Below are 143,407 nucleotides of genomic sequence, written 5' to 3'. Positions count from 1 at the left end.
ATGTCTAAATCTCGTTATGGGATTCACAAGCGATCTTAGAACATATTTAAGGCCTCAGTTAACTTTTTGGAATTTTTGTTATCGAATAAGTCTTGGTCACTAGTGATTTCGATGTTCAGAAATAAAATCAGAATAAATAAATAAATTAACGAATTGGAACATTGAATTAACTATTATAAATCATCACGTTTCTTATAATAGGTATTTTAAACTTTGAGACATAAAGTTGTTTTTGCTCTTATTTATCGCTATCACTTTATTTTTACAGTACTTTTTTCAATGAGGACAAATTTCCTCTCCCGAAAACTTCTAGTACACAACCGAAATATTTCAAAGCCATTCTAATATGTTACTTATTCTATCACACAACTCCAAGTTTCACTTCCTTTAATTATTCTCTAAGACCTATTGGTCCGTGTAACTCCTAACTTTAGTTATTTCTTTAAATTGGTTTAGTGTGTCGCTTTTTTCAGCTTTTCATTAAGGGATGATAGGGATCTTCTACCTTTTCGCGTGTTTTGCCATTCTTTGCATTGCAGTCCACAGGAGGTTCTTATGAACTTAACTTTTCGTTTATATTTTGAACTGTAACGCGATGTATTCCTCTTAGGCCTTCAATCGTAATATTGTGGCTGTCGCTAAATTGTCTGTTGATATGAAGAGCTACTTTTTTTATTTATTTATTCGAACATGGCAATTAAGTGAGTGTTTTAATCATTTTTTATTTTTATTTAAAATTATTCAAACACTATATAATTAACCGATGAGATTGTGTGTACTCAAATGTCTGGGACATCCTGTTTTTGACACTACATGTGGCCTATATCGCTACTGCTATCGCAATGCGAGGTGTTGAGAAATTGAATTTAGCGACCCTATAGCCAACTAAAATCTTGGGCTAGTAGGACGTGTGGCGCTATGAAGTGGGATCATTATCGACTGCCGCCATCTACATACGGAATAGTGAACTAAAACCAGTAGAGGTATAGTTATAATCGATTCTTCCCTTCCTGACTTGGAGCGTGGGTCTGCAGCTAGGAGCAACAAACACAGCCGCCCACACAAGGAGAACGCAACCCGTCAAAAGTCGTACATTTTCTTGTGAACAGTTTTCATTGGTTAGTCGCTTTTTTTTCCATGTATATAAATTTTTTGTACCAGATACATGATATATCGTTAGGGTAGTTAATCTCCCGCGTGTTTTAACATTGGATAAGCAGAATAAACATATCAAGTTATTGGTATGGATTTTTCAGTCTATAGTGACTTCGGTACTTAGGAGTGTAATAGTAGAACTTGGGTTTTGTATGAAATAAGTTTGATCTATCTGGTTGAATATTTGAAGATGGCATAAGGCGGATACGCTCAAACTGGTCAGATAAAGAACCGTTAGAAATCCAATCAAGAAATGCCACCTTTTCCGGAATATTTTAATTATAAATATTCAACGCGTTTTAACTATTTGTCGCGACATTTTTCTTCTGGTTTTACTCGCTCGGGAGGTTGATGAAAAGAAATGAACGGGATATTATCTAACTATCGTACAAATTCGATCAAGATCGTACAATTGGCAACTCTGGAAACGGGTTTGGCTTTAGGGCTGTCTTCGAGGGAGGCGATATGGTTTATGCCCACTAGCGCAGTTCTCAAAAGCGCAGTGTCCCAAAAGCGCGGTTTCCCAAAAGCGCGGTTTCCTGTTTGCGCACTTTCCCGTTTGCGCACTTTCCCTATCTCAACAAATGGGTTGAAAACACCTAACCTAACCTAACCTAGAGTGCCTACGCGCCTGCGGCGCGCCCGGCTAACCTAACCTAACCTAACCTAACCTAACCTAACCTAGTCATTCCATATTCAAAGTTATATACACTGAAATTTGGAAAATTAAACCGTGCTTTTGGGAAACCGCGCTATTGGGAAACCGCGCTATTGGGAAACCGCGCTATTGGGAACCGCGCTTTTGGGGAACTGCGCTTTTGAGAACTGCGCTTTTGGGAACTGCACTAACGAAAACTGCGCTAATAGGCAGATACCGTTGATATGGCATAGGACCCGGAAGCGTTTCTCCTAGTTTCGGTACCTCAGTTGGTGACCCTTTAGCCCTGAAATTTATAAAAAAAAGGTGAAATTTTGGTTTCTCAAAAAACAATTCCAAATATATGGTTTCGATAAATGAAAATTAAGCGAACCCTTAGTCCCTTACCCCGATTCATTTAGTAACGCTTATATTAACGCCTAATCCAATTTTTATGTTCAACCAGCATCCAGGAACGGGAAGAGTGGATAAATTTATCTTTATCGTGGTCAAGTCTAAAATACTTTATCAGTTTGGTTTGGATGCTTTTCTCTGATGGGGAGTGACCATTACTTCTCCTGGCGCTCATTTTGGGCAGTGTTAAATTACACTTTGTGGGAGATAGGACCGGTTTTTTGGGTACTACCCTTTGTGGAACTGCTCTTAAAGATATAGTGTCAGCTGAGACACATTTCGAATTTTGCGATTTAGGGTACATCATGAGATAGATTAGAATTTTAAAACATGTATGTTATGGCACGTAAAACAAGTATTTAGTTATGAAAATTAACTTTATATGTTAATCATTTCACCACAATCTTGCTTTTGTTGACGTCATAAATTGTTGCGCAGAGAAAGAAATTGAGAAGATTTCCCACTAAATTCCTTCCGTTAAAATGTTTGTTAGGATTAAATACGTCCATAAAATTGTATTGATTTTAGAGTGTGGCTCGCGTGTTTTTGCGTGCTCCCTTCAAAAATAAAAACGCGCGCTCAAAAACTTTAATTTTGGACATTATTAATCTAAGCTTTAACAGCGCATCGAATAGCGAAAACCACCAATATTAAAGATATAATTTTGATTCTTATGTTGTATTAATTAGTTTTGTTCATAAGGGCTGAAATGATTTTTGAAAATCCAAAAGTTAGGCTTGCTCTAATAGCAGCCAATATAAACATTTACCAGCCAATGACATCAACAGTACTTAGGTATCCAAGAAAAAAAGGAAGCCTGCCCTTCTATTTATATGCTTCAATTTGCTAGTAAATACATAGTTTGCATCCCTACATCATCAATGACGCAGTTCCAAGTATAGATATACCATAGACTAAGAAATGTTTTCCACGTTGAACGTTGCAGTATCCGGAAACGAATTTTGTTGTTATGGCAACGACACTACTCACAAGCCTGACGACTGCCAAATGCTAACTCTGGAACGTAAGCTTGAACTACTTTCCCAACAGGATAGATGTCTCCTATGTCTGAAACCAAGGAATACCGCTAAGCGCTGTAAATCCAAAGCTAACTGCAAGAAATAGCAAAGAAGACTTCACATTTCAATATGTCAAGATATTTACAGCGTAAAAGCGAAGACCTCCGATTAAGAAGACAAACCTCAGTACTAATGACGTCAGCATGTCCTACACAAGATAACTGTGAGCAGCGAGTCCTTCTACAAAAATAATTGTCTACGCTGAAGGGGCTTGCAAGAAATTACCTAAACTATGTCTACTCGACAATGGAGCGCAAAGATCATAACGAGAGGCGTCGTTGAAAAACTAAATTTACTGGTCGGCGGACAAGGAGCCAAAGCAGTCGGAGGTTTTGAATCCGACAAGTCAAGTACATTGATACGAAGAAAAGTCAAGGTCACCCTGAGGCGCCTGCTTGATCCATCCCGCTCCTTTGAAATGAAAGTCTTGGAAAGTCCCAAGATAATACGAGCTGTTAGTAGCATGCTCGGGGTGTAAGGGGTTTTTCCGAGAGATCTTCGGTTTCCCCTTCCATAAAAACTGGTCGAGGTTAACGGTAATAGTTAGTGTAGGGAGCTGTTGGCTCGCGTGGCATGAAGGGCTTGCCACCACCCTCCTACGCATTGTAACTCGGCCACCTGAATTAATGGCTTTAAAAGTCGCTAGATGACTTAGGCCTAAGGTGGTGCCTTGGGTATTAGCCTAGCTGATTTATTATTATTATTTATTATTATAAATCTCACCGTAAAGGATAATATGCAAATAAATGAATTCTGTTTATTTTCTATGGCTTAGGCCATCGAGGGGTACAATCATAAAGGGTCGAAATATACAAAAAATGTCAATAAAATTCCAGAACATAATTCAGCTAGGATGCGTTATTATAGTAATGGTCCCAGTGCGTGTAAGGAGCTAAGCCTTGTTGAGGGGAAAGCAGTGCAGAGTGGCCTAGTGCTTCCAAACGATTCTCCAAAAACCGCAATCGTTATCTTAATCGAAAACATACACTGTTAAAAAAATTCGTTCAGGAGACGTTCAACTTAGAACAGTCTGTTCAGAAATGAACGATAGCGTTCTAAAGGTATGTAACAGAGAACGGTGTGTTCAAGATATTTTATTTCGTTCAAATAAGAACGAACGCTCTTTCGCCCTCTGGAGGAAGGCTTGTAAACTACACAATAGAATAGATTCGTTCCAATAGCTAGGAGATCGTTCGCCTTAGAACAGGTTTTACACACAATCCTATATGGATTTCTTTGTATTGGTTTCATGTACATGTACTAACATATAAGCGTGACCAAAAGTAATAAATAAGTGTGACACTATTTTGCGGAAAACGTCGTAAGGCCAAAAATAACAAATAAGTGTGACACTATTTTGCGGAAAACTTCGTATGGCCAAAAGTAATAAATAAGTGCGACACTATTTTGCGGAAAACTTCGTATGGCCAAAAGTAACAAACAAGTATAACATCCATAAAGTAATAAATGAGTGGTTTAGAGTGCGCTTTGTTATGGGTAGTTTTTTCGTACATGATTATGTTGTTTTAAGTTAGTGTACTGGTTGATTAAACTATTACTCGTAGTAATTTATTTACAGGGTGAGTTCCAACATGTTTTAATGAAGTTGTTTTTGTAGTTGTATGTACAGTGTGTTTGGAAATTTACCGAAGATTATATTTCATTGTTGGAGCGTAGCTCCTTCACTAGCGACTCAAATGGCGTTAGGTCTGTATCGATGTTTCTCAGAAACTACCACACCTATTGAAAAGAAACTTCACACAAATAACGATATAAATAACCTCCGTGTCCTAACGAAGTGGAAAACGAAAAAGGGTTGTGAAAGGTCCGAATTTATAGGACACGCACCGTTTTTTTAAGTATATTTTTATTCAATTGGCAAGGTAGACGAAATTCGTTCAGAAATGTTATTGCCCAAGTTCCAAAATTAAAATTTACAGAAAATATTTCGTAATATACTGCAATTTGGTTTGACGTTTTCAGCATAGAAATGAATTATAAAATCATCTGTTATCAGTTCTCGGCCTTACGGCTGAGAATAGAATGTAATATCTTTTGCGCTATGAAAAAGCTATATTTAATTTACGCATATCACTTTCGTGGTAGATATTTTAAGCTTAATAAGATGGTTGTAGTTGAGGGTGGAACTAAATACAAATAATCTAGTTTTAGGCCTGGTTTTCCTTTTCGGTAGGCAACGGGCTATGATAGGTTACTTTTATTAATTTAGCATGATGAACCGCCGTCAGGAGACATGAGCTATGATTTTGAAAGCAATAACTCTATGTACTCTTTGTATTTGATAACGATAAAGCATTCCAAGTTGAACAATAAAGCGTTCTACCGCGAACGACAAAGTGTTCCGCGGCGAACGAGAAAATGATCCACGGCGAACGACAAAACGTTCTAATTTGAACAAAGAAGGTTTGTTCAATATAGAACATCTAAGTTCAATATTGAACCATAAACCATCGTTCTTTAGCGAACGAATATTTTTTGTTCATATTAGAACAAAATGGCGTTCTGTTACAGGGACAACCTTCTGAACGGCGATTTGTTCAAATTAGAACAATTTTTTTTAACAGTGTAATTCTGATAAATCAGATATCAGATTATCGTCATTTACAGACAACTGAATAACCCGAACACTTGGCCGATAGAAGCACTAGGTGAGTCATCGTTACAGAGCGGCCAAATTTCCACTACTTTTTTGTAGTTTAGAAAGTTGATAAATCGATCATTCATCCCCCATAAAATCAGTACTTTGCAACACCCTAGTTGAACGCGTTCAAGTTTGAACCTGGGAAATATATCTTATGAGATGACGTCGTCAGGAGAATATTGTTGAGAACCAATTTATCTACAACAGTGTGTCACATTTATTTCAACAAATCTCAACAACTGTTTCACTTCTAAAAACAAGTGTTATTTCCACGATATTCAGATCTTAATTTGTTCTTTAATTCTTTGAAACGCAAACTGTTTTTCTTAATGAAAGGAAGTCGTTCTTTCTCGTTTACTTTCTTATAAACCTTGATTCCAGGCGCGTGCACCAAGAAAGCGTTGTCTAGAATATGAAAATCAAAGTCTAAAACGCACATCTCCAGTGCCTGAAACAATTAGATATTTAAGATTAAAGATATTCATAAAGGAAATTGGTATTAGCCTCCTTACCACTTGCATTTTGTTGCTCTTTCCGTTCCAAGTGAGAGATTCGTCGAAATAGGGAAAATCGTTGGTCGCGATAAAAAACGGTTCCCAATTGTGCAGCCCATGAGCGCGAACTCTCTTGGTGGTCTTAAAGATCCCTAGAGAATCCGTTGGCAACCTCAGCATCAACCAGTTATCAAGATCCGGAATTTTATGGCACGAGTTGCACATGAAGCGATGGAAACTAACGGCTTTCCTGGCCGTGTACAGTCCCGTGAGCTCATTCTTCCGGCGAGGTGTCTTCTTGACCACGGAACTGACCTCGAAAACTGGAAGGACGAAAACTTCTTTGCGCGAAAGGGTCTGATGACTAGCGGCTCTTTTGGACATTAATTTTAGGAACTCTGGAATGATATTGTCGCTCGGGTAAAGTTCGATGTCTGACGCGAAGATGTAATTGGTTCGGGCGTTGATACGGGCCACATTTCGCGCCACGTTAATAGGATAGGCCAATTTATTTTGTTTAATGTAACTGCTGTTTGTTGTCACTTTGCGCGTTTGACATTTCTCAGAGACAATGGTCATTTCCGCGAAAGGGGGCGAATGGTTGGCGTCGTACAGGAGGTGCCAAGTTACCCAGTCCTTGACGCACTTCTGTTCGCAGTGTCTCAGGTTGTTGACGCGATCCAAGGCTAATTTGAAATCGCTGCCCGGAGCGTATACCGCTAGGGAGATGGGTCCTTTCCATCGACGACACACTTCTTCGATGTGCCCTAAGAAATTGGTCGTTCCTTGAGTCGTTAATGTCACGCTATCGTTGACGCCCACCGAACGATCCGCCCGGATGTAATTGGACAGTACACAATATCCGCTCCGAAGTTCCCCCTTTGAACACTTCGCGGTTTCGGGTTTTTTTATATCGGGACTTTGTAGTACGTAAGTAGTTGAGGAACTCGGCTTAGGTCTATTCACTGGACTTGTACGAATCAAATAGGTTTGATCTACTTGGTTGGATTCAACGTATTGTACTTGAGGATAGTTGCGATGGTATACGGCGGTTATATTCAAACTGGTCAGGTACAGAGCCGTTAGGAAGATCACCAACAAAAACAACTTTTTCCCGTATATTCGAAGTATTTGCACCAGATACATCGTACTTGTCGTCAGTGCTGAGGTCTGGCTGAGGTTGTTATTGTTAATATCCGCCTGGCTTTCATGTTAGGTAACGACATTTTCCATCTCGTCCTTAACATTCTGGGTTGACTCGCCCGGCAAGTTCCTATAAAGAAATGAACGGGTTATCGGGTTTCGCAACCACTAGTCACTGTCGAAAAGTTCAGATGTTTAAATTAACAATGAAAGAGCTTTTACGCCCCAGAAAAAAAATACTTTTCCGAGTTTACATAAAACGCAGCTGAATTGAAATAACCGAGGAACGCGCTCAATATCAATTAATGTTTATTTTTTCTACTTTGGATATAACCCGCCAGCTATTAACGGACTAACTGTAATGACTTCCGTTTCGAACCATTATGTATAAGTAAACTTTGGAATTCGTAAGCGGTCGTTTTGTAATCGTTGGGGGAAGAAATAATTTTACTCGTGACGTAAACAAATGTTCTATATCGCATATTTCACCTAGGCAACAAGGAAGATTATAAACGATATTATAAACGATATCCAATTGAAAAAATGTTTATGAAATCTGAAAACCTTTCAAAAGGTACTTGTAAAGCAAATCTGTCACAATAACTAACGATGTTCTATTCTTTTTCCCGTAGTTATATATCACCCGAATAAAACTGTGTCGTTTTGATTGCTATTTTTATTTCTTAAAGATAACAAATACAGGATGTTCCAAAAGCCCCTCGCACTTAGTTGTATCATAAGTAACAAAATAGAATTATAGACATAAGTATGGCACAGAAAGAATTCGGTTAATGATAGTCTGTCGTGGAGTAATTGCGAAATAGGAAGTTTTCGAACAGGAAACTCGTCCGTTCCTACTGTTTCCCTTTGGCAAAATAGTTGGTTAGTTTGATGGCGAGAAATACGAGCGTACATGCGTTTAGGTTTGAAATTCGAAAAAAAATTAACTTTTGAAATGGAGTCAGTGTTTATAATAGTTCATCATTATTTTCCAAAAGTAAGCGTTATTTACACTTTTGAAAGCATTACAATTTTCAATAGGCGATTTTCCGGGCATCCTCCAAATACTAGTAACAGTTCGCGAAAGGTTGTCAGTCCGTCGGTACGTTGTGGTTTACGTGGTCATTGGCGAAACAGACTTATCATTAAAACATTTGCATGGGGTGAAGTGGAAGTGTCATACTTATGGTTATTATGTTACTTATGGTTATATCAAACTCTATATTCAGGGTTGTCAGTTGAAAGTATGATGGGCGAACACACACGCGCTGGTTTCGGAAGGTTCTACCACTATAATTATTAATAATCACTACATTTCCTTAAACATTTTTATATTGACTTTTAATCAATTTTCTTGTGTTCCTTGTTTTGACGAATTTATTCTTGATGAAATAATTTTAACTGTCACGCATTTAACGAAAATGAAAAATTCCGTTTAACGTTTAGTTAGTTTTTTTTTTAGGATAAAATTAGCAACTTATGTTATTAATAAGAAATACCGATATCAGAATGATTGAATAAAATATACCCAAATACTTTTAAAACCGGTCTTAAACTTCGTAATAAATTGTTAAAGAGATAAAAAAAATGCGTACCATTCCTTTAAGACGCCAAAAAGTTGACGAAGAATAATGGAGAATTTGACATTTTCAATGACTTCAGTTTTGGGTATTTTTTCTGGGAACTTTGAAAATTTAAAGGGTCATAATATTTGAACGGGTTATCCGATTATGATAAATCCTGTGCCGTTCTTTTCAACATGAAACTAGATGTTTAAGTGGCTATTGAAAATTAGTTAAATTGACACTTTTCTATTTTAGTTAGTCAAAATTAATTGGGAAACTAGGTAAGCCATTACTCGTCGGGACACGCTGTATTGTTAGTGGCAGTTAGAACTAGTCTCATCCCACCTTCAATCCGTGGGAGATATTTATTCCACGTCGACGGTGGATAGAGGTCAAGTGGAGGTCAAACTCCAGCCTTCTTTTTTGTAGTTTGCCGCCTCGTGGTGAGAATACCAATCGAGGAGTTCTGAAACGAAGACGGTTCAAGTCAAGCGTCTAGTTCTAACGGTGAAATTTATGGAAATTTAGAAATGATTTAGAACTGGGATTTCCCCTCTTTCGCGAACTACGAACGGGCGCTTGTTAATGGTTATGAGCGGCCACGTGACCCGCATAATCGGTCGCTATCGTGATTGACGGCCGAAGATGGTTGAGCATTTAAGTCATGGTCTAAAATTATTCGGAGGTTCCCGTCGAAATTAACGATGTAAAATCGTGTGAAAGATAAGAATATCGTCAATGCGATTTTCTCCCTCTTTCACCGTATTTTGAAAAAGGAAAACTCTTGGAATTTGCAAAAATTGCAACTTAAAATGAGTACCGGTATTGAATTTTGAAGGTAAAAATACCTAAATTACTCCCTTTAATTTCCCCCTATTAATTAAGGAATTTACGTAGTGAATAGATTGAAATTTCAAGGCCTTAACTCTGCCGTAAAAATCGTGCTACGCGTATATAATTCCAAATAAAAACACGCCATTTTATTGTGCCTGTACACGTCTTTAGAGGCTTCTTAAATGGAAAAATTGTAGGCTAAAACTCTGTGTAGAAATGTTCCAATCGTAGTTCCTTGCTACTCAGGATAAAGTTATTTTAGAGGAATAGGTCTAGTAGTAATGTCAAAAGTTTATTAGATATCTTTATCGAAAGAAGTATCAAGTTAGGCAAGTGTCGGCTCGACGTGAAGCAGCTCTTTTTTCAACAGATGTCGCTAGCATCGATATAATAACAAGATAGTTAAGCTACATTTTGACCCAAAAGGCGGGTACTTATAGGTACCCCTCGCGTTGATTGGCTCGTTTGTAAATTGATCAATAACATAAATTACAGTAATTTTTAACAATATATTTTATATGGGATACATAATTTAGGTTAAAGTCCACTAAAGAGAGTATAAGAGGTCTAAATATAATACTCTACAATGACTTACTGACGACGGTATCATTTGGCTATTTTAAACTTTAGCTTCTTTTGCCATAACTAGATGACACCACGCTCTCCAGTAAAGTCTTTTTTTTTTCGAAAAATCAGATAGATTCATGGCCATCTCTAATAACAGGAGCCTTTTCATAATACAGGTGGCAATGATAGAGCCGACAGTTGCTTTAAAACATGTACCTTGGCAAGATTTACGGAGTTTCTTACATAAAAACTATATTTAGTAATATAAACAGATTAATACATCTGTCATAAGAGATATTGATCTGGTTGGGCTATAGCGGAATATTAACTCAGAATTTTCTAAAGATTATATACTCTTGGTAATGCTTTTTTGTGGCTCGTGTATAGGTATTTTACCATTACTTCACTTACGCAATTTCTGTACTTACAGTTTAGTTTGTTTTTGGGGTTGGGCCGCGTGAATGTTATGAAGTAATAACCATTAAATTTACCGTTAATCCAACGCTCTCTATGCGGCTTCTGAGTAAATACGACCTTTAAAATACTATAAAAACACTATTAACCTTTCTAGTGAAGGTAAAAATAATAAAATTTACATTACTCATAATACCAAAACCTTTTATTAAGGCACTTTCATTATCGTTTGATAGCGAGGTCAATTTAGAACTAATGACCATATTTCGTGTACAACGCGAAAGTGGTTTGCGGTACATCTTGGTCGCCGAGAAACGGGTAATTAAACGACCGGTATATCATCAAACCCGGAACCTCTTATCCACCCTCCCCCCTTTAACGCCCCTGAAACCAAGAATGGCCGATGATGTCACTTTCCTTAAGTATCTCGATGAAAAAGAACTGAAAAGGTGATCCCCCTCCCCGGCAACTTCTTCGCTTTCAATCTTTGGCTAGATCGTGAGTGATCATCCGTTGCCCCGTATACTAATATTTATTATATTCTATACCGCTTTCACCAAGAATCTATACAACTTTACAAGGAATTCCGTTCGACTAGTGAGTCCCCGAAGAAAAACCACGCCCATCCGCCTTTCCTAGCGTAATCTTGGCACCTCTCTTCCGGTACGATCGCGGGCTTTCTCTCCGTGTAAGCGGAGTACATCTTCCGTGAATCAGGAAAACAGAGGCTATATTTGCAGCTACATATTCTCCATCAAACGGAATAAATTCTGGCTTTCACTCATTATAATCTAACGTTAGTTGAAGGGGTTATTGTGACCTTGACGCCGAGCGGGTTTTTAAAGAACTTTATTCAATGCTTTTTGTCCAATTATATCGATAGCACATCTTCCTCTTTCAGTATTGAATGACCGTCAATTTTTATTTAAAGAAGTTATCTTTTAAATATATGCTTTTAAACTGAAAATATGATGTTTAGGTCCCAGGGTTCATCGTAAATTTGCGTATTTTTCTAAAATTTGTTAATCGTTTGCTGAATTTAAATTTATTACTCGAAAAACTTTCCAAAATAAGATTTACGACTTTGATTCTTTGGGATTTATTTTTAAACGTTACCAGTAATGTTTTTCATCTTCATTTGACGCATATTGATTCGGTGGTATTCAGGGTTTTTCTACATTAAAATTTATTTTACGTGAACAGATTTAATCCACGTTTATATATTTGTAACGAATAAAATATGCAAATATAAGGTATAAAAAGCTTAGCCTTTGAACATAAGTCACGCGCAGAATCGATTTCAATTAAATCTAATGAGTAACATAATATAAATACAGAATGTCTTTAGGAAATCAGTAATCAGGTGTACAAACGTGTGACGAGTGACTAAACCTGGATTCAGCAAAAGCTCCCAAAATTAGTTTTGAAATAAATTCAGTTAGTTGTCATATTAAAATGTGGAACTAAGGCAATTATGGTTTCAAACAAATGCACCGATTGATACCAAATTTAGTCAACGCGTGGTTCAGAAACTATGTTGAAAATTTGAAAACTTTCTGCGTAAAGCTTGTTTTCCACTAGCGCGCGTCATAATGTTATTTTCTTTACGCGCGTAAAAACGTTTGAACGTGTCAAAACTGAGAAACGCGTCCTAGCGCGCGCCAGTGGAAAACAAGCTTGAGAGTGATACGCAAATATGACCTCAAAATGTTTTGAACCCCCAAGTCCGCTCACTTCTGTTCTCTCCTCACTGGTTTAAGGGGTTTTTCCCCGAGCTCTTCGGTTTCCCCTTCCATAAAAACTTGTTGAGGTTAACGGTAATAGTTAGTGTAGGGAGCTGTTGGCTCGATCGCGTGGTATGCAGGGCTTGCCACCACCCTCCTAAGCGTTGTAACCCGCGGCCACCTGAATTAAAGCCTTCAAAAGTCGCTTGATGACTTAGGCCTAGGGTGGTGCCTTGGGTATTAGCCTAGCTGATTATTAATATTATTATTATTATTATTATTATGTTACCTACGTTCTTATTAAAAAAATAAACTTCGTTGATTTTCTAGCTATCTAAGCGGCGTTTTGTTGGTCAAATCGTTTACGTACGCGTAATTAATCATTCAGGATGTGAATGTTCATCGTGGGAATTTTTCTTACTGATTTTTATCGAGTTAAAGGGAAAAGCAAACGGAAATCAGCCGATGCGTAACACTTTATTTAGAGGCACCTGTATTCGACCACATTTTTCACAGTTGATTCTTATTAAACACCACAAAACCGAGCGACGGGAATGAAGAAACTGTACCGGCACTCCGCCTTCTACTGTGTACTGCTCTGACTTATTTGATACGCGAAGGAAATTTACATAGGGCTCGTAATGGCCGATATATTTTAAGCGACTTGTTGAAAATTACGCATTTTTGTCTTTTGTTGTTCCTTGCATGACTGAACTGATGGGCCTCTCCACCCCCAACAGTACACCTCCCCCAAGGTACACCTCAGCACCATTATGTTCAAATCAAATTTAACCAAATAACCGACGTTATATTTCAACGTTTAAAGATGTGAACGCGTCATTACCTACTAGGTTTAAATATTACCTCGGACCGACAAATTGGAGGGTTCCCTAGCCTTAGATATCGGCTTTAGGTGACGGAGATTTGGCATTTCCGCCGATGGGCCCCAATGCACACATTACACACTCTATTCTAAGAGAATTTTCTTAAGATTCGCTGTTTTTCGATTATTTTTCACGTTTTTAGTTGCCGAACGGATTTCCAAGAAACTCGTTTTTCTTCGATCAGTGATCGCGTACTTAATTGAGGGGGCCCTCTCTTCAAAACTATTCTATATTTTACACTGTAAGTTGAAAACAAAGGAAGGTTTCAAAGGACGTTACGGTAGAGTAAGTGCCTGATATGACATACGTTGTACACTCTTTCCTCCGCTGAAGGTTGAAAGTATTGTTTCGAGGGCCCATGTAGTGCCATAATGGCCTCTATTGAATAAGGAAACTTTTAGAATGCTTATTCGCTTATCAGAACGAGAGAAAAACTTCAACTCGAAAATGAAAAATAATAAATAATATAATAAACATTATTTTACCCCCAATGAGGTAAAATTTTATGTTTAACATATTTAAAACGAAAGGCTAGTCAGTTCGAAAAAATAGTGTTGTAAGTCGGGAAAATTTTCGGGAAAATGACCGTGGCCTTTTTCCGGAAAATGTTTCGTATTTTTCCGAAAAAAATAAAAAAAGTTTTAATTCCATGATTAGTTTACTATCGTTTGCAAATTTAAATAAAGCGGAATTTTCGCCGCATTTTCTCGAAAGTAAAACTAAACATCTAGACTAGCTTTAAACTGATTAACAATGTAACGCTATTAATGTTTTGTAGTACGTTTACTATTATTAGACATTTTACATCGATAAAAATTTTAAAAATTAAAAACCCTTAAAAAGTTATTTAGGTTTAAATTTTTTATTTTTCCAATTTGCTTTTCTGAAAATTATTCCGCATTTTATTTTTCCGGAAAACTCACAACACTAGAAAAAAAGGAACAGCAGATTTATATTTTAGAAATTTACTATAATTCCATTCTATTTCGGTATTTTTTAATTTCCTGATATTTTTTAATTTCCCGATATTTTTTAATTTTCTGATATTTTTTAATTTTCCGATATTTTTTAATTTTCCAATATTTTTTAATTTCCCGATATTTTAAATTTCCCGATATTTTTTAATTTCCCGATATTTTTTAATTTTCCGATATTTTGAAATATTTTTACTAATATTTCCGATATTTACCAATATTTTCCGACATTCCCAATATTTCCGATATTTACCAATATTTTCCGACATTCCCAATATTTCCGATATTTACCAATATTTTCCGACATTCCCAATATTTCCGATATTTACCAATATTTTCCGACATTCCCAATATTTCCGATATTTACCAATATTTTCCGACATTCCCAATATTTCCGATATTTACCAATATTTTCCGACATTCCCAATATTTCCGATATTTACCAATATTTTCCGACATTCCCAATATTTCCGATATTTACCAATATTTTCCGACATTCCCAATATTTCCGATATTTACCAATATTTTCCGACATTCCCAATATTTCCGATATTTACCAATATTTTCCGACATTCCCAATATTTCCGATATTTACCAATATTTTCCGACATTTTCAATGTTCCCGATAATGATAATCTCGATATTTCTATTACTACCCTATATTTCCGATATTTACCAATATTTTCCGACATTCCCAATATTTCCGATATTTACCAATATTTTCCGACATTCCCAATATTTCCGATATTTACCAATATTTTCCGACATTCCCAATATTTCCGATATTTACCAATATTTTCCGACATTCCCAATATTTCCGATATTTACCAATATTTTCCGACATTCCCAATATTTCCGATATTTACCAATATTTTCCGACATTCCCAATATTTCCGATATTTACCAATATTTTCCGACATTCCCAATATTTCCGATATTTACCAATATTTCCGATATTTACCAATATTTTCCGACATTCCCAATATTTCCGATATTTACCAATATTTTCCGACATTCCCAATATTTCCGATATTTACCAATATTTTCCGACATTCCCAATATTTCCGATATTTACCAATATTTTCCGACATTCCCAATATTTCCGATATTTACCAATATTTTCCGACATTCCCAATATTTCCGATATTTACCAATATTTTCCGACATTCCCAATATTTCCGATATTTACCAATATTTTCCGACATTCCCAATATTTCCGATATTTACCAATATTTTCCGACATTCCCAATATTTCCGATATTTACCAATATTTTCCGACATTCCCAATATTTCCGATATTTACCAATATTTTCCGACATTCCCAATATTTCCGATATTTACCAATATTTTCCGACATTCCCAATATTTCCGATATTTACCAATATTTTCCGACATTCCCAATATTTCCGATATTTACCAATATTTTCCGACATTCCCAATATTTCCGATATTTACCAATATTTTCCGACATTTTCAATGTTCCCGATAATGATAATCTCGATATTTCTATTACTACCCTATATTTCCGATATTTACCAATATTTTCCGACATTCCCAATATTTCCGATATTTACCAATATTTTCCGACATTCCCAATATTTCCGATATTTACCAATATTTTCCGACATTCCCAATATTTCCGATATTTACCAATATTTCCGATATTTACCAATATTTTCCGACATTTTCAATGTTCCCGATAATGATAATCTCGATATTTCTATTACTACCCTATATTTCCCAATATTTTCGATATTTTCTAATATGGTTGAGGTTAACAGTAATAGTTAGTGTAGGGAGCTGTTGGCTCGCGTGGCTTGCGGGGCTTGCCACCACCCTCCTACGCATTGTAACCCGGCCACCTGAATTAAAGGCTTCAAAAGTCGCTTGATGACTTAGGCCTAGGGTGGTGCCTTGGGTATTAGCCTAGCTGATTATTATTAGTGATTAAAATAATTTTTTTTTTCAAATATTTCCGATATTTCAAAGTATTTCCGATATTTCCCGATATTTCTTATCTTATATCTATTATATCTAGTTTTTAATAAGATTTTTCGATATTTCTCATAAATTCCCGATTTTCTAAAATTTCTTCAATTGCTTGAGGATTTCTATATTTAAAAAAATAATTATATAGATTTCTTCCTAGTAGCATACCACATTTCTTAAAATGCTACCACGCATCCCCATCACTTTAAAATTTCATCACAACCGTATTGCATATAATTTTAATTAGATTTTAATAAATTTTGAGGTCAAAATAATATTTTAATTAGTTTTTTAATGTAATTCTATTACATTATTTAATTTGATGGATTAGTGTATTCAAAAGAGAGTAACCCTTAACCGAAATTTCGTAATCGACCATCCACTATTTCACGACTAATTTTCAATTATGGTATTTGAGAGGTTTCTATTTCTCGGCCAATATTATTACCAGCAAAAAGCAAACTTTTTAGTAGAATTTCGTGATGTTACGGAAACACGCGTTTATGACTGTAATTTAAAAGTTAGTCACCGCGACCTCGTGCGGAGGAATCGGAAAGAAACTTTGAAAGAATTCCCGTAATTAAAGTTTCGCAGCTTGCCACAAGGGGGCGCTCCCTTCCTCCGCGCTTTCGTGTATCTTTTTCCCACCCCTTTAATTACGTCTGAAACAGCCGCTAGGAGCGCGCCACTCGTTACGAGAACTTCATTAAAATTTGACACCAATTTGTTTCGAAAAGTGTCCTTGACTTCTATTGGGCACTTTCTCCCTCGCCATGACGCGAAAAAGGTCTGGGAATATTCGGTTCTTCTTTTTCACCGTGATGATCCTAAGACGCGTTACCTTAATCCCGCCATTGTTTTAGACTTTCTCCCCTTACCTCGACCCCCCCCCCCTTCCTTAGAGTTTTGTTTTATTTTAAAGAACCTTGTTTGAATAAGAATATTTTTTCTTTCGCTTCTTAGTTAAGAAATTGGCGGGGTTCTACTTTCTATTGTTTTAAATTTCTTAGTCGTTGATGATTGATAATAGATTTTTGACCATAACACCGGATATCTATACAATGGAATATGCTTTATAAAATAATTGGATTAATATTAATATACGTGAGGTTTTTGATAAGTGTGGGCTCAAGTTCAGTGTCGTATTTTTTGTGTTAAAATTAGTTTCAAATAGTCTAAGGGAAGTGGGTTTCTTCAGAGATATGGACTATAAAAATGTTTTCCAAAAAACGAAACAATCATAAATGTAAAGTTCGGTATTAATTTATTAATTAATATCTAATTTCACAACTCATCATTAATTATTTACTGTTCAGTTGCTTTTAGGGCAAAACAATCAAGATTTTGGTAAAGACTACCAAAAGGTTTTATTTTTTTTGTTTTAAGATTTGGGGGAATTTATATGTGATCATAAATTAATTAATTAATTAATTAATCTATTGTTATTTTTAACAAAGAACAATACAGATTTTATAAATAGTATTAATCGTGTTTGGTAATTTTGTGTTTTTTGTAGGCTATAGTTAATGGGGGTCCTTAGAATTAATGTTGACACTCGTGCGGAGTATTTGACACATTTTGACAACAAAGAACGCAACAAAAACGCCCCTAAATTCGATCCATACTTATCAGAAATAATACCTGTTATAAATTATTTTTATCTAATCTCGGATTTTATAAGGTTAGTACATTATTTAATAAATATTCGTTCTGATTTTCCCTCGCGACAAATATTTAAAAAAAGTTAAAATATCAAACCTTTAAAAGATCATCGAAAACGCGGCTTAAAATTCGAACTTGCTCAAAATAAACTAATAAAGAAGTTTCTCTATCAAAGCCATAAAACCGTTTTTATCGAATGATTTGATGTAGGAAAAGCAATTATATTTTTAACGATAGATTAGATAAACGCGTGATAAAGGCGCGGAGACTCCTTCCTGAGCGAAAGCTCACTCGGATGTGCTACTAGACGTTTTTCGTTGGAACCGGCGGATGAGAAAAACAATGAAGTTTAAGTTGGTCCAGTCAGTGGCTGAGAAGCCGGTGTACGGGGTGGGTCCTTCCAGCCGGAACCCCCTCCCGCAATCCACCTTGGGACGACGCCGATACCCACCCCCACGTGCGTGTGTACGCGCGTATACCTCGATTCCCCTCAGCCAGGAAAAAAAGCCTTGACTCTTCGAGGGCACGATGTAACAGTTCTTCGTGAAATCTTTGACGGGAAAAAACTCACCGGGGAAAAGTGATATTTAAAAAAATCTAAGAATGTACTAACCCAGTGAGAAGGGGCTACCACGCCATCGGAGAGACCAAATCTGTCTTCTTTTTTGTTGGTTGCGTCTTTGAAAGGAAACGAAGAGGTAGTTTTGTATTGATGGTAAGGTGTTATTATGTAGGCAGTTACCGCGCATCTCGCCCACGAAGAAATTCGTCTCTCGTTTCTCTGTCCCCAGATGAGAAAGCCAATTTAAAAGAAACAAGATGGCACAGCCACAATAGTAGCCTCTTCCTCCTAGCACTCTTGATTTTACCCATTTGATTAAAAACCGCAGTACTGGCATAGGTAGATAGTGAGAGCTAATACCAAAATAAAATTAAATTTATATCGAGTGTCGTTGAAGAGAATTCGTTGATTCCCGGGGACCTATACGAAGCTATAGACCATACGGACCTATAGAGTAGTTTCAGTTCGTAGCTTTGGCTATGGTCGCCATTTTGTGCGGGATTTTTTCTCTATGGGAAAAAGCATAGGTGACGTCGTGTCACGTGATACTGAAATCACTGTATAGCTTCCACTGTATTATTCACCTTAGGTACACCGGGCTATAAATTCTGACACACTGTATTATTCACCTTCACCATCTTCACCATCACCACCGCATACATCAGGAGCGAAAGTAACAGCCTCTTTCCTCTATTTTACGGAAAGAGGATAAAAAGATACACGCAAGCCGCGAAGCTGCTGTGAATGCGATTTTGGAGAATATTTGCTCGATTATTTTTCGAGGGGTGAGACTTAGGATCTTGAATGGGTTATTTTGGTAAATAAATATATCCGAGTGAATTTATGATGGTAATATTGGCTCGCCTTACCTCCTTCCCGTAATGTATATATTTTGTATTCTATCCGGAGTATATTTCGACTGCTTCTCGAGAAGGAAAGTTTTTACATAATGTATCTTGGGTATCCTTTTTATTTTACATTGTGTAAATATACGTGTGTTATGAGAGAATCACGTTTATACCAGTTTTATCGTCGCTTTGTCTAGGACGTATATTTGTCTTACAACTCGACATTTTTAGTTTTCTGTGGTATTGGTAAAATTATGCGGTCGGATTTAAATTATATTTTTTATTTTTATATTGCGTGTTGTTAGTACAATATTATTAGTTAGGAGCATAGCACTCTTCTCGGAGTTCATCAGGAACTTACAAGACTGGGTAAGAGGCGGTGTTGATGAGACCGCATCTGTTGCCGGCACGGGCGACCTTGAAGTATCCACCGATACCCCAGGAAGTTCCCCAACTAAGAAAAATGAGCGTCTTAAGTCGAGAGTATTTTGCTTAAAGGCATACTCGACATTTGAACAATTACCTGTTTCTGACGAGCCAGTAGTTCTTGCCACCTTCAGTTCCGTAACCAACTACGATCAAGAACGAAGAATGTCCTATTAGACTGGAAAGGATTTGGGATATCGTCAGCGTTACTTACCGACGACGACGGCGTGGTTCAAGTTGACGTTGCTGCATCTGGCGCTGTCGTAGATACCACCGTTGTACATTTGCAAGTCTTGGTTTCCAGCGTCCATTCCAACGGCGACTGGACCGGCGTTAGCAACGGCGTCCATCAAAGCGGCTTCGGAACGTTGGACGTTGACGAATCGGCTCATCCTGGCTCCGACGCAACCGGAATTGTATCTACAGCTTCCCTCCTGAGGAGGCGCAATCAGTCCAGTGTTAACTTACGTTACCGGAAACCGTGACTCAAATAGTTACCCTTCCGGTGTATCCGTAGCAGGAAGCGAGATCGATACCGCGGTTGTCAATGATGTATTTGAAAGCGTAGTCTGGGAATCCACCGTTGCATCCTCCGTTTCCTGATTACGAGGGATATTCATTAAGAATGCGCCTCGATACAATTCTAGGTCTAGCGGGATTTACCGTAGCCGCTGGAGCAATCCAACAAGTTTTGCTCGGAGAGGGTGACTCGTTGTCCGCTGTAAATGGCGACGTGTCCTTCCAAGGCACCAGTGACGGAGAAGGTCCAGCAAGAGCCGCAGCTTCCCTAAGCGTTGAAAAAAGTCCGTTAGGAATTGGTACGATGCCTAACGCGTTTCGTTTTGGCGTGACGCACTTGGTTCTTGATGGGGGTCAAATATTGCCTCAAGTCGACGGCGGCTGGGAGGGTCAATCCGCTGACTGGGGCGGTAGCGAGGGTCTGACTGATGTTGGATGGGACGGAGAGACCCAACTTGGCGGCCTTGAATTCTTCGTGGGTCTACGTATCAAACCGCGTATAAGACGGGGAATTTCAACACGAGGAAAAACGGCGTCTCATACCATATCGGCGTACTCGTTGATTCCGAGGGTGTGAGATTGATCTCCCAAATCGTGTTCCAAGTTGTGTTGGAGGATCTTTTCCACATTCTGCTTGAAGACTTCCTTCTTGGCCTCTTCCTCGGCGGCGCTGTAGGACTTCTTGTGGGTAGACTTGAATTTCTCCCAGTGGTTCTCGAGCTTGGTGGACAGCTCGAGACCAACCACGACGGCGACCAACAAAGAGAAGCAAGCGAATCTCAACATCTTGATGCTGTTGGGTAAAGAGAGCGATTAAATCCCGGCTTCCTCGGAATGAATCTCGATGACTTACTCCGAAGAAGAATGGGACTTGTACCGAACTGGAGATGATCCGCTCTTTTTATACTCGTTTTCAGGCGATTTATTTTTGGGCTGAAAGGGATAAATGGCGAATTATTTTTGGTCTTGTAATTAATATTAACATCCGTTGTTTCGAGCGGTGTAACTCTACCCCATCGAGTTGTCGTTGACAATCCACCTGTTGTTGTTCACCAAGGACTCTTTCGTCTCAAATCAATCAGATTCCGATGGGTGTCAGGTAGTAAGTGCCTCTATACGAGAGAGCGCTAGCACCATCATTCACTTATTGTTTCAATCATCACCTTTCCGCTTTTGAGGTACATGACCTAAATCGCTCTGATATGTGGACGATTTTATACTATTAATAACGTAACGCACTATGGACCATATTGTGACACGCATTAATTTTTTTAATAATGAGTTAGTCGTTCATTTACTTATAATTTTTTTTTAATTTCAGTTAAAGATACAAAAGTATAAAAATTATTGTTTCAATTTAGAGAATTGGATAGCTAGCCGTGTTGGCTAATCCGCAACGATTATCACCGCGTGCGATCTGGATAGAAGAGATAAAGATATTAAATTGTGGACCTAATTGTTAAAGGAATCGTAAAATTTATTTTTACCCTGAAGTATCCCTGTTCACCCCAAGATGTACCCCAGCTAAAAAGAATTACGCTTTAGTTAAGTTTTCAACCCTATTTTGACAAAAATCAACCTGTTCCTAAGAAGCCAGTATTCTTGCCCTTCATCTTCTCCGTAACCCACAACGACGACGGCGTGGTTCAGATGGGTGCTGCTACAGGAAGGGGTGTCGTAGATGCCACCGGAGTACTGTTGAAAGTCCGATTGTCCAGCGTCCATTCCAACAGCCACCGGACCTTTACTACCGACGGCTTCCAACAATGCGGCCTCGTAAGGAGCCACGTCTTCAAACCCAGAAATGGTCGCGCCTACGCAACTGGCATCGTATCGACACTGATTTTCCTAAATTTAGAAAGTTCCATATCAGTTCCATCCCCGAATTTATTAAACTCTCTAAGAACGAACCATTCCTTCGTAGCCGTAACATGATTCCTGATCTATGCCGCCATTTTGAACGATGTACTGGAAGGCGTAATCCGGGTAACCACCATTGCAACCATTGTTACCGTAATCGGAGGAGCAGTCAAGAAGATTCTGTTCGCTCAAGGTGACCATCTCGCCCTTGTATATATTGACGTGTCCTTCCAAAGCGCCAGTGACTGAAAAAGTCCAGCACGAACCGCAACTGCCCTGTACATAAAGTAACGATTGTAAACCTCTGTTGTATAGTTTTATACCAACGTTGTTTTACTTGGTTCTTAATGGGGGTCAAATATTGTCTCCAATCTCTGGACGCGGGGGCTGCCAGGTTACTTTTTTGAACTTTGTACGGTCCACCACTTATTGTTTTGTTGAAGGGAATCTTCAAGCCCAGATGTTTCTGCTTGAACTCTTCGTGTGTCTGTTTGGTTTGGATAAAATAACCTGTAATAACTTAATTTTTCCGTATAAAAAGATCTGACCATATCGGAGAATTCGTTGATGCCCTGAACGTGAGATTTCTCTCCCAAATCGTGCTCGAGATTGTGGCTCAAGACCTTCTCGACGTTCTGCTTGAAGATTTCCTTGCGTTTGTCTTCCTCGGCTCCGCTGTAGGTCTTCTTGTGGGCCGACTTGAACTTTTGCCAGTGACTCTCCAGTTTGGTGGAGAGCTGGAAGCCATCGCCGACGACCATCACCACCAGCAAAGCCAAACACGCTGTTCTCAACATTGTTGTCTTTCGCTTCAGGATGTTTCACGAACTATTTTGGGAGTTGATGTTCTTGTTGTTGATTTGGAAGACGCTTTGATTCGAGGCATCCGAACCATGTTTATATAGTGTTTCAAAAACATCCCGGAAGTGTTACAATTCGAAAGAGAGATTGTTTGTTGGTTCAGATTTGTCAATTTTGGCGATCCCGCAGTCGGAGAACCGATTTTGTTCGCGCCTTCCTTCGTGTTGTTTCTTATAAATCATGTGTTTGGCTGTATGCTAAACAAGGAATAATTTTAATTTGATATTTCAGACTAGTGTGATTGATACGAATATGAAAGGTTGATAACCCGAAGTTATTGTAAAAATATTCCGAGAACTACGAGTTTACTGCTCTAGCCCGTAAGAACATTTCATTGAATTTGAATATCGTTCAATTTCGATTTACGGAAATTAATATTTTCCAACTTTATGGTAATACTAAAATGACATTATTCTTTAAAAGTATGCCTCTAAGTGTATTTCTTTACTTAATGTTTGATTTACAGCGATAGCGTCATTAGTACGTCATCATGAAACGGAACCAGTAGGCAGGGCCCCCAGAGGTCCTATAATTCCTAAAAATCCTATATTTAAAAAAATTTCGTATAACATCTTATAATTTTTATTTTTTGCCCATTTCAAATCCCGCCACTCAGTTAAATTGCTAGATTTAGCTATAGGATAAATCCCTATACAAAATCATTCTAGTCTTTACTTTTGTTATTTTTTAACATGGTTAGCTACTAATATATTTTTTAGATAAAATGGTTAAATAGTTTATATTTTTTAAGTGAAAATCATAGTTTTATTTAACTAAATATAGATTTTGTTTTTAAATGCATAAAGTTAATAAATGAAATAACATTTATAATCCTATATAATCCTATAATTTAGAAAAAATAGTTCTATAAAATCTTATAATTTAGAAAAAATAGTTCTATAAAATCCTATAATTAAAAAAAATTAGTTCTATAAAGTCCTTAATTTTTAGAAATATAATCCCATTTTTCCTATAAATAAATTGAAGATTTGACGTTCAGTTGCACTAGCGGCTTTTTTGACGAAATTGCCACCCCCCCGGGCCGTGTTTTGACCTAAGTAAAATTTGCCTCGGGCCCGTATCTTTCGAAGGGCCCGGTTTTTAATGTAAGTTCTTTTTCAGTTCTGTCTGCCCATTTAAACTACGCTTCAATAAACAGAGTATAGAAAATGCTTTTTATCTAAACAAATGTTCGATATCTAAAATGTTTTTAAAAATTTAATTTACTCATGGGTCCCGTGTTATCTTAAAATCCATTATGTCCGCCGGTATATGGTGTGGAACAGCAACAATTCCAATATTGGCCTCTCCATGAAGAAACTTGCCTTGTATACCTTTTGGCAGATGTGGATAATGGGGGGAAGTATGAAACGCTCCGTAGAGTCAATGGTAAAAATCGCGTACATGAACGTTTCTCCATAAAGAACATATTGCACTCGAGAGCTATGGTCTTTGTGATGGACTAGCAGCGGCTAGTGACGTCAGCCGCGAAAGTAGTCGCGCCTGACCTTTAGCCGGGGTTTGAAAAAACGAAGGTTCGACCCAGAACAATTACAGAACTTCTCTAGAAAAAGAGGAAATGCGAAGAAAAACTTAAAAAATTTAAACCTTGGTCATAATAACGCTACAACACATTTGTTAGTTTCAACTTTTATTCAAAGATATATTTCTTTAAGTAATTATATTTTACTATCTACTATCATCTAAATTACTCTATTTATTAATTACAACCGCTGTCTATAAACTATTAACATGTTTATAGGAGCTATTAACGCCACAAAAGTTAAAAAACGTTGACAAGTACAGTGTGTCAGAATTTATAGCCCGGTGTACCTAGTAACAGAGACCATACCACCGGAGGCCTATCATCATAGTGCCCTACGCCAAAGTCCACCTAGCCCGGACAGGTGACAAATCCAGCATGGGTAGCAGAACCCTACTGATGATCGCACCTTTGACGCTATAGCAAGAGTGGCTGCTATAGCAACTCCAGCCGACACCCTACCTACGTAGGTAAAGAGTCAAACCCTTTGGAGAGAGCTCCTAAAGGGGAACGACGAGCACACAGCAGCCAAGTAACCTGGCACAGCTGGCACCGGAGATCCCGGTGTGAGTCCAAAAGGCCGGGAAACAGGACCGCCGTGCCCTCATACGGAGGCCCACCGCCCCACAGCAGGCTACATAGTCCGCCGAGGCAGCCAGTTTGCACGGACCCTCTCCGTTAGCCTGAGCCGAAGCTCAGTATCCAGTCCAAACCTGACCGAAGTCGGAGGTGGAGATAGGACCATTTGATCAGAGCTAACATCTACCAGTGCGCCACCACCCTTATGGGTTATAAGAGCCGGACCCCGACTCCCCGGTAAAACCACCAGCTATTGCACACTCTAACCCATTTAGGGCCCGTTGACAAGTACAGGAAATCTTCACTTATGCTGCTATACCAATATTTTTTATCCACATTTATTAGCTTTACCTTGCGTTGATACCTCGAGGCAGTACTCCCAAATGGGTTAAGAAATATTTTGTCATAATTCCTTAAAAAGTTAAGGCATAGCCTTATAAGATGGACTGTCAGGCCTAAATTTTCCCTTTGGAAAGTTGAAGATTTGTTGAAAAATTCATGAGCGGACGTACATAATTTTTCTTTAAAAGTGTTAAGTCTAATTTGCTCCTCTATAACTTAAATCACCTTGTTTAAATCCATAATATCACCATTAATCACTACACTACACTCTTCCATGTAAAAGCAAGGCCAATTAAGTCTCCCCAGAGTAGACAACCTAGACAACATCAGATATGATAGCAGACGATTGAGACCGCTTTAACGCGTATGAATACTACAAGCAGTAAATCGCTGTAACTCTACGCGTAGCTTAATTAACGACGAAATATAGCGAAACTTTAATATCACGCGATTTTGGGCTATTTCCATACTCCCCCCATTATCCACATCTGCTTTTAGTAATAATATCCATCAACATTGTTAGCAGTGACAATAAACTTATCTATAAATTCTGGTTAGATATTTCTAGCGCAAGTTAGTGAATTCTTGCTCAAATAGTTAGTGCTCTTCCATTTTGTAAGCGTTCAGGCGTTGCCTACGTTATAATAAAGGCCCGTGCGCGGTTGATATTTTTATTTTTTTTTCTGGCATTTTACTTCGCCAAATAAATCCGCTAGGTTCGCTCGAAGTTCGACCGTTGCCTAGGCAACGGGTCCCCATATATTATAACAAATATGGCGGTGTACCGAGGGTGGAATGTTCGTATTAATGTAACTGAGCTAGGATGTAATTAACCCTTCAACGTCAGTAAAGAAATTTAATTACCAAGAAATATGAAAAAAGAAAGTTCAACAATAATAGTTGTACTCATTTGTTGTAAATGTGTATAAAAATAAACCTAACATTTGATCACAGTTAAATATATTAACTATTGACTAGTAGATTTCATTGTTGTGATAACTAATTAATTCTTTGTGTAATAGGTTTACAGGTTTACAGATTTATTAGTTGCCGTAGTTTATAACAGGGCGGCTCCGACACAGGGCCGGAGCTCAGCCTACAATTTTAGCGTTTTAAAGTTACGAAAATTATAACAACATTTAAACTATTAAGTCCTCATACAATAAACACTCTACAAACGCAAAACAATAAAAAATAAAAAACGCACAAAAATATAAGTCGTATTAAAAGTCTTATTAGGTGGCTCAACTTCTTTTCCTTTACACATCTCAGCCACCCTTACTTCAAGTTGACCAATGTCCTTTATAACTTCAGTCTTATCACCCCTAGCATCCTCTGACAAAAATCAAGAAACGTAAAAGGGGTCAGTGAAACTTATCGCTGTGAAACAAAAAATGGTTGTCTGTTCTGTACCTAATTGTAATGAAAGTGAAAAGCAAAGAAGCAGGTGCATTGACAAACTAATTCAACCAATATTCATATACTAGCCACAGCAGTACAAATAATATTACCTCATTTTGCCAAACCACTAATGTGAAATTGCGGAGATGTAAACCTACCCAAATTACTGTTAGAAAAGTTTTTAAGGCCGCTACTATATAACCTGTCCAAACGCCTTAAGGTTAAAATCCGCAAGGTCCTCTGCCTCTGCCCAACACTACTTCCTAATGTCTCAGCCCATGAACTTACAAGGAGACTACCCGAGGTGGCTATCACCGATTTTGTTGAAACTCAGGGGTTAGGTAGACCATATGGTAGTATGAAAATTGCCAAAGGGAAAAGTTGCAATGGGCTTTAGTTTTCCCAGGGCAACCGAAAAGGTTCTCGAGCGGTCTGCAAGAAGAAGAAGAAAGAAGATGAAAGTTTTTTTTTGACATTTTGACTTTCTTTGAACTACGTCGCATTATTAGCATAACAGCCCTAGATTTATAGTTTTATTGTATGTTTATCGTATGCGCCTGGTCTTTCCAATGGTATATTGCTTGTCTCGCTACTCTGAGTAGTTGATGAGTTAAAAGGGGCTGAAATCGGCCATTAGTTGCTTCGGGATAATACTAGCTCGGTCTCGAAAAGCTAGTCACTTTCCCGGACCTTGCTGTGGGGACTACCGTCCCCTCTGATTACGCAAGAGACGGGAGTGATACGTTGTAAATTAAGAAACCTTTAAACTACGTACCTTTATCAAGGAAGGTACATAGAGTAGAACCGCTACTACTATTGAATTAACGTAATGTATTTACTTAACATTTAACAGTGTCCATTAAAAACCCTTCGAAAGTTAAAAATTTCTTATTTATTTACATATGTAATTTTATCAATGTACCCAGTTCCCATACGAAATTCAAAATAAACTTTATGGAAATCCCTAACCATGTCCGACTTTCCGCGCCATCTCTCGTCAAAATGATTGAATGAATGGTTTATTTGTTTGCGTACAATAGGCTCCGCTTAGGGGAGCACAATAACATAAAATTAAAACAATTACATTGAGCCAAATTAATCTAAGAATATATATATAGAAGTTAAATAAAATAAAATTCAAGAGCCAAAAAATATTATTGAGTCGCCGAACTTCTCTTCTGTTGTAGAATACATTTTTTTGCCAATGGCATTTTGTCAAAAGGTGTTTGATGACAGCGGGTTTACAGTCCTTTCCTGATAGACCAAAGTAGTAAATAAACAAGACGTAGTGTCTTTCAAAAATATCCATTCTGTTGTAGAGCGCGCCTTTATTATAACGTAGGCAACGGTTCAGGTTATTCCCTTCATTAAGATGCAACTACGCTTAATTTCCCAACAAATATTGTCCGTCCGTCAGTCACAAAACAGAAAAGGTATTGTTCAACAATTCCATAAATTATGGCAATAAAATTGACCAATTTGTTGAAACGAAGGTTAGAAAGAAATGAAATGAAATTAAAAGTTTAAAAATGTTTAATATTTAAAAAAAAAAGTATATGGGACCGGTTTGGAGACTTTGCCTAGGGCCCGGAAATCTACTAACACGGCCCTGTTGGTACCAAAACCATTCGATATTTAAAATTCACTAAAATTAAATACCGCAATAAAATATACTACTATTGATGATGAAACTTATGGTTTCCCAAATATTTAAAATCTACTCTATTTATGAAATCCATTTTATCAAGCTCATCTTGATAAGCGAGTAAAATACAAAGACTATTAATATAAGCTTTATAAGGCTCATTCTAATTGCGAATTTATGTACACAGAAGCAGACTTAACGTACAATAGTCGCTTAGCCTCGAGTATTGTTTTTAAAATAGTTAATTTTTCGGTCAATTCCAGTAAATTTAAGTAATTTTTTGGTAAAGTTTAATACATAAAGACAGTAAATTAAACAATTTTGGACAAAAGTATATGCAGAATTAACAAGTAAAGTTATTTTTCCACAAAGTAAATCCATGCTCCGCAATTGAATAAATTATCTAATACATAAAGATGAGTGCTTGTTTGTATATATTTATGTTTGTCCTCTATAGGAATCTACAGTTTTCAAATTAGGTTGACCACATTTGGTATACTATTTCATGGTACCCTGAGTCCTGTGGTTTTCATGGTCGGCAAAACAACTTTAACTAATTGAATTAATTTGATAATTAGGTATATCCGCTATATACAAGATACTACACTTTGGTCTTAGCCAAAAGACCGAGTTTCTTAATTATTTAGGCATACACACGAAAAAACCTCAAATTATTGCAATTTTTTTTAAAAGCCTTCTTCTAAAGACACTAGGCCGTGTAATTGGTTAATATTGTCATTAAACAGTTGGTTATATTGGGTACGGTGACATGCGTGGAGACAGTTTTTGCAGTGTTCTATTTTGGTGTTGAATCTGTCGGAGTTTCGTCACTGGCGCTTTTTCCATGGTTATCCAAATAGCGATATTTCCCCGGGAAATACCGGGTACCCCAGCTTTAACAACTTTAATTAATTGAATTAATTTAATAATTAGGTTTAACCGATATATAGTGGGGCGGCGGAGTGGTCAGCTCTTTCGCCTCGCAGTTTTAGTTGGCAGCTAGGAATTGCTGACGCCCCGTAGTTTTTTTCGAAATTTTATGATATTGAAAAAGCTATAAAATATGATTTCAATATCCTAAAATTCCGAAAAAACTACGATGCAATATCGTAAAACACCGTCAAAAAATCGTATAACCGGGGCGTCGTGCGATTCCTCGCTGCCAACTAAAACTGACTATAATTTGAAATGAATTTCGATTAGGCTTAAAAAACTTGAACTTTGGTTTTGGTTTTTCTTCAATATTTCCGGAACCACTTGTCCAATTTTGAAACCGAAACCGCTTATGGAAAGGGAACAATTCCGCGTGTCGATTGGTGTTTGTCACGTGCACGAATTTCTCGAATTTATATTGGTTGAAAAGGCGATGTTTTAGTTTTTTAAGCCTTGGTCAAATATTTATCACATTTAAAAAAATGAAAATAGCCAAATTATTCTCCGTTTCTTAACCTTTCCAAAAAGGTATCATTCGACTTTCTATGACACCCCAAAATTTCAAATTCGTAACTAAAACACATTTTGAGATAATCGCCCTGGTTCGGTTCTTAATTTACACCCTGTATATACAATATGTGTACGCGTACAATTAGCTCATAAGCTAATAGAAAAAGAGAAGTTCGTAAATGTATACCTTAAGTACCTATAAAATGGCCATTTTCTATGGTGTTCGGAGTTAGCCTTCAATACTGTCTTTGGGGAAATTGATTTAATTTAAATTTAATTAAAGTTGGAGGCCTAAAATTGAGCGAGAATGTGTCTAAGAAATGGTTCTTAATATCCCCCTTGAATTTTTTCCTTTCGGTAAAAATCATGATATTAAACGATTTGTAAAAAGTGTTCGGAGTTATAGCATCCCACCCTAAACCAAATTGTTAGAAAATGACAAATCAAATTATTTTTAGTATTAACAGAATTGTTTAGGATATCTCATACGAGACAGGCTAATGTTATTTGCCTCAAACGTGTACCTACACATGCAGGCTCCCGCTGATTTTTCAAGGTACGTTTCGGAAGATAAAATTGTGCCGAGCGAAATACGTCATGTAGTGATTTCCAAAACAATACCATAGACTATCGAGTTTATAATTAAGTAATTACTTCTACTCATTTTGTACATCTTGTACCCCGATTCGCAATAATACCGGTGCTAAATGTGCATCGGTTTGGTCGGAAAATCGCGCTCATTGGAAACTGAAGGTATTTCAATTTAACTACGTAGATGTATACTTGTGGTATATAATTAAATATCGACAGCCTAATTATAAAAAAACCGCAATTTTTATTGCACAAAAAACTTTTATTTCGTTTTAATACATAGGAACTTTTAATAAATATGCCTATTTAGTTTTTACACAATTGGGTAAGAAGCTAAATTAGCAATTCCGCAAGCGTTTCTACCACGGATCATGCGATAGTATCCTCGGTTACCCCAGGTAGTGCCCCAACTAAAGACACAAACATTAGTTAATTAATGCGCAAATAGTAAATTAGTAATTGTCACCGCACTGATCTTACCTGTTCTTAATGATCCAGTATTTCTTACCGTTTTCGGTTCCGTAACCGACTGCAACGACTAATTAAAAATATCGTATGGTTTTTCAAATGCGGATAACTAATGAGATAGGATAGCAAAGCCATAGAAAATATGCTTGAGGAATAGCGAGTCTATCAATTTATCGTATCGGGGTTATTTAGGCTTGAAGTACCCCTCGCAAAACCCCTATAGCTTTAGAACTTCGAGATAGATTTTAAATCGTAGGTAAAGCTAGAGTCGCTATTCCTCTTATATATTTTCTTTGGCAAAACATACCGGCGTGATTGGGCTTAGTACTGCAGGCGGAGTTTTCGTAGATTCCGGTTCCGAGGAGTTGGAAGTCGGACTGTCCAGCGTCGATACCGATGGTAACGGGTCCCTTATTGCCAACCACGTCCATCAGGTCCTTCTCCTGACCGTACGCAATCATGGCGTAGTTCGAAATTTGGGCACTGTTACAGCTGGTGAACCAAAACAAATACTTTGAAACGAAGAACAATACCACTTATACTAACTACTCCATACCTCGCTTGGTAGCGACAACTTCCTTCTCTCATCTCGTACTTGTAACAAGTGTCACTGTCGATACCTCCGTTCTTCATGATGTACTTCATGGCGTTCATCGGAAGACCACCATTACACCCGGAATTGCTGTAGGCACTGCCCGCGCAATCCACCAAGTTCTGCTCGGACAACGTGACCTTTTTGCCCTTGTAGATGGACATGTGTCCTTCGATAGCGCCGGTGGTGGCGAAGGTCCAACAGGAACCGCACATGCCCTGCCATGTTCGTATATAGTTTCGCTCTCTTTGTGTTTAGTTAACTAATTAATTATTATTACTTGGTTTTTAATGGGACCCATATGAGAGGTCCAATCTATCGACTCCGGAGCAGCGCGGGTGCTGATGTATGGGGTGGCGGCTGAGCGTTCGGTGATGTTGGCCAAATCGGCGTTGAGACCCAACATGGCTCTCTTGAATTCTTCGTGCGTCTATTAGTTTTTGGAATCGGTATTTCGAGTTAGTTATCTTTGAAAAACGGAAAGTACGTTCCATTTCCTGACCATATCGGCGAACTCGTTGATGGAGAGTCTATGGCTGTGGTCGCCGAGATCGGCGTTCAAGTTGTGGCTCAAAATCTTTTCGACATTCTTCTTGAAGATTTCCTTCCTCTGTTCTTCTTCCTCCGAGCTGTAAGCCTTCTTGTGAGTAGCCTTGAAGTTCTGCCAGTGATCGTGCAAGTTGGCGGACAGCTGCAGGCCAGTGGCCGCGGCTAACAGAAGAACGACGCAAGCGTATCGCAACATCTAAATTTGTAGAAAACAGTCGAATTGGTTCGGGGCAAATTTTCATACAACGCATTGAGTCCTACCTTTTGTTAGACGAAGAACAATAATGTGATAGTAATGGGAGTTGAGTTTCTTTATATATCATTTTGAAGGTCATGGCTGTAGATACGCTTGATCTATATATAAGGTCCTGTTGTTTTAATATTTTTTGCATAAGTAATTAATTACTTACCTACATTGACGACGTCAACACTCTTGTCTTCTGTTACATAGAATGAGATGGAGATATATTAATGGCGAATGAAACAGGTGCTTCGATCACAATTCCGTGTTGAAGTGATTTCTGTGACATAGTTGACCTTGAGCTAAGGGCCTCATGTCACATCGCCGTTATAGAAATATATATTTTTTCGTGTTATATTGGAATGACACTAACGAATATGGACTAAGTCCTACTTTGTCGTTTTTGTCCTAAAGTGTAATACGTTTAACAATTGATTCTCTTCCATTATGTATCTCGCTTCGATGTATCAGAGCTTGTTCAAAAGGGGTAGAATATAATCCATAGGCTAATATTAGGAACTAACACCACCTCAAAAAGTGGTTTAGTGTCGACTAGGCATTGAATACAACAAAATGGGCTCATGGATTCATGATGGCCTTTTTCAGTTTACAAGAGCCATGGTTTAGTCTCGATATGGGCCTTGAATACAACATAATAGGCTTTCTTAGTTTACATAGCGCCACGTAGCGGGAAAGGCAATAAATTAATTAGTTTCTGCAATTTCATAGCGCTTACTCATTGTAGTAGCTAAGTGAGATTCTCATATTAGCCGCTAGGTGGCTCTATGTTAAATGAAAATATAAAAATATATTCTATTTATAGCTTGTAGTCCCGCTTAGCCTTTCTTATTATTAGATCTTGTCATTATAGCTCGATGAAGCTCACTTATTAATTGCCTTAATTATGGCTCCAAATATCACGCAAATCGCTAGATTTACCTGTTTTTATTGTATTTTGTACGGAAAAATCTACAAAATATACTGCGTTTGTCCTAACTAGTAAATTCATTTTTAGAATTAAAAATTTTTAGCTACACTAAACCAAATTAACTACTGATTTGCGTTACCAACCAAATGCATCCCCATATAAATATATCAGCAAATGTGTATTAGGTATGTGGGATAAGCTTAAAAATTAGGAAATTAGCGTTAATTTACACTTTTCTGTGTGCTTAAAACATAATTGAGTATTTTTTTGTTACCCAACTACATAAACAGTAAATAAACACAGTGTTTTTTTAGATATCAATTATTTTATTTTAATATTAGATAACTTTGCGATTTTACACAATTGGGTAAGCAGCAAGATTGGCAACGCCGCAAGCGTTGGCTCCACGGTAAAGCTGTTTGAGAGAAATCGAATTAGGCTCTCCAAACAATGAATTATGAAAATAAAAACCTAGGAAATTGCGTGTTACCTTGAAGTATCCGCGGGTTCCCCAGGAAGTTCCCCAACTGTTCTTGACGAGCCAGTAGGCTTTTCCATTCTCAGTACCGTATCCAACAGCGGTGACTGCGCGTGAAGGATTATTATTATTATTATTAAAGTCGTATAACTGGTGCCAGATGGAATCGGTGATTTGGGTTCTTACCAGCGTGGTTGGGGGTCTGACTGCATCTGGCGTTGTAGTATACTCCACCACCGTACATCTGGAAGTCGGACTGTCCGGCGTCAATACCGATGGCGACTGGTCCCCTGTTGCCGACGACGTCGGTGAGAGTGCTTTCGGATCCGTATGGGACTTCAGCGAAGCTAGAGATAGATCCGGCCTTGCAACTTGGTTGGTATCTGCAGTTACGCCTGACTTCTTCGTAACGGTAGCAAGTGTCGCTGTCGATACCTCCGTTTTGGACGATGTAACGCAAAGCGTTGATTGGAAGACCACCGTCGCAGCCGTAGTTTCCGTCGCTCTCGCGGGAGCAGTCGAGCAAGTTCTGTTCGGAGAGAGTCACTCTTTGTCCCTTGTAGATGGCCAAGTGTCCTTCGACGGAGGCGGTGGTGGCGTAGGTCCAGCAGGAACCGCATTGACCCTGTTATAGTTGTAAACGCGTCTTTGACTAAGTACTTGGGAAATACGAATGAAAATAATCGGGTTTATTGGATGATGTTTACTTGGTTTTTGACGGGTCCCATGTAGGAAGTCCAATCGCGGCTAGCTGGGGCAGCGCGAGAGCTGATCATGGGAGCGGCGGCGGCGGTACGGTTGGCGAGGTCGGCCCTCAAACCCAACATCTTGCTCTTGAACTCCTCGTGGGTCTATAGATTAAAAAACGACTGTGTAATCGTTCGATAACGAGATATCCACCATGTTTTACCATATCGGCGAATTCGTTGATGGAGAGTCTGTGGCTGTGATCACCGAGATCGGCGTTCAAGTTGTGGTTCAAAACCTTCTCGACATTTTGCTTGAAGATCTCCTTCCTCTGCTGTTCCTCTTCGGAGCTGTACTCCTTGTTGTGGGTTGACTTGAATTTTTGCCAGTGATCGTGCAAGTTGGCGGACAACTGCAGACCGGTGGCGACAGCCAGCAACAAAGCGAGGCAAGAGAAGCGCAACATCTTCGTGGGAATTCAGAGAATTGGGAGTTGAAGAGGGTGCCTTCACGAATACGGGGAAGGTTCGTTATACTTACGTTGGATCCGTGAATGAGTCCAAAGGAGTTGTGTTGTGGTTACCGTCTTTGGGTCCCTATATATAGGACTTTTCGCGACCCGATTGGACATTTGATTAATTTGCTTTAGTTTTAGGGCTGATAGGCTTAAGTCGGACCCTTCAGCGCGGTTTGTCAATCTTTTGTTTGCTGGAAATGGATGAGGACCTGCACCTGTTGATTTTGACGAGCGATCATCTATTTTCCGCTTTGTTTTAAGTCGTGGTAATCGAACTGTTCCCTCACTATTGATGACCGCTTGATAGGGTTCACGTGTACGTATTGTTTTACGCTCGATACGTATCTGGTAATTTATATATTTCATCAGTTTACTGATGATGATGATGATGGTGTAAAGTCAGAAGTTTATACGAGAGAAGTATCCATTTTGGATATTGAAATGAAATGCGTACTTTGGTATAGGCTCGAAGAAAATTTTAACTGGATACCAATTAACCGGACTGTATTACACTTCCTGAGAATGAAACATTTGAAAGTTACATTCCGTAGGGATGTTCACTTATTTTTAAATCAAAATTTACCTCTGGAATGTATTTATTCAGAATTTACATCGTTTATTTTTTCAAAAATAATCAATTAGACAAGGCACCACCTTAGACCCAAGTCAGCTAGTGACTTTTAATGGTTTAGTTCAGGTGGCCGGATTTCAATTCTTAAATGGGCGGTGGTAAGCCTTTCATACCACACTTCCCAACAAGTATTTATGGAAAGAGGAAACAGAAGAACAATGTAAGTTTAAAAAGTTACGGGCCGTAGGGATATTTACATTTTTAAAAACCATATTTAGAGCTCGGGGGAACAGATAAATTAACCGCCAAAATTTAGATTAACCGTAAATATTTAGGTTAACTGTTTATATGTGAATATTATTCAAATAATCGGATAATTTTCGGTTATGGATATATATAAAACAAATGAAAGGGATAATTATTATCCAAACCCCGAGCTCTAACCATATTTCACCTGATTTAATTGTTTTATATTAAACTTATTATTTACCATTATGAATATTAGTAGAAATTATGTTTAATTCAGAGAAAACGGCATGTTATTAGAAGAGACTCTTCTTCAGTCGTTCGTTAGTTTTACTTTGATTTAAAATTTTCCACGCGCCATATTCAGTTCTAATGTCACGTGAGCAGAATTGTTATACACGCGTATAACAATTTATGCGCGCAATAAAATCAATATAACCGATAAATCCAAAGTATATGCATTCAGTGTGAATTATTAAAATATAAATAAAAAATTTTAAATCATATTATTTAATTGACTTTCATATACATTGGATTTATCGGTTACATTGATTTTATTACGCACCTAAATTGGTATAATCAGAAAAACTTTTGTATATTATTTAACACGTTGACCTTCTGCTCACGTGACATTAGAACTGAATATGGCTCGTGATAGAATTTTAAATCAAAGTAAAACTAACAAACGACTGAAGAAGGGCCTCGGCTCGAAACGTCTTGTTTAAAATAAAGTTTTCTCATCTAATACCATGCCGTTTTCTCTGAATTAAAAATAATTTCTACTAAAGTCACTTTAGTTTGTATATGGTGTCTTTCTCCGAGTTCTTCGGTTTCCTCTTTGCATAAAAACTTGCAGAGGTTCTGAAACAATAGTTTTTTTTATTCGTGATTGTAACGTGTGGTACAAATTTAGTCCGCTCGTCCACCTGATTAACTGGCCAACGGGGGATACGTGGCGAGATCACGCGTAACTTGGTTAAAAGTTTTTCCCCGCCCTCATTGAAATTAATGTAAAGTTGGCGATATTTAAACGTTAATTAACCTACCAAATGATATAAGAAATATTCAACTGACAATTTTTCCCGTTTATATGAACTTAAATGTAATATAAAATCGTCTTGAAAAATCGTTTATCGCTTTACAACATTCAAAAATTATATTTTTAACGCGCCATGTAGATAATCGAACATCTACTCGTCTAGGTAAAGTTTGCGTTGTCAACGCGCATATTAGAAAGGAAAATGAGATTTTAGAATGTAGGTTGTAATTCGGAACGATATTAATACTTTTCACGAATTTTGTGTCTTTTGTCATCATTGAATTATAAATATGACTTGAAATAAGTTTCAAGGTTTATTTAAAAGCTAGTTTCAGAACTTTTCATCCATTGGTTCGTTCAGAATTACTCTTTAAAGTAGACGAAAATTTTAAGGCGGTGAATCTTGCCAAGTCTTATACTCGGTTTAATCTACCGCGTAGAGGCGCTGCTCGTCAATCGCTCGTACTCTATAGTTAGCTCATTATTATTATTACTCTTATTACACTATATTACTCTTCCGATACCAGTTTTTGGAATTAAAATAAACTTGGAATTAAAATAAACTTGGAATTAAAATAAACTTGGAATTAAAATAAACTTGGAATTAAAATAAACTTGGAATTAAAATAAACTTGGAATTAAAATAAACTTGGAATTAAAATAAACTTGGAATTAAAATAAACTTGGAATTAAAATAAACTTGGAATTAAAATAAACTTGGAATTAAAATAAACTTGGAATTAAAATAAACTCGGAATTAAAATAAACTCGGAATTAAAATAAACTCGGAATTAAAATAAACTCGGAATTAAAATAAACTCGGAATTAAAATAAACTCGGAATTAAAATGAACTCGGAATTAAAATAAACTTGGAATTAAAACAAACTTGGAATTAAAAGTAAATCAGAATTAAAAGTAAATCGGAATTAAAAGTAAATCGGAACTAAAAGTAAATCGGAATTAAAAGTAAATCGGAACTAAAAGTAAATCGGAATTAAAAGTAAATCGGAATTAAAAGTAAATCGGAATTAAAAGTAAATCGGAATTAAAAGTAAATCGGAATTAAAAGTAAATCGGAATTAAAAGTAAATCGGAACTAAAAGTAAATCGGAATTAAAAGTAAATCGGAATTAAAAGTAAATCGGAATTAAAAGTAAATCGGAGTTAAAAGTAAATCGGAATAAAAAGTATATTGGAATTAAAAGTAAATCGGAATTAAAAGTATATCGGAATTAAAAGTAAATCGGAATTAAAAGTAAATCGGAATTAAAAGTAAATCGGAATTAAAAGTAAATCGGAATTAAAAGTAAATCGGAATTAAAGGTAAATCGGAATTAAAAGTAAATCGGAATTAAAAGTAAATCGGAAATAAAAGTAAATCGGAATTAAAAGTAAATCGGAATTAAAAGTAAATCGGAATTAAAACTAAATCGGAATTAAAAGTAAATCGGAATTAAAAGTAAATCGGAATTAAAACTAAATCGGAATTAAAAGTAAATCGGAATTAAAACTAAATCGGAATAAAACTAAATCGGATTAAAACTAAATCGGAATTAAAACTAACTTAAAATTTAGTATGTAGGTTTCCTTTGCCAGCATGATACCTGATATTGCATCATTGGATTATTATTACTGGAGTGTCAATGTATGTAATTTCCGTAACAACCAACTTTTCATGATAGTACGACACATCATGGACTCTATTATACCCTAATAATAATAGAGTCCATGGACACATTCAAAAAGCGACGCGCTTACAAACTGGCTCAGCACTGCCATCTACTCATGTAATATTTTTAGTTTATTTCTAAAAAACAATTATAAAAATTATTTTACAGTTAACAGTATATTCTATGTACAATAACCATTAATCTTAATAATATATAATGGTAAATATTAATACTTATTAACAACTAGCAGGTTCTTCCTTTTTCTTTCTACATACTAGTTCACCAACTCTCCCACAGATGTCGTTTCAAAACCGTGACGTTTCTAAGCTAGCCGTCGAAAACGCGCCGAATTCCAACTTCAGTGTGTTTCATAAATGTTGGTATGAGCTAAATTCTTCTAGTTCCAGAGGCCAATTGTAGTTGAAAATGTTCATACATTTATTTCTACCTTTTCGAAGTATTTTAATTTACAACAAATGAAAATATATTAGATGTCACCTAGTCAAGTTTATAATCAGTGGCGGCGCCAGGAATTTTCGCGAGGGTAGGCAAACCAAATAAATGGGCCCCCGACCCCCCTTTTCTCAACGAAATGCTTCAATAAAATAAAGTAGTGATGTACATGACTAACAAAAAAGTTCTAACAACAGTAAAACGAGTCCAAATATAACAGAACTGGTTTTATTTACTTGGAGATACCTAAAAAAATTCTAAATACATTATCGACAATTGTTTCATTGTTATTTATAAATAATTTTATCTCTTGGGACAATTTTGAGACCCTTTCTAGATCAATTTGGGGCCCCTTATAGGGTGATTTTGGGGCCCAACAAAATTTTAAGGTAGGCAGTGGCCTACCTGGCTAACCCCTAGCGCCGCCACTGTTTATAATGTAAATTATTTTAATTATAATTTAATTATTACCCTACACGTTTTCGAGGGGAAGCTTAACCTGTGTGATATTGTGGTTAAAACTGGGCATCAAAAGACCCTTCCTTGAACGCAGATTTTTTATACTTCACCATTAACGCACGATTGCCATATATGATCCATCGCGCAAGTAGTGACAATAAATGTTCTAACTAGCGGTCGTTATAGGGCAGTGGGTTTGTAATGAAGGCGGATGACATTTCGAAAAACAACACCGTTTTCTTTTCCTGGTCACGGGTTCACGGTCGGCGTCGGGGCGACCCCTGGCGGAGAAGAAGCTCTCTACTTCGCGAAGGTAGCGTATCCACGTTCGGATCAGTAGGTTAGTACAGACAATGAATTCTTCAGAAAGTCGTTAGAGCGCTGATCCGTACCGGAACGAACATTGTCAAACCGTATGGCGCGTAACGGGTCAGACTTCCGACAACGCTTAAAAAAACCTTCTTTACAAAATACTTAACGATATTAAAATGATCTTGTGGTTTATATTTGACAATATTGACATGAGATTGGTTTATACTTGCCAATACTCAATATGAGATTGGTTTATACTTGCCAATACTCAATATGAGATTTGTTTATGTTCACAAATATTCATATGAGATTGGTTTATGTTCACAAATATTCATATGAGATTGTTTTATTTGTCAATATTCATATGAGATTGGTTTTTATTTCCCACTATTGATATAAGATTAGTTTATTTTCGCCAATATTGATTTGAGATTGGGTTATGTTCGCCAATATTGATATGAGATTGGTTTTTATTTCCCGCTATTGATATAAGATTGGGTTATGTTCGCCAATATTGATTTGAGATTGGGTTATGTTCGCCAATATTGATATGATATTGGTTTTTATTTCCCGCTATTGATATAAGATTGGTTTATTTTCGCCAATATTGATTTGAGATTGGGTTATGTTCGCCAATATTGATATGAGATTGGTTTTTATTTGCCACAATTGATACGAAATTTTGTTTGTATTGGCCAATATTGATATGAGATTGGTTTATAAACTCGGTTTATATGGTCTATATTCATATGAAATAGGTTTATATTTGCCAATATTCATATGAAATAGGTTTATATTTGCCAATATTCATATGAAATAGGTTTATATTGGCCAATATTCATATGAAATAGGTTTATATTGGCCAATATTCATATGAAATAGGTTTATATTGGCCAATATTCATATGAAATAGGTTTATATTTGCCAATATTCATATGAAATAGGTTTATATTTGCCAATATTCATATGAAATAGGTTTATATTTGCCAATATTGACCTGAGATTGGTTTATATTTCCTATATTCATATGAGATTTCGTTTATTTGCATCAATATGGATACAAGATGGGTTTATTTCGTCAATATTGATATGACAATTGAATCAAACCATCCAATGATTACTCCTCTAACGCTAGAAATGGAAAACCACGAATTTTCCCCATCGACCCACATTTTAAAACTCTTCAATCTTTAAATGGTCAACTAAATGAGCCCCGCGCACACCCAGGGGCATCGCCCTAATTTAAAGTTGTAAACAAAATCGACATCGATTGTTAATATATTCTTCACAGTCGGAATTGGTATTTTCTCTTCGTTTTTTTTTCATTTCACGGTATTTTTTTCCTTGGTGCAATATTACGAATTGATTGAGAGATCGTCTTCTCTGTGGTCTCACAAGGAAAAGAACGCGTATCGCTATTCATGTATTTTTAGAATACCAAAAGAGCGTTTTATTGAAGTTACTTAAATAATTACACTTTCGATGCTAGACCGACAATTAAAAGCGTGAAAAGGGGATCATTGTCTCGTATAGACTGCTGCAGGCTTCTGTTATCCGGAGTGCTCGTACATGGAACTCGTTGCCCGTCGACATCAGGGAGAATTCCACTCGGTTTTCTATCCCCAAATTTCGTTCCTTAGTAACGGAACTTCTTTTTGGCATTTGGCTTTCACAAAATTCTTAATTTTATCTCTCTTATGTTTAATTTAATAATTTTTGATTTTGATTTTATTTATTTAACTTTGTTTTTTGCGTTCTGTAATATAATTTATTTGTTTGTATTGTCCCGGTAACCACCACGTATAGCCATTGCCTCTGTGGTTGCCAGCAAAGTTTGTTTCTTTGCGAAATAAATATTATTATTATTATTATTATTATTACAGTGCTTTATCTCTACGATGTATAGTTTTACACATGTGAACCCGAAACCATACTAATTTATCTGCGAATTTTTTAAACAAACTATTGTAGACAGTGAAAAAATGATATGACAATCCCTTCAGGACAAAATTAAATGAAAATATTGAGCTACCTTTCAAAATATACACCTACATGTACCTTTCAAAATATAGAACTACCTTTTTCGAAATATCGGGCTACCTTTTATAATATAGACCTACCTTTTTCGAAATATCGGGCTACCTTTTATAATATAGACCTACCTTTTTCGAAATATCGGGCTATCCATTTCGAAATAGATAGGCCTATATTTTGAAAGGTAGCCTGATATTTCGAAAAAGGTAGGTCTTTTTTTTGGAAAGGTAGCCTGATATTTCGAAAAAGGTAGGCCTTTTTTTGGAAAGGTAGCCTGATATTTCGAAAAAGGTAGGCCTTTTTTTGGAAAGGTAGCCTGATATTTCGAAAAAGATAGGCCTTTTTTTGGAAAGGTAGCCTCCTGATATTTCGAAAAAGGTAGGCCTTTTTTTGGAAAGGTAGCCTGATATTTCTAAGAAGGTAGCTCTATAATTTCATTTTATTTTGTCCTGAATGGCTTGCCATATAATGATGTCTCAATGATTACGTAAATATTAAATCTATAATATTTTTAAATTTTGAAAAAAATATTATCAAATATCTACATTCTGAGTTTCGATTTAAGACATTAAATTAAAGAAGGAAATTTTTATAAAAATATGCTACCTACTAACAAAATGTTCAAAATGGTGGTTTTATAAATGTATAAAAAGTATAAGTTTGTCGAAATTATATTTCTGCATAACTTCCGTGTAAATATCTTTGTTTACGAAGTGTCTTTATCGATGCCCGATCTTAAAAACAAACGCTTAGCGTGTTTACAATAGGCGACAACTTAGAAAGAGGAAAATAGTAGGTATAAATATAGATTGATAAATATACTTTCGTTCTGGGTGGGCCTCAAATCGTACGTAACCGCTATATACAACATATATCGTATATAATTAGTTTAACCTCTTAATTTGATATTTACAATAGGGGAAAGTAATTTTCAACAAGTTCCGAAGATGAATATATATATACACGTACGAAATCTCCGAATCGAGCATATTTTTGATGTCTTCGTGACGCGAAAATGTCACGACCTTGGCAGGTGTTTCGCCTCTATTCCAAGTACTCGGAGATGATCAGCTGCGAGAAAAAGAGAGAAGTTCTCAGGTTATGTAGAACAGCCGGTAATTAACGGGCATAGTAATTTCATCCCAAAAAGACTGCGTGTCATTTTTTTTAAAGTTCGGGTGCCTACGTTTTCACGGTGAAAAAAGTCCTAAAAATCATTGGAATGAGTTATCAGGGAAAAAGTTCACCATAAGGAGGATGGTTCGCGTGCCTCGTCTCGTCCCACTTGTTACCCTTTCAAACGGAACTTTTTCTCTTCAAAATATTGTAGGTCTTACTTATAAATTGTAGATTTCCACCCCGTTCGAACTTTTGCAGGAAATATTTCATTTTTTTTAAGATATGACAGGGGAAGAGTGCCTTTTCTTAATTTCCATAGATTACAAGCGCTTTTTATTGAATATATCAGTGAATCTTTCCGGTCTCAAGTCAGACTAGTCTCATCGCGAAATAATTAGGTATTCGTAACGCGTTGCGTTTTTTTTTGTAGTCCCAATGACCCGTGTATATTTAGGCTTAAGTAATTTTTTACCCTCATTCAAAATAGCGCCATTTTTATTCCATTGTTTATGGCTAAAGTAAGAATAAATATGAAGTCATTCTTTAAATTTACTTGGCGTGAAATGTTGCGTAATTGAATGTCAACACAGCGGGTTCACGGATCTCAATGTATTCAATTTATTTTATTTATTTTTTATTTTAGCTAGGCCACCTTAGGCCCAAGTCATTTATACCATAACTCGCGAAAGATTTTTTATGAATTTTCTTAAACAAGTTGTTGGTTCGAGGAATCCAACGCGTATTGAGTGGATCTATCGCTATAACCATAATGTGGATAGTTGTTTTTGTTGATGTCGGCTATATTTATAGAACACCTTTGATAATTATCGATCGTTTTATAATTTGTGGTTGTATTTGGTCAATCCGCTAAAGCTTAGTTAGAGATTCGAAGTGATGTTGCAACGCTAAAGGGCACTATTAATAATGGATTTTATATTTGTAATACTTGCTTTCATACATAATATGCGTCTCCACTTAAGAGAACTGGTTTGTGGGGTACCAAATTTTGGATGAATACCAATTATTCCAACTGTTTTACTTTAATAATAGAAACCAATCGCGTTTTTAATTACATACGTAAATTTTAATTTTTAATACCTCAATTAATTAGTTTTAACCAATTTTTATTGTTAAACTAATTTACATGAAAGTTATAAATATAACAAGAAAACCAATCGTGTTGTAATTATATATGTAAATTTTAATTTTTAACACATTTCAAATAACCAGTTTTTAACCTTTTTTATATGTTGTAAAACTATTTTACATAAAAAGTTATATAATTACAGCACGATTGGTTTTCTTGTTATATTTCTATGTAAATTTTAATTTTTAACCCACATCAAATAACCAGTTTTTAACCTTTTTTATATGTTGTAAAACTATTTTACATGAAAAGTTATATAATTACAACCCGATTGGTTTTCTTGTTATATTTCTATGTAAATTTTAATTTTTAACCCACATCAAATAACCAGTTTTTAACCTTTTTTATATGTTGTAAAACTATTTTACATGAAAAGTTATATAATTACAACACGATTGGTTTTCTTGTTATATTTATATGTAAATTTTAATTTTTAACACATTTCAAATAACCAGTTTTTAACCTTTTTTTATGTTGTAAAACTATTTTACATAAAAAGTTATATAATTACAGCACGATTGGTTTTCTTGTTATATTTCTATGTAAATTTTAATTTTTAACCCACATCAAATAACCAGTTTTTTACCTTTTTTATATGTTGTAAAACTATTTTACATGAAAAGTTATATAATTACAGCACGATTGGTTTTCTTGTTATATTTCTATGTAAATTTTAATTTTTAACCCACATCAAATAACCAGTTTTTAACCTTTTTTATATGTTGTAAAACTATTTTACATGAAAAGTTATATAATTACAACACGATTGGTTTTCTTGTTATATTTATATGTAAATTTTAATTTTTAACCCACATCAAATAACCAGTTTTTAACCTTTTTTATATGTTGTAAAACTATTTTACATGAAAAGTTATATAATTACAACACGATTGGTTTTCTTGTTATATTTATATGTAAATTTTAATTTTTAACACATAAAATAACCAGTTTTTAACCTTTTTTATATGTTGTAAAACTATTTTACATGAAAAGTTATATAATTACAACACGATTGGTTTTCTTGTTATATTTATATGTAAATTTTAATTTTTAACACATATCAAATAACCAGTTTTTAACCTTTTTTTATGTTGTAAAACTATTTTACATGAAAAGTAATAAATATAACAAGAAAACCAATCGTGTTTTAATTATATATGTAAATTTTAATTTTTAACACATCAATTAATCAGTTTTTAACCAATTGTTACATGTTTTGTGTATATTTCAATTTGAAATTAAATCTACCAATTTTATATGTATTGTAAATGAAGATTAATTTCTTAATAGGCTTCTCTATAAAGTAGCAATGGCCTTCTTGTTTTGATGTTGCTGCTGCGTCACGGGTGACGTATCGATGACCTTTTATTACGAAAAGCCCTGGAAATTAGAGTAAATTCAACGAGGCACCCTGTTTTTAAGCATAAACTGAACTGAACTTCTACGTTTTGGTGACGAAGAAGCTACATAAAAACAAGTTCAGCAAGCGTAGCTTATTTTACAGAAAGGCATATTCATTTAACAATTTGATATATAAATATACTCCCGATGAAAATGAGTACTTATATGCTAGACAATAGGTGCTTCAATAAATCATCCGCCAAGGAAATCGCCAAGAAGTAATATTTCCGAGAGCCAGGACTTGAAAGGTATTGTTTATATAGTGCTTGTGGAAATAATGGAAACTTTTCACCTGTAAACAGAACGTCGTGTTTTTGCCAAGTCTTAATAGGTCAAAAAAACTACCTGGTAAAAAAGGGAACGCTTGTTGCTGCCGTAAAGGTGAAAAATTTCGATTATTTTAACAAGCACCATATAAACAGCTAGGAGCAACAAACACAACACCCCACACAAGGAGAACGCAACCCGTCAAAAGTCGTGGATTTTCTTGTGTACATTTTTCATTGGCTAGACGCTTTAGCGCCTGCTGCCGTCGGAAGGGGAAAATTCTGAAATTTTCTTCCCCACCCCCCCGCCCGTAAAACATTCAGCGTAAAGGCTCGTGACGCTCGTCCAATGAAAATCGTACACAACCCTTCGTTAGCGTGTTTAAAGGCTAGCTGCGTTCTTCTTGTGTTTGTTGCTCCTAGATAAACAGTGACTTGCAGCTACGAGCAAAAAACACAGCACCGAGGGGTAAGACAGTCTGAGATAATCTGTACACCGAGTTCGTGCATTTAGCACTGTTAAAGATACATATTTTCTAGAGTTCGCAAGTTCCATTTAGCACTGTCAAAGGTACGGCAGTGTACACCGAGTTCGAAGAGTGTCTTACCCTTCGCAGAGCACCCCACACAAGGAGAAGGCAACCCATCAAAAGTCGTGGATTTTCTTGCTTACAATTTTCATTGGTTAGACGCTTTAGCGCCTGCTGTCGTCGGAAGGGGAAAATTCGAAAATTGTCTTCCCCCCGCCAGTAAAACGTTCAGCGTAAAGGCTCGTCCAATGAAATGTGTACACAACACTGCCTTATAGCGTGTTTAAAGGCTAGCTGCGTTATCATTGTGTTTGTTGCTCCTAGCTTGCAGGTCCTGGCTCTCGGAAATATTACTTCTTGGCGATTTCCTTGGAGGATGATTTATTGAAGCGTCTATTTGGAACTTTTGGTGGATAATTTTTGTATAATTATGGGAAATTTATAGTTTAGTGAGGAGCCCAATCCCCCTTTGCTCGAGTATTGACGTTTTTCCATCTCCCACTCGTGTCAGGGGAAATTCGACCATGATGCGCACGGATCGTATCAACATAGTCGTTCTCCCTAAGTATCAGTTAAGTACTTTGTTAAGTAACGCGGTAGTCTGTTACAGGGTACAAGTTACTGGGAGTTAGCAATAGGTGGTTTCTTTTCGATTGTTCCGGGATTTCAGATTTTACTTTTTGACTCTATTCACGCCAATGAGTTATAAACTTAAATGGCCAATTGTATGAAAAAAACATTTAGTTGGAAGGCGGGGGTCCCCTATGCCATGGCACACTTGGCACATGCCTTAAGACGACCCTGATGATAGGCTATTGAGCTAATTGTTTTTGGTGGGTAAACGCTATTAAGTTGTATCTTTTAGGAATAGGCAGTGGCGTAACTAGGAACTCCGCCCCCCCCGCGAAAAACAACTCGGGGCCCTTTTAAATAGCACCGATTTTAATCATAAACGTTTGGGGGCCCCTAGTTCTCGGGGGGGGGGGGGGAAATTCAATAGTGGAGGCAGAGGTAGTATGGCGGTGGCGGCCGCCACATGGGAGATTGTAAAGGGGGGGTCGATACGCTCGTAAAAGAGTGTATAGCCCTAATACTCCGGAACAAGCGAATAGCTTATGGGGCAGAGTAATTCTCATCCCCGTAACAGACGAATAAAACGTTTTAGGGTAAAAAGAGTACACTTTTAGTCCGAGAACAGGCGAAGAGAAACCACCTACCGAAAATTGGGCATTTGTTATATCTCGGATCGTTATCATGAAATAAACGATGGGCTGATCGCTTCTGGAAATTGGTGTACAAAATTATCGACTGTCTCATTGCAAAAACTGGTAAACGCCAATTTTGAAAATTCCAGTATGAGAATGGTACATTTACTGGAAACATTTCAACCCCCCCCAAAACCATTCTGGTATGAGTTATACCAGTAAATGCCACTTACGTTACCGCATGAAATAATGTTAATCAAAATAAAGAATCTGATTATCTCCAATTTAGAATATGGCGTTTACTAGGTTTGGCCACAAAAGTGATTACAGATTTAGCGTTATCAAAGTTTCATAATTGGTGTACAGATTTTAGGAAAATATTAGAATAGCGTTGTAAGTCGGAAAATGACCGAGGCCTTTTTTCCGGAAAATTTTCCGTATTTTTCGGAAAAAATAAAAAAAGTTTTAATTCCATTCTAATATTGTTTGTAAATTTAAATAAAGCGGCTTTTCGTCTCATTTTTTCGAATCTATAAGTGAAACTAAACCTCTAGAGTCTAGACTAGTTTAAACTGATTAACAATGTAACACTTTTAATGTTTTGTAGTGTGTTTACTGTTATTAGACATTTTATATCGTTAAATTAGTTAAAAAATTAACAACCCTTCAATTTTTTATTTTTCCGATTTGCGGAAAACTATCTGCAATTCGGAAAAGTTTCTGGAACTTTTTCCGCATTTTATTTTTCCGAAAAATTAACAACACTACTATAGAATGTAAATGATATCCGATTCGATATAAAATATGGATTACTTGCTAATTTAGGTAATAAGGGTAGGCCCTAGAATATTTGGGTAATAAGGGACCAGAAAATGATAATTTAATACCTCTGAAATCGTTAAAACAAGAATTGTAAATGATACAACAATTTATTGAACATACTCAGCCCTACCGATCTCAATACGGTAATAGTTTGTGTAGGGAGCTGTTGGCTCGCGTGGCATGAAGGGCTTGCCACCACCCTCCTACGCATTGTAACCAAGCCACCCGAATTAATGGCTTTAAAAGTCGCTTGATGACTTAGGCCTAAGGTGGTGCCTTGGGTATTAGCCTAGCTGAATATCTGATTTTATAAAATAAAAGGTGGTCGTGCCCAGCTTGTTAAAATATTAGCTTTATTAGTATATTATTCACACGAGCGATTTGCACGCGCTCTACAAAAAGCTATATTCCTCTGGCGAGTGTAGCGCGCGCTCGTAGACTTCTAAAAGTAAGAGACTGTGACGTAAGAGCCACATTGAAACAAGAAGGCCCCGTTACTTTATAAAAATAACTATTTGAAATTGGACAACCCATGTTCAGAAAATTGGGCATTTGATTTCTATGAAGCAAGCAAAATAAATGAGACATGAATCTCTCTAGGTTGCAACTTTAATTTGACAATTAATGAACCGAAAATTGGGTATTTGATGTACTTGAAAGCGTAAAGGCAAGAAATTTAAATGCTCTTTTCATCTATTTAAATGTTACGACAATCGATAGCTTGCTAATGCTCTTTTTATTAAGGCTTGGGCATATAGCTAAACACATTCGATGTGTAACTTTAATTTGTAACGGCTGGGTTGACTGGTTTTTATATTCTTTCAGTTCGTATTTATAACATTGTGCAAGAACTCAATCCAAATATTACGTAATAAGGTAGTTTTGAATTTTAATGCCATTAATTTCAAATTAATTTATAACAGTATAATACAAGTAATTAAATCGTGGGATAGTATAATTACCCGCATTGGGTGGATTTTTAATTACGTTTTTATGATTATATTTATAATTAAACACGTTTCCTGATGTTTTCTAGAGAAATTTCCTGAATTTTTAACTTTTGTAAATAACCGAAAAATATATTTAATAACTTCCTGAGTATTTATAAGGAAGTTAACAAACAATTAATATCTCTTACATTTAAATTTAATTTATTATCTTAAAATATTTCGGTCATACACAATTGTAAATATCTAATTAATATTCTCGGGAAGTTAAATATCGCTGTTTCGAAGTTTGATGAGATTTACAACCTCGCCTTTCTTAAAAGCGTGCAACACCAGAAGTATATAATATATAGCTTATGAGATAAGTATACGTCTATCTAAGATATAAACATGAAACCTGCACCTTCTCAAGCTCGAGGCTGTTTTCAATGGGTAGCCCAAAATTTACCACATGTAAAAATCTCATTATAGTTCCCTGTGAAGTAGTTTTTGAAAATAACTAGATTAAAAATATTTTAACCGCACTAGCTTTCGTATTTGCAGAAACAGTGGGAGCCGGCGAAGGTTTATCTGTTTAAAGCCAATATGTGTTTTCGGAAAGTTAGTATGTGAAAATTTCCTTCCCCTTACCTTGTGAAGACTCACTTCCTCCACGTCATAACATCGTCTGCTACGACACAAGATTATAGCGAGGTGATAGAAAAGACGTAGGAATCTTCACAAGATAGACAATTTTCACCCAGACCTTCGAAATCGATTTAACTTAATTTAGTTTAATTTAATTTAATATTTTCTATGTTATATACTCATCTTCTAAAGTGTAAAATGTGGGGTTTAGTAACCGAAAGGAATTTCCACCTACTGACTTATCAAATCGATTGAATTTAATTTAATTTAATTTAGTTTAATTTAATGAAATATTAGCTATATTATATACTCATCTTCTATAGTATAAAATGTGAGGTTTAGTAACCGAAAGGAATCAGCTAGGCTAATACCCAAGGCACCACCTTAGGCCTAAGTCATCAAGCGACTTTTGAAGCCATTAATTCAGGTGGCCGGGTTACAATGCGTAGGAGGGTGGTGGCAAGCCCTGCATGCCACGCGTTCGAGCCACAGCTCCCTACACTAACTATTACCGTTAACGTCAAATCGATTAAATTTAATTTAATTTAATGAAATATTAGCTATATATTATACTCATCTTCTATAGTATAAAATATGGGGTTTAGTAACCTACTGACTTATCAAATCGATCTTTAATATTAGTAATTCTTATCTCTATGGAGACTATCTTATATACTTCTGGTAACACTCATCGTTCAGTGTATAAAATGTGGGGTTTAGGGACCACGCGAGGCCCATTTTATTTCGCTTAGTTCATATATTCCAAAGCCGCTGATGCCTGAATTTTCTCGATTGTTTCAACCCAGTAGCCGTCGATATGACCACTATTTTTTTAAGAAACGGATGATTCAGTTTTATTAGAAAATTATTATTCCATAATTCATCCGCATTGTTTCGTTCCGCCCTCCGTCTCACCCATAAACCCCCCTTATTTCTTTGGCTATCTCGGTCCAAAATCTAACTATGTAGAACGAGGAAGATATAGAGTTTTTTGTCGGAGGCGTGACACCCAAGTACGTATTTCTTCGCCGTCTCATCTTTAAAAAAATATTTTTATTGAACTGTAAGGTGTTAACTCATATTCTCGCGGTGTACTAAACAATGCGGGATATTTAGTATGTATGTTAGCCAATATTTCCTATATCTTACTATTGTGTGTTATATCATTTTGTATGGTACTCGTTAGTGGTAATGATTGGCCATTTTTACGAAGAATATTTTTTGAGGGGTCGTTGTATCATTTTTGAATTAGCTTACTTTTCCCTTAAAGATTTTATATTTTATATTATTAATTTAATGTTTTCAAGACAAGAAGGCGATCAGGGCTCTAGCAATATTCCTATGACGTCACGAGAATAAGTTATCGTACAAGAAGTTAATATTGAAAAGTTTCTCTACGTCATAGACAGAGTTGGTGAAAAAACGGATTTTTAAAAAATTAAAAAATCCAGTATGGTTAAAACCACTTATAAAAGAATGCTCAAATTACTTCGAAAATGCTCAAATGTTCAAAATTACGTTTTTGCGCGTGACAGTACCTTTACATTGGGACGTATAGCAGGCTTATTTACCCACTTTTATAGCCTAACATGGCGGCGTATTTTCACGCGTAAAATGAATTTTAAGATCCCCCAATTGTTTATATCTAGCTCTCATTATGACAAAAATTTCAGGTTAAGTTTTAGTTTTTTCAATATTTCTAATTCATTTCTCAATATTTTATTTTATAAAAAAAATGTGGTTTTAGCCATGGATTTTTTCGGTGGTTAAAAACGGGTTAAACCAGGGTGGCTGGTTCTTGCCAACCTGTCATAGCATCACCCTTAAGCAGTTTCGGATTAACTACTACCCGTACCCGACCACCCTTAGATTAACTACTACCCGGCCACTCTGATCTAGCAGCCTATTAAGCTTGTGATAGACAACGCGTCGGTACGGACAAGTTTTACGACATAGGCTGAAGACTCACTTCCCTTACGTCATAACCTCGTTTGAAATTTGGATCCACTGACTTATTTTCGGAATCGACATATTTACTTAAGTTTAAAACACACACCGTTTGTATTTAGTCTATTACGATAAATAGTGACTAAATCCCGCGGCTAAGATTCTTCTATCTCTGGTCGCTAGGTGTCTCTGTCTTAATTGAAAAGACTAATTCTACTGATTCATCTCGAGAACGATTCCACAAACAAGATAAATTATATTCGAAATACCTCTTTTTTCGTAATTCTGGGCTCTTCGAACTACTTTAAATTGGATCCTCAGTCGTAAACCCCAAAAATTTCAAGCACACTTTTAATTAAAATTCAGCGCCAGACGCTATAATTGAAATAGCTTTAAGCGAGGAAATTATTGATCAATTTATTTAAATAGTCTCCAAAATCGTTATTTAATCAACAAGATACGGAAAACCGTTTCCAACAATCCCTTCCGGACACGAGAGAGACAAGCGCGCGTCGTCCAAACGTCGCCCGTGTAATTCGCGTATTACATCCCCATCCGAAAATACGTGAACGGACTCTCTATCTCTTTCGATAATCTCTCTAAAAAAATTATTAATTTTCCCGACCATCCTGAATATAGCTCTTCTTGGGTATATAGGCCACCACTATTATATCGAAACTATTTTTTCTTCCAAAGTCGGAATAACCCATCTTCCGCGCGAAGTTAAATGACTCACGGAACAACTAGTCCCCCTTTAAATATTTACCCGCGAAGGTGTAAGAGGGGGCCATGGCGACACCCACGTCCGAGTCGCTGGCGTTGGGGGAGTCGCCTGATTTCGGCATCCAGAGGTTCTTGCACCCGGTGGCGGCCTCGGATGAAAGACCCGTTTTCTTTCTAGTTGACTTTGACTCCAGTAAGAGAGAGAGATTTGTGGCCGGACATCCCCCTTCCATTCGCGCCAAGAACGCTCAAATGAAACGTACAAAATCTCCAAGTTGTTCTACTGGCCCACTTTTAAATAAATTCGAGATATTGGATCCACCGTGATCGTCTGACATTGGAAAGGAATTTTTTTGCCACCGTAGCTGGGAAATATAGTTTATAGAAGTAAATATTTTATTTTCCTCTGTAACAATAAGAAGAAATAAAAATAAATTAAAAAATAACGTTAAGGAGAATCGTAGTGGCTACTCTTTCTAAGAGTATATGGGCCGATACTTTTTTATGATTCATCGCTCCTGGGTTTCAAGATCGCGTTTTTCCTTCTTTATCTTCTTTTGTATTCGGACGAAATTGGCCCTGTTTTTTTTTAAACTTAATTGTTCGACTGTTTTTTCAATGTTGACGCTTTTTTTTATTTTAAAATTTTAACTTCGCGGGATAATTTATTGTATAATTTTATTATCGTTATTTCTAGTGTTTTATGGTCTGCGTATATTTTGACTGGAGCTAATTTGTTACGGTTGAGATTTTTTGATTGATATACTTGAACTAAAATTTGAAAAATGGAAGAATTACAGGATACTTGAGATATAATAATAGGTTGGGTGTTTTTTTTTTAATTTGTGGTTTCAGAATATTTTCTATTTATTATTATCATAAGTAAGATAATAACAATAAGTATGACATCTAGTGTCTAAAATATGCGAGACTAAGCCGAAATATCTGGTTTCCGATAGATAGGTGGAAAATTGGGCTAAAATGATAAAAAATTAAAAACGTTTTTCTCGGCGCCACCAGCTCATCTTTTTTATATCACGCGTGCGTGATTCGCACGCGGGCTTCAAAACAAAGCCAAAGCCCCTCGCGCCTCCAGAACGTGCTCTCCGATATTAGGCTTAAATTTGTATCAAAAAGTAGTCATCCAAAACGGTAAGTCGGTAGTCCAAGTCACAGCTTGAAGAGAGTATCAGTGCCGAAAAAAGGTTCGGTTAGAAAATTAGCATTAAAGCAATAGGCAGTGTCATACTTATTGTTATTATGTTACTATTATTATATATTAGTTAAATTTCTTCAGATGAAAAGGAATTTTATTTTTAAAGTAACAGACCAATAAGGAGCAGTGGTGGAGTCAGGCTAAGCCTATTTTTCATATTATTTTGCGTCTCCTCAAGTAAAGTTATGGCCCCCCAAGACAAGCCATTTACGTTCTGTAAAATTTTTAAAAGTCGAAAAGAGGACCCTACTTTTGTGGAAGAAATATTAGCCTATAAATCTTAAAACACGTAAAAATAAACTAACATTTTTGGGGAGGGTTAACCAGTAGCGGGAATCCATACCTCTACTTGGAATGCTTATCGCGGCAGATTTTCGTCTCGATGTGGCTGACGGTTTTTTAGACGTCACTATGTTAACTTAACAAACAACAACGTGAGAGGGGAACGCAGCAAAGGGGATTTTTTATCTCGTAGGCGGGGCCAAAGCCGTCAGAGTGATCTTACCATACGCGATACTCCAGGATAAGCATTCCAAGTAGAGGTATTCTTGCCGGTAGAGATGTTACCGTCCAAGATCACAGTGATATGAACCAACTACTAGCACAATTCCATATTTTGACACCAGTGGCGTAGAAAAGACTAGTTCCGTGAATTTGCTTTAACGATAATAAATTCTAACTTCCTCCTCTACCCCTCTGAACTTGTAACCAGTGTGATAACCTTCCTTGAATAAATTCTGCCTACGCCACTTAACCACACCACCAGGTTCAATTTCTGGACATTGAAACTGTTTCATTAGATAATAAAACCGTTATTAATATATCAAGTTTTCAGTCTTCTACACGGTAGCTGTCCCATTTTAAAGAATAAGTCGTTAAACCCATCTGGACAATATAAATAATTGGATTCTATAAAAAAATAGACGTAAATTCGATGCGTAATTTGGCTCGAAGACACCCCTGCCCTGTAGCCATTTTCGACGGGTAAACTGCGCGGTTAACTTTAGAATAGCGGATAAGAATCAAACTTTCTATTAATAATACTTTTATCGAAACTATGAATTTTTTTCGCTGACGATCGATTCGAGAGCTACATCCTCGAAGAAGAAATTACGCGACAAAAGTTTCCGCTTTCTATTTTGGGGTTAGCAAGAAGAAGAAGGACCAACCCAAAGTACGTCACTTTTGTACGTTTTAAAACGCGAGTCTCGGGGAAAAATTGAGACCAGCGCGGAGTCCCACTCAAACTTCCCGGAAAAATCGGAGACGTGACGTCACGAACGCGGCTCCCCGCCATTGGTGGAACCGGTTATGACGTCGTCCCGAAGCCGGACACCGTTGGAAGCTTATTCAGCATGACCGCCAAGCAGCTTCTTCAATCGTTGCGGCGCCACAGGTGCACGAGGAACCCGCGCCATTCGTATCCCGCCAGTTCAAGATTTGCCCGTATCTCACCTAACTCGTACACTCCGAAAAGGAACCCCAGTTGCAAAAGTTAGTTTCTGGAAACGCGCTCGACGTATGATGTTGGATACGGGTCATCATCTTCCGTCAGTTGCCATCGCCGTTATTGACTCGTTGTGAGTTTGTTTACATCAACGGAGGAACTAAACGAGTGCGCGATTTTAGAAACGACACGAAGATAAAGAGAAAAAAATTAGTGACAATGTATTCCTGGTGGGCTATTTTGAGATGGATACTAGTAGGACTATTGGCGACCCTCGTTAAATGTAAGTAGTTAATTTAGTTTTTTTTTGCGTCTTTTACGTTTACACGGTGGGGTTAGATTGATAGGGGTGTTGGTAAACATTTGACGGATTAAGCTAACGCTAGGAACCGTATAGGGAAATTGGGTGTACTTTGGTTTCTCATGGGTAATTGCTAGCCAATATTTTTAACGTTAAAGTTGGGATAGGGGTTGGATAAATATCGGTAGACCAGTACTTCCGATATGTGTTAAAAATATTTATTTTGCAATACCATTGAAAAAAATGCATTGCTGAGTATTTTTTTACCCTTTTATATTAGTAGACTAACTCCAAAACACTTATGTATCTACTCGGGGGTAAACGTTGTAGAGTTTCGAGATACTTGTAGTATTAATGTACAGGTACCACGGTATTTACCCGCGGGTGCAAATTTATATTAATTCTTCTATTCATTATTTAATTATGCTTGGGAGTAGGTTGGACTGGCTATATAAAAAGCGTCTTCGCATTGTCTTAATCTACCGTAAAAACTGTAATTATACTCTTGAACTTAATATCGTAATTGTTCGTGTTTTTTTGCGGTCTATTCAATTCAGTTCGTGATCATTCGAGCATAATTTAAATCATTCTTCTTCGCGGCCACCAGACTTGAAGAAAACTTCTAGTTTTCTAGAATTTAAGAAATCCCCCCGGGCTAGTCTAGACCGCAGTCGGCGATTCGGAAGTGGGAAAAACATTCGATTGTGTTATAAATTGACGGGTAGACCTTTGCTTGGCTTCACCATCCCAGACTAGCAATTTCAAGGTCAAAGTCTACGCCCTATGACCTCTCTAATTCCCTCCTTTACCATCGCGTTGTTTTTCACATTTGGAATTTCAGTTAAAAATATAGCCACCCCCCCCCCCGTATAATTGCACACGTTAAAATTCCTCTTCAATTTGGAGATATGTATAAGTAGTTAATGTTTGACCTAATAACCTTGACAATCGCATTGAATCAAAAGAAAAAATCCGCTTCGAGCGTATGAAATGACAGGAAAACACATATTTGATTGGTGGGTCGCAATGTCGGAATGAATTCTTTTATCTCAATTAATATATTTGGATTATAAATACTTTTTGAATGTTGCTCGTCTTCGGGCCAAAAATCTCCGTACCCGGCGTATCCGGCTCTTCGTATAAAAAATACAAAAAAATTTGGGGTCTGCATGTAGTGTTCCGCCTGTAAAGTGGGCTTCCGCGGGTCTGACATCACCCGGAAGGAAAAAAACAAGTTCTTTTTCATATATATATTTGTACGTATATACGGCAAACCGTCGCGACAAGTTATCTTTACTAAAAGGATGTATTCTTATTAGAGACTTTGAGGTTTCCTTCTTCGTTGTAACTTGGGGTGACGTCAGACTCTGGGTCAGGTATACTTGTAGATATACGCGCGCTCGGGTCTTTGGTATCGCTCGACTGAGCTTTTCCTCATGGCCCCATCCTTGACGTTGAACGCTTTTCAATGGTAATAGTGGCGGGGGGGAAATCGACTTTACCCCATGTTCGCCGTCGAGTACGCTGCTAAGTAGAGGCGAGAGTCCACGTGGCGTACGCGTACGTCTTGTTTCTTCGAATATTTCGCGCGCAAAAATAAGACAGAAACCTAAATTGTAGTAATTTTTGATTCGGTACTACGAATTTCAAGGTTTTGCGAAACCCGGGGCGTGAAAATTGGGGCATTAACAAGAGAAATATCTTTTGGTTTTTACTTTATTATAGTGTCTACTTCCGTTGCATTCAGACGGGGATTACTATTGAATAATTTAGTGACCTTCGGTTATTAGCGAGTTCGGAAATTGAGAAATTCTTAAAGAAATTATCTCGTTAAAAAAAACTTTTTTTTGCGAAATATTTAAATTTTCATTTGTATTTTATATTCTTTTAAATGCAAATTTAGTTAACAAGGATTATCTATCTGTTTTTAATTTTTTTTAATAAATATTTATTTTTAAACGTGAATATTTATTGGAAATTAAATTTTATTACTCTTGTTACTACAAAGGCTATATGCTTTTAATTTTGATAATATTTATTTCTAGTAAAGGAACAAAAAAAGTCCTTGTAATATAGAAGATATTGGGTTAATATACTTTAAATTATCACCTGCCGCGAACAAAAAGCGAACTGTTTTTATGAATGCAAATTTGGCGAATGAGATACCCCTCCAAATAACATAGGATTCTTATATAATGTCCTTGAATAACTAGATACTCCAGAACCATTTCAGATAAGTCTTATATCGTGTATTTTCTCACAGAGCAAATTATCCTAAATTTATCTCGTAATTCCTTTAAATTACTTTCTCACGATTTTTGATACAGACACTAATTCTCGTGAATGCTGGCCTGGGAATAGCCAGTGCAACATTTTCGAAGATTTATTTTTTAACATTGGCGATTCCTTTGTATTAATGGCAACAAGAAAAATACTTAAGTACAATTTTACAACCGATTTATGGCACAAAGTTAAAAATCCAACGTAAACAAACCGTTTGACGACTAGTTGGAAGATTTCCTGGACGCGTTATATTTTTTATTACACCATCAAATGCCAAATATATTATCGCTGACGATTTTAAACACGTAGTTTCCTTGTTTTTGTAACTATTGGATCGTCAACCTTAATTAGTTTTTACACTATTTTTCCTGGTGTTTCATTTAAAAAAAGTATTTGAGTGTTATTTGTTTCGCGGTATCAATCGATATCCGTTATCTATGGGTGCCGGAACAATGCTTTTGAAAGTGATATCATCCCTTTAATCTGGGCTAGGGAAAGAAGTATTTATAAATGGAATAAACCATAATGAACTTTTGACGAAATACACGAACACGGTCTTGTATGAGGGCTTTTAAGTTAAATATCCGATACGTGTTTTGTACTATGCTGAGGTTATTAGATAAAATCTTTCCACAGATAATAAATGAAATGTTTGAATTCTTCTCAACTTTGACTCCTGAATTAAGGTTATAAGTTGGTGGACTGCTTGAACTCGATCGAGGGGGTAGTCGCTTTAGTAACGTCTACAAATTGTACTGGAATTCTTACATAAGAAAATCACAAAGTGAGAAATCGGTGTCAATCACAAAAGAGATAAATCTGTGCAAATCACAGAAATCACAAAGAAAATCAGTGAAAATAACGGAAAGGAAAATCGGTGGTAATCACAGATAAATAGGAAACTAATGGAAATCTTAGAAAAACATAAAAATTCAGTCGCAATCACAGGAGAGTCACAAATCAATTAAAATCACCATGTTCCCAAAATCAATAATCAGGTGTTCAAAATGTTCAGGCCAACTTGGGTGTGTATGGGGCTTGAGGTGTGTTGCTGGTAACTTGTACTATACCAGAGAAGGAGGGACTATTTTAGATGCTAGATCACGATATAAACAAAGTGGGACAATGAGTGGATTGTATTTTATTTGAAACATGACGTGTATTAACGGTGTTTTTTTTTTGATTAGCGGAGGCATGCGGCTACCCGGGATCGCCGGCTCACGCCGTCGTCGAATTCACGGAGGAGGTCATCAACCCTGGCACAGTCGCCACGTACAGCTGCGAAGCGGGCTTCGAGCTGCTGGGACCCACCAGGCGCATCTGCAACGACAACGGCACGTGGACGCCGCCGGGGATACCCTTTTGCGGTAAGTGACAGTCCACGCCCGGATGCTCGCATTCGCTGTCCAGCCAATTGCTCGTCAAACTTAAGTTTGGTGAACCAGTACGTGGGGGGTAACAGTTTCGCCGTATTTCCCAATTCTCAACGCCCGTGTTTCTACGGGTCATACTTGTTAAAAAATCCTACACCGGCTTTAGCGAGTTCAAAACGAATTGTGGTGGAAAATTTACGATCATTTTTATCACGCCAGCCGCGAAAGTTACGTTAGTCTCGGGGGTAAACCTTTTTCTTCCTCGAATACGTTATTTATTTTTACACCTCGAAATTCAATTTACTCGGCGCTATATTTTACACGTGTTTAGAAAAATATTCGAAGGTGCACGACCTCTTAATTGCTCGAGCAACATTTTTGGTGTTGACTCCCCGCCGCGCTAAGGCGTATAATTGTAATCAAAGGGGTGACTAAACTGAAAGCATTTCGGAGGAACACCTTACCAACGCTGAGAGTAATCAACGACGGGGAAAACCTTGACTGCTAGGAAGGGCACGCCGGGGTCCGGGTCGTAAGTAGGTCAGAAGACGCGTACTTACCCGTCATGGCGCCGGGGAATAACGGAACCCTTGAATACGTCGGCGTTGTTACCGGAAGTCGGTCCGAGGGGAGAGGGAGGTTTATTTTTAGGCGAAACGGAACAGAGTGTCTATTCTTAACCCCTCTGTCTCCCACGTTCCGAATTCTATGGAACCAAACACGCAAAATGGACTTATCCCACCACCCTATTGCCCGGTAATAGCTATATTGGGAAATAAACTAAAACCAGCACCAGCGCGTATAATAATAGATAGTCATTGGTAGGGGCATTGAAGCGCGACCGCCGAACTTTCTTTGAAAAATGTTCATCTCTCCCTTTTGTCAAATCATCATTTTCGCTTAAGAAATCCTTCGCGTAAAAGAAATAATAAGATAAGCCAGGGAGCTTCGGGTAATCAAAACGAGTCGCCGCGGGTCGCCCCAAACACGCTGGAAATATTTGTATCGGGGAGCTCGGGGTGAGACTAAAGATTCCGGTACGATTTGCCCATAGGCATTAGAGAGGTAACCAACTGTAACGGACTAGGAAGTCAACGACCATGAAAAAAAACACGCTCGTCAATCTTGGGATGAAAAACCCGATTTTCGGAAATTATTGGCTCGGATTTCGGGCGGTTGGTAGCTTATGTACCGTACCGAACTGGTTTTTGGTTGACATTGTCTCAACTCGGTTTTGTCCTTGCTTGGGAAATCGTGGGAGCGCCTCTTTTTAGGGAATTCGGGGTGTTTCGAAACTTTTAAAGAAGAAAGCAATTTTTGTCGACATTTTAACGTCAATACTTGTTCCTGTTCCCTCGAGAATGGTGTTGCAGTCATTGATTTTTTTGTTATTATTTATTAAGAACAGTGTCAATGTTGTTCGAAACTCATCCTAATTCCCATTCACAAATAAACCGAGTTAGTGGAGTATGGCGATGGTTAAGTCAGCTTAGATGACAGTTCAGTCGAGGCACTGCGAAGATGGCATCCACCTTTGACGAAAGTGTACGGTGAATACCCAAACACCATGGTGTCTTACAGCTCTTAGCGTGTCTAAAAGGAAGTATTATCATTGGACTGTGTCCTCCATTGTCCAGATAGCGTTTTGACATCTAATTTCGGCAAACTAGAACTAGCTTCGATACCGCCCGCAATAAGCAACGGTGATATCCGAGGACCAGTACCTTAGTAACCCATTGTCGAGGGGGTTATTATTAGAAAAAATAAACAATTGCGCCGAAAATGACACCGGTTTTGCGTATCTCCATTTTTGAAATTTGTACCTGCAGGGTACTAAATTGAACCAGTCTACAGTCGTGGCCTTTTTATCCGTTCGGTTCCTATTATTACCCCCGGGGTACTCGAGTTGACAAACGAAAGTAGCTAGTTTTATAAATACCGGAATAATCTCGATATTCAAATAAGTTACAAGGACTAAAATTTTACATTGTAATACCCGTTTTATTTTGGCAATTTTTGTTATTTAGGTGGGTACGAAAAAACCTTTTAATCGTGAGAGATTTAGTAAGCGTGACGATATTTCGACTCGCGGGCTTTTATCGTTTTTATTCGCGAAAACTTTTCATTTTTTTTGTATAAAGCATATATAGAGGTCCTTGGTCCGTTTTTTTTCTACAAAAAACCCTATTTGGCAACGTTTTGTTATTTATGACTAAAACGGAAAATATAATAGGGAACAGACACCTAAGTCTGCTGTTTGTAGAAGTTAGCGGAAAAAATTGATTAGGGGTATATCCGTTTTTAAAAACGAGTAGTGTTATTGGTTTTAGTAGAGGAAAAGGAAAATTCAATTACGTATTGAAGTTGTAAAAAAATAAAATCGCGTGGCGCGGGATTCCTGTTAAATTTCTAATCTCGATCTCGCGTTTTTACCAGTTTCTTCAACTTATCTAGAGATAATTAAAAATGTCAAGTTTAAGATTGTGGAAAAAGGGAATTTTAATCAAGATGTATATCAAAATTTAAAGAAAGTGATTTGTTTTAAAAATTAATCTATTTTAATAGAAGAAAAATAAAAAATTTCCAATACGAAGCAAATCTGAGAAAACTAAAATATTAATTAGCAATTAAATTAAGATTTAATTTTAGATTATACCGCCGATAGAAGCAAATTAATCAATTAGAGTGGGAATAGTTCAAAAATTAATAAAGTGCAATAAAAAACCCGAGTTAAATATAAATGTATTTGATTTTAAAAAAGTAGGTCTGGCAGCTCCGTTTATTTTTAAGGTAGGCCTAATAAATTCGTTATTATTACTGCAACGTACATTCTAATCTTAGTGTTAATAATCGAAATAAACTTAGCACTCTAAAATCCATTAGTGACCCCAATTGATTGTGAATCCGAACTTGAATAGAGAATGGGTGGGTCTAACCTTTCGGATAACCCCGTGTTTACAATTAGTCATTCTTTGTTTGTGCCACTATCAACTTCCCACCAGGATCGCTCCTTTGGCAAAATAGGTCAGCTTGCCCATACCGCCCTAATGTGTACCTTCAGAGGCACTCCTTATACCTCCGCGTCAAAACACGCTGTATATTTTTAGCACCGCTCTCCTAAAAATCTTAAATATACCCGCTCGTATTTTAACTCATAACGGATGGTTATGATGAAGAATTGCTTTATTTCTTTACACGAGTAATTTAGGTCGGTATTGTCGAGTGGGTGTCTTACTGAATGTTACACGAGGTCACCATTCTTGATCCAAACGCGTAAAAACTTTTTTTAATTTTAGCTTATTATTATAGAATTTTTTACACGATCCATATTTACAAACAATGGCCTAGCTGTCTGAATATAGTTGACAAACTTGAAATGACGGAATATTTCGTAAATATATAAATTCGAAGTGGTCTCTATTGTGGGTAATTTTCCAAAACTATAATCTGTTTAATTTTAATCGGAACAAAGAGAAGAAACTGGATTTTATAAACGTATCGAGTTACTTATACCCGGCATACGCAACTGTATTAAATTAAAACAATAGATATTATTTTTAAAAATAACTTTTCATCCATATGATTATCCCAGTTTCGTAATATCATCGGTTTTCCATTGTGTTCCGCTAGAATTAAGAAAAGAGAAAATGGTAATAATACTAAACCGGAAATCGCGCAATAACTTTTATAATGATATCGTAAATTTTATAATGATATCGTAATTCTTTAGAACTGTCGGCAAATTGCCTACTTGTCCCGAAGCTTGGGGTTAAAAATCGTATTAAATTTTTTATCTAAGATTTGTAATTACTACCAAAAGATATTTTGTCCAAGAAAGTAACTGATAACATTGAAAAGTTTCATTTTGGTGTTCTAAGGTATACGAAATCAGTGAAGCAAATGTCCAAAAAAAACGATTACAACCGAGAAAGGAACTCCGTATAGTTCTTTCAACTGCGACATCTCGAATTCCGCATTACTTCGTCCATGTGAAACTAAATGTTTTTTGTTTTTTGTACTCCAATACTTTACTAAAGTGTCCGTTTTGGTAAGGTCAAATCCGAACGTATCTGTATATTTTTCGTTTCCCGTATCACGTTCTGAAAAGCAAAATGTTTTATTTACGAAGATGATACAAGTATAAATAAGGAAATTTTTCCTATAAATATTTTCCAAATATACGGTAAGGATCTTTACACTAGCGTGAATACGAAATTTTATTCCTTTCAAGAAGTATTTAAACTCGGGAATGGCTCCCAGCTCGGCGCTGTGTGAATTTATGATGTAAACAAACTCTCGACGGATGTAGTTGGATCCATACTGATTGCTAATATACGAAACGCTTTGAATACCAAGGCGTTTCGTATTGTTAGACGTGTCAATATGAAACTGCTTAGTTACGGTCCATCTTGGAGCCTTCGACAGACGGTAAGCGGGTTGTCCTGGCTAATGGAATGGTTCAATGGGGATGGGTTCGCTTCCCTAGACTACTATTATCCGCGACGTCTTCCTCTTTAAAGAGCGTATTAATGATGGCTGCACTCGACGGGGAGGCCACTGGATTTTTTAGAACTTAATTACTAACTGGTTCCTTCCGGGGGAAAAAGGAAGCGGGTTTAAACGTAGATCGACATTGCTCCATTAAACGGTTCGCATCCTTCGAATATTTTACGCGAGAATTCGCGACTTGTATATATGTTTCATTACCAAATATATTACTTCTCGCTACACGTACTCCGTATAAGAATGTATGGATGGTAGTTTCTGACTTCCTGGTAATTCTGTAGGCTTCGTTTAGTCTTATTTTTAGCTGACAAATAAATAATTGTGTTTTTCTATATTGGATAGTTCTTAATGTCGCCGCTGGTAAAGCACCGATGCAGTCGTCAATTGTGGGCGGCGGGGTCCCACAGAAAGGGGTGGACGGCAGCACCAGTACCTTCTTTAACGGAGAAACCTGTACCATGACCGAACCAGAAAGGTCACCGTGGTGGTACGTCAATCTCTTGGAGCCTTACGTCGTCCAGCTTGTCCGGGTGGACTTCGGAATGTCCTGTTGCAGTACGTATCTTCGTTTTGACGCTGGTTATATGTTTATTTTACAACAACCTTTATGGTAATTTTGGTTATCGTAAATTTATGATTGCAGCGAACAACCGTCCAGCCACCATTGTCGTGAGAGTGGGAAATAATCGTCCCGATTTGGAGATGAATCCAATCTGTAACAAGTTCACCGGCTTCCTCGGTAAGAATCTCTTGAATGGCTTCCGATTGAAGAGAATGATGGATGATGATTGAAAGCTCAACGATTTAACGATCTTTATTTTGGGTGACTCTACAGAGGAAGGCAGGCCATTGTTCCTACCCTGCTCGACTCCGATGCCAGGAGCCTTCGTCAGCATTCACTTCGAAAGTCCAGCTGGAATGCCATTGTCCATCTGCGAGGCCTTCGTCTACACTGACCAAGCTCTGCCCATCGAACGCTGTCGGTCCTTCCGAGATCAGCCCCTGGGCAGTACGTCCACCTACAACGGCAAATGCTACCTCTTCTACAATAACCACCAAAGCAATTTCGAAGCCGCTAAGAGTTTTTGCGAGATCAGAGGTGGCAGTTTGGTTGACGAAACCAGTCCCGCTTTGCAGGGGTTCCTCAGTTGGGAACTCTTTCGAAGACATCGCATCGACCCCAATGGATACTGGCTCGGGGCCGTCAGGGATCCCGAAGACAGAAAGAACTGGAAATGGATCAATGGTAACAGACATTTTCCCCACTTACTACCCGTTCTCTAAAATTCTCGCGTAGGTCTATATTTAAACGTTCCGTGTCATCTTGTTCCCGAAATCACGGTCATTGACTTGATAATATGTACCGACTTGATCGATTTACAAAATAATTAATCATCGCTCTCTCTATTTTGGGTCCGTTTAGGCAATGACGTCACCATTTCGTTTTGGAATTTACCGGGAACGAACGAAAACTGTTCACGCTTCGATGGCAAAAAGGGATGGCTGTGGTCCGACACTAATTGCGAAGCCAATCTTAATTTCATCTGTCAACACCGTAAGTTAGCTGGTATTTTGTACCGTATTATTATTACGTACTCTTCGTTTTCCTCTATTGATCCTACAAAGGCTCGTAGAAACGGAGACGGATACGTTAAGTAATTTAATTTTTTTTGGAGTAACCTAAATATTGTATATCTGCAACAGGTCCAACGACATGCGGAGCTCCCGAACGAGCGGCCAACTCCACAATTCTGGCCCGAAATTTCGAAATCGGATCGGTGATTGAGTATCGTTGCGCCCCGGGCCACCTTTTGATTGGCCCCAATATCAGAACATGCTTGCCCAACGGATTCTTCAGCGAGTTTCCTCCAAAATGCAAATGTGAGTAGATACGATGAAAAAACGTTGCTTCTTTTACGAGGTCGCGACGTTGGTACCCGTATCCTCTAATCCCGCCTTCCCCAGATAATGCCGTATTCTTTAGGGGTTTTTTTTCTATCTCGTCAAAACTTCATTTCCACTTCCAAGAATGTTAATTAAAAACTTCTCCCTGGTTATACTAATTACGCGGGCCAAGTTTTCGCTTTTATCCAGCGGCGTGAACGGGGGAGGGGTCACTCGCGTTGTTTTTTAATCGCTGGGAAAGAGTACCTCGGACCAGACCCAAACTTGTACCGTTTGTCCTTCATTCCTCGCCTTGTTTGGTATTCGAGAGTAGTCCCGCTTATCGTTTCACTTCATCAACGAAGAAAAATGGAAACATTCCCAACACATTTGTGCCACAACGTATAGGTTATTGTTTATGTGCAAATGACGTTGCGAAAGCGAGCGGATATTATAACTAATTGTTAAGAAAAGAGGCTTATAGTTTATTGTTCATATTTTACAACCTTAATTCCTCTGTGGAATTTAAGCATGGCGAGGTTTAATTTTGGGTTTTGGTACGGTAGTAATATACGACACTGGGATGAAATCGGTCGTCGATTAACACGTGCAACGACCTTTCGTGTTTCTCCAGTTGCTCCGTAACCCTCTCCCTCTCTGGGGAATTTCGTGTATTCTGTATAAAGAATAATTTAAACTCCCTAAATGTAGATTCGGTGGGTCAGGAACCATTACTGACTGTATACGATGCTAACGTTACCTATTAAATAGTTACATGCCAGGTTTAGTCAAAGACGTGGTGAGACTAAGGATCACGAATTTAACGATTCTTCGCTATAATAAAGTATCTCTACAATGACTGTGGTATGCTCGTCTAGAAAAGCCTGCATTTTATACTCTTGTCCCTGTAGCGTTCATTTCGGGATTTTTTCATATATATTCCCGGCCATCTAGAAGTGGTTAATAATAGGCAGGCAGCTGGAACAAAAGTGGGGATTGGATAACCGGTTTTTCTTTCGCGTAAGATTCTGAATAAATTTATTGACCCAATGAGGCTCATCATCGTATATTATTACGTTCCAGTTTCTGGAAGAGAAATGCCTGGCACTCATGAACTACTGACTGTCAGAAACAATGCTTCGGGGGCCTCTTCAATTACTTTTATTATTTTTCTTACTCTATATCTTCCTCCCCTTGAGAATTCTTTCTCGTTAATATTTCCCTACGTTAAAGCGTTTCCCTATCGGTCTCTCATCTTTTGGATGTTTTATTTTATTTTCATGCCCTTTGGTGGAATTAACAATTCTTCTTATTAGAAAATAACTATGATTAAAAAGTGTTTCTAATTATCTAAATAGGAAAATCTCTGGTACTTTTTTCTTACCTTTAATTTTACGGCTGATACATTTCCGAGATTTGAATACGGCAGACTATGACCTGACCCATATTTCGTTTGCCGTTCTATTTTCGTATTAGATAATAATTTGAATAATAATCTCTTCAGACTGCAATTTTTTTTGGAAATCCCAAAACTTTAAATATTTCCGAGCCAATTTATGTATTTGACACTTTGACTGAAAAACGTGTTCAATTCCTGTTTAGATTTGGAGTGCGGACCACCCGCGGACATCGCTAATGGAGCCTACGTTCTACCAGACGGTACTCGCCACTACTTGAGCTCCGTCAAGTATTCTTGCGGAGAGGGATTCGTACTTGTTGGCAAAAGACACCTGGTTTGCGACGTCGACGAAAGGTGGAACGGACCACCACCGAGATGCGAAGGTTAGCCGCTATAACCGTTTGTTTAAAGCTAAATGTTTTAAGAACTTAACCAAGGTTGGCTACCAAATTTTAAAACAATATCCTATAGAGATAGGCTTATCTAATTTACATAGAAGTGAATTTTTCCACCTGTTACTCTCAACGCGAGTCGTGAATGAACCCTGGAACCTTCCAGCGGGTTCTTTAACAACGTACGCCTCCGCGATATGCCACTCAAATTAGGAACTTACTTGGCTGATTACGCCGTAACCCTTTCAACTACGAATGAAGGCCTACAGACGGGCGTGTTTTTGCACCCTTCTAGAAATGTGGGAAACATTTCGCGGATAGTTTGTTTACGACCTTTTTCTTACGTCTGACATTATAAAACGCGTTGGCTTATCCTTGAATGAACGGGGAAGCGAAATTCCTTCCAAATTGAAAAGAAATCCGGTTATAAACCGCTCGCTAATGGGGAAATGGCCGACTGATAACTCAACCGCCGTGTACGCCTGCTTCGGAGAAAGAAGAGGTACCTGAGGTAACGCGTCTCTCTTTCACGATACCGTTATATCGAGGAATATTTCTTGCTCAAATGTGACCCGAACTTCCCCGAAGATTGCGATAAAAATGTTTTCTTAATTACGACTTTTTCCTAGTACAGATTGCTTACAAGAATGGCGCGTAATCTTAGAGGTGATTAAGACGTTTTCAAAAATCCTTGACACTGAAGGGCGGTGGTGCTCTTTGACGCGAAAGTTCAAAGAATTGTTTTATCGCGGTACACTTTAGCCCAGTGCCCTCCCTTGTCGCTATAAGAATAAAGAACATTAGCTCCTAAACGACGCGACTATCCGTTGCATAAAACTTAATTTTTGCTTTTCCAAGCGAGTCTACGTGGATAATTTGCATGTATTCCACGGATTTAACGTAAAGAGGGGACCAAAGAGGAGGCGACTACGCCCTGAAAACTCTAAACAATGACGAAGAAAATTCTTATTGTTGAGTCTCTGCTTCTCTCGCAACCCACTGCTATCTCGCTTTAAAACGCGCTTAATATCCTCCATGAATTAATTTATGACTTTATAATTTTAAACGAGCTATTTTGAAACAAAGAGAGTTTCCGGTGCTCTTTGGTGGGAGGTTTAAAGCGAGAATAATAACGAGAGGGACGGACATCAAAGAGAAACTCCACCGAATAATTGCGTATTAATTAGATTTGAGCGTTCAGTGATGAGCTCTCTTTGGCGGCCTCTCCTTTTTGAGACTCCACTGATTAATTTAGCGATTTGGCGGCTTCTTCACTGATTAATTTAACGACTGACTAGCTCGTTGTAATATCATTTATTTTATTGATTTATCCTTCCACAGCCGTCTTGTGCCGAAGTCCTCCGCCCGTTTCCCACGGTGGCTATACGCTGTCCAGTAATTCCACGACCTTCGGTACCAGGGCCGAGTACAGCTGCGAACCTGGTTTTTCCATCGCCGGTAGTCCCGTCCTTACCTGTCTTTCAAACGGTTTCTGGGATGGAGTCGCCCCCGTTTGCGCCAAAGATCCAGGTAATGTCCAGTTTTAAATCAGAGTTGCCACACGTCAGGGAAGTCAGGGAATTTAAAAATGGCCTAAAAGGTCAGGGAATTTTAAGAATCTGTAAAAAGTCAGGGAATTAGATTTTATCTTGACACTTTTTAAAGGTAATTTTACTCTAGATCTATGACTAATTCTATGATTATCATTTATTTATTTGGCTAATTAGGGGTCTAGGATGGTTAACTTTTATTCAATAGATAAAGCTGTCAAAATTATTCGTAAAATTTTTTGATCAAGTAATTTATATTTCTGTATTATCCGATTAATTTTTTGATAAATTGTAAAATTAATCGGAAAAACGACGTTTTTTTTCGATAAAAAAATCTCATATTTTACGAATAATACATGTTTTTTAATCATTTTCCGAAATATTAACCGGTAAATTTCTTGTTTACATTTTTTCCCGAAAAAAATCTTATTTAAACACGGATAATGATTAACCATCCCCAACCTCTTCGGCTAATTGTTTCAACATTGCGATAACCTTTTTACTGAAATATAGGTCCATTTAAATTTATTAACTTCGGATAAAAGTAAAATATATAAAACAATTTACCTTAAAATGGTCAGGTAAAACGGGCATTAGTCAGGGAATTTGAATTTGAAAATTTTGTGGCAACCCTGTAAATGTAAGAAGTTAGGCAACTTTGCTCAATGACTTATTATTCCAAACCAATTAGGTGCCCGGGATGACGACTTCGAAGCCACGTCCGCGTCCAACTTCGTCCCCAGCACGGTGCGAAGTTATTCCGTCCCGGAAGAGAATCTGGCCACGGCCGAACATATCCCGGTTTCTATTTACACTCGTCGACCTCCAACGTCCTCTAGCAGTAGTAGTTCCTCGACGACCACCACTTTCAGTTACATTCCTCCCACGACAACCACCACGACCAAGACGCCAGTTAAGTCTTCAATGTTCCCCACGTGGAAACCTCCCTTCCTGCAAAAGTCGACGACGGAAGTTCCTATCGTGACCTTCTCCCCGGAGGAGGACAACGAAATTCCGGATACCCTCAACATCAGGACTCTACCAGGATCTCATTCCGCCGATATCGGAGGACACAAATCGGGATCAAGGAAGAAGGAACTGCCCATGTCCACGACTGCCAAGTTAAATATGGGTAAGAAGTTCATCCAGAGTCTGAAAATTTCCCTTTTCACTGACTACTTTCCTCCTCTTGGCGTATTTATGAACCAAATTACGCCCTCCGTTAACACTGCTAACAAGGAGAGTACCCGAAGTGTTTATTGCCGGTTTTGTTCAAAGTCGGGCGTAAATATAAAAGATATGAAATTTCTCAAAAGGAGACGTTGCACTACCCATTTGATTTGCCATGGCAACCGAATTTTTTTTGATCACTTAACACAAATCTCCTTTTGCAACGTCTCCTTTTGGGAAATTTCATTTCTCATATAGGTCTACATTACGCCTGACTTTGAACAAAATTAGCAATAAACACCTTGGGTACACTCTCCTTGTAAGTAAAATTGACGTTTGATCGATTTGACCTAACCTCTCGTTTATTGAAGAAATTAAGGCAAATTATGAATATAAACTGAAATTATTTAAATTGATTTAAACCTTATAGTTTGAACTGAGGTAACCGGAAATAAAAATTATTTAATTGAACCCCGAAAAAGGGTTTTTTTTTCGACGGATAATAAGCGGTGTTCATAAAAAAAGCGCTCACCCGTGAAATATTTATCGACTCCCGAAAAGAAAATTATATAATTTCTTCAATTCCCCAAATTTCTATTTTCTCTTATAAATTATATAATTATTTATTTCCTTTTGTGTCAATTAAATTCGCTAGGTGGCATCATCGCTCTGGGTGTCTTCGGCGGTTTCGTCTTCTTGGCGGCCATCATCACAGTCATCGTCATCATCGTGCGCAGGTAACATTCTTAAGCCACGCCTACTTCGTCTAACCACCGTTTCCGATTGGCGGAAACCCTCTTTTATTTTTAATACATTTTCCTCTATAATTCTTTCAATCGCTTTAATTTTCTCGATTTCAATATCAAAATACGACGCGTCACTGCCCTTCAGAAACTCGAAAATTACATCAAAAAATAAATTATATATTTTTTCGGTCTTTTAAAAAAAAATTTTTGTGGTTTTTCATAGTCGATTTCTTTTTGTAAAAAGTTTTCTTATTTTGGTCTTTTTTGTCGGGGTGTTTTTAACTAAACCACCCAAGCTCGAAAAACGTCCGGCGCAATAAGCGACGCTTGAGAAACTTGACCAATTTGACCAGACGACGTCGGAAGGGTCAACAGTACAAAGAATACGTTGCTTTCTATCCTTAACAAAAATTCCTAAAACGCTATCACTAAAAAAAAGTATAAGCACTAACCAAATATGTTTCTAAATAAGGTAAACTAAATTTAAATTAATTTAAATCACCATAAAATATTTTTTGTTTTACAATTTCTTGGGTTTTCACCTTTTTCGATTCAATGCACCCTTGTTTCTTTGGTACGATAATCACTGGAATATCTTCAAAGTAATTCCAAACCCAGTCATATCGGGTTGCAATTTTCTAAGCCTAAATTGCCAAAAATAAACTAGTATAAATAGTGACCCTTAAACGCGGTTTTAAATTTATCGCGTAACTTTTGTTCCAGTGATTACGACAGAAAAATTGCCGGTAATTGGGGGATTCGAAGGCCTGCGGTGTTAGTGTCAAACTGGTCCCTTTCCATTTAATGCTAGGCGTTTCCGTGCATGTTTATCGATGAGAAATATTTTCGATCTTCTGAAGGGCACAAAACCGGACGTTATTTTTACAATCATCACGTTCTTTCGCTGTGTTTTCCCGCGTCATTTGGTTGCGTTCACATTGTACACTCTATAATTCTTTCAACGGTGCACACTGGTGGTTTGCGGTATTTTGGGACTCAAACGGGGAACGAGTGGGGACAATTTGGGGACACTGTTGGTAACGGGTTGTTTTTTTGTTTCGTTCTTTCGTTGGTGATTTGTGTTTGTCTTTGGAAAATAAATATTCGAACCTATCTTGAGCAGAAAAGCTAATGGTTAAAATGGAAATGCTCTGAGGTTCCGTTCGCACTATCCCTGTTTTTGGCACCGCGATTCCACGAAAACCCACAAACTGATCTTCCCCTCTTCCTCTTCATCCATCGATCATCCTTCTAGGACCAGAATAAAGAGAGGCTCTGGTTCGGACAACACCACCATCTCCACCTACGACAGCGGATCGCACGGGGAGCACGGCTTGCACAAATATTACCGGCGTGCCTGGGAAAACCTTCGCTACGATGGCAAAAGTTCCGCCTTCCCTCCTCTGAAAAGTGACCACGCTGACCCGCACCATCATCACGCCCGGGTTGACCGCCAAGAAACGCTCGACCATCCGCACGTCAAGGGCAGCGGACGAAGCACCATCGAAGGCATTCGCGACCACCAAGAGATCGTTGTCAACGACGTCACCCAGATGTACTCTCGACCGGACAAGAAGAGACCCGCCCCGACCCGAGGTCACGACCCCCACGATAACAGGCAGAGGAGCGTACAAGACTGGTACAACAAGCAATTGGGCAGCCGACAAGGTCGTTACTAACCATCGCGTTACTTCTATATGGTGAAAGTCGAGAATGTTTTCATCGCCAAATATAAACGTGGTCCTCCGATTCTGCCTTTTCCGTAAATTCAGTGTCAAGCTCAACTTTAAATCAGTCAAATAGGGGACGTCAAGCGCGTGTTTCGAAGCTTTACCGTCCGCTAAACCGAACATTAGTATATGAAACGTTTATCGACGGACTTAATGACTTTTCGCTTTCGAATAAATAAATTTTTTGACGTCATTATTCAGAGGAGGAATTGAACGTAGAACGTTGGGACATTTTACTGCCAAAACGTTATAGAACCAATTTTGTGTAATTTATTTAAATTTCAGTGTACCTTTTTTAATGTTTGTTATTGTTTTCTATCCCTCTTCAACAAAACCAAATCTTAATGAGTTTTCAACGACTGATTCTTAATATTTTGGTGATATTTATACCGGCTGATTGACATTACCTGTACTTAAGTTTTATTCCAGTATAATTGGTATCGTGGATACTAATTTTTAGGGTTTTTATACTATATCCTTAGAACAAATGGAATCTTAATCGTAGATTTCTAACACAAATGTGTATTTTTATAATGAACTAAGACTTGTCAAATCTTTATATACTTTTAAGAATCTATTTAAGAATTATTTATTCGTCATAGTAGCTCTCCTATAGGCTGTAGCTTAGTACGCCCCACCTCACCGTAAGATGCACATCCGAACTAAAACAACTGTAATTTCCTTTTTCATTTTTGAGAATAAAAAAAGAGCTGTAAACTATTTTTTTTACAAAATAAAAATAATAAAAATAAAAAGTTCTTAAGTATAGACCGCTTTTTACCGTGTGTTGTTTTTGCTTTATATTTTGTGTTCATTGAACTGTTCATAATTATAATGGATGTTGAACGCCAAGTTCATGGGTGCTTTTTAAGTTAATCCCCGCAATAAATCAGAGTTTATAACGCGCAATGAGTGGAAAATATTGGGAAAAAGCTTCCAACCGTATTAAATGTAGTAGACTTGACGGAAGTGGGGAAAAAATTACTTTTAAAAAAATTTCAATATCGCGTTATTGAACTAGGCATTCGAATTAAAAAAAAAGTGGGTTAATTACGGTTTGGTTGATGTCCGGTTCTTCCGGAGGGCGTTGGTCACTCGAGCGTGAAATGATTGAAAAATAACGTTCTTCGACCGCGCTAATGTTGCGTGTTTCGTACGTTGAATGTATGCGTAGTAGGTATGAACAAGACCCTTTTTCTCTTCAGGCGTTCAAGCAGCAAGGCTCGACGCAGCCAGTCCAGAACCTCGTTAGGAGACATCGACCAGAACTCGGCCATGCTGGGGACCATCAATTTGAACGTCAAGCAGACCCCGCATTCGCCGCTGATGCTGGTCACATCCGCTTGACAACTGACAAAAAATACTCTTATGTTTTTGAAATTGATCTCAATTGTGCTTCCGTAACGTAGTAATATGGTAATGTAAGCCTTACTTGTTGGATAACTGACAATGCCCCGAGTATCTGGTACTTAATGCGTAGTCAGTCCAGGCATAACGTACTTAAAAATACGGGACCATAATGTTTTAAAATTGTAACTACACCAATTGTGCCTTAGTGTAACAGAAAAGACACCGTAAGGTTAAAGGGTTAATTAATAGTCTGCCAACAACCAAATTGTAGTTGGTTAACATGTTATGGTGATATACGGCGCATTTATTTGCAGTAAAAGGACTGATCGTGAGGTAACGAATGTGACGCGGGTTTTATTTATTGAAAATGTCTTAGATAATAGTATAGACGATTGTGATAACGTTCAGGAGCTTATGACCTTAAATAATTGACATTAGAAATTGAAAGTAGAAGTATTTTAACTATGACCAAAATTTTGTATCTGAAATGAGAGAGGTTAAGCATCGTAGGTTGTGAACGGGAAGGATTTTTAGGTACATGGTAGCTGTTGTGTCAAAATAACTTGTTAGTAGGTGGTTTCTTTTCGCTTGTTCCGAGCAGTAAAAATAGTAGCCCTAATACTCCGGAACAAGCGAATATTTTGGTTTGAGTCTATTTGATCGATTCCCAAATGATCGAACGGGTCCCATTTGATCAAATAGCATTTGATCGAACGAAATTTGATCGAAAGCTACTGTAGGGTAAAACTACTAGTTTTTTGGAGTACATCGAAAAGGCAACGGTGCATGCGCGCGTACATCAACCTAACTAACCTGACCCTATTTATATATATCAAAAACAACGGGCCGTTATCGTCGATGTCATAAAAAATTCCATCATATAGTGTATAAAGTAAAAATTTCTTCATCTTTGTGGCTTAATACAGTTAAAGCAATGAATTATTCCATCATTATTCCTTCTGCACTTCATATTGACATTCGGTAAAATAAAAACCTACCAACTGGTACTATAAATACTTTTGAATTCGATCAAATAGTATTCGATCATTTGAAGGTTCGATCTTATGAAACAAATGACAAATGGGATTCGATCAAATGGAATTTCTATCAATTGCAACGTATAATGATCGACTGTCGATCACATATTTTTCGATCAAATGGACCAACACCAATATTTTATGGGCCGGAGTAATTCTCATACCCGGAAGAGGCAAATAAAACGTTTTAGGCTAAAAAGAGCACACTTTTAGTCCGAGAACGGGCGAAAAGACACCACCTAATACTATCAAAAGTTTGTTAGTTCCCGCTTAAACTTAACGGGCTTAATCTCTCTCTTGACGCGAATAATTAACGCGTAGTATTTGTATTTAACAATTTCAGGGTATTAGCCTTAAAACGAGCCATGTAGTAGACATTGTTGTAAAAAACTTAGTTTGTTGATAGAATACTGAAACTATGTATTGTTTCAAATACACTATTTTTATTGAATTTTGTTAACGAATTTGGTACGCGTTAACCACCACTTCATACTTGTTCCCATCTCTAAGTAAATAGCGTAACACTCGGTACGTTTCAAAGTTGCGGTGGAGTGCGGGAGGAAAGCGCCATGAATTATGCAACTCTCGAATTCGGCGCCTTTATCAAGCATTGTGAAACACACAGATGCATTTTAGAGGGGGGCCAAGGTGGCCGCTTTCACAATCGAGTGGATGCTTTGGCGGGGATCACAATAGACCTATTTGCTCTGGCTCGAGTCGAGGGGGCGCTAGCGTACACTCGGCCTCTTTCTTTTGGCGCGGAAATTAGATACAGAAAACCAGGGACAGATGGCGCCAGCTCTCTGGAGAATTTTCCTCCATTTCTTTTTGTATTATTAATATAGTTTCAGGGTATTCGCGATAGGGGTCGGCGTGTTCTCTTTTTATTGCCGGATTAGCGGCGGGAACGGGCCAACCTATGGCGTACAAATTTGACAATACCCGCGGGAATTGAATGGGATCTCGAATGACGCGACGATCTTGGCTCAGTTCGTGATGGTTTAAAGTTCCGTAACAGCTTTCTGTTCTTCCGAACAAGTTTTTTTTCGTACTTTATTTATTTGGGTAGTCCTCTTACGAAATCATTCAATCGGGATTCTTTTTGTAAGACGTTTTGAGAGCGTCGTTCCCGCTTAAATTGTTGATAACCTCTTTGACCCTTTCGCCGTTGTTGAGCTAGAAAAGAACTCGCTAAAATATTTTACCCGGGAGATGGCTCTGAAAACGTATCTTTGAACCTATTCCCCGCCTCAGTATTCAACTATTTATCGCCCCCGTTTCGAAACAAGTCGTAATTGCCAATATAGACGGTTTCAGCAACGTGTGAAAATACGTAAACACGAACGTCTGCGCTCTAATTTTGTGATTTCGGAATTTAAAAATTTAGACGCAAAAAAGGCATAGGCTTAGCGAATTTAGTTAGCAGTGGTGGGTTACCCATTAGGCGTATTAGGGGATCACCTTGACCTCATCGTTGCGATTGGGCTCAAAAATTACGTATAATAAAGAAAAATAAGCTATGCAAAAGTGTTGTTCAATTAAGTTCATTATAACGAAATTGAGCCTAGTTCATAAAAGGAACTTAATCGGACACTAATAATTTGTAAGTTACAAAAAAGATTTGATTGAAATGGTAAAAACATAATAGATAATCGACCTGTTGAGCTAACATAATAAAATTTTGAATTTAAATGTGGAGGTTCAGACGTATACGTACGCGTTTAGGTAATTTTCAGTAGTTTCTTACGGGAGTACAGAAACGATAAGATTAAGAATTGAACACCCAGTCTGGCGTCGGGAAAATATTTAAGTAGGCAATATTGAATATGCTAATTAAATTTCACGGTGAATTTACCATTTGCCGAGACAGTATATAACGCGTGTAGTAGGCCCCGATTACACGGTTGATGGGAGTGTTCGAAATCTCTCAAACATCGGCGACCATGGTACGTATCGGCGATGTTAGACACCCCACCCACGCGACGGAGAGGGGAAAATATTAATGGGAACGAGGGTCAGCTGTCGGCGCGGGTCGCGAGAAAAGGTCGCCCAAACAGATGTTAAATACGCGTTGGTATATAAATATATCGGCGCCGAGCGCGAACAGGGGGCGCCCAAATCGTACGTGCTGGCGTTAATAATAGTTCCCTCCCTGGAAAAGTGGAACCTTTGCCCGTGTTTAGTCGCGATATTTGGCGCTTGTCGTGGTGGTTCCGGTTCAGCGGGTCCGCTGTGTGAAGTGACTCTGGGAGATACCGTCCAGACTGCGAACGTTTTACACCGATTCAATGGACAACTAACAAGGTCATTGCAGTGAGTATTCGTTGCTACTTTCTCCCGGTCCGCCACGGCCAACTATGACACCCACAAAGACTTCATGGTACCACGAGGCTTGTGACGTCGAGCGCGTGCTCGGGTCCAGGTGTAACCTTTCACCCCTTACCCTCTTAACGGAAACATTTTGTCTAAAGGGTCTGATAAGTTACGTTATGTCAGCTGTTCTTAGTTTAGATCAGGGGGTGTTTCGGAAATCATAGCGTGTATTTTTAATAGGATCTTGTTTTTACGAGTAGTGAGGTTTCCTAGCGAAACATTGCTTATCTTCAGTGGCGTCTCTTTTGAGGGCTATATAGCTCCTCTCAAAATCAAAATTAGCTCCGCAAAAATTTTATCCAAAGCTCTTTCGAAAAATTAAACGTAGTGCCCTCAAAAATTTAGTTTTTAACCATTAGAATAACGAAGAAATTAAAACTGTGATAGCAGAGTGGTTCGACATTCGTAAACTTTACGTACGAGGTTTTTAATCTCAGTGATTTCAGAAATCAGAAACTGATTTTGAGATCAGAGCACAATTTTCAAGTTGATTTCAAGATTTCTAATATCATTTTTTTAGAGTATACTGGATTTTTACGAATGTCGGATCCCTCGATGATAACAATGTATATCGGATATAAAATGGTTTATTAGGGCAGATTTCGTTTCAAAGAAAAATGTTTGAACAAACCATGAACGCTAACCATGTTATCATGGTTGTTTGAAAGTATTCAGTATAAATAAATTCAGTGATAAAAGTACGAATCAATTTGACATTATCTAAATCACTGGCCCCAAGGTCGATTATTTTCAAAACCTAAGAATACATTGAGATACCGTTATTTCACTGTCTATAATGGTTTGTTTTAGAAATGTTAACATGATAAGTGTTTCCCTTTATCGAGTGACCACTTTTATCGTATGACCACTTTTATCGAATGTCCAATTTTATCGAATGCCCACTTTTATCGAATGCCCACTTTTATCGTATGACCACTTTTATCGAATGTCCACTTTTATCGAATGCCCACATTTATCGTATGACCACTTTTATCGAATGTCCACTTTTATCGAATGTCAACTTTTATCAAGTGACCACTTTTATCGAATGTCAACTTTTATCAAGTGACCACTTTTATCGATTGCCCACTTTTATCGAATGTCCGCTTTTACCGAGTGACCACTTTTATCGAGTGACCACTTTTATCGAGTGACCACTTTTATCGAGTGACCACTTTTATAGAATGTAAACTTTTATCGAATGTCAACTTTTATCGAGTGACCACTTTTATCGAGTGACCACTTTTATAGAATGTCAACTTTTATCGAGTGACCACTTTTATCGAGTGACCACTTTTATCGAGTGACCACTTTTATCGAGTGACCACTTTTATCGAATGCCCACTTTTATCGAATGTCCACTTTTATCGAATGTCAACTTTTATCGAGTGACCACTTTTATCGAGTGACCACTTTTATAGAATGTCAACTTTTATCGAGTGACCACTTTTATCGAGTGACCACTTTTATCGAGTGACCACTTTTATCGAGTGACCACTTTTATCGAATGTCCACTTTTATCGAATGTCCACTTTTATCGAATGTCAACTTTTATCGAGTGACCACTTTTATAGAATGTCAACTTTTATCGAGTGACCACTTTTATCGAATGTTAACTTTTATCAAGTGACCACTTTTATCGAGTGACCACTTTTATCGAATGTTAACTTTTATCGAGTGACCACTTTTATTGAGTGACCACTTTTATCGAGTGACCACTTTTATAGAATGTTATTTTTTATCGAGTGACCACTTTTATCGAGTGACCACTTTTATCGAATGTTAACTTTTATCGAGTGACCACTTTTATCAAGTGACCACTTTTATCGAGTGACCACTTTTATCGAGTGACCACTTTTATCGAGTGACCACTTTTATTGAATGTCAACTTTTATCGAGTGACCACTTTTATCGAGTGACCACTTTTATAGAATGTCAACTTTTATCGAGTGACCACTTTTATCGAATGTTAACTTTTATCAAGTGACCACTTTTATCGAGTGACCACTTTTATCGAATGTTAACTTTTATCGAGTGACCACTTTTATTGAGTGACCACTTTTATCGAGTGACCACTTTTATCGAGTGACCACTTTTATAGAATGTTATTTTTTATCGAGTGACCACTTTTATCGAGTGACCACTTTTATCGAATGTTAACTTTTATCGAGTGACCACTTTTATCAAGTGACCACTTTTATCGAGTGACCACTTTTATCGAGTGACCACTTTTATCGAGTGACCACTTTTATCGAGTGACCACTTTTATCGAGTGACCACTTTTATTGAATGTCCACTTTTACTGAGTGACCACTTTTATCGGGTAACCACTTTCATCTAATGACCACTTTTATCGGGATAGTAAAGTTCCATTTTTATTAACAAATTTCGCATTTCTGCCAACAGGTTTAACAGAAGCTAGAGGCGTTAAAAACGTATCGTAACGCATTCTAGCAGACGAGTATTCGATTTAGTTTCAGTTCCGTTTAATAACAGTAATACTTTCTACCAAATTATTTTGGAAAAAATTTAAAAGAATTTCTGTGGTGCAGCTCGAAACTGAAGTAACCAAAAGTAGAACACAAACTTAGATTGCCGTCCAAAGATTACCCTCCCCACCTGAAAATGTTAGCCCAATTTAGCCCCCCCTCCCCCCCAGTGAAACATTACCTATATCCTCCAACCTCACTATACTTGGAAAGTAACCAAGGTTTGTCTGGTTCTTAGTGGAGGATACCCTAGCCAATGTTGGCGTTTGCAGACCGTTATTACGGGTTTTAGTTTACACGGTAGACGCTCGAGTAAAAATAAGGGTTAAAATTAGCCAACTCAAACAATAAAGGCCATTGTTACATTATCCCATAATAACATAAGTAACATAACATTAATAAGTTGACAATCGCCAAAGATAGAGTTATTGGGCAACCAAACACAGAGCCCCTTTGTGTCTAAATATGTCTAAGACGAAATATAATACAACCAAGGACCATAATATACTACTCAGTGCGGTTACAAAGTCAAGTCGCACTGTTGAAAGAAGAAAATTAGCATTAAAACAATTGAAAATGTCATACTTACATTTATTATCTAACTTATTACTGAAGAAACAAGATACCTTTACCCAAATATTTGCATACTTTTACGAAAACGCCAACGTATTAGTTTTCAAATATTAGAATGAGTAATTGAGGTCGATTAGTCATCTTATATAAAAGCATTGTTCGCCAAACCCGCGGTATTAAACCCGTAAATTAATGTCAAAGGTTAAAAGAGAAGAGTATCTATATTTTTTTGAATTCGCTGCTAAAATCCAAATTCAGCCAACGTACGCCATTTCTCCGCCAGAAGGTCATTTCAAAAAGTTACGTTTGCTAGGTGAGAGAAATACAAGTTGAGAATGAACTATTTCTTCGTATGTAATCTTGCGGAGTCGTGGCCTGGTAATTTAAGTAAAAAACAAGTCTTTAAAATAAAACGGTTCGCCATTTTTTTTCTCAAGATGTAAAGCTCACGTAAATTGAGGCTTTTGACATAATAGGTTTATCCCGGAAAGCTACGAATTCGAGGTGAAGACGGTTCTTTTTTGAAAGCCCTTATTTCGCCGCTCTCTGTCTAATGGGTTCATAATCGTGACTCTAAATTGATCACGCTTAAAGGTATCGGTGACCTTTTCTACAGAGTTCAATATCGGATTGCCGGCGCGTCTTAGATACAACATAAGTAACATAATACTCGTAAGTGTAACACGTTCTATTTTCAAAATGTATTTTTTTAAATGGTGGTCTTATTTCGTCAATGACAACCTAAATCGTACGAAGGATACGGACTAACAACTCTTCTCGAGTTGTTACTAGTCTTTGGAATTTATAGGATGATAAAATTAGCGAATTAGTAGATTAGTCCATTATAAAAAGGGATAAAAAAGCTAAACCCTAAACAAATTTGAAGAAAATTTAAAAGAATACATAGCTCGTACCAATAGGTCTTCGAGCAAACATAAAGACGCGAAACTCGGACCAATAGATCTTCGAGTGAAAAACTAAACTCGGAAGATCTATTGGTCCGAGTTGGAATTTATAGGACCAAATTTCTCCATTATAGACATTTTTACGGAGTAGCCTAGGCTTAGCGAAATATTTAAACTTTGGAAAAAACAATCATGAATTATCGAATGGTACCATGTTATTAACACTAGGTTCGTTTCTGTGGGTAGTTATTTAGGAATTTGGGATTGGAAGCTACGCTAAGTGTCATTTCAACATAGTTCAAATAAATATATATTTGATATTACTGTACAATACAATACAATGAAATTAAATATATTTTTAAAGCATTAGAGTCATGGTTGCGATATTAGAAATTAAATTTTAATATTTTATGTATAGAGACACGAACCTACATGACTGAATTTTTAAAAATAAAAATGGATTTGTAAAGAATGAAGAACTATGGTTAGAAAGCTAGCTGTAAAATTTTAATATTCTGAAAACAAGTTTTAATTAAACTTTTTTAAAAATTCTGTCATATAGTATCGTATCTCTGCATAAAATATTAAAATTTAATTTCACAATAAAATAAATATTCGGGTTTGGTGTCATACTTATATCTGTTTATGTTACTTATGTTTACAAGCGGATACCATGGATTCCATTTTCGTTTTCTCCCGCCTTTCGCTACATTGTCAAGTGACCGAGCGACTTTGTTTCTCTTTCGTTATAGACCTTAAGGCTACGATATTCTTTCTCGGAAACACTTTTAGATCTAAATCATTTACGGTTGCTTTTTTGCGGGCTGACTTGGCCGAATCCGAAGGGCGCAGAGGATGATAACTTAAAGATAGCAAAGCTCTACTATAGGGTGCTCGATGCGGGTTTGAGGTGGCGATATTTCGGTGATGCGGGTGATTACTAAGAGTACACCCAAAAATCGTTCCCCCGAGACTTATTTTCCAGCGTTTCCACTAACGTACGATAGCTGCGGGGAAGAACCCAAAAAAATAGGGATGTTATTATTCCCAGCTCACTCTCTTTCTCCTGCTATGATGCTTGTTCTCTCTCCGGCGTTGGTTTTTCGTCGCGCGCATGCATCATTGGGCGCTCTTTCGCTTGTTTTCGTCTTGCGAGATGTTGTTTGCAGGGGGCCCCTAAATGGCCGCTTACCACCCGCGCGTGTTGTACAGTAAGTTCCGCTCTTGGCAATCAATTAAGGGGGGAGGGGGGGGAGCGTTTATGGCCGAAAACGATAATTTAACTCGTTAAGAAGCGGAGGAAATCGTTGCTAGTATCGATTTTTTTTCCTTCCGTACGTATTTATAATTCACTTCACGTACAACCCATTTACTCGCTAGGTGTCGCGTTCTAATATTTACTCCATAGCTGGGTGGCCCAGGTGGTGATCTCGACTTTCATATTGTTTATCTTGGAAATGTATTAAAATATTATAATTAAAATAATTCGACCTTCAAAATTGTGAACCAAACTTTCAAAATGGCGATTTCAGCCTTCAAAATGTTTATTTTGAAAATATATCAAAATGTTTTGTTAAATAAAAAATTAATGTTCTCGACCTTGAAAATGGTCATCTTGACCTTCAAAATAATGGAAATTTATCCACTCATGCTTTTTTGTTTAATGCTTTAGATTTTATAATTTCAAAATCTACGAATCCGGGGCGTGTTTTTAATTTTTAGTTTTTTAGTTATATCATAAGTATCATAATTAACATAAGTATGACAATTGCTTCTTTTCCAACATTGTTTTTATTGATATTCTATTCAAATGTATTTAAATTGTAACGTGTAAAATGGCAGACCATTCCCCGCGTTAATCGCCACTACCAAACGTTTTTACAGATCAGCCAGGTCCTATTGGAAATTTAATCTCTCTCAAATGTAAAAATTAAACTTAGGAAATATAATGACGAATTGTTGAATTGGAACAAAAAATTGACTATTATAAACACTAACTTTTATTTACGAATTTATTTATTTTCAAATTTGAGACCTAAACGCGTTTTTGCTCGCATTTATCGCCATCAAACTAACTGGACAGAGTCTCATTAACCTAAAGTCATCGAGTGTCATACTTATGTTAGGCTTGCCTCCACCCTCCTACGCATTGTAACCCGGCCACCTGGATTAATGGCTTTAAAAGTCGCTCGATGACTTAGGCCTAAGGTGGTGCCTTGGGTATTAGCCTAACTGATTATTATATTACTTATGGCAATATGGGTATTGGTAGTTTTGTTTGGGTCCTCATTGTTTCCTTCAGTCAAGGTCGTTCATTCTTGGGTACGACATTGAAATGTCATCCTCCACGTGTGCTCCAAATTTGTATTCCATATTTTCTCTTTTTGGTGACCCGATTTGTTAATTCATGGCGAATATAAGGAGTGTATTGTTTCAATTTTGGGTTTATTTAGGGAAACAACATTTTTTCGGTCACATTTGAGTTATTTCGCGTTCACTCTTCGAGACAAGGAAAGAGAGATATTTGTCAAATGCTGGGATGTGCAATTTTTTCTCTTATGGATGCCCTAGAAACCGTCTGTATCTACGTTTTAGCATAAGTAACGTAATAACAGAAGTATGTCAATAAGTGAAAATTATCACCTAACTGATTTTCAGAGCAATTGCGTAATCTAAGTTTAGTTCTCAGCACAGAGTGTCTAAAAATGTCTAAGGCGAAATATATTACTACCAAGGAAAATAACACGATACTCAGTTCGAGTGCAAGTCCAAATTGGAACTCGCCGAGAATGTCAGTGTCGAAAAAAATGTTCGGTTAGGAAACTAGCCTTAAAAGAAAAGTGTCATACTTATGATTATTATGTTACTTATGGTCCTACTAGAGTCCTCTAGGTATATCAATACATACTATCTCTTGACGTGTTAAGTATATCTTGCGTATTAAATGAAGCTTTTGAACCATTTTTCAATGGTCAACCGAATCCCATCCGACCGAAAACAGTTTTGTAGTCATATATCTAGAATCTTCCTCTTTTTCCAGCCCAATGACGGCTTTCGGTTTAATGAAAATAAAATTAAATAAACTTAGGTTTAGGTTAGGTTGCGATTTTTCTGTTGTATTATAATTTAAAAAATCTTATTTATGCGTGCATTATTTATTCAAAGAAAAATTTAATAAAATTTTCGATAAAATGACTTGAGTGAAAATAGCCAAATAGGTGGTTTTCGTTCGAATGTGATTCAGTTGATTGGACTACAATTCCGATTGTAATATAACAGCTTAAGACTGGTTTTTACCGTTAAGAGATTATTTAATAATCACCCTGTCCACGAAGAACAATTTTTCAATCACCCTGTCCTTGAACATAATTAGCGCACTAAGAATTTACAATCTAAGAGTTTTATCACGTAGGAAATCACAAAGAGTAACGCCTTGTCAACAAACAAAATTGCAATAACCAACCACAACTTTTAGAGTAAAATAATGGCATCAATTTAGATTTCAAGGTAAAAATTATGAAAATGGAAAAACTAACATGTTTGCGCCCCCGATAATTAATCTGGAGCAGCAAGAATTTGGAATTAGATTAACAAAAACCTCAATTTTATACTCAACTTGTAGTATTTTCCATTTTACATTTTGCATTCGGAGTTTCTAGGATACTATTTTGCATTTTGTGGGTTTGATATCTGGAAAAACATTTTCGAAATGCTTTTTAAAAATGTTTTTACTATGTTATCATCATCGCAGTTCTTGTAGAGCTATTTAATCCCAAGTAATCATAGATGGCAATACTCAGCTACTCACTTACTCAGAAGCAGACGAGCATTCGTACAGTACCACCACTTTTTTTCCACGCTGGCTACGTGGATGGTTTTGAAATCCCTACGTAATTATTATTAATTAGAAATTAATTATTAATAATTAAAAAACCATTTTACATTTTGCCTTTTGAGTTATGTAGAAAGTATTTGGCATTTTACATTTTGCAATTTGAGTTATAGAGAAGGTATTTAGCTTTTTGCATTTTGAAAAAAAAAAGGGTTTTCAACAACCGTGGCTACTAATTCGTACACTTTTGCATTAAAACATTAAAAAAATCTTGCGATTTAAAAAATGGGGGTAAATCGCGAATTTTCGGCAAAATGGAAACCAATACAAAATTCTGCAACTATGGAGTAACTTAACTCTAAACTCCTTTCATTTATTCTTCACGTTACCATTACCGTACAATTTCTTAAAAATCTCGCAATTGCAAAGTTTGGGTAAAGTAGTGAGTTTTTGGCAACACAAAATACCCCAACAACGTTCTTACGAGCTTGGGATTGTGTGTAGAAAATAATAACAGTTGAGTGTCTGCGTCTACGGCATATACTCGAACGTTTCTTTCTTAAATTAGACTTGGCCGAAAGTCGATACCGTTCGGTTGCGTCTCGCGATAGGAGCACTCCGCGTAATACGTAACGTAACCCCCTGTGAGCCGAGCGCCGTATCAGACACAAATCTTTCTCGAAGAACTTTCCGTTTTGTGTTTACGCCGTTTTCGGGACGTAATGGAAATTTTAAATTCCGTGCGCGTGGACTTACTTTTGTCCGAAACCGTTTACCGCGTTGTTTAGCCCATAGGCAACCCCCGCAAACCGCCAAAAGGTGGAAGGGAATATTCGATTTGAGAGCGGCACGTTGTTCGTAAAGTAAAAAGCGGGAGAAGGTTTTGCGCGCATCTGTTGATAGCCCCGTTCAATACGCCGCCGTTGGACTTTCGCCGTTGGCCGTTCGGTGGAGCCACTGTCGCCGCTTTCGACCCCCTCGCTACAGTCCGATTCCTTTCGAGGCGAGAGGAGGAGAGGGTGATGCTGAGGAGAAAACGCTCGCGGAGAAGCGCGGCCAGAGTGAGAGGAGCGGGAGTATTCCCCGGTCGTCGTCTTTTCTGGCAGAGAGGCAGAGTCGCTCGGAGTCGCCAGTCGCCAGTATAAACCCGGATGTTCGTGGCTAAGGACTCTCAGAAGCAAAATGCGCCTTCGCGAGCGGGATGTCGCCTAGGCCTCGCCCGACTGTCAGCTTCGCCGCTTCGCTCGCCACGCTCCTCATCTGCTGCACGGCGCGCTGTCGCCTAGCTTCGAGCCTCGCAGGTAAGCCTGACCATTTGGCTCTTCGGGGGTGGTGATAGAGCGCGTTTCGAATTGCCCTGGCAACCGGGCCAGCTCGCCGAAAGGGACGGAAAGACAGTCCCCGAGAGCCGGGCCACCGTGTCGCCAAAGGCTTGGCTCTTTACCGTTCGGTTACTCGCGTCGCTATTGATTCCTAGCTGGTCGCCCATTGCGTAAGATAGCCAGACCTATACGCGATAACGACCCGAGTCGACTGCGCGCGCCGGCGTTCCCCTCAGCGTCGACTTTACCGTCTTCCCCGGCGTCGGTGCTAACTGGCAGAGTGGTCCTCTCGACTCGAGACCCCGATATCGTCCCTCGGAAATCGTCGAGGCAGCGGCTCGAGCGCTGGTTTTGATTTGACGGAGGCTCTCGCCGCCGCGTGAGGAAACTAATGGGCGGAATTTTTCAAACTACTTTCATATACGTAATGTACAAGTTTTCCAAAATCCCTTTTGGTTAATTTCGGTAGCGACAAACGACGCGCCAATGACTATTTTAAATGTCAAAGAGCCACGATTTTAAATTCCAACTCGCTGTAGGCTCTAATCAATTTGACGAAAGGCCAGGTTGATAGGGACGTTACCGAAATACCTCGACAGCGATCGAAAGGTTATTTAGAAGCGGTGGTGGAGGTACAGCTGGCGCCAATTAGGAACACACGTATATAGAAACAGATAAGAGAGAGAGAGAGAGAGAGAGAGAGAGAGAGAGAGAGATGGGGTCCCAGTTACGCGTATCAATTCAATCGGCGTAGCTAAATAAGCAATTCCATCGCGTCGCTCGACCGTAAATCAAGTCTTTACTGCACCCCGTATTCGCATTGGATTCAAATATTAGCAGAGGTTTCTGATTGATTATTATCGATAGTAGGCCAAATCGGTTGCTTCGGGGACCCTGTTCGCGCTTCTAATTAGGTCCCTATAATCCAGGGCACGTGTCTTACTTTGCCCTTTCCAAATGATGACCCTCGACTATTTCGTTAAAGTAGCTACTGCGAATAGAACCGCGTAGAATAAAAATATAATATTTGCACGCGTATCTCACGATTGAACCCTCATATATTTAGATTGCGCATGTTTTCGAGAAAATAAGGAGATAAATTCCGCGTTGCACGTTCCAGTCGCCACTAAAAACCAGTTTGTTTCCATTTTTTTTCAACGTTAATATTTTATTTAACTTTTTGGTTTTGGAGAGGGTGGTTAGACGTGCGTAAAAACGCGCGTGTGGGTGTTTTGAAAAATCAAAATATTGAACAAAAATGATCACGAACTCATATCTCCACTCGTAACTCTGTTTTACTGGAAGAGTATGGCATTTCGTTCCTTTAACATTGCACTAAAGTACTTGATACTTATCTTATAAAAATCTCCAGTCGAAAACCGCTTTATTTTTATCGAAAATTGTTAAATGTTATTTTAAATACGTAAATGGTTCTAAATTATATTAATAATAAAATAATGTCTGGAAAAATCATTAAGTTATTTATTATATTCAAAAATTAAATGATGTTGGTTGTATTGAAATAATTTTTTAATTTTTAAAATATCAGCTTCTTGTGCTATAATATATGTTTATAGAATCGATAGAGAACTATTGGCTAAATAGGGTATTTTTCTCTCAAGAGAAATGCGTAGAAATTGTGTTCTACTAAAAATAATCTTTAAAATATCGATTAAATAATGTCCTGAAAAATCATTAAATTATTTATTATATTCAAAAATTAAATGATGTTGGTTGTATTGAAATACTTTTTTAATTTTTAATATATCAGCTTCTTGTGCTACAATATATGTTTATAGAATCGATAGAGAACTATTGGATAAAGAGGGTATTTTTCTCTCAAGAGAAATGCATAGAAATTGTGTTCCACTATAAATAATCTTTAAAATATCGATTTTTTTCTTAAACCATTAATCCAACTGCATATAATATGTTTAAAAAACTTTTCAATCTATTGGTATTGTTTTTGAAATTATTTATAATCGCAATTTAGATTGAGTCTCTACAGTAACTGTTTTCGAGATTAATTGAGAATCAAATGGTATTAGCCTAGCTGATTATTATTATTATTATTATTAATAGTTAAAGGTAATTTGCTTGTAGTATAAAAAAGCAGTCAAATTAACCAAATACCGTATATTATACTTCTTATGATTTATATATTTTTTTCCTTACGAAGAAGAAATAGTTTTTCTTATCATTAGATATGCTAAAAGTTTCTCGTTTTTCATTTTCCAATTTCTGTTTGGTTTCGTCGTTTGTTCGACTACACCCATAATCCTCTCTACATTCTTCATTCATAAAATGAATAGTTGAATACCAGGATGTTATTTATGTCAAAATCAAGGTTACATTTCTGGATGAAACTTTGAAAGGGTTTCTGGAGCGTTTTAAGAAACTGTCATAAAAAAGTTACATACATATACGACTCTGTGAAATTAGCTAAAGGGTTTTTTTTATTAAAAAAAGGAAAAAAGAAAAAATATTTTATTCAACAATGGATTTTTTAATTAAAAAATACTCAAATTACTAATTTACTTTTTATATACTAAGGAAAAATACTCTTATAACCAATGCATTTTTAATTAATGAAGGCAAAAATATTCTATTAACCAGAGGAATTTTTAAATTAAAAAGGCGAAAATATATCTCTTAACAAAAACTATTTTTTAAAAGCTAAAAATACTCTATGCAATTCGTTTTTATTTTTAAAAAAGCAAAAAATCTTCTATTAACCAATGGATTTTTATTTTTTAGAAAGCCAAAATTTCCCTTAAGAATTTTTTTTATTTAAAATAGTCAAAAAATACTCTAGCTACTGTAAGTCTTTTTTATCTTATTCTGAATAATTAGATTAACTAATTCCTCAATGTCTGTCGTGAATTTGGGAAGATCTTCAATTGAATATAATTACTAACGCAATTATGTTATTCGGGAAACTTAATTTGGTGGGAAAAAAGGCCGCCTATTTGCATAATAATAGCGGACGGTTTTTTATCCTTTCTTCCATATCCGTGACAAATTGTAAAGAAAAAATGTATATTTAATAAGCGCGGGTTGAAGAGAAAAATAGTGGGTCACTGATATGTTTATAGCCTAATCGATAATGAGCATCCTCGGGATAACATATCATATATATTCTTTACTTTTATTTCAAATGGGATAAAATAGAGATAGACAGAGAAAAAATGAGAAATACGCGAGAGGGCCACTCGAACCTTTCCGAATCATTAGTTCGAGAACGCTTTTCACCACTTTGCTGAATGGACCGCGTTCTACCCGAACAAGGTGGCGAAAGGAAGTTAACAGTCCGGTTCTTAACTAGCAATCTAAAGTGAAACCGAATATTTCATTAATTTAATATTTATTTAATTTTATTATATTAGTTTAATATGTGTTTAATTTTATTTTATTAGATTAATATTTATTTAATTTAATTTTATTAATTTAATATGTATTTAATTTTATTATTTTAATTTAATTTTTATTTAATTTTATTATTTTAATTTAATATTTATTTAATTTTATTATTTTAATTTAATATTTGTTTAATTTTATTAATTTAATATTTATTTTATTTTGTTATAGTAATATTAATTTTTTATTAATTTAATATTAATTTAGTTTTATTATTTAATATTAAGTTTTATTAATTATTCTTAATTTTAATTCCATTAATTTAATATTAATTTTTTTTTTATTTTTTTTTTATTAATTTAATAATAATTTTAATTTTATTAATTTAATAATAATTTTAATTTTATTAATTTAATAATAATTTTAATTTTATTAATAATTTTAATTTTATTAATTTAATAATAATTTTAATTTTATTAATTTAATAATAATTTTAATTTTATTAATTTAATAATAATTTTAATTTTATTAATTTAATAATAATTTTAATTTTATTAATTTAATAATAATTTTAATTTTATTAATTTAATAATAATTTTAATTTTATTAATTTAATAATAATTTTAATTTTATTAATTTAATAATAATTTTAATTTTATTAATTTAATAATAATTTTATTAATTTAATAATAATTTTAATAATTTAATAATAATTTTATTAATTTAATAATAATTTTATTAATTTAATAATAATTTTTTTAATTTAATAATAATTTTAATTTTAATAATAATTTTAATTTTAATAATAATTTTAATTTTAATAATAATTTTAATTTTAATAATAATTTTAATTTTAATAATAATTTTAATTTTAATAATAATTTTAATTTTAATAATAATTTTAATTTTAATAATAATTTTAATTTTAATAATAATTTTAATTTTAATAATAATTTTAATTTTAATAATAATTTTAATTTTAATAATAATTTTAATTTTAATAATAATTTTAATTTTAATAATAATTTTAATTTTAATAATAATTTTAATTTTAATAATAATTTTAATTTTAATAATAATTTTAATATGAATATTAATTTAATTTAATTTGTATTTTATTTTATTTTATTATATTTTACACGTTAATAAAAAATGTGTAGGGGTAACTTTTAGGCATATAGCTTGTACACAATAAAGATACAGGTTTTCTAAACTGGCTTTAGCCTGTTTAATAGAATCTTACCGGTACACCGGGCTATAAAACTGACGCATGTCCAGCCTGTTTAATACTAATTATTTTTATTAATTTAATTTAAAAATATTGGCCTACGCCTCTTAAAATCCTGGTGCCGATACTAATACAAATACCTTAATAATATTACAAGATGTCACACACAATCCCCACGCTGTTTTAATTAAATAAAGTAGCGAAACGCGAACACGTTTATTGAAATTAATTTTAAGACCAAACAAAATTTTCGAGTTTCCTCGTTTTGGAAATAAAGTAGCGAAACGCAAACAAGTTTATTGAAATTAATTTTTAGACAAAACAAATTTTTCGAGTTAGCTGGTTTTGGAAATAAGTTAGATGGCGCCTGTATCAATTGGCACGAAATTTAAATATGACAATAGTGCGTACGCCGGCTGTGGGATTGCCGCGAATTGGCCAGAAATGTCACTGAAAATTTCTTAATGCAAACGAAAACGTAGTTCAGAAATGATCAGTATTAACTAAAAATATAATATTTAACCAAATCTCTCTTATTTTAAAAAAGTACGTAGTTTAAAGGGAAAAATCTTCAGGGGCCCCGATCTCACAATGATTTTTTTAATCATGTGTCTTTGTACCTATAACGTACCACGAGATATCGAGCTAACACCGGCGGCGGCGAACACAATACGTAAAACCAAGACACACGAATCCCCTAGGAGTGTGTGTAAAAATCAGTTAGACTAATACCGAAGGCACCACCTTAGGCCCAAGTCATCCGGTGACATTTAACCAGATGGCTGGGTTAAAATGCGTAGGTGGGTGGTGGAAAGTGAGCCAACTATTAGCGTTAATCCCAACATTTTTTAAAGATTGAAAACCTTTGGTGTCAACAAAAACGAAATTGATCCCTTTATCAGAGTATAACTCGGGCGCCATCTATGACACGCCGGACTAAAGATATCGCTCAGTGTGTATGTGTGTATGCCTTTTTCCTGGGGATCATTACAACTGATTTCTTTCTTCGCGGTTTCTGCTTCCTCTTCCGTTGATCGCCAACCCTAGAAAAAATCAATTACTTCGATCCGATAGCGTGCCACGTGTAAACCACCTACACCTCCCAAATGAAAACCGGAATAGAGGTTACGCTTCTCGCTTGCAAAATGTAACTATACTTTGTTTTTATCCTGATGAAACTTTAATGTTGTTTTCAACGTAAACTTTAACTTACCAGAGATAACTGATAAATATCCGAATTTTTGGCAAAAGGAGTTGAATGGTGAAAAAATTTTTTACAATGTGATAGTAATCGATACTTAGCTACAAATACTGAAATCTAAAAATAGCTGGAGAAAATTTCGTTCACCTTATTTATTTAATTTAAAACCAAGCTAATACCCAAGGCACCACCTTAGGCCCAAGTCATAAAGTGACTTTTATTTTATTTTATTCAGGTGACTGGGTGGTGGAAAGCCCACCAGGCCACGAGAGAAAACAACTCCCTACACTTAACCTCGACAAATTTTTATGGAAAATGGGAAACCGAAAAGCTCGGGGAAAAACCTCTTTAGCCAGTGGGGAGAGAATAGACCGTTTTATAAAATTCGAGCTAAGCAGAGAAACTTTAAGGCTATTGCTTTAGGACTGGCATAATTTAGCTTATGTTCAGTCCTTATTTGGGCTAGACATATTAAATTTATTTATTTTATATCGACCAGCCAACCAGTGTTGCATGTTTGCCAGATGAAAGATAATAATGTCCACGAAAAATCGGGCACAAAAATAAATAACCACTTATGTAGTATTTAATAGAATGGTCTATTTGCAAAATATACGCGAAAGCAGTTGTTCGGATTTTTCACCCATGGTTACAAGCTGGGACCGAACCTGGCTCCTCTTGCTGCCACCCCACCTACGTTATGAGAATCTTCACAAGATAGGAATAATGAAATTTTCAACCACTAACTTTTGGAATTGTCCTATGTCCATACAAATCCTTTTGATTACACGAAACAAAATGATAATATTAATATTAAATAACTTTATTAATGTAAATTTATATATTTCGTAGCAATATACGTTCTTCTTTCTAGAATTACGGGTAATTTTCTTCATCGGCTAAAGCGCGAAATCTGCGAAACCACTCTTGGTTTGTTAGTTTTAAAGTAAAATGTTTGAAAACCAAAAGTTTGTCTCGAAAACGGCTTATTAAAGTATCTTCTAGAAAGCAATCTGGAGAAAACTACAAACTCGACAAAGTTATTCGACCAAAGATAAAGCGTCCGTTTCAATGTCTAGAAGGAAGCTTTTAAAAGCCATTTCTCTACTTAACGGCCCAACATAAACATTCGCGGCTTTTAAATGTGCGTCTTAATTTTAGCCAAATAAACGTTCTTCCCGAGGTAAGGACGAACTCGCGAAGCGTATATTTAAATTTCGAAAATACGCGAACTAGAGATTTGCCAATTTGGAGATGAATAATTCAGGCGAAAGTAAAAAAAACTTCTCAAGTTTAATCCCGCTTGTTACTGCGAGCTCCACTCATCTTGGGTGGCAATTATAAGTCCTAAATATATCCGTCCATTCCCTCTTTAGTAACAACAACCAAAAAAAAAAATAGATTTTTTAAGTGCCACGAGCTTAAATCTGAAGCGACGCGACGGTGGCTTGGAGTCTAAAGTGCTTCTCAAGCGGTATTTCCTAGAGCAGTGTAATATCTTTAGTAGGTTTCTGGAATAACGGCGGCAAACCATTTTCTCTTTACCCCTTCCTCCTTCGGCTCTTTCGTCCCAATGAGAGGATCGAGAGAGGATGAGATGTCGGGAAGGTGGGCCTTTCATCTGTTTCGGCCTCTTCAAAGCGAGCTACGATTATAAGTGTTCCTGGGAGACCTTGAGAATTCTGACGTTAAGGACGACTTGGTTTAATTCATGTTTTTTTTAGTTTAGTCGCTGTATCTTTTGCCTTATGGTGATACTAATATGGTCATAAGTAACGGGTACGAGAATAAGTATGACAATTCTCCAGGCGATATATTTTTAATGCTAGTCTGTTTATGAAATGACCATATAAACTATAAAACTGAAAACTGTTCGCGAGGAAGGATATCAGTAGAGGTTTTTTAAAAATTGAAACGCTTTTAACAATAAAACTAACGTTTACTTGGCAAAATTATCATAAAATATGTAATATATGTTATAATATATTATCGAATTTGAAATCTAAACGCCATACACGTGTATTTATCACCTGGAAGTGATTTTGCCAAACAACAGAGTAATGTGTGACGAGTTTCATGTTCCAAAACTTCATGTTACGCATGCAATCACTATCATTACCCGAAATCATTCAGTGTCATACTTATGCAGTTTATGATACTTTTGATATAACGATCATAGCTGTAGGAAAGTAGTCACTAAATCAGTCTTATTTAGCCTACTGTGAAAAATTTACGCCTAATTTGGGACGATAATGGATGATTTTTTTTAAATACACTTCTTTAAGGAAATATCGCTTTTTCCGAGTTTTTTTGTGGAACTTGTGAAAACAGGCGGAAAATGAGTTTTTGATATCCGAATGGTTTATAAAGTGGCTTATTATGTGACTGTGAAAACGTAGCCCCTTGGTTTCGTATTTCTAAAAACTCCGGAAACTATAGGAATAAATTTGGCTAATGTGTCTCGCAATTTGCCTCGGAACTGAAACGACTTGGAAACGTCTCGTATTTCACACTAAAAATTGGGTTTTTTTTATCTATCAACTTGTTATTAATCGCGTTTTAACGTGAGAATAATTATGATAAGTTATTATAATAATGACGGAAAGTATCATTAATTATAACCGATGGAATGTTGATTAACTTTCCATTAAGAGGCGCTCCGTAAGAGGGGGGGACTGTTTGAAAATTTAACTTACTCTATGGATGGAGTTCCAGAGGCACAATGCGTTTGATCCGAAGGGAATAATTAACGTTCTTGAATTTATGTAACGCGGAGGATGCGTGGAACAATTTTTAATACCTTAAAAGCATCGCTATAGAGGGGGTTAGGTCAACCGTATTATAAACATTAACTCAATTTGGGTCACTTGGTAATTAACCCTTACAAAAAAGTTTATAAAAACAACGCTCGATTTTGCACGCTTATAATATTTAGTTTGATAAACGAAGGCGTCTAGATGATCCACCACCACAAAGAGAAGCCGAATATCTTGGCCACCCGTTGTTAAACTAACAGAAAAATTTTTTATAACTTATACGATCCATTATTCAAAGAATACCACCCACTCAAGTAATTAAAAATATACGTAACATTGCTTATCCTCGGAGGCTGTTTTGAATAGTTGTTAGGATTATTATATTTCACTACGTTAATTTAACGAAAGCGTGAGACGTCAATTAAGTAATTGTTTGGTTTGTAATTACTCCCGCGTATATTTTTACGAGGTGGTTGCGTAAACATTGGTTTTATTTTGGACGTATACAGGGTGTTTCAAAAGGTTATTCACAAATTTGAAGGAGTTGTAGGGGGTGAGTTGAGAAGTATGCCTGTTTTTTCCCCATTTTCCTACGATGAGTTAAAAGAGCGCCAGAGAGCTTCAAAGTGTGGCCGACTAGACCCTGGAAGTAGGCGCCAAACCAAGCAGCAGGGAAATTCGATTTCAAGGGTACGATGAATTTGCGAGAAATCGAGGTCCATCACGAATTTAAATACTGTTTAAGTTACCTTTCTACGCTGGTTACCTCGATTTGTCCTTTTTTTAACTATCACACGAAACTAAACCTTAATGTCAGGGTTGGCAAAATCCTTGTTTTTTTTAAAAAGAACAAAAACAATGTTTTTTATTGTTTTAAACAAGATTAATTGTTTTAAACTGTTTTTAAAGCGAACAATAAAAAACACATAATAAACAATAAAAAACTATGTTTAAAACACGTTTTAAACTAATCATTATACTTATGAATCACGAGTAAACTCATTTAAAGAAATATTACGTATCATTAAACGTATTATCATAAGTGGCATAATTACCCTAAGTGTGTCAATAAGATGAATTTTTCCATGATACCTTGTTTAACGAAATTGACGTAAATGACGTCATTTTTCCAGTGACGAAATTTACGTAATGTGTTGGCGAAGCGGCGTCTGCGGCGCGAGCATTAAAAATACCATATAGAGTACTTGAACGGAATTCGCGAGTCCTACGGTTCTTTGGTCTGTTTAGAACAAGCTCAAATTGAAGATTTTCTGTGGGAAAGGCTCCTATTGGCACACTTAGGGTAATTATGCCACTTATGGTATTATAAATAAACTTACAGGGAGAAGAACCAATGAGTACACGCTTATTTAAACGAGCCAAGAATTTCGCTAAGCGTTTTTGACCAACCATTGACCACCTTAGGGTTTTCGATGCCCCATGCAAATACTACCTAACCCGTAGTAGGGTTTTTAAAATAGTTATCATCCTGAAATTTTTGGTCGCATAGAACTAAGAAAAGGGAAAATATCCACACATTGTTTTTAGTTTTGGTTTATTGAAATGTGCACGTCTGCAGTCATAAATCATCACAAATAAACAATGTTACATTAAATAAGATTTTAGGTACCTCTATAATCTTAAAACTTCCATCACGTCATAAAATTTCTAAAAAATCGAGAAAGGGGACCGAAATCCCTTGATTTTTATCTTGGAGTGCCGCCTAGTTGGTTTTAGCCCGATCTGTCCAGACCGGCCGTGTTTCTTGTTACTTAAAACCCGGCACAACCCGACTAAACAGCAACCCTACTTTTATCACGTGCATAGGTAATGTCACAAATAGATGTTAAACAAAAAGACAAAATTCAATGCGCTCGTAGGATTTTTGCACTGGTAGGAAATTTATGAAATCATATCGAGGATTTTCAGTCGCTCTTTTCAGAGAATCTTTAAATCAAACTACCCGTTATAAATACAATTTACCTTTCTTAGAGCCTTGGAATGATTTTTTCTACCTTTTCCCTCATATTGAATAACGAAAATCTTACAAAAAACAATGAAAATTTACCATATAAAAAACATGTTTAAAACACATAGTTTAAAACGTTTAAAACAAATTGGTGTTTGTTTAAAATATTTGTTTTAAACGTGTTTTAAACACTTGTTTTAAACCTTTTGTTTAAAACTTGCCAACCCTGCTTAATGTTCGCGTTTCCCTGCTGCTTGGTTTTGCGCTTGTTGCAGCTACTTCCAGGGGCTATTAGGCCACACTTTGAAGCTATCTGGCGCTCTTTTAACTCATCGAAGGAAAATGGGAAAAAAAAAACAGACACACTTCTCCACTCACCCCCTACAACTCCTTCAAATTTAAGCATAACCTTTTGAAACACCCTGTATATATGGAAGAATTCCTTGCCAAAAAGTTTTATTTACTTTGGAAAAAATCTGTACCTAGTAAAACTTCGAACTTTTGAAGAGCTTTAACCCAGATGCGCTATTGGTCCGTTTATTTTTTAACCACCATCGTACGCGGATGTTCTAGTTTCCCTTTTAAAAAAGCGCTTCTTTGGCCATTTTTATCGGGACCTTTCGCTTCTGGTATTATTTATATTCGAAGATGACGTCAGTCTTTTTTGGAATACTTTCTCCGTAAAGCCACTGACATTTGGCAAGCCGAGAAATAACAGAAGCAGGGCCCTGGAGACCGACTTCTCTTTGGAAAAGTTTAGATTAGAGACGATGCCGCGACGTTTTATGTTTAGCAAATCTCCGAGTCAAGAAGAAGGGCCGCTATGAATAGTAATGGCCCGGGTGCTCCGCAGTTTTCACTCTCCAGTTACGATATCGCGTCTCTCTTTTGAAAGCCGAGGCCTATCTAACCACTTTCTCACCGAACTAGAAAGCGCGTGTTCTTTTAGGATTGTGTCCACCCTTAGGGCGCCTAGGGATTAGCTAGATGTTTTGGTATACTATCAAAGGTTGTTATAGAAACCAAAATGCTTGTTAAGCCTTGGCACTCGGCTATAGATGATGCTGAGGGGATGAAAGAAGCGCGAGATCTAGCTCTCTTTCTCCGTATAGATGGCGTGTTCGGCGATTAACATTGCGTGTGTTGTTATTGCTCGAAGCGCGCGCACGTACACGTGACCAGGATTTGTTGGGATTAAAAACAGGCTATTCATAGCGCGGGTTACAGGGAAAAAAGGTACAGGCCTTATTCGCACTAAAACACGCCTTTGTAAGCTATTGCACAGAGGCTAAGGAGATTTTCATATTTATGGAAATAAGTACTTGTATACTTTGGGGTCTTTTAGCTCTAAATTTCATTCCATCCCCACCATAAGTGTATAATATTTCACATAAGTGTGACACTTCTTATTCTTCACATGCAAACGTTTTACTGAGAGCTATTCATAAGACTACATTACGGGCTTCGTCGCCGTTTTGGGTCCGCTTGCTAACACGTCACACGTAGCCTTTGACAGCGCCTCACTAGGGGGAGATTTTCTTCTTGTGATGTCGTCACACCGTTACTAGCTCTCAGTAAAATATTAACCAAAGGGACAAACTTATAAAATAATATTATAGAGTTATGATATTACCCATGCCATAAGTATGATCAACAATGTACTTTTTTATACTTACAAGGAGAGTACCTGAGGTGTTTATTGTCGATTTGGTTCAAAGTCGGGCGTAATGTAAACCTATATGAGATGTGAAATTTCCAAAAAGGAGACGTTGCACTAGCCATTCGATTTGCCATGGAAATCGAAATTTGTTTTGATCACTTAACACAAAAAAATCGCCCTTTAAAAAAGCATGGGATTTTCTCGGTTTCACGAGGTCCTGGCTACGAAAATTAAAAAAAAAAATTAAAATCACAAAATGGGTAATTTGGACCACATTTAGGTAAATTTCATTAAGTTTGGGTAAATTGTAACATTTATGGGGTAAAATTGTAACAAATTTTGGGTAAAATAAGGAAAAAATCTTATTTGTTCGGTTGCCATGGCAAATCGAATGGGTAGTGCAACGTCTCCTTTTGGAAAATTTCATATCTCATATAGGTCTACATTACACCCGTCTTTGAACAAAATCGGCAATAAACATCCCCAGCCCCAAAATTAAATCAGCCGAATATCATATATCTTCCGACGCACACGCCGGTGATATTTTGGTTATTGCTTTCTTCATTGACGCCGAAATGGAATGACATCCTCTCGCTATTTTAATTTTGTGACGCCAAAGTCGAGCGAAATTTAAAACTCTTTCAAAATGAAAACTTTCCTCTTTTGTGGCTAAATAATGATGAAATATTGAATCGAAATATCAAATTACAAATTAATAAGGCTCACTTCGTATCTAGAGGTAACTTGTCGATTTCGGACCTAAATGCGTTTTATAGTAAGTCATTGTGGAGTTTATCCACCTACGCTTTCTGTAGGCTTTTTATTCCTAAAATAATAATCAGCTAGGTTAATGGCCAAGGCACCTTAGTCCCAAGTCATCTAGTGCCTTTTAATAACATTAACTCGGTTATACGACATAGAAGTGGGGTGGAAAGCCTTACATGCCACACTAGCCAACAGCGCCCTACACTAACTAAAACCATTTTTTTAAAATAAGCTAAACTAATACCCAACACACCACCCTAGCCTTACATGTCACTCGAGCCAACAGCTCCCTACACTAACTAAAACCAACTTTTTAAAATAAGCTAAACTAATACCCAAGACACCACCCTAGCCTTACATGTCACTCGAGCCAACAGCTCCCTACACTAACTAAAACCAACTTTTTTAAATAAGCTAAACTAATACCCAAGGCACCACCCTAGCCTCACATGTCACTCGAGCCAACAGCTCCCTACACTAACTAAAACCAACTTTTTTAAATAAGCTAAACTAATACCCAAGACACCACCCTAGCCTTACATGTCACTCGAGCCAACAGCTCCCTACACTAACTAAAACCATTTTTTTAAAATAAGCTAAACTAATACCCAAGACACCACCCTAGCCTTACATGTCACTCGAGCCAACAGCTCCCTACACTAACTAAAACCAACTTTTTTAAATAAGCTAAACTAATACCAAAGGCACCACCCTAGCCTTACATGTCACTCGAGCCAACAGCTCCCTACACTAACTTTAAATAATTTTAATAAGCTAGGCTAATATCCAAGGCCCTACCCGAGCCCAAAGTCATCTGGCAACTTTTATTAACCTCAAAAAGCTTTTATGGGGGAAACCGAAAACCTCTTTAACCAGTGGGAAGAGAACATTCAAACTCAACGCTTAAGGAGCGTTACCCAGTTTTCAGCCAGTGCTACAAGCTGGGATCGAAGCCTGGCTCCTCTGGTTTCGCTCATGGTGCTTGGGCGCGCTTTCAAACACTTTTGCGAGTTTTAGCGAGCTGGCTATGATTCAATATCTGATATCTATACATTCTAAGTCTATAAAAGTATTAAATTCGGAATCTATCTCGTTTAAATCTGGCGGGAACATCACGGGCAGATGTTGGAAAAGGCGCGTTTGATCGGAATTATAAAATCTATTTCATCCTCCGAAGAAATTAAATTTCCCCGCTGAATGAGATAGAAATTTACCGTTGCCTCCTGGCTAAGCGTTCAATCCATTAACTTAGTTCACCGAACTGCTTCTTTTATCCGACCTTCTTTCCAAACTTCCCCTGCCAAGATGGCCAAGGGATAAAGCGAGGAAGAAATCAAAAATTTCTTCCCTATATCCGGACCCTGGCTTTTCGCAAAATCGCCACTTTTGCGGGCATAATACAATTTATCTTCACCGCCGGGCTCTCGTCCGTATAATTATCTAGAAAGGCTCTTCTTCAGCGGGTCGTATCTCGTCTCCCCGGAATCCTTTCATCGCGGTTTTCATCGCGCTGGACGAGTTTCGGAAAACCTTAACTATAATTATATAACCTCACCATTTCCCCCCGCGTAACAAAGATCGCTTAGCGAGCGAGGTTCAACTGATAGCTCGCGCGAAGATGGCTTGGATCGCGGTTCTCAACGCAATTTATTTTTATACCCTAGTTGGGGCCCCAACTATATTACGGGGAGCGTCCAGGCTGAGAAAGAATAACAAAAAAAAACGCGTCTTTCGTAATTTCCTTCGTTACAATTAAAATAAAGGTTGGCTGGTTTGTAGAGCCCGTGAGTCTCTGATCGACCCAATTTTCGTCTCTAAGCGTCGTCTCGCTTGACGCGTCCTAAGAGCGCGTTAAGCCCCCGCTAATTATTCCTTTATTGAGACCACCATCTATATACGGTGGATATCCTTTTTAATCAAGGGTTTCTGGCCAACTTAGGGCTGGCGGTTGACGTGGGTGGTTCGCGGATTAAGTCTATAAACTCCCGAGAAGGGGGGAGTCGGAAAAGTTTCACGCGATAACGGACACGAATTGACGGATGGAGAATTTCCCTCTCCTTTGATAACGGTGGAGGGTGGGCTGTCCCGTTGTGACAGGGCGGCTCCGATTGCGTGCCAACGCGAGAGCCCCCACGCTTTTTGTACGGCTAACGCGGAGACCGCGTTTAGGGGTCGTGCCCTGCCCGATTGTACACGCGAAGACGCGAAAAAAATACTGGTTGTTCGCGGTCAGGTGAGCGTCCTTACCAAAGCGTATAGCCAGCGACGGCGGGATGAAGGATTGGAGCCTTCCTCCTGTCAAAAACGACGCGTTCTTAGAACGAGCTTCTAAGACTAATTCTCTTTAATATCGAATGGTTGTTGGCGAAGCGCGAATGGTAAATTGATCCTTTAGTTTCATTAATTAAACTGACGCCGGTGATTAGAGGGAGCGACGTAGAACCGTTCTAATGATGAATTATGATAAATTACACGATGATAAGGAGAGGTTCTATAGCCGTATACTATTGTTTCACTCGCAGTTCCCAGCACCGCCGTCGCCGGTCCGTCTACGCTTCAAAGAGGAATCTACTGCAGTTTGTACGAGATACATTTACGTTGCCCATCCACCGATTTCGTCTTGGCCGTTCACGGCGCTCAATTCACGACTGATTACGAATCTTTGCTGAACGAATCTTGCACCAGGAATCCGTTACTCGAACCACCATCCTCGGAAGTTCTAGAATTTTGTAACGAAGACGTTCGAGTGTCTCTCAATAAACGGTGAGTGCTTATACTTCGAGATCCGTATGGGTTTGACCGACAATATTATCATAACCCGAATGGTTGGAAAGTCCTAGACAGTTTGCGCTTACCTAGAACCGGGTCACGCGATTATTTTTCTCCCATCCGCTATTTTTGGCTGACTGTCCGAGACTCTGGTGCAGTTTTTTTACACGACGGAAAACCGCTTACTCACCGAAAAGGACAGTCTTTAATTTACTCTGGGGAGACTCTATTGGCGAGACCATTAGAACAAACGAAGAAGGAAGAGAAAAAGCAGGCGCTCTCTTTATTTCGCCTCGGAGACTGTCAGGAATTCTCAAGATTACCGGAAAGACACTGCAGCTTGTTGGTCGCGCCAACTATCTCTCATAAAAGTCGCGCTAAGAAAAAATCCCTCCAAACAAATAAAAAGTCGTAGTCCGTTTAGGCTTACCTGCGAAAAAAAGGAATTTATCCGAGAGACGCGTTTTCTTTGGTCCCGGCAAAGAGACCCTCGGGAGTTCGTCGCGGGCTTACTTTCACTCTAGCCATCATTATTTTGATGGATTACACCTAGTCGAGGCGTTCGCTAGGAAACGACATTGAACGGGAAAAAACATGCCGAGGAAGTTGAACCTATCTTGTAAGCTTACAAATTCTCGAGGAATATTTTTAAAGGGCAAATAGAGTTTTATCAAGGTTGTAGACACTTCCTTTTCCTTTTTTGACAAAGTTTTTCCAACTTTACAATCACGCTTCGTGCAAAACTCCGAGTCCGAGTCGGTTGGTCGTTCGAATGAACAGGGCGGACACGCCAAAAATGGAACTCCCTAATGAACCGTAAAATTATTCCTAAATTAGCCTAAAGTTTCGCGTTCGAGTCGTACCTCATCGTCGGGGGCCTCGAGCGGTTGCGTCCTTCCAGGGTTTCTGAAAGAGAAAAATGAATGCCTTCTCGTTGCTGGTCGGAGGTGGTGCGGAGGTGGTGGGCCGCAACCTGAACGACAAGATAAATGAGAAAAGGCAGCGCGTTACATTTTTCTCCTCTAATTATATATTTCGTCCTGTTCTTCCGCGCGTAAGAGCTTCCGAATAAAAACCGAGATAAGTCCGACAGCCAGCCAGAAGACGCGTTTATTAAACTCGCGATGGAAAATAAACGTAACGTTATTTATTTTATGACAGTTTCTATTCGGGTGGGTCTTCGTTAGGAAAGTGTCGAGAAACGTCCTAGTTACGAAGTTTATCGTTCTAAGAAGTACTAGATCGCGTTGTAAAAATAAGTTCGAGAGTGCTTTGGAAATTTCCGAAGCCGTACTTGCAAGATCGTGAGATTATTTTTCTAGTGTACAGGCAACCATTATACGTCGTTTGGGATGATTTAGTTTAAAATATTTTTTTCCCTTCGCAGTTGCGCCGGTGCCAGCGAGTGTGTTTACGACTACAGCTACGACCATCTGAACAAGACTTGCGCCTCGTCGGAAGGAGCCATCGTCATCGAGTACAATTGCGTCGAGGGTAAGATAGACCGCGGTTTCCATCTAACCACCCACGGACCATAAGACAGTTGGTCGCGAGGCGTGAACGACCAGGGTTCGAATTTCAAAAAACCCACAATAAAGCCCACTTAAAAAAACCCACCTTAAAAAGTTTCAAAAATGACGAAAAAAGTTTAAATTTATAGTTTAATAATTAAACTATATTAAACTATATTAAAGAATTTAAAGAATTAAACTTTAATTCTTTAAATTCTATAATATTACAAAAATATTGCTTTTTTATAAAAAGTATTTACACAAAATACATTACCAGTGTTTTGGTAAACACTAATCTAACCGTAGCAAGTTAACAGTGTTAACTAAACAGTAACAACAAGGGATAAGACAGTCTCAGATAATCTGTACACCGAGTTCGTGCATTTAGCACTGTTAAAGGTACATATTTTCAAGAGTTCGCGAGTTCCATTTAGCACTGTCAAAGGTACGGCAGTGTACACCGAGTTCGCAGAGTGTCTTACCCCTCGGTTTTTAACTTCTACAACTTTCAATCAATATTTAGCAGAACATGGAGCAGACGATACTTTAGGTCTACGAAAAATAAGAATAAGGGCGAGAAATAAGTAGTGTTAAATTGAAAATAAAAATATAAATGAAGTAAATCATCGATTTAGGGTATCATTTTAGGTAAAAAACCCAATAAAACCCAATAAAACCCAAAAAAGCCCAATGGGCTGGGTTTTTTAAACCCTGTGAACGACAGACTTTACCCCTTTTACAACAGCGACAATAACTATTTGAGGGTGGAATCGTAAATCTCTAACACGCCACGGGCACTAAAAATATACTCGAGTTTCCGTTTTAAACTTTCTTAATAACTGAAACCTTTCAATTTTTCGAGTATTTTATCTCTCCAGTTTGGCGATACTTTCGGGTCAAGGCAGATTTATCCCGCAACTTTCTAACGTGACTCTGAAGAAGCTATTTTGAAGAGGGGATTTCAGGCGGTATGGGTACGCGATGAACTTCAACCTGTGAATCGATAATGCGCGTTTTCTTCCGTTCAAACGTCGGAACTCCGTATAATCGCGAATACGATGGGTAAAAAAAAAACTCGCAAGAAGAGGAAGCGATTCGAAACTACTTTAATAGGAAATTTTACTACTGCAGAAAATTTTCCAGGGTGCAGGAAATTCGCCCTTAAAAATAGAGCGAGCGTTTTAGCGCTAATGGAGATGGACGCGCATTACGGGAAGTCTCGCATTTTCCAGCAGTCACCCGGTATCTTCCGTACGCTCTTTGGGACGTAGCGTTGACCCTTCCCTTAGTATACGCGTTAATTACTTCCTCCAAAGTCTTCCAGTAGACGTCGGACTTGGAGAAACGAAACGGGAACAAAGTAAGGCCTTCAACCGGAAGCGCGGCAGGAAAGTAGATTATAACTTATAGGATTTAAAAAGCCGCCCAACTTCCCCCGGAAGCGGTTCCCTTCGTCTTCCGATTGATAGGAACAAAAGGAACCAAACCCACACACTTCTCTTCTTTTGAAAATTACGCGTAGGTATACACACTTACGCTTCTATTTGACTTAAATCTTTAATTTTAAGTTTTAAAAGAGAAAGTTACAACTTCCTTGAGAGTTCGGTTTTGGGTAAACATAAAATTCTTCAAAATCCTCAAGGCAATTCCTTTTCGAGATCGGAGAAGATTATGGCTTTAGTTATGGAAGATCTTTCGTGAAAGTCTTCGGTACCTACAGGGTATTACAGTATGACGTTGGGTGACACCCGATATTGTATCTGAATAAGAAAAAAACGGCTAATGATAATGGTATTTGATCTCTCTCTTTTTTTGGACCACCTCACGATATTTGGCGTGACACTGAATCATTGACGTAATGCCGGAAAGTTAGCCTTCCAGGCGAGATACATAACACCTTTCTGTCTCGCTATTTTCCTATAACAAAAGCCATAAGAAACATTGATGGAGAGACACCCTGGGGGTCGTGACATACTCATCAGCCTTATAAATCGAACTGCCACCCTCCCCCGTGGATTGTACGTTGCTGCAATAAATATTACAAGTTTCGTGATAAGGCGGTATACTAATGTTACCTTATTTTTCACTTCGTGTGTCTCGCTCAGGCAACACCCGAGTGAGCCATTCGTTTTGACTCGTAAGCGCCTCGTATATTGATGTAATGCCCGAGGATTCTGTTCGTACTTAAAGGGTAAAGCTCCCTGGAGTATACACTACGAATGGGTTATTACCAATTCTATAGTTTATACTAGAAAGATAAAATAGAAAAAGAAAGAGGTGGTATTTTACTATCACTGTCTTTGATAATATCGGAGAGTTGTATCATAAAGTAATCATTCTTGATCAAAATGAGTGGCCATTATCCTATAGGTTAGACTCTCTAGAGTGTAATGATCTGCTGGGGTCGTCGTGCAACTAATGATATTTTTCTATTCGAAATTGTTTTTCCTCGCGTGTCATTCGCCGTGATATTATCCTTGTATTATATTTAGAATGAGGTTTAAAATGAACTCTAAAAACTCCAAGAATCGATTTAACAACGTTGTTTGTACGTTATGACTTCGAGGAACCGTCTCCTCAAATTAATATTCTATCGTAGAACTGTTTTTTTATGCTTTCTAGCAATTAAAATGAAATTAGACTAGATTTGTATTTTCCTCGGCTTCTCTTATAATTGTAGGTGGGGTTTACTAAGTACTTTAATTTGTATTGGGACCTTGAATCGTGGTCAGGTATATCCCGATGTTATTTGCAAGTACGTGTAATTTGTGTAAATAATATTTCCCCCCAGGCTCAATCGGTTTCTATTGCCGAATATGTAATCGTACTTATGTGACAACAAGCGTTATTATTATTATTATGAAAGGGCTATTATATTAGAAAAATAGGGTCTGTATGCTGTATTATTAGAAGCCATTAATTCTCGAAGTTAATGGTCAGCAATAACTCTTATCCTTTTTCAAGAACGATATAATAGAGCGAGATTGGAAGAAGGGGTATTATGAATTGGACATGCTTTATATCGAAAACCTATTTAGGTTATTACCACTACTCCATTTTATCAATTGTATCGCGCCATCTAGTATTGACCGGACGAAGTTTTCTTTTTATCTTTCGAAAAAACTTGTTTTGATTTAATTCATATAATAAAACCCTTAATAAAAGTCGAAATTAACAGTTTAATTAATAATAAATTGCAAATTAGTCGATAGATTATTAATTATTTCCGACGGAAAATATTTAAAAAAAATTGCGCAATAGATGGCAATACGGTGTCGATTTGAATCTCAATTTTCAGTCTGACATTGGTAGTACTTCTGGTTTTTGTTAATATTAATAAAATATTTAATTAATTTCGTTAATTATTAACAGCAAAATAGTTAGCACCTTATCAATTATTATAAACGTTTTTTAAAGCAAGTGTCGACTGGACGTGAAGTAGCTCTTTTTTCAACAGATGTCGCTAGCATCGATATAAAAACAGGATTGTTAAGCTACATTATGACCCAAAAGGCGGGTACTTTTAGGTACCCCACACGTTGATTGGCTCGTTTGTAAATTGATCAATATCATAAATTACAGTAATTTTAAACAATATATTTTATATGGGATATAATTTAGGTTAAAGTCCACTAAAGATAGTATAAAGAGGTCTAAATATAATACTCTACAATGACTTACTGACGACGGTATCATTTGGCTATTTTAAACTTTAGCTTCTTTTGCCATAACTAGATGGCACCAAGCTCTCCAGTAAAGTCATTGTTTTTCGAAAAATTGGATAGATTCATGGCCATCTCTAACAACAGGGGCCTTTCCATAATACAGGTGGCAATGACAGGGCCGACAGTTGCTTTAAAACAAATCCCCCACAGATGGCGTTACGGCTTTAATTTCAGTTTCGATTTTCATTCTGCCTTAGGTAGTACCATATATAACATAATTCCTCATAAGTGTGCCAGAAATAACTTTTTCTCAATGAGACCTTGTTGTAAGGATATGACGTAATTGACGTCACTTCCCAGTCGATGACGTAATTGACGTCATCAAAACTACTTCTGGCGGGGAGGGAAGGAAGTTAAAAACAGTTTTACGCGACTATAGTCTGTATTTTCTTTGGTGGCTGTAAAACAAGGTCTCATTTCAATTTTTAATACAGAGATGTCAAACAGACGCACACTTATGAGTAATTATGTTACATATGATAGTACTTATTGTTACTGTAACCTGGTCGATTCTTTCGTTCTCAATAACCTAAATACGTTCTTGTTTATATGGAGAATGGAATAAAAGTATTTGATTTCTTAGGGTAATATAATCAAAGGGGTTATTTTCTGTTTATTTGGTAAAACAGAGTCATCGATATTGCGTTTCTGCAATTACCCGGCGACGCTGAGCGAAGGCTACATCGCCAACCCGGGCTACCCGTCATTCTACCCCGCGTTGGTCAACTGCACGTGGAACATCACAGCCGGAGATGGCCAGACGATTTCTATGGCTTTGCTGGACTATCAGTTAAGGGCCGTACGTCCTTATTTCAGCCGTCAGCTCTGCGACGAAGCGGTCACTGTACACGACGGCCCTAACGCCGCCGCCACCAAGCTGACCAGCGCCTGCGGACAGTCAGCGCGCGACCTGAAGACCTACGAAAGCTCCAGCAACAGAGCCGTCGTTATTTTCAATTCCGAGAGATTCAACCCGTTCCGGGGATTTCTACTGTATTACCGAGGTATCTATTAACCCGCCAATCCTCTATTTCTTCATTTCCCGCACCGAATGTTTTACCCATGGTCATTTTCCAACTTCCGCGAGGATTCCCATAGTATCCGTCGTCTACCTTACTACGCGGACCGATAGAAGATAGCGAGAGAGTAAAGTTTGCCTTAATAGTTTACTCTCTTCCGGTCTTTTAGCGATAGCTAAATCCCCGGCTTAATCTAATGGCGCCGCTCGGGAAAGTGGTCAATGAAAGGGCGACATCGTACGGCTTCCGTCGAAACGAAGTTACATCCGCGAATTTCACCCTAATCGCGTCTCATTCTCAGCCCAAGGTTGCCCCACGCTGCCAGCTCCCAAACACGGGTATATGGTCTACAGGAACGGCACGGCCGCTCTGTATATGTGCTGCAAAGGTCACCTTTTCAACGACACTTTGGACAATACCAGGCCCATTCATTGCGTGGACGGACAACAGTGGAACACTAGCGTACCGGCCGCCTGTTTGTGTAAGTTCATATCGTTCTACGATTTAATGACTTTCGCTAATAAAAGTTATACAATTGAACTGGCGTTCCATTTAAAGCAGCGGGGAATAGTTAAGCGTTTTGTTAACGATTTGACTAATAGTTTCTCCACTAGAAAATACTGGTCTCGTTAAATCTGTATATCTCTAAATGTTACTGATGGTTTCGCGATAGTTTTCAATATACCTTTTACGAGAAAAGTAACCAACTAAGCCATTAGGAAGTGCTCTTCAAGGGTAATGAATCGCGCGTGTGTACACCGTACCATGTTTGAAAATATCCCTTCACCTACAGATGTAAAATTTAAAGATGGATATTTAATTTACTAACCCTCTAAAATAGTTTTAGAATTTAGTCCAGCACTACATGTTTCAAGTGAATTACATAAGCAGTATATAGGCACGGATACTTATCGTGTAAATTATTATTATATACTTACGGTATTAGGCCGCTTTAGCTAGTTTCACGTTAATTTACAAATAACGTGAAATTTTCTAAAGCGTGCCTTCTAAAAAATTTTTACCCAATTACTTGTTAGAAAGTCAAATGCATAGAAAAAAATATTTAAAGCAAATGTCGGCTCGAGGTGAAGTAACTCTGTTTTCAACAGATGTCGCTAGCGTCGAAATTAGAACATGATGCTTAAAGGGAGTAGAACCCTCCTTGTTTGGTAGTTTGCGCCATAGCTTCTCTCGTTTATCGCTCATGGCGCTAGTCTAGAACGATAGTAGAAACACCCAATTCTTCTATTAGAGGAAGCGTGCCCGCCCTGACGATATTTTCTCACTTGAAACATTTATTGTTTGTTTTTTAAATGCCCCCTTAATTAACATATAAACAACAATATCCGAGCTAAAAATTAAATATTTTCATTATAGTTTGGATATTTATTCAAATATAATTTCTTAATAATGAGGTACGTGGTTTTAGATTCACGAAAGGTGTTCTAGTAGATATGAGCAGACAAAGCAGCTCGAAAGTGGGAATAATTTATGTGGGTTAATTCCTCAAAAACCAATGTATTTGACACTACGTAAAACACATGGTTAGAAAAATGGGGGAAGGTAATTATGCATTGCTCCAAATATCTGAAAAGGTTATTGATTTTTGTATACTCCCTTTAAGCTACATTTTGATTTGCTCGTTTTTTTCGATAACTGAAATAATAGTAATTTATGACAATATATTTTATATGGGATTTACAATTTAGTTTAAAGTTCACAAAGTAGAGTATAAATTGTCTAATTATAATACTATACAGCAATGGTTCTCTGACGACATTATGGTTTCGTTATTTTGAATTTTAGAGTTCTTTACCATTAATATAGATGGCACCACGCTCTCCGGTAAAGTCGTTTTTTCGAAAAATCAGAAATATTTGTGGCCTTCTTATAATACAGGTGGCAATGATAGAGCCGACAGTTGCTTTAAAGTAATGGTCGTGTGCTATTTCAATGCTAAAGTCAACATCCCGAAATTTTTATAACAGGAGAACAATTAATTAATAATAATAATATTAATCAGCTAGGGTAATACCCAAGGCACCACCCTAAGCCTAAGTCACTAGGCGACTATTAAATATTAATGCCTTTAATTCAGGTGGCCGGGTTAAATTGCCAACAGCTCCCTACACTAACTCTTACCGTTAACCTTTACAAGTTTTTAGGCTTTACAAATAGGTAAGTCCATATTGGCAGTAGTCCTTGTTGGCTAAAGTCAAAAAGCGAAGGAGTGTAACGGCACTTTGACAAATTCGAACGCACGTCCTACTTTGGCAGGTGTTTCTGTAAGCTACCAGTACCAGGCCTATTTAAAAGCGAAGGTAGCGGAAGCAGCCAGCGCCGGGAGGTCGTGTTCGGGAAACGTCGTTAATAATAAGTGATCTTGTTTTAGCATTCGAAGAGCTGCGTGAGAGTGGCAATTTTTCGGAGGCGGACTTCTTTTGGAACGGTACCGTGGAATCTTCCAGACCCGTTTACAAAGTGGACAACAACATGATCGCCGGTTAGTGACCTCGATTACCAGTAACCCAGTAACGACTTCGCTTATGAATAATTGATTAATCTCGCTGCCTTTTCAGACATCATTATCCCGTCGGCGTTAATGGCTAGTCTTATTCTGGGGAACATTATCGTCATGATTATCATTTTGAAGATAAGAAGGTAACTACCCATTTCCTTAAATTAACCCAGTCCAAGATTACCTGGTGTTACTATTTCTTCTTTCGGGGTGAAGTATAAAAGCTTAGTTAAATCTAGGAGCAACAAACACAACACCCCACACAAGGAGAACGCAACCCGTCAAAAGTCGTGCATTTTCTTGCGTACAGTTTTCATTGTTTAGACGCTTTAGTGTCTGCTGCCGTCGAAAGGGGAAAATTCGGAATATGTCTTACCCCCGCCCGTAAAACGTTCAGCTTAAAGGCTCGTCCAATGAAATTTGTACGCAACACTGCGTTAGCGTGTTTAAAGGCTAGCTGCGTTCTCCTTGTGTTTGTTGCTCTTAGGTTAAATCGAGTTACAGCGCAACAGGCCCCTGAATTTGTTTATCATGCGCGAAAACACTTATTTATTTCCCTCTATCGGGGAAAATAGGCGTAACAGTGACTACGCAGGTTTAATAAGAATAATTTGTTTAATTCAGGATAAAAAAGCTGTACACTTATTGGGCCCTGATTCGTGATATAAAAGAAACTATTTATATTTATACAATGATAGTGCCCGAAAATCGAAATTGAAAAACAGAATTACACAAAAATAAAAGAGACATATGATACTACAGTAATAAAATTAAAAAAAAAGATTAATAGTAAGTATTGCAGCTCCAGTGTGAAGGTATCACAAAGAGTGTCCGTGTTTAAAAACAGTAAACGGTATTTCGTGCAACGGCGCCCCATTAAAGTTGACCGGGGTCGTATCAATATTTGGTTACCATGGTAACTATGGAGCAAATTTTTCGAAGTTCCGGCCGGAGTGGGTAAACGCTATTGACTACGCGCGAGGCAGTTATTTCGAATCCAGGGAACGAGTTTTTATATTATCTTTGCGAGTACTATCTTCAAAGCTTTGTTGTTCGCCATTTTTGAGAAAGCGGTTATTGGATCTTTCATACTTCCCCCGAAGTGGGTTATTATAGACTTCTGATTGTAATAAAATTGACTGGTTTGTTGGTCGGTTTGTGTATCATTATTGCCACTATTGTAGACTGCTTTAGAATTATACGCAATGCGTTGCTTTTATTTAAAATGCCTTGCTTTAGCTGGTTTGCACTTTTTGCGTCCTTTTGGCGCAAAACTAGTTCTTTTTTTGTTTCTTCGATTTTCAATTTCTAAATTCAGGCGCTATTGATCGATTTGATAGTTGATTCCCTTTACCTTATTGACCGCTAATTTCATTACCATTATTGATCCTTGAACTTTAGGAAAAACAAAGATAACGATGATTTCGACGACGAAGAACTTCAAGCGGACAAGCCTTGTTCTTCGACAGAACCACCTAACACCGAAGTCTGACGTTTGGCTTAACGGAAGAGAACTTGAGGCAATAGCCACGGCTTTCTTGTACGTGTTCAACGTTTGTGTTGAGGCTGTTCAATTTCAGAATGGCTTCGTGGACAAAAAGACCTTCCTAGTGAACGAGAGCCCCTTTGGGACACTTCGTAGGGAAATGTGCCATCCGCGTCATTTCTTCCAATCGTACAATTACAGTTATCACGCCTTAATGACCACGAGATGGACAAAGGTGCTATCGATAAACTCTTGACCGCTAGGGAGGCTACGGCCGTTATATAAACTGACCGCTATCTGATTAACTTAAACCCAATGGTTTCGATATAAAAGTTAACGACAAATTAATGTTTAAGGTATTTGAATAGCTTAATTTATAAAGATTCCCCCAGAAAAGTTGTCAAACAGTATAAGATGTTGCTTGTGATAATGATAAATACAGTTGTTCGGCGATTTAAACACGTTAAAACATTTACTTGTTTTCGCGGTCGCGAGTTTGAACCGTGAAAGGAAAAATGCGAAGGAAAATGATGTTTTAACTTTTCGTTGCTAGATGGCGATACGGTTTCCGTGTTCGAAATTTTATCACTATTTCCAATATGATTTTATGGCCAGTAGTTTATAATATACTCTTAGAAAGAAGTATCTGTCTCCTATAACCAAAAGTAAATATTAAATATCTTAGATAAAGTATCCATCTCCCTATATTGAAACACGAAATTTCACAGGCTCCCGCTAATTTTTCAAAATCCATTTTAGAAGAAAAAAATTATACCGTGGAAAATTCATTATAATATAGGCTTCGAGCTTAGGAAATGTAGCGCCATCTGCCTTAATATCCGTCAATTAAATATGTGAAGAAATAGCAGACGAATTGTCAATTTCAATGTTTTTCCGTTGGAGAGAATTTTGAACCAGCCGACAGCTTTCATGTATTCAATTTAAAATTCGGTCGGTAGGCGGCGATACTTGTGACCAAAATTTAAACTACGCGCGAAGCCTATAATGACTTAATAAAACTATTACAGAGGGAAAATATAGTTTATTTATAAGTAAATATCGCTAGGTTTTACATCGCAAATAACAAGGTCAAGAGGGTCCTAATAAAGGAGATACTTATCTTAAGGTATATTATATACTTATGACATAACCAAACTGCTTTAAAAATTGGTTTCCTGTCCGCTATTAACTAAAAGTCCTACATACAATTCCAATATAAATCTTTGATGAAGAAATTATTTTATAAAATTAACAGAATCTAAAAAATAATCCAAAATAGAAGAGTTAACGCCAACGTCATTTTCTTTCGCATTGCACGAATCAATCAAGCTGTGACCTTAGACATATACTACTTGTGCCGGTATATATCAAATATCGTATTGTAAAGCGAAGTAAAATTTATATACGTTAAACCCTCTTAATAGAAAATCCTCTTGTATTTTGATAAAAAGACAGCCATACAGACCACCAACGTTAGATCCGTTAAAATATTGGAGCTACTTTGAGGGGTCTGTAACTTTGTCTCGTTCTCTCCTATATCTGTATAAAATAATAGCGAAAGCCCGGCCCCCGTATACGACAATATCATATGCAAAAGTGTTTTTTGAAGAGCTGGTTCCTTCGATTTTAATATTATCAAGGAAAATATCATTCCAAGTGGATATATTGAATGTAAAATCGTTTAGAAAGAGAGATAAAAGAGAAGAAAACATTTAATATATTTTAACACGTTTTCAGTACTATTATTTAAAAAATCAAATTAACCAAAAATATGTATTTAATTTTCTAACGAAGTTTAGCGATGACGGATGAAACTAATCATTATCTTGAAATAAATGTACCTTTTTCCAGAAATTAATTTTATTACGTTTTGCCATAAGCCTATAATAATGTATCCATAAGTGTGCCAGCTAGGAGCAACAAACACAAGGAGAACGCAGCTAGCCTTTAAACACGCTAACGCAGTGTTATGTACAAATTTCATTGGACGAACCTTTACGCTGAAGGTTTTACGGAAAGGGGGAAGACAATTTCCGAATTTTCCCCTTCCGAAGGCAGCAGGCGCTAAAGCGTCAAACCAATGAAAAATGTACACAAGAAAATGCACGACTTCTGACGGGTTGCGTTCTCCTTGTGTGGGCTGCTGTGTTAGTTGCTCCTAGATGCCAGTTAGTTAAAATAGCTACTGGAATTGACGTCATAATAAATAATCGAGTCTAGCGATTCCATAAGTGTGCCAGCTAGTCGAAATAGCTAAATAACGGAAATAAGCGAGTATAGCGAGAAATTACCCCCCCCCCCCCCCCCTCTAACGATTTTGATGAAATTTTACACAGATGCTTTATACATCAATGTAAAAGTTTTAGATCTGACAAAATTTTATTTCAAGAGATATTTATATCAAGAATGTATTTATTTATTCTCAGGGAGAATGAATATGTCGAGATTATTTTTAGCGTTTCTCCAATTCCACCCGCTGGGGCCCCCGGTATGCTCCTCCGCTTTAATAAAATGAAATAATACTGCAATCTCACTGGTTCTTAAAAATTACGTTTTTCGACGCAAAAAATAAGACCGCCTCATCCCCCCCCCCCTTTAGCGTGACGGGGTTAGGGCCTCAACGTGTCCGTCGATAGTCTCGACATATTCATTTCCCTGAGTATAAATAAATACATTCTTGCTTATAATTTATGAAAGGATAAAAAAACTTCGTTAAATTTGCATATTTAATTTATTAAATATGCAAATTTAACGAAGTTTTTTATCCTTTCATAAATTATCATTCGCATATTGTACGTGCAAACATACTAAGCCTTATTCTTGCTTATATGATTAAATTATAAACTTATGATATTATTTGACGATTAAACGCACTCTCGCAAGCTCAAAATTTGAGTTAGCGTCGAGATCGGGACTGCTTATTTTCTTTCAATTTGTTCCATTAGATAGTAGCGGCAATGAGAGTAGCGGAGGTTTCTTTAACTACGCTGTACAGTCAAAGGTAGCGGAGAGAGGATTTTCAGCCCCCTGGAGTGACTGATTTCTAACTTTGGGGCATATAGTTTATTCCTTGCCACATATACTTTTACTCTATAAGGTTCGACTTTCACAATAAAGATTGAAGTGAGATTGGAATAGCTCGTAGCACGCGTCGCGATAGACTCCAACGCCATCTCTTGTTCATAAAAGAACTAAAAGCTACCTATGTGAGAAAATTCAGCTGGTGAGAGTGCGTTTAAACTTAATCCAGATGTCTCGGTTGTAGGCTAATATATCACTCCTAAACGGAATGACCATGATAGTACTTATCTAAAAATGGTTTCACTTTTTGAAGATATTAAATATTCATGGAAACAGATGATATAATTCCCATATTCTGTTTACGAATAACCGCAATTTTATCTGAAGGTAAGATAAAGAATATTTAAAGACGAGACCTATGAGGCTACATTTTGATGAAAACGGGGGATTTAATTTAAATAGCACTTTGATCCGTCTAAGAAATGTCGGTGTCCGTCAACCTGATCTTGGCGCTATCGATCATAGCCACGCCGGGCTTAAGCCGTTAGTATATTCAATTTCGATTTCATTTTCTCTCTATATCGAGTTACGTCTTTCTCCGGAAATTTTAATTCCCGACGTCTTCCGCAGGGAAATCAAGTGACAACGTCGGGGGAGGAGACCAACCCCTTTTCAACAGCGGTGAGCTTACGTTCCCACCCTCCCCCGCAGAGTGAAAGAGCGGTTTCAAATTACCCCCTCACATTCCTTACATATTTCTTTACCCCAAATTGTATAGGGCTTTTCCAGGGAGATATTGCGGGATTTGATCCTGACGATTTTAACGTAAATTCGATTTTTTTCTTGAAACTTTTAAAGCGTAATCTGGTTTGGTTTTGGTGTCGTTTTGTGCCGTTTTGTTGGAGTCGGTAGTGACAGAAGTAAATAAGATATCCCTTACGAGTGAAGTATCCATTTAGGAAGGGGCATAGGCGATAACATAAGTTGTTTTGGTCTTAGCTAAAAGGTTCCCGGAAATTCATAACAGCATTGTCAACTTCTATATAGCGCTTACGCGATCGGGGTTGGCCGTGGTCCAAACATAGGGGCTGCTTCACTAAGCCTAGGGTAAAAACGTGCTTTAGTCTAAGTCTTTATTTTTTTTACAATTTTATAGTCACAATTATTACCGAGGGGTCGGACATTTGCCTGTTTTGTGTACTGGATTTTGGATTTTTTTAAAATCCTGGATTTTTTATTGTGGATTTGTCATATAAAGTCTATGGGAGCAAAATTCTTGGATTTTGGATTTGTGGATTGTTTTCCAAATTTTGTACGGGATTTGGCCAAATGACCGACCTCTCGATTATTACAATAATAATGCTAATGCCCGAATCGTTGTTAAATGAAGTTTAACAAATTTATCTTTTATTTTCTTTAAAAAATTTAAGTATGACTTTCTTTAAAGTTAAACTTGTAAAGATTTATTTAATGAAGCTGGAAGTTACTGTTCAACGGTAAACTTTAAAGCAATTTTATAACCACGTGACTATTTTTAAAGGTTTCTACCGTTTGATGGCGCTCAAACGTTTCCCGAAAGAAATTTTACCCAGTACACCTTTCATTTTATGCTATCGCCTATTCATTATGCCTTGAGTTTGCAAAATCTCTCCCTTCTTATTAAAGGGGGTTTCCTCCGAGTACTTCGGTTTCCTCTTTCCATAAAAACTTGCGGTAGTTTTAAAGCAATAGTAAGTGTAGGGACGCTACTGGTTATAATAATAATCCACTAGGCTATAGTGAGTTGCAGGCTAAGAAAGACAAAATATATAGTACAATCGGCGCAAGGATGCCTCAGATCGTTTCCGGTCATTCCACCGCGCGAAATTTGAATTTTGGCCATTTTACGGTCAAATTCAAATTTTGCTCTTTTTGTCGTCTTTTAGCGCCATCTAGAGACCGAAATTGGAATCTTTATTTTTAAATTTCATAATTGTGGTGGCGAGCAAATTTAAAAGATAAGGCATTTATATCATTCTTAAATATAAAATAGTATGTATAATTATTTATTTTTGTAAATTTATTTCTACGTCTTACCAGTTAAATCGGCAGTTTCTTTTAAAATAGTTACCACGCTTTCTTGGGCGTAACGTTGTCTTAATGAGCTATAGACGTTTAAAATTATATTGTTCTCTTTACTTGTTAACAATAAACCTTTATCATGCTTTTTATAGTAACCTCTTGGGCTATTTAAAACATTTGGAGCTTCAATTATCGAACCTTCTTTAGCTGCATTCAGTAATTAAACTCATGACAACATGAAATTAAAAAATAGATTCCAATTTCAGTTCCTAGATGGCGCGAAAAAACGATGAAACTCACGAAATTTGAAATTGACTGTAAAGTGGTCAAATTTAAATTACGCGCGGTCGACTGGCCGGAAATGGTCTGAGGTATCCTTGCGCCGACTGTACTATATATTTGGTCTTTCTTAGCCTGCAACTCACTATAATACCCAAGCCATTAATTCAGGTGGCCGGGTTACAATGCGTAGGAGGGTGGTGGCAAGCCCGGCATGCCACGCGAGCCAACAGCTCTCTACAGTAGCCACAACCCGACCACCCGATGTAAATGCCTCTGTTAAATTACGCGAAAAAATTGAAAACTCCATAATAAAAAGGGGGCAAAAAAGCTAAACTCTAACAAATTTAAAGTAATGATAAAACTTACGAAATACCCGGATTTAGGTGGTTTTTACACACGAGGGATTTGTTAGTACTGATCATTTCTGTTTAATTAAAAAAAATAATTTTAAGTGAGATTTCTGGCCAATTCGCGGGACCCCACAACTCGCGTACGCACTATTGTGATATTTGAATCTCGTTTTGCCCAAAAATTAATTTAAATTTAAGCGTTCGCATTTCACTATCTTATTTCCAAAACAAGGTAACTCGAAAAATTCGTTTTGCCCAAAAATTAATTTAAATTACTGTGTTCGCGTTTCACTATCTAAAAATTCAATTTCGATAAAATTCCTCTTGGGTTTATTAAGTACAAGACGATTGAAAATTGGTTCAAATTTAAATTATTTAGTACATCGGGGATTGTTGGTATTTATATTTCCATGGCATCTTGTTATTAACTTTAAATTACTTTGTATCGCTGTTAAAATGGCCTAGGCTTTGTTATAATTGTTATTATAATATTACCAGAAGTAACTGAACCGAAGTTATCGAAATAGCGTTCAGAATCAGAGGGCGTTTTCCTGATGAAAATGATGAGAAAATCGAGTCAAATAAAAGCTCATTTCCACCCCCGTCTTTTGACGCGATAAATTGCACTTGGGAATTGTGGGTACAGCTATTTCTATGTATAAAAATTGTTTCATAAAAACAAAAACGTTTCTTTTTCGGCCTAAGAGCGCGCAAAATTTCAAATTCGAGGTCAAAATGTAACTTCATAAGGAAAACGCCTCCAACATGGGGAGTATAGCAGTCTGATAACTTAGGTTCATTTACTTCTGATATTACATTATATACAAATATAATATATTTCACCACGAACTATTTTTCTTTCGCTCGTATTACTCCGCCTACTTATGTAAAATTTAAAATTAAACTTAGTATTGATATTTACTTATTTATAAATTATATTTTACATCTAAAACCGTTTTAGAAAATCAACAGATGATGTATTTAGCTCTATTTTTTATTATATTTTGAAAAATCAGTCATTGAACGTATATGTATTATCAGGATTGGTAAATGGATACTAATCTCCAAAGAAATATATTAGATGCTTATGGTAGTAGTATTAAAAAAAGTAGCATAAGACCCAAAAGTGTGTCAGCTGTACCTTCGCACCTATTAAAATGTCTAGTGAGACCTAGTCACACTATAGACTGCATAACCTAATAGTTGGAATAGTACTAGCAACATTATATTTAGTCTATGGTCGGGCGCGATGTTTTCTCTTCTATTTACTCGCCCGTAGACATACGTTCTAAAACGCCTCACTCGGCGGCGCTGGAGTACCTCGATTTTGATGACGTATTTTCCGACCCCCCCTTCGTTTCCCTTTTTTACTTTGCGACAAACTCTCATTAATTACTATACCGTTCTGACATACTTTTGGGTCTTATGCTACTTTTGGTATTAACCATAAGTCTATAATATTGCTCCATAAGTTTGTCACTTTGGGGAATATTTTACTGAGAGCTAGTAACGGAGTGACGTCATCACCAGACGAAAATCTCCCCCTAGCGAGGCGCTGTCAAAGGCTACGTGTGACGTGTTAGCAAGCGGACGCAAAACGGCGACGAAGCTCGTAATGCAGACAGTCTTGTGACTAGCTCTCACAAGAAGACTACCCGAGGTGTAACACACCGATTTTGTTCAAACTCGGGGCATTGGTAGACCTTCATGTAAATTGAAAAATCCTAAAGGGATTTTATTCAATGGGCAACGGTTTTGCCATGGTAACGAAAAATGTTTTTGACAACTTAGAATGGAAATTTTCCCATTGAAAATAACATGGGATTTGGACCGATTCCAATCCCCCCTATGAAACATTTTACAAAATTGAAATAAATTGATAAAAATTGACGAAAAAATTAAAATTAGTCTAATTTTTATCAATTTATTAAAATTTTTTTTCACAGGGAAATCGGTCAAAATCCCATGTTATTTTATGTTGTCAAAAACATTTTTCGTTGCCATGGCAAAACCGTTGCCCATTGAATAAAATCCCTTTAGGATTTTTCAAGTTACACGAAGGTCTACCAATCCCCCGAGTTTGAACAAAATCGGTGTGTAACACCTCGGGTAGTCTCCTTGTCAGTACAACTTTAGCTTGTGAAGAATAGGAAGTGTCACACTTATGTAATAATATTATAAACTTATGTACTAACTTATATAATTGAATGAACATTGTAGGATAGAGCATCCATTGTCAGTCCGAGGCTTCTATGGCCGAATGCTGTTGTTTATTACGAACTGACCCAGTATACAGGTCGGAAATGAAAATTTACGAAGAAATCAAGGGCTTAAATAGGAAATGTTGTCTTTAGAATATATTAGGGATGAGATTGAAGACGCTTTGCAAGAGTACCACATCAAGACGTGTCTACTTTTCGTCGAGAAGAAACCGTGGGATAATAGCATTAAAGATTTCATCAGAGTTCAATGGGGAACGGGGTAACTTCTGTTATGTTTTAATCGAGGGGCAGGTCACTTCCATTTTGGGTGCGTCTTAATCATAGTAAAATGATTAAATCACGGTAATCAAGATTAAAAAATCTAATCAAGATTAAAAAATCTAATCAAGATTAAAAAATCTAATCAAGATTAGAAAATCTAATCACGATTTAATCAATCTAATCACGATTTAATCAATCTAATCACGATTTAATCAATCTAATCACGATTTAATCAATCTAATCACGATTTAATCAATCTAATCACGATTTAATCAATCTAATCACGATTTAAACGATATTTAATCATTCTAATCATGATCTAATCTTTTTAATCAGGATTTAATCATTTAAACAGATTTAATCATTTTAATCAGATTTAATCATTTTAATCACGATTTAATCAATATAATCGGTTGAATCGAGAATTTATCATTAAAATCAAAACTAAAGTACGATTTAATCATACTAATCACGATATAATTTTTTAATCAGGATTTAATCATTTTAATCAGGATTTAATCATTTTAATCAGGATTTAATCATTTTAATCAGATTTAATCATTTAATCATGATTAAATCAGATTTAAACATTCTAATCATAATTAAACGTGATTTAATCAACTTAATCGTGATTAAATTGAATTTAATCAAAATAATCACGATTAAATCGGATTTAATCGTTTGAGGGGTGCGTCGTTAATCAAGCTTAGGAAGTGATCTGCCCCTCGGTTTTAATAAATCTCTGACAGCAGTGTAGCAGTGTCTTTCTTGATATAAAAGGTGTTGGTCCAATGTGGGCAAGAGCGGCGGTATGCAGTTGTTGTCTTTGGGTGATGGTTGTTCCCACAGAGGCTTGATAATCCACGAATTCGGACACGCCATCGGACTCTTCCACGAGCACTCTCGCTCCGACAGAGACGATTTCGTGGAGATCGTTTGGAGGAATATCTTGAGAGGTCTGCTTTCGCTTCTTTTAATGGTAAATTTGAGGACGAGGTTGACACACGACCGCGTTTGTAGGTCAAGAGAATCAGTTCCAAAAGATGTGGTTCTGGGAAAATAATTTACTCGGAGAGGAATTCGATTACAAGTCCATTATGTTGTACGATGAGAAGTCTTTCTCCAAGGACGGGGAATCCATCACGATGAGGGTCAAAACTCCAGGTGTCGTCATTGGACCTGTTTGGCAGAAACCTGGTCTCAGTGCGGCTGACGTGAGGAGGATCAACAGACTTTACCAGTGTTTCGGTATTAGTATTAGCATAAGTAACATAGTAACAATAAGTATGACACTTCCTATTGCTGAAATGCTAATTTTCTAACCGAACCTTTTTTCGGCACTGATACTCTCTTCAAGCTGTGACTTGGACTCGCGACTTACCGTTTTGGATGACTATTTTTGATAAAAATTTAAGCCTAATATCGGAGAGCACGTTCTGGAGTCGCGAGGGGCTTTGACTTTGTTTTGAAGCCCGCGTGCGAATCACGCGTGATAAAATAACATGAGCTCGTGGCGCCGAGAAAAACGTTTTTAAATTTTATCATTTAAAGCTTAGTTCCCACTTAGCGAAAAAACCAATTTTCGCGCTGAAAATTGACGCTCGCGAATAAAATTTGCGATTTTTTTCAAATTTGCCGCTAAAGTCGCGTCTCCGCGGTATCTAGCGAATATTCTATTTTTTGACGTCCACACCTTGGCGATAAAAAGTTTCAGCCAATCACAAAACGCGTTCCCTCGATCTATTCCGCTCCCGTCCGTCACTTATTAAGCCTAGGTCTTTAGAAAAGCGGCTCAGCCAACTTGACCAAGATACTGAAGTAAAGGTAATTATCTCACGAATAGATTCGTTTATTTATTGAAATTATCAACAGGAACATCCATTTGGTTCATTTTGAACTGATGTTTTATGTTAGGCTTAAAACATAACTAAAAACCCGCACGAGTTGTTTTCAGCGTTTTTAAATTTTCGCGCTAAAGTGAGAACCGCTTCCCCAGCGACCGAAAAAACGCGTCTTTTTTCGTTGCGCGAAAATTTTATACGTCTCGAAAATTCGCCAAGTGGGAACTAACCTTTAGTCTAATATTCCGCCTATCTATCGGAAACCAGATATTTTGGTTTAACGGAAGTCTCGCGTATTTTAGACACTAGAGGGCTCTGTGCTGAGAAAACATCTTAACTGCGCAATAACTATGAAAATCAGTTTGGTTGAAAATCTCGTTATACTTATTGTTATTATGTTACTTATGGTATTAGGCTTAAACGTTTAAGCTAAGTTTCCAAAGGCTCTTGAAATGGCAAAAAATACTGAGCGTTTTAAAGCTAGCAATCCTTTTTTGGAATTTCAAGAGCTTTGGGAAAGCTATAGCTTTAATTTTCGAGATTTTTAAAATAGGGCAAGTGCGCCCCGAGCCAAAGATGGCACCCGACTTCGAATGCGATTTCGAAGAGCACGACTGTCAGTTTGGACAGAGGACTGCCGAACAGGGATTCAGTCGGGAGGTCAGGTACTTGGGTGGAAGGTCAAGTACGTGGTAGTCTAAAAAGATTAAGTATTAAGAAGATGACTTTTGCAAAAGATAATATCTTGAAGGTAACGTCTTGGTCGCGGATGCGAGATACGTGGACAAAATCTACGTGAATATACAATCTCCGATGTACCCCATGTTGAACCGCGTCGCTGGCTGTTTCTCTTTCGATTATTACATGGATGGCAAAGACATCTACGAAATTAGCGTCTTGAAAACTGGCAAGGAATCAAAACACATATTCAACAATAAAACTGCGAGCGCACTTTGGAGGAACGCATCTTTCGACGTCTCTCCCGAGGACGAAGAAGCCAGAGTATGCTTTTTCAGGCTTTCCTAGAATATTCTAAAATACTTGTTGAGGTTAACGGTAATAGTTAGTGTAGGGAGCTGTTCGCTCGCGTGGCATGAAGGACTTGCCACCACCCTCCTACGCATTGTTACCCGGCCACCTGAATTAATGGCTTCAAAAGTCACTTGATGACTTAGGCTTAAGGTGGTGCCTTTGTGTATTAGCCTAGCTGATTATTCTTTCACCGAGTCATGCAATCACAATTGCACATTTTTTTAACATCAAACTAACAAGGAGACATCCCCAGGTTTTTCTATCCGATTTTTTTCAAACTCGTGCGTTAAGTCGGGTTAAGTAGACCTTGATGTACCTTGAAAGCTCCCAAAGGAAGACGTTTCAATAACCATTCACTTTGCCATGGCAACCAAAAATGTTTTTCACAACTCAAATTTAAAGTTTTTCTGCGTAAAATAGCATGGCAAAATCACCGATTGATTTAAAAAAAATTCAAAAATTAAAATTTAGGAAAAACAATTAGGTAAAATTTATAAAAATGGGTAAAATCAATAAAATGTAGTAAATTCGTAAGGGTTTACAATCCGTGATTTTGCCATGCTATTTCACATAGATAAAGTTTAAACTTGAGTTGTGAAATACATTTTTGGTAGCATGACAAAACGAATGGCCTTTGAAACGTTTTGCTTTTTAAGGTGCATGAAGGTCAACTTAACCACCGAGTTTGAAATAAATCGGGGAAAAACACTACGGCATGTCTCCTTGTAAGTATTACATGAAAAATGTGGTATTTTAAAAATCCCATTTACCAGAAATCAAACATATACCAGTTGAAAGATATGTTCTCGAGCTGTTATTCCAGAAATGCAGAAATAAAATAAAAAATCAAAAGTTGGACCCCTCGACGTATATGCGTCCTAGTTGAGGGGCATTTTAACTCAAAAAGTAGGGTATTTTCCAAATATTTGGTTGAAAAGCGGGTAAGATATTTTAATTTTCGTTCTGAACCCCTAAAGTTTGTTGATACTTTAGGAAATCCATGGGCTTTTCATCAAAATCTTGTTAAAACTCATTTATTAATATTGGAATTTAAAAATCTGCCCAATTCAGTTTTACTAGTAATCAACTAGACTAATACCCTTGGCACCACTGTAGGCTTTTAATGCCTTTTTATAATCTTGCGATTCGTAGGAGGGTGGTGGCAAGCCCTTCGTGCCACGCGTGGAAACAGCACCCTACACTAACTATTACCGTTAACATCAACACGTTTTTAAATTTGGAATCTTACATTTTGTAACTTATTTTTCTAGTTCTTCATTTCTGTCTATTTCATGGATACTGGATCACTCGCCAAGGGCGTTCTTGCATTAGATAATGTATCTTTTATGTATCGAAAATGCCAATAAAAACTTAAATTGAGCTTATAATACGCATTAATTTTTACCTCTCCGAGGGGACTTTGTACCCTAGGAGGGGTTATACAACAACCGTGTCTGTCTGTCTGTCTGTCTGTGGGTGGGTATGTCTGTCAGGCCTGCGTACGCGTTCGCATTTTCGAGAAAAGGTTTTTCCAAAAGCGCCCTCTTTTTGTCATTGGGTGTAGTATAACTTTTTAATCGGCCGGGATTCGAACCCGAGCCCTCTCGAACGACAGGTGAGCGTTCTACCGCAGAACCACGGATACAGTTACGCTTCACTGAAAATTAAAAGCTGTTCCGAGGAGAGGTATATTTTGGCTTGCCAACTTGTTTACACTAGTTTCGGTATATGTAAGCTTACAATTAAGCGGTTTATCTTCCATACGTACCACTTGAATTTCCTTTCTGTGAAGATGAGCAGCTGAGATTCCAGTAACCTTGACTCATATATAATGGTAATATTTAGCATAATGCACTATCAGGCGTGGCCAGCTGTTTCACTTATCCCATTCTCACTGTATACTAATCGATCGAAGCCAAGGTACTTCATTATCGGCAAATTTAAACAATTTAAATTAGACGCTTCTGCGAAATACGTAACATTTTGGGAAGTTCCGAAGATGGCTATCGTCGCTAGTGTTTTGGCTCTTTCGATCTTGTACCTGGCGAATGCTGGTGAGGTTACCATTGAATTAGCGATCTGATTCGGATGAAGTCTGACGTTTTGTTAATCCTTTAGGTCCACTCCTCAATTTGGGAGATGAACCCCTCTATAACAACGGACTTTTCCAGGGTGATATGATATTGCCTCCTGAGGTTGGTTTCTTCGCTTAGCGTTTCTCGTGTCCACCTTTTCCATTTTCTCGTTTGTTTCTGTCTAGAGTTACAACGCGATCGTCGACGCTAAGAAATTGTGGAAAGATGGTGTGGTTTATTACACTATTGGAAAATCAGCTGGTTTGCTTTAAGCCTTTTCTATCATCAGGGGCGTAAAATTTTGCTGGGAAGGGCAACTAATGTTATTGCCCCCTCCACCTTTTTGGTCAGATGAAATCTTCAAAAGTCTCAAATTATCATTTTAAAAGCTTCAACTGTGTTTAAATTTCGGTCATTTCCCGCCAATTTACATAGCAGTAAACAGTACACATGCAATCGGAGAAGCTACACTCTATTAAAATTTCAAAACCATTCTCCAGACCAATTTTCGTTTATCTTTGCCCCCTCCATCTTCTAGAACGTTCCTACGCCCCTGTTTATCACAGCCCGTATAGACGGTACTTAACGTGATTTTTTGTAGAGCCTATTAGACAGTACATTTACGAAGGTCTCGAGGATTACCACCAGAAAACCTGCCTTCGTTTCGTAGAGGTTCAGCCCAACGAAGTTCCGGATTACATTCAAGTAGAATGGTACCAAGGGTACGCGGATCATGATGACGGATACTACCGAATCTGATACTCGACTGTTGTTTCAGATGTTGGTCGATGGTTGGTCGCATGGGCGGAATGCAGTACATGTCCTTGGGCACCGGTTGTCACTGGAAGGGATTGGTTTTGCACGAGTTCGGGCACGCCATCGGATTCTACCACGAGCAAGCTAGGGCTGATAGAGACGAATACATCGAGGTTCAATGGGACAACATCTTGGACGGATACCAAGAGCAATTTAACAAAATGAAATACTACGAACATAACAATTTGAACGAGAACTTCGACTACAAATCCATCATGTTGTACGAAGAGACTGCATTCTCCAAGGATGGAGTTTCACCAACCGTCAAAGTACTTCAGCCAGGAGTGATGATCGGACCCGTTTGGAAGAAAACTGGCTTGAGTGACAGCGATGTCCGAAGGGTCAATCGTCTTTACCAATGCAACGGTTAGATTTATTCGTTTGAGAATGCATTTTACCTGATTATTTATTCGTTCGAGAATGCATTTTACCTGATTATTTATTCGTTCGAGAATGTATTTTACCTGATTATTTATTCGTTCGAGAATGCATTTTACCAGATTATTTATTCGTTCGAGAATGCATTTTACCAGATTATTTATTCGTTCGAGAATGCATTTTACCAGATTATTTATTCGTTCGAGAATGCATTTTACCTGATTATTTATTCGTTCGAGAATGCATTTTACCAGATTATTTATTCGTTCGAGAATGCATTTTACCTGATTATTTATTCGTTCGAGAATGCATTTTACCTGATTATTTATCCGTTCAAGAATGCATTTAATTATTGATTACGCTATGATAAACCACAGGCGAAGTTCGTCCACCACCTCCGGACGTTCCGGATCTCTTGTGCACCTTCGACCACGACGATTGCGGAATTGTCAACCAAGAAAACATGGGCTCTTATTTCACTCGTAAATACGCCTCCATCGGTGGTCGGGAAGGTACGCATTTGTTTTTCTTATAGAAAATTTGTAAGGAGCGTGTCATTCTTATATATAAGTACCATCTTACAGGTTATATGTTGGTAATGGATATCAAGGACACCGGAAGTGTCGGCGGTCGTTTGATCACGCCGCATTACAGTCTTTACGGCCGCGACAAGGCTTGTTTCTCGTTCGACTACCTCGCTGAAGGTCAAGACGTTTACAATTTCGACGTCTTCAAGCAAAACCAACACGGTACCGACAGCATTTACGAGAGTGCGAGAAGTTCGGCCCAATGGGTCAAATTCCAGTTCACTATCAACGAAGCTGACGATGATTCTAGGGTAAGTGTTAGGCGACCACGTACTATAATTTTCAATCATTGATTATAGACGCATTCACATATTACCTACAGGAAAATATGCAAAAATGGGCGAAATCCACCCGAGGTACCTTCCTATTTAATAATGTTTGAGGTAGATGGCGACACTATAAAGTTTATGAAAAATAAACTGTTTAAGAAGTTATTAATTAACAGTAGTTAGCCTTCTCCGCCATAGACGGCGCTTTAATACAATTTAAAACTATCCAATCAGGGAAGATAATTTTGTATTTTAAATCTCGACAAAACCGTTCTCCACTAAAAACTGAAAACTTTCAACCAATCGTTGAAAATCAAAATTATGACGTCATGTTGCTATCAGAGCACCATCTACTAAAAAATAACGCCATCACCACGTTACCTCGGATGAATTTTACCCCTTTAATATCGTCTTTGCCAGTTAAAAATTGTAAATCGATCTATTAACGGTATTTGTTCCCTAGTTTTTCATCACCGCTCAAGTTCGATCAATCGGTGGCACTGGTATTTTCGCCGTTTCCAACGTTGGATACAGACTTGGAGAATGTTAAATAAATAGCTTTACAGCTCTTAGACTTAAATATTTACTTTTGAAAGTATTGTTATTTATTTGAAAGTGGTTGGGGCCAGGGCGGACTCGACAATCGCACGCTAGATTGCGAATCTCTTTGAAAATATTCAGAAAGCGTGAATGTCTCGTCAACGCCCGTCAATAATCTACAACGCATTCATTTTTAAATTCTAAACTTTACGCTAATTAAATATTCTTAGGAGGCAAGCGACGGACGCTGCGATAATTATCGCCGCCGTAACTCGAACCGGTTTTCTTTAAATCAAGGTTCAATGAATAGATCAATAGTATAGTCACGAGAACCAGTTTCGTAATCATCAAAACTTGGTTCAGTCGTTCATTTTGTCATCGACTCTTTATTTACCCAACTATAACAATCGCCGTCTTTCGCTGACGACAGCTGAGCCAACATAAACTTAGATTTGGCGAATTAACGCTAGAGATTTGAAATGTTGAAGATCATAATAAAGTCCATTGTCGGCGCGTTTATTTATTTGCGGGGGCCCGCATACGTCGCAGCTGCGTACAGCTCTGTAGTTCCACAGTACACGCTGCGAAGTCGTTACGGTTAAGTAGTTTTCCGGAACGGCGTCACGATTGTGAGTACTTGGCACCCCAAAAGCCTCCCTCTCCCCTTTTCTCTTCGTAATAACTTTTTCCCTTCTTTCGGCTGCGAATGTGATCGCGGTAGATTCAAATGGTCCACCCCCCCCCTCTGCTTCTCTTTTTACTCCCGTCCGGGAAGTTATTCGCTAAGTAAGGACGCCGCAGTCAACAGCCTTCCGCCGTTGTCCACGGTCTCGTTATTATATCGCGAGTGAATTTCGAACGGCGAAACATTCCAGCGACGGAGAGTCCCTGAGAGAGAGGGGTTCCCTCGCGAGCACCTGACATCGACCCTCTGGAATGTCCCGATCTCCTCGTAATGACGAAAGCGCCTCGGGCCCGTGGCCGCCGGGAGGGCTCCATTAGCGCGCCCAGATTCGAGCCGACCGTGATTTAAAAAGATTTAAAGGTACAGTCTTCGGAGACAGTCGCCTCTGCTCAACTTCTTTTCTACGTTATATTGGAATCACGTGTCAACCGCGACAAAGACAGTCATGGCTCGAGGTAGAAGCTGCGCTTCCCACATTGTCTGCCTCATGGCTTTCCTCACTTGGGTACGTATCCTGGTTTTTTTGCTTATTAGCGTTATTTCGAAGATGACACGCGAACCCTCGGGTTAATGGTGGCCCGTAGATAACGGTGTTGGATATGGTTGGTCTTTAAACGCGTGTGGCCGATTTGTCATCTATGGTCGCTTTCTACCTAAAATGACATATACTAAAAATACCCCAGCTAGGCTTATACCCAAGGCACCACCATAGGCCTAAGTCATCAAGCGATAGAAAAACCTGGGGATGTCTCCTTGTTAGTTTGATATTGAAAAAATGTGCAATTGTGATTGCATGACTCGGTGAAAGAATAATCAGCTAGGCTAATACCCAAGGCACCACCTTAGGCCTAAGTCATCAAGCGACTTCTGAAGCCATTAATTCAGGTGGCCGGGTTACAATGCGTAGGAGGGTGGTGGCAAGCCCCGCATGCCACGCGAGCCAACAGCTCCCTACACTAACTATTACCGTTAACCTCCCTAAAATGGCATATACTAATGGTGTAAGTGTGTATGGTATAAACGGAAACATCGAGTAGACGTTTGACGTTTGAGTCACAGAACTGTCAAAACGAGCACGTTACGGAGTTTCCGCGGTGGGATAACTTACTTTATGCATAGATCAAAGTCACGCCGCATTTCACCGGTTGATTATAATACGATTACGATAAATTCTTGTTGAGTCGACGAACATTGTGAACAGGGTGACCCAATAAACTTACGTGGTTCGTATTGTGTACCATTTGAAACAATTACTCGCTGATTATCGGCCAAACAAATTCTCGCAGAAACGCGGATATTCGGTTTGGTTCAGTGATCAAAGAAAATGACAAAGATATAATAACACCCTATTCCAAAATTAGTTTCCGTCATTATTAAATTTTATTATTCTTCCATTTATTGGACTGTAATACACCGGCATTATGTAATTTGGTTTCGTATTTTATTTAAAGAAAACTCTAAAATAATTTTGCTCCGGTTATCCCAAATATGTCCGTAAAATACTTCCTTTCGAGAATTTGTTTATATGGGACAATATTAATCTTAATCAGACCAAATCTTCCGGTTTCAAACCAACAACGGACTTATTTTAAACTAGCGAGTCAGATGGCCCAGACATTTTCTCATTTGGCTTTAATACGATTCGATGTCACCAGTTGAGATCTCAAAGAGATCATTGTTTTCTCATTCGGGGCATTTCGTTATCGGTCTTAGTCATGCCATCCAAAAACATCCGAAATGTAACAAATATCCTCTTTATTATACGGTTGCTTGAATTTGTGGAACACCACGTCTTTTAGGCCCGTTATATATATGTGGGAAATCATTCTCTGGACCAAAAAAAAATTTAAGAAAAAAAGCTCGTCTCATTGAATGGTTCTTTAATTTTTCGTGAACGAATCGTGGTTTTAACTTCTTTTTTTTTCCTTTCTTCGCGTTCCTTATGACGCGTATCGGCTAAAATGGCCGCTCTCACACACATCCTGATTCTCATTGTGCGCGCCGAATCTGGGACACTCCGAGGTCAAGGGGCATTTTTAATCGAGAAATAACCAATTCCCAGCAGTTAGCTCTGGTCGTGAAATGTTAATTTAGCAACGCCTGTTATAATCTTATGTGGAACGCCACTTTCCGCGTGATGCGAAAATGTAATTGTTATTTAGCTTCGATATATATTCCCAGCGCGTGCAGCTGTACGCGGAAAAAAGGTGCCAAAATTAATTACAATGGTAGCGTGAGAGGCCCTCGCTATATTTGCGTCGATATTGAATGTAGCGCGCTTTTCACGGGGGTACAATTTGGTTGGCCAACCTCGAAAGAGCTTATTGAATCCGTGTTTCAGCACGAAAATGTTTAAAATTTAAAAGACTCGTGTGTTAGTAACGCCAGAGATTTTCACCGTGAAAATGTCCGAAAATTTACTTACGTATTCAAATATAATTTTACGTTATTTTAATCTAGATACATTTCTAATCAGGTGTAAAAGGAGTTAAAAATTTGTAACATATTTGCAATTTCTTGGTACATTCGATTTAGTGACTAACAAACTTTACAGGACGATTGATCTCGTTGCAAACCACTGAGGCGTACCATATTTCTAGAATATTAATCGCAAACACTTATAACACCGTTAAAAAACGTTAAATCAAGTGTAAAAGAAGGTTATTGAGTATTTTTTTTTAAATATTGGGAACAATGGCATCTCAAATTTAATATCCGGCGTGAGTAACGGTTTACCATTTTTCAGCGACGTTCAATTTGCCTCACCGTTACCGTCGCTTTTAACAATTTTTCAAGAGGAGAGTTTATTAATTTCGCCAACAGGGAGTAGGCCTAAACTGCAGCGGGATATAAAAAAGAATAATTTGAACAGCGACAGGATGGGGAAGCCGCGATCACTTCCTCTGCGCGTAAAAAGGCCCACGATTCGCGCAGTAGCGGCCTTCTAAGTCATAGTAGGTCGACCCTAACGATCTAAGAGACAAATATAAACCACGCGAACTTCACCGTATTGGTACTTTTATCTCGCGCTGCAAACCGATATTAGAGTCCTACTACTGTATTAGAGAACGTCCATCCAGCGATGAGAGAGTGTCGTAGTGGGTGAGACGAGGTCGAGGCCAGGGACTCCCCGACTATTGTTCCCATTATTCTCGAGGATTTGTTATAACCGTAGCCGAAGAATGGCGAATATGGGGAAAAACCGGTTTCTACCAGCGTTGTTTTTTACGGGTCCTTTCTCGAGTCACCGGTCTCGGAATATTTTAATATAAACAAGTCAGCCAAGGCCGTAATAATAGTTCCACATCGGGCATGTAGATATTTGGGCATATTCAGGGTGACCAGGGAAATTAAACGAAAAATTTATATGAAAAATAGGAAATTTGTACGCGAATTATAAGAAAATATAGGAAACAAAATACGTAAAATAAAGGAAAATATAGGATACAAAATACGTAAAATAAAGGAAAATATAGGAAACACCATTGGCAAAATAGAGGATACATATGGCTACACGACGACGAAAGGTTTTTGGGTTATACTACACGGAAAAACCAAAGTTATTATTCTTGTGTATTATGACAGCTATTGTTTGGTGAAAATTCAAAATAGTACAACCAGTAAAATGAATGAAAATATAGAAAATAGGGTAAAATTAAAGGAATTTATAGGAAGACATTGAAAATATAGGAAATATAGGAAGTCTGGTCACCCTGCATATTGAAATTAAACATACCATTGTAAAAATAAAACTGAATTTAAAAGTCAATTGGATCCAAATTTATAAGACTACGTATTAAAAGTGTTTTAGGAGGGTCATATGAAAGAGGCTGAAAAATCGACGCTAACTACTTTTAACCAGCGAAACCGGGTTTGGCGGGTAGAGAAAACCCTATTAAGTATACCCTAAAACAATGGTATTGGTATGTTTACCGGATAAAAAGACATGGAGATTGTTGCAAATGTGGACGCGGACAACGTCAACAACGACCCTTCACAACTATCTGACGAAAATAATAGTTACACTCTATACATATATATAGATGTGGAACTAAAAATGAACTTATAGCGGCTTTCTAATAGTTTTTCCCTATTTCACTTTCAGATTTTTACGTATTCCCCACTTGTATGTATTGTAGATTATTTATCGAGCTAGGGAATAATAATATCCGCCATTTGAATAGCTTCTTTACTAGCATTTCAAGAATGTTTTGGGGTACATTGACTTCGCGTCGTTTTATTGTTCAAAACGTGGAAGATCTGAAAAGCTATCAATCGTAGCTTGGTGTAAAGTATATTGCATCTCGTAATGTAGGCTCCTCGTAACATTGTGCTCGGAATTGTTTATTCATTAACCACAAATTTCCCGATTTATTTAAAAGACGTTTGTCATTTTAACTTATTAAATTATATTTTTACGCAACCAAGCATTTATTTGAATAAAAGTGGTATTTATTTAAATAATTGTTCGTTTTATTTAAATAATAGGCTTATTCACTTTCGATTATTTAAACATTTTACAATTTTTATTCAACTATTGGTTATTTAAATAAATATTATTGAAATATCACCGAGCTTATTTTATTCATGGCTAAAAATTAATCGAATGCCGAGCACTATCGTAACATATGCCTTTATTATCATTCCACTCGTTTTACTCGAACTAAAAATAGATATTTATGTGTTTGCCTAAAAACAAAACGGTGCTATGTTTATCGGCTCCGTTCTTCTTGGTTGATCGGGGTTCCCACAGTGATATGATAGCTTCGTAGCGTATCGAAAACAAAGTGGAACGAAACTGTTCCTATAATACTCTATCCGTAACGAATTGCAATTTGTAAAGGATGCCAGAAGGCGTAATGGTCATTATCCGTCGTTCTCTCACCCACTCGATCCATCCGTTGATGTCATTAACGACGTTGTTTTTTGTTACCTCAAAAAATTTCTAAATGGGGGAGTGAAGAAATGAAGATTCTTATTTCGAGTCCTTCAAGTTGAAAATGGGTTATACCTCAAAGCGGTTTTAAAGGACTGATTAATTAATTAATTTGATTTAAAGATGAAATTATATTATCTACAATCGGATATTTTTTCATAGATGGAAATTTTATATATTCATCCGTAAGGAATTTATACAAAAGTACCAAATGCTGACCTCCGTGAACTGTCGTTAGAAATCAACCGAGCGTGTAATGCGCGCGAAGATTAAAGTATCTTAAGGCAGAAGCCAACGAACTTCCGATTGTGTACGGTATACTTAGAAGCGTTTGACCCTCTATCAAGTAGTGTCCCGTTCCAATCGTTAGGCCTAACACTAGCCCTTAAATTCCATTCTTAAAAATTAAGGGGTTTATTTCCATTTCCGAATTCGACGAAGCGGAAAAGAAAATTCGACGCTGAGATAATGCATTTTCGTGTTCGTGATACAATTAAATAGACATTAAAGAAGATACGTTAGAGGTCATAGACGAGATACCGATCACGATATTAGAATTAAAATTCCGATATCAGGCGATCCATTTGTTTCGCCAAAATGGCATTCAATTGTTATCGTATTATATCGTTTATCGGTTCCGTCTAAGTCCGTATTAACGTCTGAACTGAGGGCATTGAAATTGAACAACCGTCTTGTTGAAGGAATTAATGAGAGCCCCTTTGACCCTTGTCTCTTTCAGTTGATGGGAGGCGCCTTGCTCGGGGTGACAATGTGGATGTTGGGGACGTCTCCGGCTGTCAAGAGGTTCTTCACGGGGACTCTGGTGAGTGAACTTGACTCTGTGTGGGTGCGTAAGACAGACGGCTCTACCCATTCATCTTATTGAATTAATCTTTTGTGGAAAATTTTTATTGGCCTCTTCTTAATAAACCATCATGTTATTTTGCAGTATTTCTCCTACGTTCTTTTGACGCTGGGTTCCTTGATGTTTATTACTGGTAAGTCGCCCGATGGGCTTCTTCTGGATGTACTTAAGACGACACAAACGGCTTCCGTTGTTTTTCGTTTCCTACGTAAATTTTTGCATCGAAGGCATTTTTTAAGGGCGTTTTTTTATAATTTTCATTTTTTAAAAGAACGCTTATCGTTATCAAAAAATCTTCACGTCCGGGAAGACATTCATTGTATGATACTAGTGTTTTTTTTAACGCAGGACTTTTTGGTTGGATTGGTTCGTACAAGAGGGGAGGATGTCTCATGAAAATGGTAAGAGAACGTGAAAGCGACAAAGAACTGTTTCCGTACTGCTCTTAATTGTGGTTCTGGAAATATGTTATAAACTGCTTCACTGATTTGCTCGCTTATTAGTAGCGACGCTGGTGAAAATACTCGTTCCACGTATGGTTGATTTTTTTTCTGATTCACCTCTCTTTTCGCAGTTTCTGGTTCTTTCCGTCCTGACGGTAGCCTCGGAAATTGGAGGGATCGTGGCTCTCAACATACTCCGGATGAAAGTAATCCATACCGACTCTTTCACGCCGAAAAAACCTTTTAACTCACTTGTGTGATAAAAGTTAAAGGCTCTATAAATCTCCTTGACACCTAACAAAATTATCGACCTGATTACGTAGTTCGCACAAACAAAGCTTGGCGCTAACAAGGAGAGTGCCCGAGGTGTTTTTGCCGATTTTGTTTAAAGTCGGGCGTAATGTAGACCTATATGAGATATGAAATTTCCCAAAAGGAGACGTTGCACTACCCATTCGAATTGCCGTGGCAACCGAAAATGCTTTTGACCACTTGAAACAAAAATAAGATTTTTTCCTTATTTTACCCAAAAAAGGTTACAATTTTACCCCAGAAATGTTCCAATTTAACCGAGGGGCAGGTCACTTCCATTTTGGGTGCGTCTTAATCATAGTAAAATGACTAAATCAGGGTAATCAAAATTAAAAAATCTAATCAAGATTAGAAAATCTAATCACGATTTAAACGAAATTTTATCATTCTAATCAAGATCTAATCTTTTTAATTAGATTTAATAATTTTAATCACGATTTAATCAATATAATCGGTCGAATCGATAATTTATCATTAAAATCAAAACTAAAGTACGATTTAATCATACTAATCACGATATAATTTTTTAATCAGGATTTAATCATTTTAAACAGATTTAATCATTTTAATCAGATTTAATCATTTAATCATGATTAAATCAGATTTAAACATTCTTATCATGATTAAACGTGATTTAATCAACTTAATCGTGATTAAATTGAATTTAATCAAAATAATCACGATTAAATCGGATTTAATCTTTTGAGGGGTGCGTTGTTAATCAAGTAATTTAACCAAATTTGATGAAATTTACTTTACGCTCTCGGCCACTGGAAGCTTCCCAAAATTTTTGTTCGGAACTTCTACTGTATTCTCGTCAGTTTTAGCGGCGCGGGGGGAGTTGGCTAGTTAAGTTGTCGAAATTCTTGTCCGTTTTTACGCCTTATTTTACGTATATTTTCGGAATTTAAGGTCAAGTGAACCTCAAACTTCGCGTCGGGTGGTGGGAGGTGGGTGGTGGGCACACTCGCTTAAGATGCCTCGCTCTAAAGTGAGTACTCGAATAAACGAGCTCGAAAATTTTAAATGTTCGGGTGGTGAGCAGTGGTAGGTGGGCACACTCGCTTAAGATGCCTCGCTCGAAAGTGAGTACTCTAATAAACGAGCTCGAAAATTTTAAATGTTCGGGTGGTGAGCAGTGGTAGGTGGGCATACTCGCTTAAGATGCCTCGCTCGAAAGTGAGTACTCGAATAAACGAGCTCAAAAATTTTAAATGCCTTCTTCCCCATATGTACTTATAAATGCTCTAAAAGCCCCACAATGAGATACTTATTTTCTTATTTAAATAAATCAACAAGAGACATTAAAAAACTTCATCACTTGTTAGTTACACCAAACAAAAGGTTCAAGACAAACTACGAGTTCAATCCACACTGACGAACTTCCTTTTGGGTAATAAAAGCAATAGAACCATAGAGAAACAATTATAAATTGAAGTCACTATCGGGAGAAGGTATTATATTATTAAGAACACGCGTACGCTTAAAAAGTTAAAGCATTGAAGACTCTATTTCCCTTCACACACTTACGTACCGCCATTATTAATTATTGGACTCCCATACTCATCCAAAAACTAGGGACATTCGGGCATATGTTGTTTTATATCTATGAAGGTAAATTTTTATTACGATAATCTTTGCCGTATACCATTCGCAAAACTTAGGTATATTAACTTACAAGTTCACGTATAGCTCTACCACAAATAGATCGAAATTTAAAATATAGCTTTTTGTCAAATTACCTTGCAAGTTAAGTCAATAAATGACCTCAACAGCTTATGAATTGGTTTGCCCACCCATGTATCCTGAGGGTGGGCGGTGGCCTCTCTTTAACATAGGATGGTAAATAGTATATCTAACTATAGGAAATCACATGGGCTCAGCAGTTTTTATATTAGTTTGCCCACCCGGGTCTCCTGATGGTGGGCGGCATCCACCCTTTCACTTAGGGTGGCAATTTATATATCCAACGATAAGAAATCACAAAGCCTCAAAAGCTTTGTATTAGTTTGCCTACCTGTGTCTACTAAGGGTGTATGGCTTTGCCCATTCGAATACACTGATGTGGAACTAATATTACGGCCTGGGCCGACTTGTTTATTATCAACATAACCTGATAGTCATTCAACCAACAACAAGAGATAAACTATTACCTTGTTCTCAGTAGATGAAGTATGTTGTTTCGTCTATGTATGCGAGATTTATAGGGCCTTTAAGGCCTAGTAGCACGAGCCAGCTTTTATTCCCAATTATATTGCCCAACTTTGTTTGGCTTAAAACGCGTTGCATTTCCCCAACAATATTAGGAACTACCTTCGCAACAAACCAATAAGCAGCGCCGGAAATGGGCGAAGCGGCGAATATTGGAACTTTTGGGGGCCGACTGAAACACCAGAGGTTGTATTCCCTTTTAAGAAGCAAAGAAAATTGCTCGTAATACTAAAAAAGCACCTTAGACTCTGCAAATGATGTTTAGTTTTGTCAACGATAACATAGACCCTCGTAACCTAGATTCGAATTCTGAGAGCTTTATGATTGACGGTTTGGTAACGAAGCGTTTACCCACTTCCATTGGTCGCTATATTGTCCTATCACGGCCAATTTTGATGAACAGTGCGTCATCAAAGTTGGCCGTCTGATTATCTATAGTTGGTTACCATGGTAACTCAATAGTTAATATTTTCGGAGTTCCGGCAGAAATTGGGTAAACGCTATTAACTACAATCGAAGCAGATATTTCGAATATAATATCTTAAAATTTGTGTGACTATAAAGATGTGTACGAAAATTATTGACCGATTTCAAAATTACGTTTTTGCACGCGACAATACCTTTACATTTTGAGGTATAGCGGGCTTATTTACTTGCTTTTATACCCTAACATGGCGGCGTATTTTCACGCGCAAAATTAATTTTAAAATCCACCAATAGTCTTTGTCGATAATTCAAAATAACGGTCAAAAACGCCGCCGATCAGTTTAGTAAAATATTTTTGGCGGCGTAATCGTCGGCCATTTTCGGTATGGAGATACAGGCCGGAAAGCAGGCAAGGCTGTCAGATTTCGATAGACCGAAAACGGCCAACTCTCACAAATGTTTTCGTTTTGAAAACGAAAATTTTGCGGCGTAGCTATCGACTAAGACTATTAGATATAAATATTTGGAGCTAAGCCTTGGTCACCAAAACCACCATTCGGTAAAATTTTGCCTACAAATGCGTTTGTAAATGGGCCACACGTGGTGGAAATGTTTTCTCCATGGAGCAACTTGGTTTGCAACTATGTTTCTCAAAAAATGTTGGTTCGTGGGAATATGCCTTTAAATACTTGAGGATTTTGGAGTTATAAAACGAACCCAAACTAATGCAATGTTGACCGAATTTAGATGGCGGACATATTGGAGACTGGGTGGAACGAAGTGAACCAACCCAGCAAAAACCTGGTTCAGGAAAGTTTCTCTTGCTGCGGTTTCAGAGGACCCAAAGAATTCGCTCACACCAGCGACCCCATCGACGACAGTTGCTACGCTCAACAATCGAATAAGAACGGCGACTCCAGTTCCGACAATGGAGCCAGTACCATACAAATACTCGAAGTTAGAAGGCTTAACCGGGTAAGTGGATACGTTGGTTACCAAAGTGGTATCAGAAGTATAAAATTTTGCAGTATAAGGAGATGGATCTTATACTTCTGGTGGTATCATAAGACTATCATAAGGTCCCCATAAGCAAAGGTCTAGGCCAAATGTTTTACGATCACGTTATTAAGAGGTAGGTATTCAAAATCTGCACCTCCTAGTGGCTACGTCCTCAACTATGCATTTCTGAAATAAATTTAACGAAATCCATTATGAATGCGAAGAAGCCGAGCGCGAATGTTTTTAAACTTAGAACCACGCGGGGAAAATCTCCGCCGCGAGCCCTTACCTCTGTAGCCAAGGCTTATTCACAATTTTATCGCTTACAAACTTAAAATTAACACTTATCATCTTTGCAAAATGATTCATCATATCCTAAAACTGGCTATTAGAAAGTAGAGTTGTTTTTCTGAAGGTATTTATTTTTCAAATTAGAGATTTAGACGCGTTTTGTGTGGCTTTTATCAACCCGAGCGTGGCTGCTTTACAAAGTAAGAAAAAAATTTAGATGTAGAAATTTTTAAAAAGAAGATGTCGCTACTGCCCTATCGTCGTACGTTAGTTTTCTCCTCGCATGGACAATGCCGTAAACATTTGACTCTATGCTAGACCTTTACTTATGAGGACCTTATGATAGAATTATAATGGTATCAATATAATAATACCAGTCCTCCCATTATAATTTGCCCAGAACGGTTGCAAAGAGAAGCTGGTGGAGTGGTTCTATAATTACAAAGTGATTTGGATTGTGGCTCTGGGTCTGCTGCTCCTATTCCAAGTAAATAATTTCTTTCAAGTAGCGGAGTCCTTTGACCCCTCATTCAGTTTTGTTTTATTTGTTTAACGTGCAGGTGACGTCGATTTTAATGTCCGTCTACGTTCTAAACCAAAGAAAGAGGGCCGAGAATGGTTCTTCAACTCAATCCCTGCCCATTGTTCAATCGTATCTGTGATCGGGTTCAAGCTCCGCGTTCACGTCCACGCACGCTCGGTACGCTGACGCCAACGCCAAATAAAAAACAATAATAACCTAACGATAGGTTGGACAATTGAAATGTCCTCCGCGACAAAACATTGACTCGTACAACGTGATTTCATTCTGTCACGTTTTCTTCGAGCCATTTTGATCAAAGCTAATATTTGTTTCACCGGCTTGACTTGACGGTTTTTGCTTGAATAGGCGCTTCAATAAAAATCAATCCGCGATTCGCTAGGAAGTATTCATATATAGAGCCTGGACGTGCAAGCTACAATTTATAAGTTATGGTCGTAGTAAAATTGATTGATTTAAAAATTAGGTTTTTGCTCGTGACAGTACGTTTACATTGTGAGGTATAGCAGGCATATTTACCTTATATTATAACCTAATATGGCGGCGTATTTTCACGCGCAAAATAAATTTTAAGATTTAGCCATTTAGCAATGACAAAAACGCCGATGGGGAAAACCACTGTTAGGCCTAATCGATAATTTTTGCGTCGAGGAGATGAAATTGTCTTAGGTCTAACGGATGTTTTTGCGTCGAGGAGCTAAAATTGTCTTAGGTCTAATGGATAATTTTCGCGTCGAGGAGATCAAAATGTTTGTACGTTCGAAAGTTGAGTGATACGCCGTTACGCGCGCTAGTGGAAACCAAGGCTAACGGATAAATTTATGCGTCGAGGATAAAAAAACTGTCCTAGGCCTAACGGATAATTTTTGCGTCAAGGAGAAAAAATCACACTTGTAAATAGAGACAGCTCCGCAGTTCAACTGCTCATAAAACATATATTCGACGAGGGTGGAGTTCGCTGGACTCCCGAAAATGGGTGGAGTTGGTAACTAAGGAAATACAAATTATGGAATAAAGGTAGAGAGGAGGGAGTACTGGATTCCTAAAGAAAATCGTACGGTATAAGGGGTTGCGAGAAGCGGACTCTCGTTAACATAGTCACTATTTACAAATGTAAAAAAAATGTTTTAGGCCTAACAGATAACTATTGCGTCGTTGAGGTGCTTTTCAGCGTAGTAGCTTGCCATTGCCTCGTTTTTGTATTTTGTAAAATTAAAATTAAGGAGATTGATGCGTTTATGAAATTAATAATGAATCTAGTTAATTTGTAGTTGGTTTTTGTGGCTAACCAACGAATCTGGTAATATACCAACTATAATTATTCTATCAGAGGAGAAAGTCTTTTATTGAAGCGCCTATTGTGTGTTTTTAGAAGTATATAGTCGCGTTGTCGTTTGAACCGCTCTCCTGTATTCAAATGTTTGGCGTGTAGGATGAAAAAAATTGTGCCTTAATTAGACATAATAGAAAAGACGAAGAATTTGAAGCAGTTTCTAGCTGCTCAACTACGAATAAATTCAATTATTTTTTACATATTTTGATGGTTTTAAAAGTATATGGTGCCTTATTTTAGACGTGACTAAAAATTACGGAAAATTAGAGATGATCAACTCAAGAACAAATAATGTTTCCTTTTCCCATGAAGTTCGAATAAATTGGAAATAAATGTTTAATGAAAGTTGAAGCCAAGCTTATTCGATAATTGCAATTTGTAACGTCAAATTACCGTAATTAATTCATCATATGGTAATTATTTTTCCGACATCAATTCCACCGATATTTGTTCGTTGAAGGTACGTAGAACCGGAACAGGATCTTCGGTGAAGTGCCTCTGTTATTTCCGTTGGAGGGGTTTTGAGTCATGCCGAATTGGGTGTTAAGCTTCCCCCATAGATAAAATAACTTCGTATATAGATAGGAAACTTCAATGGGGCAAACTGACTCTCACGAGATTGCCCTGACATCTAGTGACTGCACCAGTTGGCTGTGTTCTCAAGAGCGTAGAACGTATTGAGGAATTTGAGGTCGGAGTTTTGGGAATAAACGTATTTTGCAAGGTAAATGTCTTCAAATATACCAGAAATAGCGTTTAAAACAAACTTGAAATCTTTAATGAGTGCTATTTCTTTAGTGCTATTTTTTAAATTTGCTCTCAGTTCAAGAAAAAGTACTTTTATTAGCTCGCTTAAGCCTTTGCAATTGGGATTGCGTTACACCAAGGTTCTAGTACGGACTTCGAGTAGTGCGAACTTCACCAAATAATATTATTCTTGTGCCGCCACCAGATTTCGGCCAAAATTCTGGCGTCACGTCACTCATTTCTACAACATGTAGTTTCCTATCTATATACGAAGTTATTTTATCTATGCCTTCCCCTCTCTCAATCCTGGTGGAACGAACATCACTACAACGCAGTCCCTGTTCGAATACACTAGTTTAAAATTTCAAATCGGTAAAAGTTGGAAGGCCTATTCGATTAATATGTCGTATGAAAAAAGGTGGAAAAGCTAATTTGATTAAAACATCGAATTGGAAAAAGCTGAAAAATCTATTAGATTAAAACAATCGTATTGGGAAAAGTTGAAAAGCCTATTAGATTCAAACAATCGTATTGGAAAAAGCTGAAAAATCAATTAGATTAAAACATCGAATTGGAAAAAGCTGAGAAATCTATTAGATTCAAACAATCGTATTGGAAAAAGTTGAAAAGTCAATTCGTTTAAAATAATCTATCCTAAAAATTTAAATTATTATTCCATTAAAACCATCGAATTGACAAAGTGTAAAAGCCTACTCAAATGAAAGTTGAATTCAAAAAGTATAAAAGCACAATCGATTCAGAAATCGCATTCGAGAAAGTTGAAGATCCTATTTGATTAAAAAAATCGAATTCGAAAAAGTTATCTCGCGATATTTCTAGCCTTTACTACTGTTAAAGGTTAGAGGATCCTTTTACTACTAAAATCACTGCACTTTTATCAATGGCGTAGCTAGACCTTTTTCCGCCAATGCCAAATACACCAAATTTCAATCTCTCTCCAATAGCTATTTAAAGGGATAGCTCATTTATGAAAATTCCACCCCCAAAAAAGTGCCGCCCGGGACGGACCACCCCCTTTTAGTAACTGCCCCAATGTCAATTTTTAGATTTTGACCACGTCTACTGTGCATATTTTCTCTATATTTGGTTTTTAATGTTAAACTTTAGCGTGGCAACAAAAAAAATAAACAGATTATATCGGACCCGACCGGTAAGAATATGAAAATAATTTTTAACCGGTTCAACACGAACCGGAAGATGAATATAAACTTAATACCCGCTTCA

General features: G+C 37.3%; 10 protein-coding genes across 11 annotated transcripts; 5 read left to right on the top strand and 5 right to left on the bottom strand.

Annotated features, from left to right (window-relative positions):
- Positions 1-6,189: 6,189 nt before the first annotated feature.
- LOC149935113 (beta-1,4-glucuronyltransferase 1-like) lies at positions 6,190-18,335 on the bottom strand. The gene is made up of 3 exons (XM_090152844.1): positions 18,294-18,335; positions 6,460-7,714; positions 6,190-6,395 (listed from the first exon to the last, which is right to left on the bottom strand). Exons 2-3 carry the CDS (start codon positions 7,585-7,587, stop codon positions 6,198-6,200), a joined length of 1,326 nt encoding a protein of 441 aa, XP_090008970.1. The 5' UTR covers positions 7,588-7,714; positions 18,294-18,335; the 3' UTR covers positions 6,190-6,197.
- A 1,537-nt stretch (positions 18,336-19,872) lies between these two features.
- LOC149935112 (procathepsin L-like) lies at positions 19,873-21,346 on the bottom strand. Its single transcript, XM_090154007.1, has 7 exons — positions 21,096-21,346; positions 20,890-21,033; positions 20,697-20,820; positions 20,532-20,632; positions 20,248-20,467; positions 20,131-20,179; positions 19,873-20,061 (listed from the first exon to the last, which is right to left on the bottom strand). Exons 1-7 carry the CDS (start codon positions 21,336-21,338, stop codon positions 19,965-19,967), a joined length of 978 nt encoding a protein of 325 aa, XP_090010133.1. The 5' UTR covers positions 21,339-21,346; the 3' UTR covers positions 19,873-19,964.
- Positions 21,347-21,909: 563 nt separating this feature from the next.
- Positions 21,910-23,209, bottom strand: LOC149935111 (cathepsin L-like peptidase). The gene is made up of 6 exons (XM_090153549.1): positions 22,961-23,209; positions 22,750-22,899; positions 22,464-22,688; positions 22,132-22,400; positions 22,040-22,076; positions 21,910-21,969 (listed from the first exon to the last, which is right to left on the bottom strand). The coding sequence occupies exons 1-6, from the start codon at positions 23,207-23,209 to the stop codon at positions 21,910-21,912; spliced, it is 990 nt and encodes a 329-aa protein (XP_090009675.1).
- A 7,837-nt stretch (positions 23,210-31,046) lies between these two features.
- On the bottom strand, positions 31,047-32,624 carry LOC149935110 (cathepsin K-like). The gene is made up of 6 exons (XM_090154004.1): positions 32,380-32,624; positions 32,158-32,307; positions 31,842-32,095; positions 31,593-31,777; positions 31,298-31,355; positions 31,047-31,227 (listed from the first exon to the last, which is right to left on the bottom strand). The coding sequence occupies exons 1-6, from the start codon at positions 32,620-32,622 to the stop codon at positions 31,131-31,133; spliced, it is 987 nt and encodes a 328-aa protein (XP_090010130.1). The 5' UTR covers positions 32,623-32,624; the 3' UTR covers positions 31,047-31,130.
- A 1,276-nt stretch (positions 32,625-33,900) lies between these two features.
- Positions 33,901-35,403, bottom strand: LOC149935109 (cathepsin K-like). The gene is made up of 6 exons (XM_090154006.1): positions 35,301-35,403; positions 34,984-35,226; positions 34,781-34,924; positions 34,260-34,698; positions 34,086-34,180; positions 33,901-34,010 (listed from the first exon to the last, which is right to left on the bottom strand). Exons 2-6 carry the CDS (start codon positions 35,224-35,226, stop codon positions 33,951-33,953), a joined length of 981 nt encoding a protein of 326 aa, XP_090010132.1. The 5' UTR covers positions 35,301-35,403; the 3' UTR covers positions 33,901-33,950.
- Positions 35,404-55,092: 19,689 nt separating this feature from the next.
- LOC149935108 (sushi, von Willebrand factor type A, EGF and pentraxin domain-containing protein 1) lies at positions 55,093-74,526 on the top strand. Of its 2 annotated transcripts, none has more exons than XM_090154003.1 (12): positions 55,093-55,742; positions 59,231-59,410; positions 64,265-64,477; positions 64,566-64,661; positions 64,758-65,168; positions 65,346-65,477; positions 65,627-65,803; positions 67,409-67,588; positions 68,939-69,127; positions 69,839-70,279; positions 70,973-71,054; positions 73,999-74,526. In XM_090154003.1, exons 1-12 carry the CDS (start codon positions 55,679-55,681, stop codon positions 74,138-74,140), a joined length of 2,307 nt encoding a protein of 768 aa, XP_090010129.1. In that variant the 5' UTR covers positions 55,093-55,678; the 3' UTR covers positions 74,141-74,526. The 2 variants fall into 2 exon arrangements, with proteins under 2 accessions (XP_090010129.1, XP_090010128.1); XM_090154002.1 differs by lacking the exon at positions 73,999-74,526 and adding an exon at positions 72,319-73,400 and having other exon boundaries at positions 55,098-55,742.
- An 11,830-nt stretch (positions 74,527-86,356) lies between these two features.
- Positions 86,357-114,469, top strand: LOC149935107 (uncharacterized). Its single transcript, XM_090153982.1, has 8 exons — positions 86,357-86,653; positions 102,133-102,373; positions 103,767-103,873; positions 108,245-108,619; positions 108,936-109,115; positions 111,027-111,137; positions 111,214-111,295; positions 112,554-114,469. The coding sequence occupies exons 1-8, from the start codon at positions 86,554-86,556 to the stop codon at positions 112,642-112,644; spliced, it is 1,287 nt and encodes a 428-aa protein (XP_090010108.1). The 5' UTR covers positions 86,357-86,553; the 3' UTR covers positions 112,645-114,469.
- Positions 114,470-116,087: 1,618 nt separating this feature from the next.
- On the top strand, positions 116,088-125,096 carry LOC149935106 (astacin-like metalloprotease toxin 1). The gene is made up of 10 exons (XM_090153924.1): positions 116,088-116,202; positions 116,290-116,340; positions 116,438-116,484; positions 120,573-120,648; positions 120,707-120,833; positions 121,616-121,791; positions 121,856-122,083; positions 123,230-123,361; positions 123,428-123,678; positions 124,980-125,096. The coding sequence occupies exons 1-10, from the start codon at positions 116,142-116,144 to the stop codon at positions 125,073-125,075; spliced, it is 1,245 nt and encodes a 414-aa protein (XP_090010050.1). The 5' UTR covers positions 116,088-116,141; the 3' UTR covers positions 125,076-125,096.
- A 245-nt stretch (positions 125,097-125,341) lies between these two features.
- LOC149935105 (meprin A subunit alpha-like) lies at positions 125,342-128,413 on the top strand. The gene is made up of 9 exons (XM_090181003.1): positions 125,342-125,394; positions 125,554-125,762; positions 125,827-125,903; positions 125,969-126,044; positions 126,385-126,505; positions 126,562-126,965; positions 127,355-127,489; positions 127,562-127,815; positions 128,297-128,413. Exons 2-9 carry the CDS (start codon positions 125,558-125,560, stop codon positions 128,381-128,383), a joined length of 1,359 nt encoding a protein of 452 aa, XP_090037129.1. The 5' UTR covers positions 125,342-125,394; positions 125,554-125,557; the 3' UTR covers positions 128,384-128,413.
- Positions 128,414-128,433: 20 nt separating this feature from the next.
- On the top strand, positions 128,434-141,675 carry LOC149935104 (tetraspanin-18B-like). Its single transcript, XM_090181004.1, has 8 exons — positions 128,434-129,563; positions 134,734-134,817; positions 134,944-134,992; positions 135,208-135,260; positions 135,434-135,508; positions 138,999-139,226; positions 139,942-140,028; positions 140,102-141,675. The coding sequence occupies exons 1-8, from the start codon at positions 129,504-129,506 to the stop codon at positions 140,201-140,203; spliced, it is 738 nt and encodes a 245-aa protein (XP_090037130.1). The 5' UTR covers positions 128,434-129,503; the 3' UTR covers positions 140,204-141,675.
- Positions 141,676-143,407: the final 1,732 nt, after the last annotated feature.

This window comes from Leiobunum rupestre, chromosome 7 (genome assembly GCF_980474605.1).
Source record: "Leiobunum rupestre chromosome 7, qqLeiRupe1.1.hap1, whole genome shotgun sequence".
Lineage (NCBI taxonomy): Eukaryota > Metazoa > Arthropoda > Arachnida > Opiliones > Sclerosomatidae > Leiobunum > Leiobunum rupestre.
Note: the sequence above shows the minus strand (reverse complement) of the source record. Positions and strands in the feature narration are given on the sequence as shown.

What these genes read in the sequence shown, in the direction of transcription:
- LOC149935113 (XM_090152844.1), bottom strand. Translation starts at nt 7,587, where the DNA reads ATGTATCTGGTGCAAATACTTCGAATATACGGGAAAAAGTTGTTTTTG. An exon ending in AGAGCAACAAAATGCAAGTG is followed by an intron (nt 6,396 to 6,459) that starts GTAAGGAGGCTA and finishes TAATTGTTTCAG; the next exon opens with GCACTGGAGATGTGCGTTTT.
- LOC149935112 (XM_090154007.1), bottom strand. Translation starts at nt 21,338, where the DNA reads ATGTTGAGATTCGCTTGCTTCTCTTTGTTGGTCGCCGTCGTGGTTGGT. An exon ending in GCTACGGATACACCGGAAGG is followed by an intron (nt 20,468 to 20,531) that starts GTAACTATTTGA and finishes GCGCCTCCTCAG; the next exon opens with GAGGGAAGCTGTAGATACAA. An exon ending in GAACCACGCCGTCGTCGTCG is followed by an intron (nt 20,180 to 20,247) that starts GTAAGTAACGCT and finishes TCTTGATCGTAG; the next exon opens with TTGGTTACGGAACTGAAGGT.
- LOC149935111 (XM_090153549.1), bottom strand. Translation starts at nt 23,209, where the DNA reads ATGTTGAGAACAGCGTGTTTGGCTTTGCTGGTGGTGATGGTCGTCGGC. An exon ending in TCAACGAATTCTCCGATATG is followed by an intron (nt 22,900 to 22,960) that starts GTCAGATCTTTT and finishes CAAACCAAACAG; the next exon opens with ACACACGAAGAGTTCAAGCA. An exon ending in GTTACGGCTACGAAGGAATG is followed by an intron (nt 22,401 to 22,463) that starts GTTCGTTCTTAG and finishes TTCTAAATTTAG; the next exon opens with GAAAATCAGTGTCGATACGA.
- LOC149935110 (XM_090154004.1), bottom strand. Translation starts at nt 32,622, where the DNA reads ATGTTGCGATACGCTTGCGTCGTTCTTCTGTTAGCCGCGGCCACTGGC. An exon ending in TCAACGAGTTCGCCGATATG is followed by an intron (nt 32,308 to 32,379) that starts GTCAGGAAATGG and finishes AAAAACTAATAG; the next exon opens with ACGCACGAAGAATTCAAGAG. An exon ending in TACTGGATCATTAAGAACAG is followed by an intron (nt 31,228 to 31,297) that starts GTAAGATCAGTG and finishes TTGTGTCTTTAG; the next exon opens with TTGGGGCACTACCTGGGGTA.
- LOC149935109 (XM_090154006.1), bottom strand. Translation starts at nt 35,226, where the DNA reads ATGTTGCGCTTCTCTTGCCTCGCTTTGTTGCTGGCTGTCGCCACCGGT. An exon ending in TCAACGAATTCGCCGATATG is followed by an intron (nt 34,925 to 34,983) that starts GTAAAACATGGT and finishes TTTAATCTATAG; the next exon opens with ACCCACGAGGAGTTCAAGAG. An exon ending in TCAGACCCCCAACCACGCTG is followed by an intron (nt 34,181 to 34,259) that starts GTAAGAACCCAA and finishes CTTCACGCGCAG; the next exon opens with TCACCGCTGTTGGATACGGT.
- LOC149935108 (XM_090154002.1), top strand. Translation starts at nt 55,679, where the DNA reads ATGTATTCCTGGTGGGCTATTTTGAGATGGATACTAGTAGGACTATTG. An exon ending in GTTTCCTCCAAAATGCAAAT is followed by an intron (nt 65,804 to 67,408) that starts GTGAGTAGATAC and finishes ATTCCTGTTTAG; the next exon opens with ATTTGGAGTGCGGACCACCC. An exon ending in ATCGTCATCATCGTGCGCAG is followed by an intron (nt 71,055 to 72,318) that starts GTAACATTCTTA and finishes TCATCCTTCTAG; the next exon opens with GACCAGAATAAAGAGAGGCT.
- LOC149935107 (XM_090153982.1), top strand. Translation starts at nt 86,554, where the DNA reads ATGTCGCCTAGGCCTCGCCCGACTGTCAGCTTCGCCGCTTCGCTCGCC. An exon ending in CGAGTGTCTCTCAATAAACG is followed by an intron (nt 102,374 to 103,766) that starts GTGAGTGCTTAT and finishes TTCCCTTCGCAG; the next exon opens with TTGCGCCGGTGCCAGCGAGT. An exon ending in CGAGTACAATTGCGTCGAGG is followed by an intron (nt 103,874 to 108,244) that starts GTAAGATAGACC and finishes TTGGTAAAACAG; the next exon opens with AGTCATCGATATTGCGTTTC.
- LOC149935106 (XM_090153924.1), top strand. Translation starts at nt 116,142, where the DNA reads ATGTCGGTGTCCGTCAACCTGATCTTGGCGCTATCGATCATAGCCACG. An exon ending in AGCCACGCCGGGCTTAAGCC is followed by an intron (nt 116,203 to 116,289) that starts GTTAGTATATTC and finishes CGTCTTCCGCAG; the next exon opens with GGAAATCAAGTGACAACGTC. An exon ending in CGAACTGACCCAGTATACAG is followed by an intron (nt 120,649 to 120,706) that starts GTCGGAAATGAA and finishes TGTTGTCTTTAG; the next exon opens with AATATATTAGGGATGAGATT.
- LOC149935105 (XM_090181003.1), top strand. Translation starts at nt 125,558, where the DNA reads ATGCACTATCAGGCGTGGCCAGCTGTTTCACTTATCCCATTCTCACTG. An exon ending in ATATGATATTGCCTCCTGAG is followed by an intron (nt 125,904 to 125,968) that starts GTTGGTTTCTTC and finishes GTTTCTGTCTAG; the next exon opens with AGTTACAACGCGATCGTCGA. An exon ending in CACTATTGGAAAATCAGCTG is followed by an intron (nt 126,045 to 126,384) that starts GTTTGCTTTAAG and finishes GATTTTTTGTAG; the next exon opens with AGCCTATTAGACAGTACATT.
- LOC149935104 (XM_090181004.1), top strand. Translation starts at nt 129,504, where the DNA reads ATGGCTCGAGGTAGAAGCTGCGCTTCCCACATTGTCTGCCTCATGGCT. An exon ending in GGTTCTTCACGGGGACTCTG is followed by an intron (nt 134,818 to 134,943) that starts GTGAGTGAACTT and finishes GTTATTTTGCAG; the next exon opens with TATTTCTCCTACGTTCTTTT. An exon ending in AAGTTAGAAGGCTTAACCGG is followed by an intron (nt 139,227 to 139,941) that starts GTAAGTGGATAC and finishes TAATTTGCCCAG; the next exon opens with AACGGTTGCAAAGAGAAGCT.